The sequence below is a fragment of the Aplidium turbinatum genome, chromosome 4 (assembly GCF_918807975.1).
Source record: "Aplidium turbinatum chromosome 4, kaAplTurb1.1, whole genome shotgun sequence".
NCBI lineage: Eukaryota > Metazoa > Chordata > Ascidiacea > Aplousobranchia > Polyclinidae > Aplidium > Aplidium turbinatum.
This window is the reverse complement of record NC_137475.1, coordinates 6761009-6905187: the sequence shown is the minus strand read 5'-3', so window position 1 is coordinate 6905187 and position 144179 is coordinate 6761009. Positions and strand designations below refer to the sequence as shown.

At 36.8% G+C, this 144179-nt stretch overlaps 4 protein-coding genes across 4 annotated transcripts; 2 read left to right on the top strand and 2 right to left on the bottom strand.

Annotated features, from left to right (window-relative positions):
- The first annotated feature begins 14406 nt into the window (after positions 1-14406).
- LOC145769661 (noelin-2-like) lies at positions 14407-30151 on the top strand. Its single transcript, XM_082581330.1, has 7 exons — positions 14407-14523; positions 21664-21807; positions 23067-23180; positions 24332-24504; positions 26301-26523; positions 27147-27319; positions 29864-30151. The coding sequence occupies exons 1-7, from the start codon at positions 14467-14469 to the stop codon at positions 29961-29963; spliced, it is 984 nt and encodes a 327-aa protein (XP_082437456.1). The 5' UTR covers positions 14407-14466; the 3' UTR covers positions 29964-30151.
- A 20305-nt stretch (positions 30152-50456) lies between these two features.
- Positions 50457-64587, top strand: LOC145768696 (uncharacterized). Its single transcript, XM_082580264.1, has 15 exons — positions 50457-50569; positions 51166-51320; positions 52669-52806; positions 53836-53977; positions 54874-54977; positions 55676-55781; positions 56678-56823; positions 57084-57163; positions 58020-58112; positions 58680-58927; positions 59341-59502; positions 60115-60221; positions 60516-60668; positions 60819-61044; positions 62034-64587. The coding sequence occupies exons 1-15, from the start codon at positions 50497-50499 to the stop codon at positions 62099-62101; spliced, it is 2001 nt and encodes a 666-aa protein (XP_082436390.1). The 5' UTR covers positions 50457-50496; the 3' UTR covers positions 62102-64587.
- A 2369-nt stretch (positions 64588-66956) lies between these two features.
- Positions 66957-98283, bottom strand: LOC145768719 (chitin synthase chs-2-like). The gene is made up of 31 exons (XM_082580297.1): positions 98215-98283; positions 96397-96553; positions 95648-95872; positions 94767-95000; positions 93688-93790; positions 92990-93320; positions 91213-91430; positions 89330-89570; positions 88673-88831; positions 88036-88188; positions 87452-87625; positions 86667-86801; positions 86177-86385; positions 85645-85851; positions 84864-84987; positions 83938-84040; positions 82952-83119; positions 80915-81002; positions 80027-80180; positions 79381-79474; positions 78735-79023; positions 77556-77685; positions 76410-76530; positions 73626-73747; positions 73175-73272; positions 72602-72741; positions 72342-72421; positions 71829-71916; positions 69291-69445; positions 68174-68344; positions 66957-67750 (listed from the first exon to the last, which is right to left on the bottom strand). Exons 1-31 carry the CDS (start codon positions 98235-98237, stop codon positions 67444-67446), a joined length of 5001 nt encoding a protein of 1666 aa, XP_082436423.1. The 5' UTR covers positions 98238-98283; the 3' UTR covers positions 66957-67443.
- A 4862-nt stretch (positions 98284-103145) lies between these two features.
- LOC145769635 (uncharacterized) lies at positions 103146-138576 on the bottom strand. The gene is made up of 64 exons (XM_082581308.1): positions 138335-138576; positions 137307-137477; positions 136667-136880; positions 135415-135589; positions 134814-134942; positions 132808-132954; positions 131828-131869; positions 131642-131683; positions 130873-130935; positions 130600-130674; positions 129931-130020; positions 129145-129201; positions 128670-128723; positions 127369-127422; positions 126848-126901; positions 126249-126302; positions 125179-125232; positions 124695-124739; positions 124195-124248; positions 124079-124123; positions 123704-123901; positions 123063-123116; positions 122858-122902; positions 122517-122570; positions 121801-121854; positions 121395-121448; positions 120943-120996; positions 120254-120307; positions 119110-119154; positions 118867-118920; positions 118600-118644; positions 118078-118131; positions 117330-117383; positions 116996-117049; positions 116689-116796; positions 115952-116041; positions 115772-115825; positions 115603-115656; positions 115325-115378; positions 114939-115046; positions 114679-114786; positions 114379-114486; positions 113842-113895; positions 113634-113687; positions 113428-113481; positions 113124-113177; positions 112753-112860; positions 110799-110852; positions 110258-110311; positions 109966-110019; positions 109811-109864; positions 109532-109585; positions 108986-109039; positions 108829-108882; positions 108501-108554; positions 107910-108071; positions 107786-107821; positions 107410-107523; positions 106773-106826; positions 105866-106037; positions 105326-105432; positions 104769-104837; positions 104093-104305; positions 103146-103658 (listed from the first exon to the last, which is right to left on the bottom strand). Exons 1-64 carry the CDS (start codon positions 138447-138449, stop codon positions 103512-103514), a joined length of 5121 nt encoding a protein of 1706 aa, XP_082437434.1. The 5' UTR covers positions 138450-138576; the 3' UTR covers positions 103146-103511.
- Positions 138577-144179: the final 5603 nt, after the last annotated feature.

Genomic DNA, 144179 nt, shown 5'->3' with positions numbered 1-144179 from the left:
TGCCTTATTCAAATAGAATCACTCATGCGGTCGACGTTCAAAGTCAGGGAAAAACACCAGGGATTCAGTTTTTGATGAACCGTTTTTTGTAGATATGTGAGAATATAAAAAATTGAAACAAAAATAAGAAGGCTAAAAAATGTCTTATCAATGACGAAGTAGAGGTTTTAAGAAAGTGTTTACTCCCGCAAACACAAAAGCTTTGACGGATCACTCAACTTTAAAGTTAATTTGAAAAATAACAACGGACTAACACACTCCCATTACTGAAACTTTCACTGACCGTTTGTATTGAGGGATTTGTTATGGTTCTTATTCAAGGCGATAGTTACAGAGCTGGCATCTCGAAGCTTGAGCACTCCACTTTGGTGGCTTGATAATGTGCGGAGTGTCCTGTACGCAGCAACAGTTTACAACGATCATATAATTTGTTTAATGCACTTAATTAAAAGCAAATATCAAAACCAAACGATATAAACTTATCGGCCGCGTAATGAGAAAGCAAAAACTGGAACATCTCTAACTGGTAAAATTGTCGGAAAACGGGCACCTGGCAAACAAAGACAAATACATCAAACAATTTAATGACAAGGAAGAAAAAAAGTTATATTTATTTATAAAACATTCTGTAATAGGAATACATGGCCTATTATTCATCCGAGGCCATCTATACCTGGTTCAGGCAAGGCAATTGAAAAAGACTGCCGCTGAAACAGCCAAGTTCTCTTTCATCGATAAGTCGTTTTTAATTCTGTATAATTCGCGTCACTATATCCTTAAAGTTTGCTTGTTACTATCAGGAGTTACCCACAATGCATTGCGCAGGAAAGAAAACATGTTCCCATTTCTAAAGTCTTTCCAGTCAGTAAATCATCTTTTTTTTAATGTAAAAAGGTTGGTATGACCCGACCTGGAATCGAACCTATGTCAACCAGTGGTAGGAACATTAACGAGTCGGTTGCTGAGCTAGCATCAACAAATTTACGCTGTCATAACTTAGCCAAGACGGTTTTAAGAGAAACCAAATTTAGAGCAATGACTTAAAAAAAATTAATACATTTCTGTCATATGCACCACTGATGATCCCAAACAAGGGTGAAACTCGAGTATGGCGTCTTCCATTTTCGTTCGATCTGGGTCTTAATGATTTTCAGTGGCGTAGCCAAGGGGGGGAGTTTTGCCAATACCAAACATTCAAACATCTCAGCCAGGAATTAGCAACAAGAAAACATAGAGACTTTAGCTTTACTTCCGAAAAATGCCGAAGAAAACATGATCTCATCCTTTTGCTAAGCCACCGGACAGCACCATTTTACAGGAATATTCATACCCACATATTTGTTGAAAATGCTCTCAGAATGCACCAAATTCAAAGTAATTTTTCAAAATTTTCTGGGGGAGGCCCCCCAGACCCCTCGCCGCTGGGTTGTCAAAACCCCCCCTTTCAAAATTCCTGGTTACGCTACTGATGATTTTACAAGTCCTCAAATCTCCTTCATTTTCTGTCATACATTCATCGCTGGACTATTTCTAAAGAGATCGAAAAGGAATCTTTTTCGCAAAAGAGAAAGGGAGGATTTTGCAAAAAATACCTCAGCAGCAAGGCATACTTCGTTGTTGATGAAGCATTAAAACTAGCGTTATTAAAGAAGCAGTATTTTAGTAGCATCAAATTTTATTTTTCCAGTTAAATTTGGCAACAAAAACGATATAGTCTATTGTCAACAAAAACAGATCTGTTGACCATAACGACCTACATGGCAGAGAACCAAGCTGCTTCCACATCTTCCTCATTGGACAGCAGCAAAACCAGCCTGTTCAGTACGTCAGCAAACAAACTATTGGTCAACACCATGTGGTTTCCATCTGCGTCAGCTGCTAGCCGGCTTATGGCAAAGCAGGCGTTCTTCGCACTTCCCATGTCTCCCTTGCACAGCATGCGGCACAGCGTTGAAATCTAAAGACATGACAACAAGACTGATGCGAGACGTCAAATTTCACACTAATGTTTGTCCAATAGTCGCAGGCACCTGTCATATCACTAAAGTATTTACTTATCGCCCATAGCAAGGCTGAGTGGTAACAGCCTTGGTTCGAAAGAACGCCGATTCGACACCGATCAAGAGAATGTGGGTTTGTCTTTGGCAAGACATTTAAAGCCATAAAGATTGGCTTTCTTGCCTCTCCAATTAATCTTAATCTTCAACCACCGGACGTAAGCCTGGATACGACAGAAAGTATTTACGCATCGAAGAAAACTTGTTTCCTGTCAAGTTTCCAAGCACACTAGGTCCAAGGCTAAAACCGTGTCACTCAACCATTGTGGCCTCGATACAAGCTGCAGTGGCAAGTTGAATTTATCCATCTCTTCTTTTTAGTAGCAAAAAGTCTGCTTGAAAACTGATTAAATTCCAAAATGCACTTTGCAGATAGGACTGGTGCATCTGCTTTTGAACATACATTTATAAGTTGGATAAAAAGATCCTTTGAAAAGTAAAAATCGACATAAGTTATATACAGTATTTTGCTGAAACCTCGCTTCCAGTAGATTCCACTTCAGTTCAAGTGGAAACAAAGGTTAATACTCTTCTCAAAACACGTGTGACCGCTTTTTGTAATCGACATGGCATTGTGAATTATTTTGCGAGTATAACTTTTCAGAGCATTTTGTGATTTTATGTTTGAACAACAGTACGCACCATTTTTTCAGTTTCTGGAAAATGAAGAAGTCTTGCTTTACCAGGCCCAATATCAAGAAGACGGCCAATGGCAAAAGCAGCATTCATACCTCGACCTGCAGGAAAAGACAAAGAAACTTACACTCTATTGCAAATGTACGTTGTTATTTCAACTTAACACTGCTCTACAACGGGTAGGACTGAAAAAATATCACAACTTATTTGGCTTTAAGATGTCCACAAAGATAGGGTATGGGCAAGGGGTAGACAGAATAGCTGGTTGAGTGCAATTACAGGCACAATTTTTTATGTATCGCCATGAAGTGTATTTAACTAAGAACTTTCTGGCAATGCTCCCTACGATTTATTTTCTGTTCAAGCCCAACTTCCACATTTGCAAATAAAGATGTAAGGATACTATCACATTAAGTCATTGAACAAAATACAAGGCGGGAAACTGAACAGATTTATTTGATGGATAATTGAAAAAGCAAAACAACGGCATACACTCTTCAGTAAAGTTTCAACTTCTGCAATGTGATGTTCAAATTTAGAATACATTTGGTTAAACCCATACAGGCAACATGGCGGCCTGGATATTGGTATTATATTTTGCAACGTCTCAGTTTTTGTTCAACTTTTCATAGAAATTAAACCACCTTGCCCGGTCAATCAAAACTACATCTATAATCAAATTCTTTCGATACTATAGTAATAATTGTAAACCGTAGGATATTTGAAATAAAATTAATACCGAAAACACAATCCTTATCTTCTTTAAATAACATTTAATGAGGTGTTCTAGGGCTGGCTATGAAGGATGTTTATTTTGATATTTTAACTTTTAAAAGGTTCAAGGCAACAATAGGCGAAATCTCTAAAGATTAACCAACACGATTTAAACAATGGATAATATGAAAAGCAAATATGGCAACATGAGTTCAGTGAATGGAAGAGGAATTAAATTTCAGGCATTTTCACGCTTGGCACAATAGCTGATAATCTTTGAGAAGCGATTAGCGCGACAGGTAAGACAAGGTCTGGAACTGGGAAAATAAAGTGATTTGGTCTGATTCAATGATTTAACAAAACCAAGTAGAAATTTCATCAAACGAAACCAGCCTTTGAAATGCTTAGTCAAAAAAGCTTTTCAGGTAAAAGCACTCAAATCAACACGTTCGTGCCTTAAATCTTTGAAACTCAAATCCTAGCGCTTAACCGAAAGAAGTGGAGTTAGTTTTGTTTCTCACATTATTTTGACGTTATGAGTATACTTGTGAACACTGCTAGTCTGAATTATAAGACTAACGATTATATTGTTGTCTAAAATTCACACATTCTTGCCTGCTACATCGTTGCCTAGAGACAGGATCAACTTTGTCAGAATATGGGATGAATTTTGATGCTGAAGAACTTGGTTGCATCCGGCCTCGGATATTGTGAGTCTGTGAAAATACGACTGGGTCATGTTTTTGTCACTGTCAGAGCTAAAAGTTATAACATTAACATACAAACAAGATAGTCTACGCCTCAATGATGAGACCTACAGTATAAGGCACAGCTCAATCGGCGGTTTATTTTTTCATTGTTGACTAACAATAATAACATTTATAAAGCACTATTATCTTTTTCTATAAATCTAGAACAATAGAATCATACCCCAAGTGACAGCACATAGGCCCACAACATAAAAAATGATAGAAGTTAGTTTCAAATTCGGACAAATTGTTTGGGTTTTTTGCACAAATAGGAAACTATGCTGGAAGCAACTGTTGAGAAAACAGGCCCATGTCAAATTGTCAGTACAATCTGCAAAATGATATAGATGCAGCTGGCAAAGTCCATCTTTTTTACCAGGAAAGTCGGTTCACGTTGAATCAGTCGAAAAAGGACCAATTCAAGAATTTTTATCAAGAGACGTTAATTTAATGCAAAATGGATGGACTTTGGCAGCTGTGACGAACCCAGTAAGAATCAGACTTTTTTACGAGTAGACCTTGAATTAACGTACAAAAACTGCCTTACTACCTCTCTAGTTCACTCCTGCAAGCTTTCATCACTTCGTGTGCTTTGTCAGTTGCTGATGTAACTAGTAACTGTTGTAACGTCTGCAGACGTTGAATCAATGCAAAAATAACAGATTTTGTTGTCTGAAAACTGGCTTCCTGGTCACAAATTTGATGCAAACACCGTGATTTTGGTATAAAAATATCATCAAAGAGCCAATGTTTTTTTTACACCTATTAGCTTGTCCAGAAGAGGGGTTAGTTTGCCTCATTGTCAGTCATCTCACTCGATTACGGCTGTGGCCGCAATAAAAGCGTCCAGTATTGCAGGAAAAAAACACTGACACTTTCTCAGCTGGAATTCTGTTGAATCAAATGATTCACTTAAAAAAAATTGTTAATTGCAATAATGTCAACCAATAAAATTCACATATCTGGAGACGATGAGAACGAAATAAAAGAAAAACAAAAGACGACAAACCCTGGTTTAAAAACGACTTCCACTAACTGGAAAATCAAAACAGAGAAACAAATTTTGAAACTAAACTTAACCGAGTGGCACTTGACGAATGTTTGACTTCTCATCTTTAATGACACATCGTTAAATCTGCTGAGTCATAAATAAATCACCGGACATTCCTTGCAGACAGAACTGTACTTCATAAGATTTAAATGCCAAGACGGTAGTTCAAATTTCTTGAGATTAATTTTGGCGCCAGCGAAATAGACAGTGGATTTAATTGACGATCACAGGCTCACGACGTACCAAGCAAGCAAAAATGTCGCTATCTAGGAACTAATGCCAGACAAAGCAGGGATAGGTTAGTTTAGAAATTTTTATATGTAATCCATGGATTTTAACGTTAAAGCATGCCGAGATGTCTTACGTCATGGACTTCATTTCGTTATTTCGGAGCCTTGGCAGGCCACAAATAAATGTGCACAAGCGTTCAAATGTCATCCTATAAAGTTTAAATAACTAACCGCTTTTTTTGGAAACCTCCATGATTGGGAAATATCATTGACAGAGACAAAGGACTTAACTTTAATTATTTATTTTATAATATGTGCTTTTATCAATTGGCATTCTAAAAAATCTGTAGGCCACCTAAAAACCATTTGAAAATCATAATCGCAAATACAATCCAAGGTGTGAATAAAAAGCATGATGAAAATGGTTACCTGGCAAGAACCAATGCAGCATTGGATGCTACCCAGTTGTTTTCATAACTTAAAAGGTCAGTGATGCGTGACAGCGTGTCATCAATGCATGGTTGGTTGAGCATCCATTCTCTTCCTTCGTAAGTCTCAGCCTAAAAACAAACGTAAACAATCATTTTAACTTTAGCACAAGATACATATTATCGGATTCGAGACATGTCTAAGAAAAATCGTAAAATAAATCGAGTTTGGCATCGAAATAATTTAAGATTTGCGTCTTTTTAAGGCTACTAGCCTTATAGGAAGCAGATATTTTTGTATTTAACAGGCTACGCTGAATCTGCCGTTCAAAGATCGGATTCAGAGATACGGTAGGAAGGTCTATTGCAGACCTTCTAATTTTTTCATGTTAGCATGTCACAAAGGACGGCAAGATATACTTTCATTATTTCTTATTTTAATATAGTCGCTAGCATTGCAGTGTTGTGAAAAAGTTTGGAGCCACTTTTGATATTTAGATGTTCGAAAAACGTGTCCCATATTCTGCGATGATGCCTTCTGTATCATTCAAACAGTGTACAACTCTTTAATTTTCATTCCAAAACGTGGCTTGTTGTCAAGCATTAAAACGTTTTAAATACCCGAAAAAGCTTGTTTGTGATAGACACAAATTCAGCTCATCAACAAATATCAAGAGTACCATCTATTGGACAAGCAAGGACCTTGACATTTATGAAAGGAGCCGCAATAAAAGTTGTTTGGGAAGTCCTATAATACCGGAGCACCGGAAAGGGATATGTTTATGTTGTCTTACCAGGCAAGTTAAATAATGTTTTGAAACACTATTATTGGGTAACGTTAAACCGAAGCATTTAACTGCAACCGAATTACCAATGTCCCAAGGGTTCCAGCAGTGTTCATGACATATTCGGAGTCTTCAGATGTCAAAGCATTCGTCAGGTCCTGCATTGCAATTACGGTACTGTTAGTAGTAGTACAAGGTCTTTTAGTAGCATATACCATAATATCAATGACACACTAGATGACTTTTTACAGGGTTGCAAAAATTTAAGTAAATAACAGACACCAGTTCTGATAAAGGATTAATCTGCCCCACAAAACTTATGTTTGTAGCTTGTATTTATCGCATATAAGAATGCCACATATGCACCGTACTCTTTCTGCGATTTGAGAGTATGTTTTCAATACTGTTGTTGGTAGCAGCCTATATAGGTGTTAACTAACTTGTATTATAGAAGCAGCTCGCTTTCCTTTGGTGATAGACAGGATTCTATTTGAGCCCAAGTCTGTTTCTGCCAAGCTTCCGATGACATAAGCTGCATTGCTCGATACCCTGAATATATCAGTATCACCAATTTATAACCTGGTTTGTTATGTCAATTCAAAAACTTGTGTTTACAGCCTACTTAAAAAATGCAAAATACAAACTTCTGCAAAATGTTTGGCAAGTGACTTTACCTTCCTAATGCAGCAGGCCACTGTACATTTCAAAATATACCCTTGTCTTGAGTTTAAGCATCATGTACAGCTGCTTGCCAGATAGTTTCAAGTACAATAAAAAGTTTTTAACTATTTTTCCTATTAGAATGTTTCATATTATGTCACTTTTCATAGATACTAAAAAAAATTAAAATTCTCAACCTTATAAAATTGCCTGCATTAAATTTAATGGACTTTATTAGGATTATTGTGTTCTATGGCAGATAAATACTTTTTTCTTTCATCTGCAACTTCAACACAGGCAACATAAAACCTTTCTAACATTTATCCAGCGTAATAGCTACAAAATTAAGTGATGGCAAAGTGTGGGATAAAAATATTTGAGTCAGATTAGATCATTCAAAATTACGCTACATGTGACTTTAGTGTCTTACCATCCTATTTCTGGTTCTCTTTTTGTGGTTTTAATTTTCAAATTAATCTTAGATTTTAGCAAGCACAGTGTTTTTAATCTTAAATTAAGCAAAATTAGGCCATGTAATACCGGTAGGTATGCTATGCCTATAAACATTTTATTATAATTAAGTGCTATCACATATATAACTCACTTGATAAAAGAACAGTTGTCTACAGAATAAAACATGGTAGCCCACTTGTATTAATACAGCTAAAACAACTGCTACCTCTGTACCATGCGAACAGATTAGATCAAAATTGCACACAGAATAGAGACTGTAAAATCTATCCAATGTTTGTTTGGCAAACAAACACATGACATCGTCAAATAAAGTAAAAAAAGTTTTATTTGATGTCATCAATTTTTATTAACTTACGTCAAACGATGCACAAGTGTTTAAAAATTAGTAAATTCACTCAAGAAGGTTAAAGTTATACAGGAACAATGGTTTATTACATAACTTAAAAGGCAAAATTCTCCGTAACATCTAAGTACAGCCTTGCAACAAAAATAAACCTTGAAAATTGCAACAAGATATAGAGCAATAAGATATAAAGTCATCTGATAATAGTAGGCTACCAAAAACAATTATTTCAAGAAAAACACAAGTTTTATCTTAAAATGGAAAAAAAAAACATTTACAATATGGCTATTTATCTGCTTACATAAAAAAAAGTTAAATAAGGCATTGAGCTTAGAAAATAATTTAAACCAAAAAATTTAATGATTTATTCCATTCCTTTGATCAAAGCTATTTATTTACCTTATGTCTTCAGAAGAAAGCAGTTTCACAAGGGACCACAGAAAGTCTTCACTCCCTGAATCTTTTAAAAATCCATATATTGTTTTTTCTTTGTTTTCATTTATATTTTCCACTAATCTATCCAAACACTTTTGCTGTGTTTTTATATTGCTGGATAAAATGTCTTCTAGATTATTCCAAACAGGCATCTTTTGGATTACCGGTACAGAAAGTATTCAATCATGTTTGAATGTATAATATCTTTTTTTTGCCGACATCTTTCACATCTTCAACAGTAAATGTTCATAAACTACATTTTGCCATTTATCACAAAAACATAAAGAAGCTATTTAACGTAAAAAAAAGAATACAATATTGCATAGAGCAGTTAAATTAAAACAAAATGTTCCAGTTTTCTCTTACACAGGTGCTCTCAAATAGGATTGAATTATATCCATCGAAGAATTATAGTTAATGAATCAGGACAGAAAATATGGCAAATGTAATGATTTGGCCTGAAAGTTAACAATGAAGATAACTTTCACTTTGGAAACTTGATTAGATGTAAAAAGTTGAAAAATTAAAAATGTGTTTTTGTAAGTTTAAAGTTTATTGGTGTTTGCATTAAAGCAAGCATCTGCTTTAAAGCAAGCATCAACGTAGTCAGCAAACAAGTTTCTGAAAAAGATTTTGAAGAGTTGATTTGTGGTACAAAACTTGAAGATTGCAAAAAGAATTTTCATAGCTCGAAGCTGCAGTTCTTTTATCTGACTCACTTCAGGGGCTTGTTGTCAGAATAAAGTCAACCTTGATATGGTGAAGTAATTATATATATATACATTAAATAGAAGAAAAGAATCTACAGAATGCAACTTCTGGATTCCATGCCTTTCTGTTTACATCAAAAACTTCATTATCAAAAACAGCTGACCTAACAACTGCAATGGCTTTTTACTACTTTTTGTTTGCAAAGAACTAATTTGCTGTTATACATGATATTATACTAGATTAGCTGTTATAGGCTACTGTTATACATGATAGTACCAGATATTATACATCTGGTACCATTACCCTATATGATTGCATGTAGTCTAGTCATGATGACAGACGCAACACAAATTACAGTAGATTCTTTCTTAACAATAATAAAATTAATGCAGCCTAGTCTAAATACAAAGTGTATTGGACATTGAGTTCATGCTTTCATTTTTACCAGCTGCTTATTACCATCCCAGATTTTTACAAGTGTCACAATCTGTGAAATATCTGTCAAGAACAGTATTTTTGATGGCGATAGCTAGAAGATTTTTTGAAAAGTTCTTTTGAAAAAAATACTTACTCAACTACAGTAATTTTATCTTTTCACACAAATCAACACTTTTTTCTCAGCAAATTTACCAATAGGCCACAAAATGCACCTTAATCAGCTTCAACTAGCATTACTGTATTGATTTACAATGTCTTTAAAGCAACTCCCCCTATTGTTTCTTATTCATTGCAGTTGGTATAGGCTAGATGCTAAAGTTATCCTTCCTATACATACATACCCTGCAACAAAGTAATCTTACAATACATCTAATGTTACATTCAACTTTATAATTGTACTCTAGGGTAGCTCTAGCTGAAATAAAATTAAGCACACATTCGTGGTTTATGTACAGTGATAATAGCTACAAGTAGCATCAGTAAGGCTTTGAGGCTTTTCATCACTAGCCAATGAACACAATTTGTACCACCATTTTTTCTAGCACAGTCCTATTGCTGCTTAGCAATTTAATTATGAAAACTTTCAATATATTGAGATATAGCCTGTCGTTATATTGATGTAGATGTTTTCAAATATCCTGACCTATATGCAAAAAGTTTTCAGTTAAAGAAATACTTAACAAAGACAAAATTAGGCAAAGTATATACAGTATTTATTATAGGGGAAATCAGTCAATAAACCTGGTCTGAATTTCACTGCGAGCTATTTCTCAGTTATGAAAAAATCGCATAACAAACCAACAGTCATAAGTAGGGAAACGAGCACAGAGAGCACACTAATAAAAGCTATTTGTATTGAGTTGTACACTTGTAGTACCGTATTCATTGTTTTGACTGAATTCACATGCCACACTGGCGTACTTTACCATAGCGATTGACAATTTTTAGGCATATGGCTCTACCTAGTGGACAGAAGATCTTTTAATTTATATCAAGACTTTTTATTTTCAAAGTGTCGCTCGAGACCGCATTTAAGGTTGTCTAATGTATTCTGCAAGAAATTTTATGGCAGTTCATCCTTAAATAAGTTCCTGTAACATTCAAAAGAAAATCCATAATATAATAATAATAATCGTGTTTTTATTTACGCCCATTGCGACACTGCGATCAGTAGCCTACACTGTACACTGCGATCACAGATGCGATACAACAGACGACAGGAAGTAGCGAAGTGACATATAGTTTTCGAGTCAGCTGCTTCCCTTATTTTGGCTTGTCATTAAGTGTCTTTGCCGAGACACAGCCGCGTGCTCTGGAGCGGGGTCGAACCCACGTCATTTCGAATGTCGCGCAGACGTTCTCACCACTCGGCTACACAACCGACTAATTTGCCTAGTGTATGGATGGGCATGGCAGGGTTTCATTTCATTGAGTTGATTGGTTGTGGGAAACTTTATCCTCGGACTGGACTGAAAAAGCTTCTTTGAGAGCTTAATCTTGGCAGTTTCGCATAGCATACTTGTAGAGACGTTAAACTACTGACGCAGGCCCAGTCACCAAGATTGACAGAGTGCAGTACCGGTAGTTTCCGATTGTTGAAAAAAAGTGTTGCGACCTTACTATAAGGTGTTGCGACCGTGCCATATTTTAAACTGATTGTCCTGCTTTGGTATCATGCACGTTATAGGCCTAACGTCCGCGTTTTGCTGCTTCTACCTTTTTCTAGATCTCTGTTAGGCCTATGTTTGGCATAATAGCTGTTTATCTGCTAATAAATTTCATACAAATATTACCGTACCCTAAAAGTGTTTCCAGAAAACGCTATAATCCATCATTTAGTGTAATTTTGCAAAAAATTTTCCGGGGGAGCATGCTCCCGGATCCCCTAAAATACGCGTGCCTTCGCCACGCTTTAACTTCTCACCAGTTTTATTGCTTCCCTTGCTCAACCCACCAGGATACGCCACTGCACATCAGGTGGCGATGTTTTAAATCAAACACTTTGTCGTTCTCTTCAATTCATCAAAGATTTGGCCTCCCCCAAATTTTTTTTCTGGGTAGCCTACGCCACTGGACTTCACTTCGTCCATCTCGTTGATCACAGCCAATGGTTAATAGGTTCTACGATTAAGCTTATTCACGGTAACCTAGGGTTGACAAGGCGGACCAGGGGTAGGCTAGCCTACTTTTAAATCGTCTTTTCAAACCCACTTTTAAACTTTGCCTTGGAGTAGGCCTAACTTTAGGGGCTCCAAAACTTTCCAAGGAAGTTGAAGTTGAAGAAAACGTCGTGGTACGATTGTAACACTTTCGGGAGATGGGCTGTGTTAATCGCCCCTTGTACACCCTCGGGTGGAAGGACACGGCTATTTAAGGGACCACACATTTCAGTTTGCTTTATGTTTTTTGGCTATTTGAAATGAAAAAATGTTGTAAATATTGCTATCCAATTATTAATTAAATCAAGCAAAGCTCTATATATTGAATAGACTACTCTGCGGTCTCGCTTTCTTGAAAAATGTGTTTCAACGGTAAGGTTGATAGCATTAGACTTGTCCAAAATTAAATGCTGGTGAAACGACAAATGTTCAATACTGGCACCCAGAAGCGTTGACAGAGGATATCCAGCATATATCCTACTTTTGCATTCGAGATGATTGTTTTAATTAAAACACTTTTTAGAAGGAGTAGCGGGGCTTGCATACGGAAGGAAACTCTACATTGTCAATTTTGTTGTAACTACCTTGTTGAAGTGTGCTGTTTTGCATTCAACTCAGCGTCTTTTTTTTTTTCAAGACAAACATTGCGTCATTCTTTTTCTTAGTTTTTAGTTTTTGTGGAATGTGGAACAACAAACTTGTCGTATCCAGGCTTCTTACACCCGGTGGTTGAAGATTTAGAATAAGTGGACGGGAAGGCAAGGAAGCTAATCTTCGTGTCTACCTTCAGGCATGCCTTCAAGTGTCCTGCCACAGACACAGCCGCATGCTCTTGAGTGGTGTCGAACCGGCGCCCTTTCGATTGCCGTTCCAGTGTTCTCACCACTCGGCTATGCAGCCGACGAACAACAAACTGATATAACGAAACACACGATCAACTAGACTGGCAAGAAAAAGGGAAGGCGAAGGCCTTTGCTCAGTAGTGGGTCACCACAGGCTGAAAATGATGAAAATCTTTTAGTTATTTTGAACTCTATAGCCTTTTGCATTGTTATGTATTCAAAGATTGTTTTGTTATGATTCTGTCTTGATGTTTTTGATCTAAATTCACAACCTACGGTTTGAAAAACATTTTAGACACTTTTACTCAAAAGTAGAGGCCCACTAGTGAATTTCGGGATGGGGGGGGAGCGAGATTACGCTCACACGGCCCGTAGGGTAGGCTTTCTTTTTTGTTATAGTTTAACTTATATGTTCAGAGTGCCATAGTTTTTGTTTAAAGTATCGTAATAAATTGCATTCGATATTTAAACTTTCACAAAGACGTTCGATTTATGTTTTAATCTAAAGACATTGCCTGTTAATCAAACTAACTTATATTACAGTTTTTACTTATCCGTTTAGGCCTGCCATCATGCTTTTCATATTCATATATCTAAAAATTGATTCCAAAAGTTCAGTACAGTGACATACGCAAAGGGCGAGAGTTTATAATGCACCAACAGACAGCCTTAGTTACCTTAAACCTTGGTCAGACTATAAAGTTGCATTATACTATTAATGATAAAAAAAAATATCAAGTTATATCGAACGCTCCTCCTCCAATAAGAAAATTTTGTATACGCCGCTGAACGCTACCCTCAAGATGGGTGGTTCATTGGGTCGAGTAAGCTAACTACGTCGTAGTCGTCTACATAAAACATTATGTGCGACATCGAGTGTTCTATCACGATTTTTGTTTTCAATGCAAAATTTACCCAATTGAGTAAACCAGCTGTCAGCAAACTAAAAAAATTATCGTCAATGCAGCTGAGTGTGGTAGGCTTGGTAGGCTAATTTTACGCAACATGACACTAGTTATTATTAGCAAACTGGCGTTTTTCCGATTCGTTTTCGTTTCGAAAAAATTTTGAATACTCCCTTCCCCCTTCATAAAATCCTGCTTACGCCACTGTCGTAGGCTATACATACACTCTCTTTTCTATGGTGAATTCTTGTAGTGGTGTTTTGTTTTGGGGACTCGGGAATGTCATTGGTACCGGGCCCAACCTGGTTTGCCTAATTAAGCAAAACTACTAGGATTGAGCGTCCAAACGCGTTTTTTCTATCCGAGAGATTCCTACAACCAATCAACATCAAGTTGTCAATTTTGGTGACCGCCAATTTTAGTTCTTTTACTCATCTGTGACTGTGTCTAAAAAAATCTCATAGCGTCGAAAATATTGATTCATGAAGCCAAAATAAAATTGGCTAGCCATGCAAACTGAAAATGCCAATTTTGAATGACATAAATGTTAAGCTCCCGTAGTTTACGACAAGTTGTATGTAACGCAATGTTGAAATTTTGCGGTGTAGTTTTTCTATTTATCAAACTATTGTGATGAAAGAGCGGTTACTTGATGACGTTGGATCGCCTGGGGCTATTTCTCAGTCGCTTTTGTACAAGATCAAGGTTTGAGTTGTAAGAATATTTACTCTTTTATTTCAGTTGCACAGTAGCTACGTTACGATGTGGACAACAATACGATAGCCTGACAGTCACTAAAAGACTTTTAAATTAATAGGCTAGTGCCGGTAATCACAGAAAAAAGTGAAAATGAACAAAAAGGTACTCAGCTTTAATGTGTTCAAGAAAAGAAACCACTCAAAAAAAGTAAGTTTCAAACATTTAGTTTTTTTCTGAGTTGTGTTCTCTCTGCTGGCTGGCTTGAGGGGAATCTGAAAAGTGAAACAAGTGATACCAACAACAGAAAACTGTACATAAAACAATGATGAAAGTAATGTCCGCCCCGATAGCTCAGTTGGTTAGCGCGTGACTTCGTGAACGAATAAGCTTCAAGATAAATCGGTGCTGGTTCGACTCTCAGGGAGTGCGCTTGAGCAACGCATTCTAAGGACTGCTCTCCATTCAGCGGCAGCTAATGGACAGAATAATTCCCCGGCAACAAGACTTCAATAATCGAAAATTTTCCTCAGTCGATATCGGTACCCGGCCCTGCGTCAAAAGCTGCTGCAAGTATGCGAAACTAATAGGAATAACTAGGGCCATTTAAAGTCATTAAAGTCATATTTTTTTCTATCCATCAGTAAGTCGTGAAATCAATTTTAACGCAAAAACCGCATCCCAATAAAGTATATTAAGAAAGTTATGAAGTCATATAAAGTCATATTTTCCTGGTTATAAATGTCATAAATCAGCTTTTTAAGTTATATAGTCATATTTTTGAGTTATAAAGTCATACCGTGGTATACTTTACATAAAAAGTACCAAGTTAAGCGGTGAAGCAATTAAGCACTAAGAAAGTAAGGCAATTTCTGATTGAACGAAGGCAAAGTGTAGGATTAGCCTACATAACACTTACAGTCACAGACCTATATTTTATGAGGGCACACATTGCATTGTGTTGCAACACAATCTGTTCTACTTCTGTGCATTGAAGTGGGACGTCATGTGAAGTTCAGTCAGTGGGTAGGCAAGCTAAAAAGCTCAACCTTGGTCTACTTATATACAAATATAGTTTCGGGAGAGAGTTTGCTTTTTTATACCAAAGACAGGCAAGACACAACAATACCCAGTGGCGTAGCCAAGGGGGGGGTTTTGGGAGTTACAACCCCCCCCCCTTTGGCACGCGTGTGACGTCACGATATTGAGAATGACGCTTTCAGTCTAAAAAAATTGCCTAATTTTAAACAAAATTGCATTAAAAGAGCAAGTTTTGCCAATACCAAACATCTCAGCCAGAAATTAGCAACAAGAAAACATAGAGATTTAGCTTTATTTCCGAAAAATGTCGAAGAAAACGTGATCTTATCCTTTTGCTATGCCACCAGACACCACCATTTTACAGGAATATTCGTAACCACATTTTTGTTGAAAATGCTCTCAGAATGCACCAAATTCAAAGTAATTTTTCAAAATTTTCTGGGGGAGGCCCCCCAGACCCCCTGCCGCTGGGTTGTCAAAACCCCCCCTTTCAAAATTCCTGGCTACGCTACTGACAATACCACAGGGTTGAGCATTACAACAGTATATGTTTTTTACATATTTACAAAATAGTTTAACAATTATACAAATTACAAATACAAATTACAAATTACAATTATACAGTTATACAAATACAGTACAACTAGTAGCAAACTGAAGAATATAACAGTTAAATATATACAGAGACTTAGACATAGAGAGAATATCTGGTTCAGCATGCCAAAAGTGAAAAAATCAAATGCAGCGAAAGTCAAAGCGATTGTAAATGAATTTAAGGACTTTACAATCTCCTCTACAGAGAAACTGTTCTGTCAGGTATGCAGTTGCATTGTGAAGCATGAGAAACGTTTTTTTGTTGAACAGCATCTTGCAACACTCAAGCGTAAGAAAGGGATTGAAGCAAGACGACCCGCTCCTCAGCTCTGCAACAAGCATTCATTCACCCGGTGCAACCAAACGATTTTACCAGTCAACTTGTTCGGGCATTTGCATCAAGTGACATTCCATTGGTAAAAGTACAACATTCATCAATCAGAAAGCTGTTTGTAGATTTGGGAAAAACTGTACCCTCTGAATCAGCCTGTCGCCAAAAAGTATTTGAATTGAGTGAAGCAGACAATCAAAAACTGCTGTATAAATTGAGTGAAAAAGAATTGTTTTTTGTGATGGATGAAACAGACTTAAGAGGCAAAAAATTTCTGCACACGCTTTGTGGTACACTGGACAAGCCTGAATCTTGTTTTCTGGTTAAATGCTCTGTGCTAGACAGATCGCCAAATAGTCAGAAGATAATACATGAATTTGACGATGTGGTGAAAGAACTCAAAATTAACAGAAAGCAAGTGAATTTATTGATATCTGAGGCAGCAGCTTACATGTGCTGCGCTGGAAAAGTCTTAAAAGAGGTATATCCTAAACTGCTGCATGTAACATGTGTTGCGCATCTACTGCACAATTGCGCCTTGAAAATAAAAGCTTCCTACCCCGAAGTAGACAATTTGATTGCAAAAGTGAAAGCAAGTATCTCCAAGAACAGAAGCAGAGCTTCCGATTTCGATTTATGTGGCATACCACCACAGCCCATAGTTACTCGTTGGGGTAGCTGGTTGAATGCTGCTCAATATTATGCCGAGAGACTTCCACAAGTGAAAGAAATAGTCAATGCATGGGAAGGTGAAGGAGTTATTGTAAAGAGCGTCAAAAATTCAGTCAACGATCCAAAGTTGACTAGTCAGTTAACAGAAATGTGCCCCCACTACAACAGTATTTCAAACTTAATACTCAAAATGGAAAGTTGTACGTACACCATCAAAGAGGCCCATGCTGATCTAAATGCCCTTGATTTCGGAAAAGATCCGCTTGAGCTCAAAAATTACATTAAGAAGCGATTGGACAAAAGCGATGTGAAACAAATTATGGAGCTACAAAGACAAGACATTTCACCAGCGCTTTATGCAAAACTGCAGAAGTGTCAACCCACATCAGCGTCTGTGGAGCGCTCATTTTCCTTACTAAAGTCATGTTTACGTCCAAATCGTAACTTCAAAGACTCTAACATTCCACACTACATGAAACTGTACTACAACAGTGGTTTAAAATAAAAATGGATGTGTATTACTGTTATGTTGCGTATGTTTTACTCTTTAGTTCCGTGAGTGACGTTGTTAGCATGTAAAAATAAACGATTTTCACATAAAGTCATATTTTCCAAAAATTAAAGTCATATTATTGATTTTTTAAGGTTATATAAAAATGGCCCTAGGAATAACCCATCAAGGCTTTGTCAGTCTGAGGATAAAAATTCAAAACCAAGCCAAACGAATTATCAGAGGAGTTTATTGTGATTAGTCTGCTATTGTAACTTTGTGATTAGTTTACTATTGTAACTACTATTGTTTATTGTGATTAGTCTACTATAGTGATTAGTCTACTATTGTAACAATAAATGCAAAAAATCATACAATAACCACAGTGTAAAAAGTAGTAGAAGCTATAGTTAAGTCATCAATAAAAAATCTAAATGTCCTTTGACATCATTTTTTATTCACAAGTAAAGAAAGGTTGTTGCGAAATAAACAGTTTGTAAAATATTTCTTGTCAAAATGATAAGAACCAGCTTTCATCGACTGTTCCGTCGTTGCGCCACCATGCCAACTTGCATAGGAAGATATCAGCGCTTCCCAATTTGTACGAAGGATTAGGCTACAACCAAGATTGCATTCATTATCTCAGAACGACGCAAGCTTTTCTTGACCAACAAAGACGTTGATGGCTTTTCAATTTTTATCCGTGACCAATTTTTAGGCTTCTGTTTTATAGTTCAGACTTAGAGTTTTTATTTAGTTCTTGCATTAACATGCGATCTTTTAACATTATGTAAAACAAAATTCTAAACATTATCAGAAGAAAGATATATAAGCATTGTCGTCGACAGGGGGGTTCAAGAAGTACTTTGGGTCCCGGGCTTACCTTTTTTCACAAAAGCAGCGTATGGAATAATTAAAAATAGCCCAACATGAAATAAAATTAGGCGTAGGCGTACGATAAAATTACTGCAAATGTAAAAATAGCTGATAGTGAACCATAACTTGTCAAGAAGAAATATCTTCCAAACCTGTGGCCGATTGGACACTACCGCATTGCCCCAAGCACTGGTGATCGTGTTTTGATGTTTCAACACGAAATTTTTGGACGTAACTATGTAATCAGTAGGTTATTTTGTCAAGGTAACGATCAGCTAATAGTTGGTGTCGAACTTGACGTGGTCACATGTTGCAAAGACGGACTTGCCGACAAGCCGAACGATTTATACTCCTCGTAGGGCAACACATTACGGGACGTGCAACTCCGCTGTTCTGGCAACATTAGAAGGGTCAATTGCCAATTTGACATTATTTTTTACGCTTTTCTACTGGCTTGCTTTCAACTAAACACCTTAAATTACTTCAAAACCAACTTCTCTCCTCTTAGATGACCTTCAAAAAGTACATTATTTTGTAAATAAATAAAAAACGTAACCCTTCTAGTGATGCAGATAAGCAAAAAGCGGATGTAGTTTCGCATCCTCATGATCTACAATCCCTACTCCTATTAGTCAGTAGCATTAACAAGGAAGTCCACGGGGCTCAATTGGACCCTGGTCAAGGATAATTCTAGGGGCGCGTAACCTTTCCGAGGGACTTGAAAATTTAAAAATGCACCGCGTATATTTTTTGGATATTATTTATCCGCGTATATTAATACGCGATTTATTTATCATTTTCCTTAGAAGTGTTTTGATTTGGGGTCCAAGGATATCATTGACGACGGTCCCAAGTTATCTTCTCAAAGGCCTTGCTCCGGTAGTCCTTCCTATGTAGCTGCATGGTCGAGTATTGTTGCGAGCGGCTGGATTACGTTCGCCGACGAAAAACTCGAAAAAAAAACAGCTCCATCTCTACCGAAAGCACACGGCTGTCAATAGCGGATGTAGAGGGGCGCTCGATGAAATTTCCCCCTGAAATAAATAAAAAAAAAAACGAGGAAAAACATGTAAACTTTTACTGTTAGGCTATTTCAAGTTTTCTCGCTTGCTTCGTTTACTCAATCACTATGTACAATATGTACAATATTAACTATCTTAACTGCATATGACCCATTTAGCCTACATTTGAAATCAGCAGCAAATTTTCAAAGTTGTAAATTGGTCATGCGTATATAAAAAACTGAAAAAAGCGGTGACGTAAAGTAAAAAAATTGCTTGCTCAAATAGATTAAGTTAACAACTATAAATTAACCTGTTTCGGTGGTAACAGAGATATGTTATATGCTGTAGGTGTATAGGGCTGTGAAAGGTGCTCAAATCATAGGCTGCAAAGAGATTTTGTTTGGCCCGGAAAGCATTTTATTGCAAGAGAATTGTAAGGCAATCAAAAACAAGGCTAGATTCCACGTAGGCCGTGAAAATTATTTCACCAAATATTAAGTGAATTTTTGGGGGGGGGTAGCGAAAAGGGTTTAAAATCATTTTTATAGGGTAAAGTGGAGGACACCTCAAATGGATTTTAGAAATGTTCTTGTTAGGTGAAAAATCATGAGGCTCAAACAAAATTTGCGCTCATTTGTAAAAAATTACAGAGAATAATCGCAGATTTCGTTACCAATTTTACATGCAAAAATAGATGAGTACCGTGCATGTGATAAGCCTAAGTTTCACTTCGTTCAAACTGTAGGCTATACCTACCTTTCATACTGTAAATAAAGGCAGTTTGCCACAGAAGCAATTTAAAATTTCTTCAAATAAATTATTGAAATTCTTCTATTGTCACTAAAAATAATTTTAAGCTTAAATTTAATGTGGAATCAAAATTTTTATCGGCATCTTTTATTGAAATACAGTTTTGATGATTGCTGTAAATACGAAGCGTGCGTCATAAAACCATTATTGGACGAAAATACGCAAGAAACAATCAAGATCAGGAAAATACTGTATTTTTCAAAATTATCAGAGAGCAAACGCAAAGACCTCCATCTTTCGTTTATTGCTTTTTGGTCCCAAAGTTTTGCACTGTTTTTTATTTTTTCTTCTCTTAATTTTGATTTGTTTGGGCTATGCCTATGACCTCCACATTCCATCTATCGTTTTTTTTTTGGTCCCCGAAGTTTGTACTGTTTATTTTTTTATTACAATTGTGGGTTTGTCGGAACTTTGATGACTCTACAAATATTTTGTTCAGATCCACTACTGACGGCTGTATCTTTGCAAGTCACTTAGATTGAGTTAGGCATATTTGAAGATAGACACAAAGATTGGCTTGCTTGCCTTTCCGTCTGCCTAATACAATTCTATAAAGATACTCATAAGCCTGAATACAACAAAGAAAACTTCCGATAATTTTAAAAGAACCACTGATATGCTGTTGTGCTTTGTTGAAGACATTGGAATGTGTTGGGGGCAGTGACTTTTGTCTTTTGTAACTGTCATCAGTTAGGCTACGTTAAATAAACTACGCGCCTTGAGAAAAATGTTTTTGTTGTTGCGGGCTCTGTTGCTGTTGTTAAATTGTCCAAACCCAGCCGGACAAAACATCTGTAGACCTATGCAGCTTAGCTTATCTTTGTAGCAGGTTTTGCAAGTGAAATGCTGTATAAATAAGATTGATAAAAAACATTTGTATACCAAACAAGTTACTCAGAGTTCCGAGAAGCCTATAGTCTGACATGACAGGGTCGAACACTCTGTTGTCTGGTATTCAGACTTTCGAGGATGAAATGGTTTTTGAAATTTTAAACTTCAACCTTAGATCAGCAAGCCATTTGACACAGTTAATTGTAATATCGCGCAAAGTGCAATTTCTTTCGATGTTTCAAATTGCAATGTGTTTTAGAACCCTGCATTTTATTAACAGTCATGCATTGTTGAAAAAGTAGCGATATAGCTGTGACTATATCGCCTTGGGCTGCATTTATGACAAGCTTGAATGTGTTGGACAAAACATTTTGCACGAAATTAGAGTGTCCTTTGTATTCAAGGCTTCCATGTCGCAGTTAACAATCTCCAGGATTATTCTGATTGCAGAAAACCAATTGTGATGAATCTAAGAAATTAAACATAATTATGCAGCAGGCACGCAGCAGTAGCGGATCCAGAGGAGGAGGTACCTAGACACGTCCCCCACATAAAATAAAATCATGCACATGTTCAACCTCGCTTCGCTTGCTCAATCAAATTTTCTTAACTTAATCGGCGGCAGTGAACACTTAAGTCGCAAAAATCACAATAAAAACATCTTCATCAAACAGTTTCATGAAAATACTCTTTTGTTTCAGGAAAAAATTTTCTCCCTATCTGCCTTCTTCTTAGTCACCATCACCTACTGTGTGTTTTCTCTTGTGTCGTCTTACCATAAACCGTTGCGAGGAGGCTCTATGGCTCACGCCGTCAAAGTTGTACCAACACAAGTTTCTGTTTCAGTGAGTTTACCGAATTATACATCAGCAAATTATACTCAGTCCTCCCGCATAACTCAGTGGTTAAGCGTCCGACCTCAGATCACGTGGTGTTGGTTCGACTCTCGGGGTGTGCACTTTCGCATTTCAGGGCTGTTCTCCATTCAGCGGCATCAAGTGGATGATAAAATAATTCCCCGGCAACAACACTTCCACAATCGGAAATTTTACTCTGTCAATCTTGGTAACTGACCTGTGTCAAAAGCCTCTACACTACAAGTATGCGAAACTACCAGGAATAACCTATCAAAGCTTTGTCAGTCCGAGGATAAAGATTCAAAACTAACCAACCAAGTTAGTTTAAGTTTCTAAAATTAATTTCAGCTTGAACTAAAGTTCTAGTTTCTGTGTTTGTTTGTATTTATCCGTTCAATACTTTTTACTCTTAATTGCATACTTTTGTGCTCAGGAAACTTAGAAAAATTGGTTTCCAAGGCCAGAAATATTTTGGATTACCGGAAGGGGATATATCTAAACGTACTTAGAGAATACAGAAAAGTTGGGCAAGTCGACCAAGAAACTGTTAGAGAAGTAAGAAAGTATTACGTTGGCAAAAAGAGGTAGCTGTTGAAAGTAGGAAGCGTATTGAGATCATGTAGCCAACGCTTGAAAAAATCTATGAGAATGAATTCATAGTTCTTAAAATTGAGGAAGAAATAGATTATGAACTAAGTGCAGCAGAACGAAACCCACTGCAGCAGAAACCCACTAAAAAGAAGAGTGTATAGTCAGACAAAGATTTTGAGCTACCCATCAACGGAACTCCAGCTTGTTCTTTCTCAGGCTCAAGGCATGGATTGGTATTGATTTGTTACGTGTTTTCTTGCTATGACACCTTGCTCTACCTAAGGTTAACAGTTTTAAGGTGATGCACTGAATAGTCGGCAGCCGTGGCCGAGTGGTTAGCACGTTGGGCTCGCAGTCGAGAGCCTGCATGTTCGACTCCAGCCACCCGCACTTGCTGTTGTTTCTCTGGGCAAGAAACTTTACGATAATTCCTAGTGATCGATTTCGAGTAATGGGTAGTACCAAATTTAAGTCATAAGTAGAGTAGACAACCGGAAACAGACATTGCCGTCGGCTGCAGGCTGCAGCATTGCCGTCGGCTGCAGCGTGGGTCAGGTGTAGCCTATGTCGGAAGGCGTACACCGATGCATAGCGCTCAAGTCCGCTTTTCCACAATGCAGGATAAAGATAAACAAACAAACTTTTACCTTTCAAAGGAAAAGGTCACCACAAAAGAAACGACTGAAGAGACAGAACAATTATTCATTGCAACAATTGACACTCCCTTTGTCCATAGAAAGGCCGCTTATCCCATCGGGGCTTGGATGAAGGTAAGGTCAATTAGTTATCGAGACAGATTAAATGGTTATCTAATCTGTCATCACTTATTTTGTCTAGTTTGTCAAGTAAAATAACTGTGACTTATCTGTTAGCCTTACAAAGTAAAGTAAGGCTGTATTTCACTCGTAGGAATATTTTAAAATTTGAAAAAAAAATTTTGGTACCGGTAGCCTAATAACAAAAATAGAAAGATAAAGAAATAGTCCTTTTGCTAACTTAATGCATTTATGCCAGTGAAACAGTTTTATTAATAAAAAGCTGTTTTAGGCTATGTAGTATTAAAAAATATAAACAGACATAACTAAGCAACAACACTACATTTAACATTATAAAAACAAAAAAACAATAAGCGAACGTTTTCGGCTATGTATATAGCCATTTCCAATCCTATAAAAGAAAATATTGTATAAGAAATACTATATATACAGTATCACAGCATATATAGTATATCATATAGAAATACTAATCATACAGTATCACAACAAAAATACGGTCTAATCCAAAAAAATTGAGAAACTGCTTAACTTGCTCACACAAAATGATAACTGAAAAATTACGCAGCACAACGGGTCAAGTATTTGAAAGAGGTAAAATTAAATGTTCAGTGAAGAAGCGCTCAAGCAGATTACGCAAGATGGACAAAAGCATAACACGAGATAGTGGTACAAACAAAGCAAAAATTACGAGAAGCACAACACGTGACAGTTTAATCAAAGACGGTTAAAAGATAGGATCTCCGTTTATTTAATAATTAGTGCCTCGTGAATCTTGGTGTCAAACTCGAACAAACTATGACGAACAATTTCGAAAGACTCCAATAAAGGTTTACTATTTAAACACGATGGCAGTTTCTTGTATGATCTCTAATTGCACTATTTTTACTAAAATTAGCTGAATTCAGACGCTCCCCCACTCTCGTTACCAAATGTCGCGTGAAAAGAGCTATATGAATAGCCGAAAACGTTCACTTATTGTTTTTTGTTTTTATAATGTTAAATGTAGTGTTGTTGTTTAGTTATGTCTGTTTATGGTTTAAAATAGTAACCTTTCTACCCAAGTTGTATGAAAAAATAATCTACTAAGTGCAAATTAACTTTGAAAAGTAAAGCACAAACATATTAAAACACAATTTGACATCTAGGATCCAAGTTCTTCTGATGAAAGCGTATTTGTGATGACAAACTTTTTACAAAACAATCGTGTCCAAGTGTACGAAAATGAAGAAAGTACTGTTGTCTCACATGAGCTCCAACTACCTTTTGACTGGGGAGGAACGGGCCATGTGGTTTTGAACGACAATATTTATTATAACAAGTAAGAAAATTAGATACTATTGAAGCATGACCTATCATAATGCGCTTTAAATTTTTTTTGGTTAATTCTTTTTTAAAAACACAAAAGAAAACGTTGTTTATATGCTACTAAATAAAAAAATAAAGGATGGATTAGTTCCTCATCACTTTGAAAAATTTATTCTACTGTACTTAAGGACATAAAAAGGCCACATTTATGAGATTTGAGTTTGTGTCACAGAATAAAGAACTGTTCCATAATATGCGGAAATAAACTTTTTTCATTCATGGGAAGTAAAAAAACAAATCAAACTTACGATGCATGAAATGACCAATAAATATATCTTGATGCTTTCCTGAACTTTGTGAAATAAAAGATGAAAAAAATTCTTTCATCGTTGATACTCAAACATGTCCGCCCCGATAGCTCAGTTGGTTAGCGCGTGACTTAGCGCGTGAACAAAGAAGCTTTAAGATCAAGCGGCGCTGGTTGGACTCTCGGGGTGTGCGCTTGAGCAATGCATTCTAAGGACTGCTCTCCATTCAGTGGTATCTAATGGATGGAATAATTCCCCGGCAACAACACTTCAACAATCGGAAACTTCACTCTGTCGATCTCGGTAACCGGCCCTGCGTCAAAAGCTGCTACAAGTATGCGAAACTACCAGGAATAACCTATTAAGACTTTGTCAGTCCGAGGATAAATATTCAAAACCAACCAACTAAACAATATGGGTTTCAAGTCAACTTTCAAGTAACATTGTGGGTTAAATCAGGGGTGTGCAACCTTTATTACAGGAGGGCCATATATAAATAACTGGGTGAAACCGCGGGCCGCACGTTTATTTAACATATGGTTTCTAGTAGTTGCAGGAATAAAAATGTATTGTTTTGTTGTTCGTGTTATTCTTATGGCATTATTAGGGGTTATCTCTTTGCAGATATAATAAGTCAAGACGCATAATTTTCTTAACAAAACTGCTATTCAAATTTAATGCCACACCGACTTTATTTTCAGTTTAGTGAGAAATTTGCAGCTGTTTTTTTTTCGATTGCTTTTTCCCAATCAATCAGTTCAAGTTGGATATCAGCTGGTACTTTGTCACTGTCCGTGTTGAATGGCGAAGAGAATATATCAAACAAATGTTCATGAGATTTGAAGTCCTTGAAACGAGCCAAAAATTCATACAACAATTTTTCAAGTTGGTCTGCAAAGTCAGTTTTCTTCTCAGGATGCATTCCATAGTCTCTCAAAGTTGGAAAGTGGAAAAATTTTCAGTCTGCATGTGAGCTTTCCAAAGTCGTAATTTGTTCATAAAGTCTTTTATATGACCATACATTTTTACGTTCCAAATAATTAAATACAATGGATTTGCGGTCACCGGTGGGAGATTTCTAAAATGATTAACAGAAGGTGCTAAATCTACAGTAGGCTACAATAATCCACTCCACAATGAATTGTTCACACGTAGGCCTATCAGAATAAACTAAATTATAAACACGTTTCGCGGGCCGCGCACAATTCAAAAATGGCACATCTTCACGGGCCACACAATTTTTCTTCGCGGCCGCATTTGGCCCGCGGGCCGCACGTTGCACACCCCTGGGTTAAATACATCGCTTGTAATAGGGCATATATCAACGACTAATCTGTTTTCAGTGCGAGTGACAAACCATGGAATCTGTTGCACTTAACTGCAATTTGTTGCATCTGAAATGTCGTTTTCGAAAAGCTCTCGTTTAAAGAGGTTATTTATGATCAAAACGTGGTAGCATTTTGTTGGATAGTTTAAAAAAAATTCCTTCATTTTTATGCAGGTTTAATAGTAATATCATCGTCAAGTACAATTGGAAGAAGCGGCAAGTTGTCCAGCAGAAACGTTTGACGGGGGCTGGTTTTGGTAACCAGTGTCCCTATCAGTGGGCAGGGAGCACTGATATCGACTTTGCTGCAGACAACATGGGTCTGTGGGTCATTTATGGGACTCTGAAGAGTCAATGGAAAATTGTGATCAGTCAGCTTGATCCTGAGACGTTAAAGGTAAACGAATCGGCCAGATTGAAAGTAACTAATTTGACAAAAAATTTCGTTCTGTAGAGTGGTTTTAAACCTGTTTCCTGGTGGCAACATTTTAAAACCATTCACCAGTTCTCGCACTCCCTCCTAGAATGGCTGCAACGTAATGGTCATCTACAATTCAGAATGTAAATCTAGTGCTACATAAATAAATGTAATTCAAATCCGTATTGAAAAAAACCTCAACGGTATCTGACGGTTTAAGTATCAATATTAAAATGCAAAGGTAACGTTCCTGATGCTACTGTTCTATATGTAGCCAACCCCTGCAACACTGCTTTATTATTTTATTACGGCTGAATGCCTTTCACGTGTATTTATTGAACTTGAGGAAATTTGACCAGCAGTTTGTCTCATGTAAGTGAATGACTGTGCAAATGAATTCGTGCTAGTAAAAGTTATAGAATAGATACATAGATATTACAGTTACAAGCCTTTTATGCTTTATAGGCTAATAATGTTTAGCTGATGCGCTGATGTTTAGGCTTCTGAAAGCAAACATGTGTCGTCTGTCGATTTGTGAGAGGCTGTTCAAATGGTGAACAGCAGGCAAACTAGTTGAGATAATCAAGTATTTTTATTTACAGACACTACGCACTTGGAATGCCGACTTTTTAAGGCGTACAGCTGGAAACGCGTTCATGGCTTATGGAATTTTATACACCCTTCGGCGTCACGATTCTTTCAATACTTATTTAAATTATGCTTTTAATACAAAAACTGGGACCTCAGTTAGGCCAAAAATACCTTTTACCTCAAAGTAAGTAGGCTACTTTATTTCTTTTGAACTTACTTGGTACGACTTTTAATTTTTGTTGGTCTGCAGTTGAGTTGGCACCTAAAGTTAGAAAATAAACAAGTGTCCGAACTACTGTAGCCTATTGTAGAACGTAGATCCAAACCTGTAAATTCTAATATGAGATGAAGTAATTGTTTGACACAATGAGTAATGCATGCAGATGCTTGGCCTCACTTACCGCACCCATGTTTTTACTAATCGCCAAAACTCATTAAAACAAGTTGATTATTTACGTTTTGTAAACACTGAAAACAAGATACAATAGCTCAGGAATAAGTTATTAATTTCAGTAAAACGTAAAAAGCTTTAGGCTGCTTGAAAACTAGCCAAAAATAGATTTCAATCTGATACAATGTGGTGGCACCTGTTTCAGCCACAATCCTCTGTTGCATTGGCAATTAGGCTACAATCGAAGTCAATTTTAAAACCGAAGTATTTTGTAAACCAAGCACTCTTGCTTCCTTTTTTCTTTTGTGACAACCAAACCGAGCCTTGTTGGTTGCATTGGGTAGGCCCACATCAATGCATGTTTTGTTTAAGTATATCAATTATTCTTTATATCAATCCAACCTAAAAAGCTTTTTAACCTCAACTTTATAAACAATTAAACACGAGCCCAACTAATTAACTTTTATGGCATTATCAACCCAACCTTAACCTACTGCTTTGAAGCTTTGGTAGACGTATGATTGACAATTAAAAGAGAAAAGAAAAGCAATAAAACACAAAACGTTAATAAAAAACATATTCTTTATTATAGCTTCCAACATTTAACATAACCGTGTTGGATCGTTTTGTGCAGGGGTTACCAACTGGCGGCCCGCCACGCTGTTATGTGCAGCCCGCGGAAGGTATCAGCGTACAAGTATAACCTTCCGGGAAGCATATTTTCGCTTTGCATACGATTCCACCGACCGACTCATCAGATTGTAATTCTAGGTAGGGGTCATTTAAAACTATTCTAATGCGATGTCCAGCCACACTGTCCCAGCGGTTGATTAAAACGTCTGTTTTCGAATTTCGAAAATGTCTGTGAGCATCGGGTTGCTTATTTTAAGTTTGTAAATGTCATGTAAACACTATTGTGCGTTTCATCGTTATTGTGTTTCACGAGCAGTGTTCCTTTATGCAAGTTTTTGTTAGCAAAATAGGTCGGTGTGCCAACTCAATTTGTAATAAATTGGCAAAATATTATATATAAATTTAAAGGCTTTTTCTGGTTGTATTATGAAAATATTTAGCTTATAGTACTGAAAATTGTTGTTGATCAACAATTCTTGCCATGCTAATAAGCACCGCAAATGATAGCTGTCTAATAATCAAAGAAAGACGGTTTTATAGACTCTCACAAAAAAATGATGAATATTCTGATGAAACCGCTCGCCTCGCTAAAGTCGCTATAAGTGCTCAAAACAAGTGGCTTCGTTTATTATACATTGTTAAAGAAGTCTAAAGTGTTGTTAAAGGAGCTTGGCCTGGCAGTAGCGTTGTTCGACTAGTTTTGTTGCTGCGGTATTCTAAGATAAATATTAACAGCATGTAACGCTGGATACTGAGTACGAAATGCGTTCTTTTCTAGCATAAGAGTCAACCTCCCTAAAATTTTATTTGTGCGCCCGCCACAGCTCTCCTAAGTGCCAAAATGGCCGGCATGCAAAAAAGGTTGGTGACCCCTGGTTTAGTGCGTCAGTTTGGATTGTTTCTAAACTTTTTATTACGATATTACTGTCTGATGCAAAAGTTGATTTTGACCATTTCCATTTGGTCATAAACAAATTGCCCCGAGCGAGAATTCATCTTAGTGGCAGATAACTTCATTCTTTGGTAAGTGTTATCAAGAGATCATTTCCTATGCATAAAATTGCCTTGGTTTAAAAACTTCGGCTGTTTAATGGCACGTTAGTGAAGTGCCACTTAGCAAAGTAAAGGTATAAAATGGTTGTCGGAAATCAAGGTTTTATAAGTTCTACTGGTGTTTAGTTTGAAGTTTTTAAGCGAGATGTCTGGTTACATATTTACTGTACAATTGTTACAAACCACAGAAAAAGTATACGGTATGGACAACCTTAAAAACGCATGGTTAAAATATTTTTTGCTTCAAACGATTTGATTACGTATAAAAACAAAAGTTTAACAAAATTCATGACTCTTCACAAGTCAGTTTGTCTTCACAAAATCAGTTCAGAAAGGTGAAAAAGCGTTTTGTAAATGCTAGCTGTTTTGCAAAATGCTATATTCTGAATCCTCTAAAGACTTGTCAGTTTTGATGTATTGTGGTATCTTCCAGCCCAGGTCCAAACACTAGATTTCGGGATTCAAAACTAAAGGTTCCGAATGTGACCCGATTGAAATAATTCGTTTCTTATAGTTGAAGAATTGAGGATCCCTGTCAGCGTTTTATTCATTTTCTACTCACTGCTACAACCCTACGTTTTGTTCAAGCAAAGCAGGAGACACAATCAAGTTTGCTGGAAAGACGTTTGACAAAATATTTTTGCATTGCAGGTTTGGATACATATCAATGCTGGATTACAATCACAAAGAGAAAAGACTTTACGCCTGGGACAAAGGGAATCTTGTTACTTACGCTATCAATTTCCGCTAAGCTTCAGATGGTTACCAAATACTTACTGCTTGAAGCTACAAGCAATACTTGATTGAGAGGTATCGGAATCAAGCCCCAAGGACGGTTGAACGGATGTCTTAAAAATGATTTTGGTACTTTTCAAAAGGAATCGAAGTTAGTCCTAGTGTGGCTTATGTTACGAATCTTCTTTATCGTGTGTCACACGGCCGTAGCCCAGAGCATCACGCAAGCTCTTGCTCTATCGTTGAACTCGGCCAATCCTTTGCAGAGCACCTTGCTAATAGGGCAGGGCAATCGAGGAGATATTGTATCGTTTGCTCCTGTCCATATTTACAACTTGTGCTCCCCATGGAATATGTTACAAATAGCATACTTATCGCAATGCTTTTACACTAACAGTGTTGTGTAGCCCACAATAATCTTGCAAGTGTAGCCTACAGCATTGTAAACGTACATCATTTTGACTCACATCTAGCAATTTGAACTCGATAGCTCAACTCAAACATGGCAATTCAAACTCATTAGACAAATCTTACAGTTGAAGTTGTAGGCTAATGTTTGATCACTGTGTTTGCATTATCGCGACACAAATTGACACAGATGATTATTTCACTGTAGTTTCATGGGAACTGACATAAAAATCCAGTTACAACTGTTCATCAGTAAAATACATTTCAACATCATGATTGTTTGCCTTGTGCATCAGTTCCAACCTTCATTAAGCACAAAGCCATAATCAAAAACACGGGTAGGCTGCTGTGGGCATTGCGCATGTCAAGTGTTCAGAAAGCAGCCTAATTAAGCTAAAAAATATTAGAAATTCCAAAGCAGCATAAGTTTTTCTTGCCTCATTGTTGTTTCAGTTGAACATTTCCCTTTTTATTTTGCACGTTTTTTGTTGTAACTTATCGAATTCAGTGTTTACTTTTAACGACATAAATGGATTTACAAGTTTGCTAAAGAGAATGTTTGAAAAATAAAAATAAATGAAAAAGCTCCTGATGCAATTCCGCATACTCGCAGAGGCTTTGAACCACTGACGCAGGCCCGGTAACCGAGGTTGGCAGAGTGAAGTTTCCGCTTGTTGTTGAATTGTTAGATCCATTAGGTGCCGCTGAAGGGAAAGCAATCCTAAAATGCGTTGCTCAAACGCAACCCCCAAGAGCCGAACCAGCATCGTTTGATCTTGAGGTTTCTTTGTATGCAAAGTTGAGCGTATAACCGCTGAGGTAACCGGGCAGATTGCTTGGTTTTGTGTGTATATTATTAAACTTGACAAATCATCTTTTCAGCAATTAACCAATTACGTCATGCATGCGTCATGCAACATATTTTAGTGTATTTTATGTATTTGCAGTCCACTGATGTTGATGATATGTTTAACTTTAATAGGCAACTTGCATGGAGTATTTTAGTGTGGGCTACCAAAGCAATGGTACCAGAAAAGGTTAATTGGCCAGTGCTGAATTTCTGAGCGCAGAACGTTTAAAATTTAGAGCAGTCAATGTGAACAATGCGCAGCCAGTCGCAGACCTGCCGTGTTTTTGCCAAGTTTTAAGCCGGATTCGCGATACTTTTCTGCCAAACTTGCAGTTGGCTTAAATTAGCCGGGGATAGGTTACTTATTGTAGTTGTGAATTCAACAAAGTTTTGTGAGAATATTTTTACTTGGATTAGTTGCATTTTTCCTTAGCATCTAAGAGGCAGGTGACCAAGTTTCTTCCCCTCTTTAATTCTGCAATGAACTTGACACAAATGTCGCTACGCTGTCGGTGATGTTATTGTTTATTTTTATTTTTTTGAAAAGGAACATGATAAAGTGATGGATATGATACGATTCGATGTTGCTGTACAATCGCAAAGCGAAAATAAATGAACTGTGAAACTTGGAATATTAGTTATGTGTTTGCTATCACAATAAAAAATTTATTTGCTGGTCTATTTTTTGTCTATTTTTAAGAAATTTATTTTTGAAGGTAAACAGCTCGAAACAATAACGGGATGTGCTTCGTTGCGTGAAATATTTTACCTAATATGAACAAAAGGATGCCTACCAAAACAAACTAATGCAACAATCCAGTGGTTTTCAACCTTTCTGTCTTAGCGGACCTCTTTTGGTGCCTTCAAAGCGGCCGCAGACCACTAAAAAGATTTGAAATTTCAATATATCGCGGGTCTTAACGAAAACATTTCTTTCATAAGTTCAGAAGCGACGCACTTAGAAAAACTTGCTGAACACGTGACACACTTTTTGTTGTCGTATCCAGGCTTTCGCCGGGGTCTGAAGATTTAGATTAAGTGGACGGGATGGCAAGGAAGCCAATCTTCGTGTCCACTTTCAGGCATACCTTTAAGTGTTCAGCCAAAGACAGAGCAGCAATGTCAAACCGGCACCCTTTCAAGTGCCGTCTCAGGGCTCTCCCCACTCGGCTATTCAGCCGACGACGCACTTAAGACGACTTATGAGTTATGACATTGCCGAAGTTAGGTTATGTTGGCAGACAAGATCAAAAATCAGTAATCTATATTCTGATTTAATGTTTTTCTATAATTTTTTTGAAAATTATTAGAGTTTTTGCAATCTTTCGATTAATTAATATTTTGTTGTAATCACAGTCATGGCAAAACTGTGAGTGCTAGTAAGATACAGACTGCTGATAAACTTTTGTATTTCTGAATTAAGCATTGATCAACAATCTGCTGTCTCAAAACAATTACGTTGAACATACATAGCCTTACTTGGTTAGAATACCGAACCTTCGTGCGACACTTTTTGAAATTTCAAACGATACATCAGGGCTTCGAGGCGTGCAGTTTGAGAATCACTGATAATAAAAACAAAGCACGACCAAAATCTAAATGTCGTATTTAAAAAAAAAGTATCAAGCAAGATCACATGTTTGAAAAACTGATTTTAACAAGACTTGAACTTGATCATATTGTTGCTAATCCTCAGAGGTCTATAGCGCAGTTTAATCCAACAAATCAATCCTTTTTACATTGATTCAACGTCTTCAGGCTTTAATTCAGTACAATAATATTTTGAGTCAGTATTAAGTCTACGACGATTGGCCATCTCAGTAGTCAACTGAATGCTAGCAGTAAACCTTCGTTAGATTTTAGCCTGATCATACCACAAAAACATAAAGATTTTCTTCACCAAAGATATGAAATAGGTTTGGGGTCGTAAAAGCATGGTTGCTGAAAACTTTAGCTGCATTACCAGGACAAAAACATAGGAGAGATATAAAACTCTGTCAAGGCATTCAATTTTAACAGCAATAATTGCTCATTATTTATATGTATGATGTATAACTTTGAGTTAGTTTCAAAAATACAAGTTACCGAAATGTAACGAATTACTGTGAGAACTTTTATCTGAAACGTAATGTGAAACTTTTATCCGCCCCTTTAGCTCAGTGGTTACGCGCCCGGCTCAAGATCACGCGGCGCTGGTTCGACTCTCGGGGTGTACCGGCCTAGGTGTACGCTTGAGCAACGCATTTCAGGACTGCAAATTCAGCGGCATCTAATGGATGGAATAATTCCCCGGCAACAACACTTCCACAAACGGAATACTTCACTCTGCCAATCTTGGTAACCGGTCATGCGTCAAAAGCCTCTACAAGTATGCGAAACTACCAGGATTAACATATCAAGGCTTTGTCAGTCCGAGGATAAAGATTCAAAACCAACCAACTACTTCACTTTAGTAACTATTTATTCGTTGCTGATTATTTATGCCATTAAAAAGTATACAAAACTAAAATCAGTGTTCCCACAATTCAGGAACAATGGGGTTGACATTTATAGTCTCTTAATAATCATTCGCTATCTCCGCTTGCAGCATATTGCGCATCAACATGGGTTACTTGACAGGGTTCCATGTGATTTTATGAGCCGTACTGCTTCCATGCTGGCTCAAGGCAGATTGGAAGAGTGTGATATGTCACCAGATATAGTCTCTTAATAGGCCACAAAACACAACAGGAAAAACCAAGGATTTATGGAAACTGAAGTTCAATGAAAAGTGAAGTTTTGAAAACCACGATAACTAACGTCTTTCATGATCAGCAAATCTTTGATGGATGCAATTTTTCTATTGGTTGTTATATTGCCGATAAAGAAGTTCTATCAACTAAACAAACATGACAAGATCCGTTATTGCGACACCAAACGGAAAAATTAAGGATTTAGAAACTTCACAGGTTAGCGCTATAACGACAATAAACGTAGAAGTAACTTCAGTCTCAAAAAGAACTGTTTGTTTGTTTGTTTATCTTTATCCTGCATTGCGGGAAAGCGGACTTGAGCGCTATGCATCTGTGTACACCTTCCGACGTACACCTGACCCACGCTGCAGCCGACGGCAATGTCTGTTTCCGGTTGTCTACTCTACGTATGACTTCAATTTGGCACTAACCATTACTCGAAATCGATCACTGGGTAGAGGCAATTATCGTAAAGTTTCTTGCCCAGAGAAACAACAGCAATTGCAGGTGGCTAGAGTCGAACATGCAGGCTCTCGACTGCGAGCCCAACCAATAAGGTTAACTGCTGAAGTTAAGCTTAACAGAAGCTGGGTAAATGTTCTTTTTGTGTTAACTTTTATTTCTTTCATAAACAATTTATTGGCCATAGCTTATCGCTTACAAAAATACTTTTCCTTAGCTTTATTTCCAATAAAACATCATAAACATCTTTCGGTACGAAAATATAAAATCATCCACGTAAAAAAGCCATAAATACAACATAGAAGATAGTAATGTATTCACTTTAGTAAACGGTTCACTTACAATTTCCCTTTCTTTGCCTACGTCACTGATTTTTTTCACTTATTTTCTAAACGAGTTTGTGTGCCATACGGCTACTGTACTTTAGTTGCTTTGGAAATGAAAACGGCTGTTATAAAACAACCCATTGCATGTTGTAATCTCTGGCTGGAGTCAATAGTCAATAGACCACCACGCTAAAAAACTTGTTCAGTCTTTCATTTCTCATAGTGCATGATGATTGTGTATGATGTTTTTTTATGTTGAACAAACCGGTTTGTGTTAATGGCTCATTGATAACTGTTTCTTTATCAAAGATGCATCCTAGTGTATTGTAACCACTAAATATTTGTGTCCTTCTGTTACGTAATAATCTGAACGTCTCTGACCGAGAACCAATAAAACGACCATGTGATCATGCGATCTACAGTATAAGTCAGCTTCCACCCGTATAAAAAATTGTTTAGCTTAGTTGGATTAGCAAAATAAAGCAGTGACAACACACACAGAATAGAGAAACTTAACGCGTTTTAACAATAACCCTAAAATGTTTCTTCCTGCAGAAGAGAGATTCAAGACAAAAACACAGTGGACAGTTAGGCCTACTCCCTTCTTGTACAGATTAGCCTTAAATCTTACATCCTTGCTGTACAGTTAAAAAGGTTAGAAGTCACAAAAAGCTTTTTTTTCACAACCCACTAACTTAAACGGAGTTTGTTTATATTGAAATGAGCAGCACAACTTATTTAGCAACAGAAAACGTACACGTAAAACCTTTTTCAAGAGGGTGCGTTACCAAAATAATAAAATATGTTCTTGTGAAGGATCAAACAGGACGATAGATTTATAAGTTATGCTGGAAAATTTTTTCCAGATACCTACAAATGTTTAATAGCTAAAAGCGGTTTTACAGAATCACATAAAGTTACTAGAGTGCAATATAAAAACAGAGAGAGACTGTTCACCAGGCATTTGATAATATATTGCACTCTGATAATTAAAGTAACTTGCGTTCTTCTGGTGACTATTTACTAGGTTACCTCCTGATGTTAAAGATGTTATGTTAACCACCTTGATAAAGTCAGTCGTGCTGACTGACGAAACGTCGGAAATACAAAAAGCTAGTTATCATCTTTAACATCAGGAGGTGACCTAGTAAATAGTCACCAGAAGAACGCAAGTTACTTTAATTATCCGAGTGCAATATGTTATTCAGTATTTTTATAGCTTTTCACCGCTGGATTTTTTAGCTTTTGTGCTCTTTCGGCGCTTTAGACCAACACATCACCCGACGTCAGTTCAAAACCAAGTCAAAGCACGTTGCTTTGTTTTAGCCGTACTTACAGTAGCTTGTGATACCAAGTCCTATGCCTGACAGCCAGGGCCAGATTTAGCTGATGGGGGGCCCGGGACACTTTTAGATCGGGGGCTCCCAGCGCAAAAAAAATTTTTGCGCCTACGGCGCGAAAAACCACCTCTACATCTGCAGTAGCATTAATCCAGACAGCATTTCGCAGAAACTTCAAAGGCTGAAATTAAAATAAAAAAAATCACATGTTTTCACGTAGGGGGTCCTTTAAAAGTCGGGGGGCCCGGGGCACTTGCACCCTCTGCCCCCCCCCTAAATCCGGGCCTGCTGACAGCTAAAAGTGTCAAGTGAAGGGGAAGGCAAATATTGCACACAACAAATCAGTCGTTTTTCACATGCAGACGTTGAATCAATGTATAAAACGACTGATTGCTTTCTGTGATGTTTATATGGGAATTCACCTTGAAATATGTAAACATAAAAAATGTCCTCTTTGGCGTTCATCAGTCAATATAATTCATCCTAAGACAAAATACACTTTTCAAGCAAAAAGCATTGGTAAGCGAGTAAAAGTGACCTTTCTCGCTCTTGTAAATTTAGCTATAGTCTACCAAACCTAAAGCTAGCTTGTTTTAATCAAACTTAGTATTTGTCTGGCAACTCTATTAACTCTATTATGTAATCCAGAATATTCTTTCAACAGCAGCCAGTACGGTGTAGACTTTTCTTATTCAGACCCTCTCCTCCCAAAAAGTTTCATAGTTAGTTGTTACTTGTATATATTTTTGTATACAAAAGTATACACAAGACAGAACAAAATGGAGGCAGTTCATATGGGAGATCACAGCTGATCAAACATGATCAATCTGTTGAATAAAAAGATATATTTTAGGCTAATGACGTGATTTTTAAACTACTATCTTAGTTCCAAAGTACTGCCATATGTGCATAGGCTAATAGTGCTGAGAATGAATGATGCAAAGAGAAAGGGATTGAAATATTTTGAAATTATGAAGGCCAAATCCGAGCAAACACCGACAAAGGCAACCCGGGTGGATAGACCGTCAGTCAAAAAATTAAAACAAATCAAAATAGCTCAGTTTCCCTTTAACCCAGTATGTGATTTTATTTTTATCGACATATCTATAAATTTTATGGTGGAAGTAAGGCAACCAACATGTATTTGCATTGTGGCGCTAACAGTTTTTCGATAGCTACGTATTTTATTGCTATGTTTTTATTATTATTTTATTACGTATTTTATTTAATTGGCCCTTTTCATGTAGACTGTGGAACTAGACCGACTCAAGTTACAATGCGTCAAGGGTTTATTATTTCAAAAATATGTGAATTTGAAAATTGTGGTTACTCGATTCCAACCGGAGCTTCAGAAACTTCCATAATTTTGGTTATGACAAACATTGTACAGTAATTAAATGCTGCGATTGTATCAAAAATTTTAAAAACATCCACCGAATTGAACAGAAACACTTTTCTATCTGCTGTAAAAGAATCAGCTTGCAAATTTAACTAAATGTACAGTACATAAATCGTAAATATGGCAGAAATGATTTACCAATAACTATTAATTTGAAGAATATTTTCAACGTTAGAGTAACAGCACGATTTTTACATGTTTTTGCGACATATCCTGAGCATTTCTTGAAGCAGTAATTTTGTGTGATATGTCTACGCTGAACATGTAGTGCTTTAAGATGTGTGCCTAGATATACGTGCCTAAATATACGTGCCAAAGTAGGCTAACCAACTAAACGTAGACCAGCTCATTCACTCGTGCAGTTCAGAATGCCAAGTTAACGATTAGCATCACGAGTAATAAGATACTTATATTGTAGCATACCACTAAGCTCATGGCACTAAAGAGAGCAGAGTTTCTCTGTAACGATGCCCTTCCTTTAGAAGTTACACCAAAGTTGGTTTGTTCTACACCCAGGGCCGGTGCAAGGCTATTGTGCACCCTAGACAAGGTTCAATTTCTGCGCTCTCATTGGCTCAACATTTCAGTGAACAATAACAGTTATAAGTTATTTCGGTTTTCTGCATCTAAAATTGTTGTTGAGAAAATTGCTTTACTGTAGAAAGCAGAAGTTCAAAATTAAATGATAGTTAAAATTTACACAATGCTGCTACACTAATACAGTTTAGCCTATGTCAAAAAACACTTTTATTTCTCTGCAGTCGAGTGTAGCAAGAACTCAGCGATAGACACGTGTTTCGCCCATGAGGCTGGGCTCATCAGTACCGCACCACTAGTTCTTGCCACATGCCACACTTGACACTTCTATAGTGAGTAGTCAGGTATTGCTGACGCTAGGAAGATCGCTCCTTCTCAACAAAAACCTCTTTTCATACTTACGTTTCTCTTTGAGACTTTGAGTTTCTATGTACAAGTCTATTAGGTTGCCAATTTTCGCCACGTTGAGCGCGAAAGGATAGCCAGGCTCGATAAATATCGTTGCCTCTAGCTTCTAGCGTTGACATGGATGGTCCAGTGAATAATTTTTAACCAGGGCCCGAGATTGTTTTAGGTAGCCAGAAACTTGTTGAAAAGCCATAAATATAAGATTGAATAAAAAGATATTTTGATTCATGTCCTCATTTTTGCGCTCTAATACTTGATGCATCCTTCTTTATAAAACTAACACTAAACTTTTCTAAAAAAAACTTTTTAGAAGCCTTAGTTTTTTCAAAGAAGGCCGTGTCTGGTACCAAGCTTAATTCCGGGCCTTCTCTGAAAAAAAAACTTCTTCTGGAAATAAAGCCAATAAAAAAAAAAGAATTTTTTTAGAGACGGTCCGGGTTAAGCATAGTATCAGGCCGGGCCTGTTTCTTAGCGGTTCTCATCCTAGCAACTGTACTCCACCATCCAGACAGCAAATCAGTTCTCTTTTACGTTGATTAAACGTCTGTAGACGTCTGCAGATGGTGAGTTAGTGTAAAACAGAACTGATTCGCTGACTACACGAGCCTATCTTGAACCACTGTAGAGCCTACAATCGTTTTGATGAGTTTCAGCTTTGAAAAGTCATGCTCACCGCTTGCCACGGTTATAAGAAGCGTTAGTGGAATATACAAATCTATGAAGCATTTGGTATATTGTCTGAAAGTTTTCATTGGACTAAAAACGATAGCACTTCTTCTGATGTTATAGATGTTGTGAATTTTATAGTTACTCCAGTTAGTTTAGGCCTACAGCTCAACTCATTGGCGTCAATGTGCTTGCTTGATTGCACTAACGTTTTGCAAAAATCTCAAGCTCCGACTTTTAAAAATTAATGCAGCTTCGCATTTCCAGATGAGCTCATCAAACTTGGGGTTTTAGTGCATCAGAGCAATTTTCTTGTAAAGTATAGACCTGCAGTTCGACAATATTCGAAACATAAAGTAAAGTCTATTCCAACAAAAACAACTTAAAAAAATATTCTGCTCCCCCATGAAGGCTGTGCCCTAGATGACTGCCCAGTTCCCCTAAAGGGCGCTCCGGCCCTGCCTACACCCACCCAATTTATTACAATTTGTACGCTAGGTTTAAAGCTGAGTTGTTACTTGAATTAAACAGCTTAATCTATGTAGGATTTATTAAGAAAAGTGAAACTTTTTGCGTAATTGTTTATGAGTAAAGTATAGGACTTCGAATAATCATTTCAGACTAGAAATGAAAGCACTTGCCAGAGCCGTTGAGAGGATCGTTTGGGCCCGGGACCATGTGAGATCTTCGGGCCCCAAGATACGGTTCATAACCATGAAAGAAGTCAAAGGCTATAGTCGAAAGGGCGCCTCTACTCAATCGACGGCATGCCTTTAAATGCTTTGGCAAATACACGACTACATGCTCTTGAGCGGTGTCGAACCGGCTCCCTATCGAACGTCGAGTCAGTGCTCTCACCACTCGACTGTGCAGCCAAATCATAACACTTTTTTAGAAAAACTCACTATATCCAACGAATACATGGTGGTTTCTTTGAGGCCCTTGGAAAGATAACGGACCCCTAAAAACAACCCGGGCCCAGGTCTTGAACCCCGCTGTCAACGGTGCTGCAATTGCATTTCACTATCGGTGACAGGTTTCACCAAATTTTGCTTAAGAAGCGTTGCAATCTTTTGCCGTAGGCTTAAAAGAAATAGTTTTTGTATTTCAAACAATAGAAAATCCACAAACATAGCTCTATATTGTTGATGGAATGCAAACGCTCTTATTTCAGTAGAGACTGTTTAACTTAACAGTTTATGCAGCGAGAAACTTGTCTTTGAAGTTTAGCAAAGAAAACATTTTTTGTAATTATGCCAACTGAGGTTTATGCTTCCTAGAACTGACTTTACATGCACGTGCAAAAAAACAAGCAGACAGTTAATTTAGGTTGTTTGTTTGTTTAAAGTGCGTATATTTACAACATTTTAGCCTAATACGTACATAAATTGAAGTTAATAAGCGTGTGAAAACAACTAAGTCATGTTTAAACTCTGTACGTGAAGCAATTTCAAAAGCATGTAAGATTTGATGAACAAGGAGATCTTATAACCCCAGGCTGAATTTTTTTATTAACTCAAATCCTCTTCACCCAGCTCAGACTAACAGGAAGTGCGTAGAGATGTTCTCAGAAAGCATCATCATCACTTTACCAACAAATTGTTTTCAAAACCCATCCGAGAACAACATTTTTCTACAAAGGAAACCAAAAGGAAGATGAAATAATAAAGCACAGACTTCGGTTTGGGCTCTATCAAGGTTAATGGCAAGGTCGATGAGAGGATAATTTGGGCCCGGTACCGATGAGATCCGCGGTCCCCTAATTAAGACACTTCTAAAAAAACGCAGTTTACCCAGCGAATACGAAGTGCTTTCCTCGTTTCAGGACCCCTTGCAAAAGTAACGGCCCCTAAGATCATCCCAGCCCGGGTCCAACAGGAACCTCTGAACCCACATGGCCAATATGTGGACAAGACTACAGTAGCCCAAGTCTTTTAGGCAAACCTGGTTAATCATGTGATTGCTTTCACATCTTGTAATCCGAAATTTAGATGAATTTTTATTTGTATAACTTAACATGAAGTAGGTTATCAATAAAAAAATCCGCAATCTGTAACTAGGCTTAGCCTACTACTTTCCCCCGCTGCCGCTGAAAAACTGCAAAACTGGCAACCCTTCCCACCCAGAATCTCAGAATCCAATACTATGACATTTCGTAGAGCTTGCTCGTATATTTCCCTAATTTACATTTTTGTTACCTTGGCAACCCACGTGCTTTCGCATTGTTTACCACGTGGTTTCTCATCCACATTCTTGCACGGACGAAGATAATTGTATCTCGATGTCGTAAGAAGTCTGAGAATTGTAACATATATTTTTTGCTGAACTCTCTTCACCTTAATGTTGTAAAATATATTTAACTGATGTACGCCTTCGCACGGAAACGACTAAGTACGAAGTTGTTCAATGATTGAGCCTTATCTACACACCACAATGATAATTGTAAGTTCTTGCACATTAAAAAATAACCAGGAATATCTTTCAAAGAGTTATTTGCGTAAATAACCTTTTAGATACCGGCACTGCAAGTGTTATCTCACAGTAAATATTGACAACAATTGCAGGATAGCTAGACCTCTGCAATGTCTGCGCTAATTTAATCGCCAGGGACTGCTTTAACCTGAAGGCATAAATTTCCCGGCTATTTCAAGACCATGTGCAGTATTGTGTGGATACAACAGCGTAATCAAAGTCAGTAAAAATGTCACAAATGTCAAACAAGCCAAAAGGATTATGTTTATGATGAACGAAGGCTGGGAAAGTTCCCTTGTTTGCCGTGTATGCTGGATAGATATCGAGTGACAACTGGTATCTGAAACAAAATTTGAAGTGTAAATAAGATTAAATCTAATACAACAACAAACAGCCACATTGCAAAGTTGGTTGAACAGGTTTTCAATTTTCATTATTGGCAGACTTAAAAAATTCGTTGGTTTAAAATCAATTGTTAGGTTTTCATGCTTGTTTCCAAAGTGCAAATGTCAAACGCGAATCCAATTATTCTGAAAAGTTTATCTGCTACATTTACAAGGTTTTTCGTTTAAAATGCGGAAACAACAGATAACTTCTTAGGCAGAACTTTTCAACATTTTTCAGTCTTGTTCACTTTTTTAAAAGTAATATTGGCTCCTAATAAGCTTTTTCAGATCAGATTTTTTTATCGTGTAAGCTGTATTTTTTTACTTTGTGGACTTACTAACTTGGTGGATGAAAATTCACCCCAAGGGAGTAACTTTAACCCTGTTTGTGAACCCTTGACCTAAAAGTTCTAAAGAAGCGATGGCAAGTCTTATGGTAACTTCCGATCTAAAACAAACCATCCGGTTTCAAGATCAGGAGTTCTGGTCTTCTGGATAGAGTTCCAGTATGATGCGGAGGAAGTTACTTGCATTGTTTGGAACAAACAAATTTCAAAATAATTGATTTCGTTTAAGAGAAAAATTCTTTGATTTGATTTTGTTCGGAAAGAAAAGGAACTTCGTATTGTATTGAGTTCGAAACGATTTGCCGACACGTCAAGCTCTATAGTTTGAATTTTCATAATTTTTTGTTTCATTTCGACACAAAATTGTTTGTTTTGGATTCTTTTTGGAATAGAAGTTTTTCTTATCGACATTGTCTTTTATTTTTTAAATGCACTTCATCGTTGAAGCTGTTATAGGCCTAAATGTGATTAAGTAGAAACTAAACACACAACTATTATCTTGGAAAAAATTCTTCTCATAAACATTAAGCTATTTGTTATAGTACACTCGACTGAAGAGAAACATTAGTTGATTGGAAAAGTCTTTGGGGCTAGCTTAGAAGCTACCCTGGTACGGTAAGCAAAACGCAGTGCTTGCTTCTCTATTGTAATAGGGAGCTTATAGCGAATACTCAACCTTGTGCTAACATCAGGTAGATCGCTGCATCCACACAGTTATTTTATTATGTTGCATTTATGTCTCATAGTCAATTAGTCATAGCCTACTAGCTATAGCTCATGGCTCCCACGACCATAGACCTCTTCAGTGTTGGCAGAAAGTTTTAAGGGGATTTGTGTATCTATTGGTTTTTAAGGAAAAGGCACTAAAAATTACACAGATAAGTTTAGGGGTACGCATGTTTGATAAGTTTTTTGGGTAATAATAAATGGACCATGACGACGAAGAGGTTGTGAAGCACTAAACTGGCTGATACTATGGTGGCACGAAAGCTTAATCAGTAGATACGGAAATACTAAACATTGATAATTTTTTTGTTTCAGTAAAGGTTATCTCTGTTGCAATGAAAGTATGAAAAAAATATTTCAAATCTGTTTTGTTTCATTGAACCTCAATGTAAGAAGTGATAGAAATTGCTTGACAACCTCAAATGCGTCAATTCAACAACAAGCAACTAAAATAATCGCATTTTCTAAAACAAATCAATTAGGAAAGAAATTAAAAAGCTATTTATGGTGATGTTATCGATACTAGGACATTTGTAATCGCTGCAAATTTTATAAAAAGTTCAATTTCTTGCTGATTAAGCACGTTTTCTTTTAGGTTACATTTGCTTTCTAAGAACTTATGATTTTACCAAAATCAAAGCAAAGCCGGCAAGCTACTTCAAAACATGTTTTGAATATATTTTCTTCTCTTACAGACTACAGTACATGTTTTTAACGAGAAAAGGTAGCACCGATTACGTAATGCAATATACCAAAACACTAAAACGAGCCAGCAAATTTGATTTTAATTGAAGGCAAAAAAGGGCTGCTGCTAGTTGGACCCAGGCAGCAAACCAGACTTTTGTACATTGATTTAACGTCTGCAGACCTTAGATCAATGTAAGAAAGGACTGATGTGTTGTTTGGGGTATTGGAAGACAATATGTGATGATGATGATGAAGATGTGGCTGTGATACTTGTCAGTGCATTTGACTCGATCAGCTTTAAATGTCGCTGAATGCACAGTATGGGTGTAGACATTGATTCAATGTTTCCCTACGCCAAAAAGATGACAGGAAAACCGCGCAAAACTTTGCAAGCAACAGGAAACTATGTTTAGTCACGTTTTTCATGATTGGCTTAGTTGGCAACGAATCGTGTTAAATTATAATAAATTGCATTGATTCAACTTTAATCAATTGCGAATCAATGTTTTTCTTAGCAATTAAATTCGGAAGATGTTGCAATGCACGTTGCTTTTTATAAAGAGCTGTAACCTTTGTGTCCTTTACATGGACGCAACGTTGAATCTATATCACATTCATGCAGTCTTTGAAGACTTTTGTTTGTGCCAAAAGATCTCCACAAGATTGTTGGCCAGCAAGGGTGAGGTTTTTTGCCAGGCCGAAAAAATCCGACTTTTTACGTTGTTTCAATGTCTGAAGGCGTTGAACCGTTGTTAAACAAGAAGGATTTTCCTCGTCGGAGAAGTTCAACAAAGTACTGTCAAATTCCTAGCAAATATACTTATGGAAAGCTGCCAAGTGCGTCACGCACCATAAAAATGTACACTTTTCCCGTACTTATTTTGATGATGATCTTTTGTATAATTGGAAATATTTCCCATTGTTGTTTAGAGAATTCCAATGGAAAATGAATTACGATTTTTTTTGCATCAACAACACCATTAAAAACAAGATTTCATGTGTCAAGCACGAGAGAAGAGCAATTCGTAACACTGTAAAACGAGAAGTTTTGTTTATTTGTGAAGTTTGCTAGCAGCACTGAACGTAGAGAAACGATTGAAAGTATTCTTCTTTATTCTATCTATTCGAGCTTATAACTGGCTATTAAAGACTTACATCAGGAAAGCAAAGAAACCAATCTTTGTATGCATCTTCAAATGTCTCACTGTGTCTTGTTAAGAAAAACACTGCCATGTGCCATTGCGAGTATCGAACCGACAGTCTTTGAAGCCGAGGTCAAAAACTTTGAGCACTCGGCGACACAACCAGTGGACACATAATCATCACACGATAATCATGCCCAGTTTTATCCCAACGAACCTTATTTTTTGTCATTGCGTAACAACACGGTCTGTGAGGGTTTATCCAACTTATTCCGGTTATTCCAGTCTGTATCCGCTTCCTGTTATGGGCGCAGTTTATAAATGATAAAATAGACTGTTGTTAGAAATATGATGTAGTAGTCTACCTTAATCTGTGTGCATCTTTCAGCGCAAAAGGATTACCAGCTGCTTTATTCATCATTCCACTGACGAAAACCTTAGTGCGTATTTCCATTGTAAAAATCTAAGTCACCACACAAACAAAAGTTGCCTCATCCATTTTGCTAAAAATCGTTGCATTCTGCAAAATGTTGACAATCAAAATGCTTACTTTAGAAAATGCAAGTGCTCACTGATTTACGTTGCCTATGTATTGAAATCCAAGTCGCAATCTAAAAATTGCTTGCGTTGCAGCGTTTTGTTTAGTCTTTCTTTGATGAAATCCAAGACAACAATGCAGCAGCAAAGTGAAAATTCAATACATTTTTAGCTATTGTTTTTGAGAGTCTTTGTGAAAGGTTCTTGATTAATGAAATGAAAGACATGCAATATAACAATCCGGTAGATTTATCGCAAACCTGATGTTTTTGTGCATCATATTGATGTATACCTTTAGAGAAAATAAGGTGCAAAATGAGAAGCAATTTATTTTTACTCATTTTAATAGGTAACGCAAACATTTTTTTATTATGAAATACAATGACACTGAAAGGTTTCTCGGCCATCGGGTGTTGAGAGAAGAATTGACAGCGATAGACAGCTCCCAGACAGCAATTTCGTCATTTTTACATTGATTCAACGTCTGCAGGTCGTTGAATCTCTGTCTGGAGTGTTTCGCCTATAAGGCTGGGCTCATCGGTATCGCACCATTAATTTATGCTACAGGGCTCTCAACCGCTGCTTTCGCTGGTCAAATGGTTTCTTCTGTTATGGACAGAAACAATCAAACCAGTTGTTGTCAAGGATGCACAATTGCACACTGTGTAGAAGGAGCGATCTACAGTAGACAACTCACTACAGAACCCTAACCATCAAGATTTTTCCAAAAACAAATGTTTCCTCGTCTGTCTAGTTCGTTTTAGGGGCCAAAAGACAAACATCACATATTCCTTCGATTTTTATTATTTTCTTTGAAACTATTTTATTTGGAAGCCTTCATTGGTAACGGGGACAAATTATTTTTTCAAAGGCCCTGAGTCTGCTAGTAGCAATGGAGAAAATGTTCATGTCAGAAAACGACAGAAGAATCACAGCCACAACGCAGCAAAAATCCTTAAACTTCTGTGTCAGCATTCAAACAAATGAACCGACTTAGATTTGACATTTAAATACAGTTTGCATCGAACTGTAAACCTTGCTCTAAAAACTTGTTGTTAAAAGTAATGCTTTTTATGAATCAGAACTATCACTTTCATAATAAGCTTAGCAGTTAGCAACAGCCTTGCGCACTCATTGTTTTGATTAATTGTTGTTTTCTCGCTGTTTATCTCTTGACCACAAGCATTTTGATCTTCCGTATGACGTTGGGTATTTTCCCACTTGTTGTGGTTTGATAGATCAAATCCACTAATTGGCATTAACAGCAAGAAATCAGGTGTTATTTACATAAATTAAACGTATATAAACTTGCAACGATATTCTCAGAAATGATTTATTTGATTTGCCAAGGCATTCATACGATGTAATAATGTCGTTCAATGTCAAAATTTGCCTTCTCATGCTGACTAAAAGCAACTGACGTCATCTTTACGAAGCAAGCAATGATTTATTTTATTCCACACAGCACGTGCTGATGTAGAAGTAACTTCATTGATATTTTGGATTGTATCGGTGATAAGAACATTGCTTAGCTGAAGTTTAATGCAACATGTGATCACTATCGCACTGGTTTAAAACTGTCTGCTTCAATTCAGACAGCTCTTTCAGATATAACCCAGCTAGTAAAAGTTACTCTTTTTACATCGTTTTAACGTCTCCATACGTTTGAAACTTGGAAAACTGAGAAAAGATCAACCAGATGCTAAAATGCAAGGTGCAATAGTAATCTCACACACACAGCACATCAATCCTTTTTTGCATTGCTTCAAAGTCTGCAGTCGTTGAATCTATGTAAAACGAAGTGATTGGCTATCTGGGATGTTTGAAGAACGGCAGTTTTATCGACAAAATTTTTTCATGGATGTTATGGATGTTGAACCATGGCTATGGAGTCGTGGAGTTGGAGTCAGTCGCAAAGGATTTGGCGTGTCTGGTGTCGGAGTCGACCATTTCTTCACAAAGATACTTCATTTGAATTAAACATAGCCAAAAAAGTCAAACTTTTGCATTAAGCAAAACATAATTTTGCTTTCAAAAAATATTGTGGTATCAAAGTCCTCTCAGCTCGGATATAGCTACTTTAAAAAGCATGGCATAATGTATTTTAAAATGTACAACGGTTTTTACGTTAGGATATTATCGTGTATCGTTTCCAGGCCATAAAGAAACAAAATTGTGTTTTAAAACACATTGATTTAAAACGGCCAAAGTCAATATGTCCCTGTTACAATATTGGGCATAGAATCAACATAGCATAAGTAATATTATGATTAGCAACAGACAGAAACGGTTGACACAGTTGCCACATGGGGATGGGCTGTCAATAAATCTTATTTACGGTAGTTCGACATCCTGAATAGGCTGCAGATTTATTGCGAAATTGCGCTTGTCACATTATGATCAATTTTAGCACGGTTCAACAGCAGCCCACAGGTGAGTGTTGATTGTGTTCACGTCCAAGATAACCTTCGATTTCCTATAAACGTTATTTACTCAATCTAATGTTCACAAACTACATACGATTCAGTGTTTTCTGACTTACAGGGGTTTATTATTATCATTAGCAAGATAAATTGCGTGCTTCGAGCAATATTAAGGCTTGATAAGGTAAGATACGAATCATGCTTGCTTTATTTGTGAACTGTATCAATTCAATCTTTACCAGGACTTGCGCAAGAGAAAGCAGCATGATATGCTGTTCTCCTGTGTGACGTGTGTAGTTCGAACGTGAGAGCAAATCCAGCTTTCGCAAACTACTGCCACAAAATGTTGTTGCTTGTTGTCAATTTTGTTTTGCGGTGATAAAATAATAAAATGCAAAGAATTGAACTTCATGAAGATATATTTTTAAATTATTTCTGTCAAGTAGTGGTTTTGTGGCTTGCTCGCTATTATTTCTGTTAAAGAAAAGCGAAAGATTTGTTCAGACAACAACTTTGAAGTGGTGTGCTGATGCAGCAAATTGCAGGCTAATGGTATGCAACGCACATCATCAATACAAGCTTTACTAATAAGATTACAAGACTTCCAAAAACATTAAAACAAAGACAGCGTAGCCTACTTTAAATTCCAACTTTGTTTTCTGCGGTAGATAAAACTAATCGTGTTTTTCTTTTTTCTTTCCAAAAGTTCTAGTCATAAATCAAGAGCGCTAGGTTTTTCTATAAAGGCAACTGCATTGTCACTGTTCAAACATAACTTGGTTACCAGTGTAACAGCGTCTGGCCTGATCAAGAAGTCACTAAAAGGAGTGTTTGCTAAACATTTCTCTTTTTCTTAATCATTAACACACTTTCAAACTTTGATTGTTGTATCAGTAAATTGACTCAAAACCATACGCACGCATCAGCAAAGTATTGTACTGAGGCTCAAAAACAGTGAAAAAACATTGTTTCAATTTTGTTACAGAATGAATTAGTTCTTCAGTGACAGTTGCTTCGATTCAAGGTAAACAGGGGGTGAGTTACAGGGTTGGCAATAGAAAATGTGAAGGATGCAGTCAGGAATACAGGAAAACCTTCTATGATTACCAAACGCAATCCAACTTCTTTGTTGCAACCCAGACAGCAAAATCCGACACATTTTTACATTGATACAACGTTGTCAGACATTGAATCAATGTAAAAATAACGTATTTTGCTGTCTGGGAAGAAATTGGAACTGAAAGCAGAGACAGATTTTATATAAATAATTTTTAGCGACGTTGAAACGATGTAAAAAGATATCTTTTTCTGGTTTGGTATTTCCTTTCTTAATTCAGGAAAAGTGTGATCCGAATCCCTCATTGTGTTTGGTTTGATTAGGCTACTTTTTGCTGATGTTTCAAAATCAAATTACTAATATGGGAAAATCCAAAGTTTATTTCAAGACTTTGCTGAATGCCTTTCTTGATTGTAAACAGCTCAGCAAATTTAATACATCAATTAAACGTTATCTGATGTGAAACTAGCCGAACCACTTAATGAGAATTATTTTCGGTTCGTGAGCACAAGCCAAGTGAACGAATGTGACCTTTTTACATTGTTTCAACGTCGCTAGACGACTTTCACTGGCTGGAAAAAACGTGATTTTGTCAAAACAACAACAAGAAACGCCATATAAAATACGTTCTGCTGTACCCAGGTCACACTTGTGCCAGGTAAGATGCGGTTTCGTGCACAAATTATAGAAAACTTCAGTTGGCAATCAGTACACTCTTCAAATCATATGCATCAAACAATAGGCTACATACCTGTATAGAAATCATACTTCAATTTGACACAGGAAAAAGAAACGATTCGTTCTCAAACAGAGCTCCTTGCCAAGAAAGTGACCTAATAGTTGAGCAATTAAGCCGCTACTTCAATTATTTACTTCACATGCATCACGAACGCTAGTTTCATTAGTTCAAATAAGCTGAAACGTATTTGGCTGTTTGTTGAATAGTGCAAAAACCTCGTCAGAGTAGCACAACAATAAGCAGAGAACACTCGACTCGTTAGAACAAATGTCAACTAGATCTAGCACATGTAGTAAACACTAAAGCAAAACAGTTAAGGTGCTAATGCAGTCAACAGTCATTTTTATCGCTCAAAGGCAGATTCTGCACACGTGTGCCATAAATGACACAAGGTAAGCGCTTTGAGAGAGCAAGTCGTTTTGCTGCAAAAACAACTGCAATTATGATTAGGATTTACTGTCAAGATTCGCATCATAAAATCTGCAAGATTCAGATATAAAATTCGCTTTTGCTGCTTTCGGTTAAAATGTCGGTGTGTCATACTACATGTATTAGGCAGTAAACTATAAGTAGTTCACTCACCAAGAAATCTCCTTGTCACAGCTTTTAAAGATGTGAAAGCATCAAATCCTTTTATCTTTTGATACACACCCTATATTTCGTGGTCTGGAATTTTTGTCACCTTGCTTGACGTTTGAAACTGAAATTGCTTGCGGCTAATCGAATGACGCAACTGCAAATTCCATACAGCGCACTGGTCGTTGTGCAAAAACAGTTGATAAAAACTTTCTTGCAACACTATGTGGTTACTTGTTTATTATAGGTTACGTTTTTCAGATAAAGTTTTAACAACAATCCTTGTTTAGAAACCTTAGAAAAGTATTTAATTGGGTTTTGAACACACGATGTCTGCATTTCGACGCTGTTTATTAATTCTTGCCTTTGTTCACGTCGGGTCATCCGTCAATACAACTTCAGGTGATTTGAAAATAAACCTGTGAAGATTGTTAAGAATGTGATAAAATTGTTGTAAAAGATTAAATCAATTATTTTATACAAAATCAAACCGTATGTGTGCATTATGCAATGTTAAAACTATAGGCTTGTTTATTTTCTCCAGTGACGCGTTGTTTTTTATGCAAAAAGTGAAAATAGTTTTTGTGTGATGGTCTGGTATTCAGACATTTCACTGTAGCAGCTATACAGCCGTCGTAACTGGTCACAAAGAAAAAATGGAAATAACATTTCCGCCATTTCACTCTGCAAGCAATATTGCATTTGTTGTTTCTTCAGGTTGGATGGTGCAGCGAGTAAGGCGCTCGCTTTCCAATCACGCAATCCTGGTTCGACTCCCGGCTTATGCTGGTTGTTGACAAACACCGCTCACCTTTACCCAGGGTGTAATAGATTGGGTGGGCTGAAGGCTGAATTACTGAAGTAAAGGCGGCCGAGAGAAAGGAACTGGCCACCCTACTCTCGTTAGTGCAGATGGCTTAATATAATGAGAACCTTATCTTCTCATCCCCCGATGCTTGGATTCAAGTATGGGACTCACCTTTTTTTTGTTTCTTTAGGATCAGATTTGTCATCTTGCATAAGTGAGGAGGTTGAAGATCTGAACCAACTTGTTGTGTTTGTTGGCTGGCCTCACAAAATAGTTTGCAAGCAATTGAAGGAAGGGCTAGATACGAATTTCTTTCGCAATTTAAGCGGCACGGATGAAGTGACGGTAAGTCCATGAAGAATGCACACTCATTTCAGTTTTCAGATAATGAAATTCGTGCTTTTGCATAAATTTAACATGAACGGACGTTAAATCAATAGAAGAGATGCGTAACCCCAAACTTTAAAAGCAGACCAATACAACTTCTGATTGAAGTCAACGTATTTAGGAGCAAAATGGTTCAAACGCTTGGTTAATAATCTAATGAAGAAGTAAAGAGCCTAAAATGTAGATACTGAACTCATGTTCAGCAAACGTTTCTAAAACTAAACAGTCTTCATCTACAGTGCTATAAATGTATATGAATATTCATAGCACTGAAGACAAAGACAACATAGGTTTAGACACGTTTGCTGAACATGAGTTCAGTAGGCCTATCTACATATTAGGCTCTTTATTTTTTGATTGAATTAAACATGTTTTATGTATCACATAACATAAGTATGCATTACTTTTCATATACGCTTATAGCCTACAGGCTGTTTATAAAGCCTTGTTACAATTTCAAAATGTTAAGAACTGAAATTATGAACATCCTGTACTTTATATTTGCAAGGTTAATTTTTGTTGTATTTTTAAATGAAGCTTTTTTGCTCTACAAAGGTAATGTAGAAATGTAGGAATTGGTTACAAAACAGTGAGACAAAGAAGGTACTTTATGTTGGGTACGTAATCTTCTCTTAGCCTGCAGAAAATGTGCTTTGCAAAGTTTTAGGATTTATGTTAAAACACCTCACATTTCGTTTGATGATTATCTGAATTTTACTTGCAATATTAGCGTTTATTTTAAGTGTTACTTTTCATTGTATCACTACTTTTCAAGATATGAAGATTGGTGAATTGTGATCTCGTACAAAATAATATATTTTGTAACTGAGCAACTACCAAGCAATTGAATAATATTAATAATGAAAATCATGACCTGCAAATACAAACCAGCAGAGACGAACAGAAGCTCTCAATGCATCACAGTAGAGCAAGCAATAATAACAATAAACCACCTACAACAAAAGCTAAGCTTTGCTCTAACACGTTTTTATATAATATTTATATAATTGTATATTTATTATATAATAATGGCTTAACAAAACCTTGCTGACGCTGAATACCTGACACAGGCAGTGCCTGCTTGAGGCTGTTGACTGATTTATAATTCGTAGGTGCATTGCTAATGGAAACAGCAATGGAAGAAGCTTTGAAAACGAATTTTATTTCAATATAAATAAGGCTAATACACCAATGTACTATTATTGAGAATAAACTTTATTGTATATAAAGATAATAGTAGTTTATAATTATAACTGTTAGTTTTTTAAATATAAAAAGCCTACATTTAAATACGAAACTTGTTTAGTGCAAAGTCTTCAGTGCTAATGGTTCTCTGCTCTTCGAGGAAGCTATGACCTATAAGGATATTTCAAGTAACAATGCCGGGTACCTGCTGTCGGACATGAAGGAAGGAGACCCGGTCAATTTCACACTTCAACTTTTTGTAAGTACCTTACGTTATTGGCACAACTGACAGATATGATGAAGCAATTGAAGGTAAAGAACTTTTGCGTGAATGCAAATGTAACAGTATGATTACTGCTTTTATTCTTTTTGCCAAGAACACCTTGTTTTGGTTTGCTTCTGGATATCACTGACCACTGACAGGGGCGTTGACAGGGGGTCCAGGGGGCACATAGACCCAGGCCCGCACTGATTTAAAAGGCTCCTAATCTTTTCATAATTATGCAAACCTGGTTCGACTCCCGGCTTCAGCTGGTTGTTGAAAACACCGCTCACCTCTATCCAGGGTGTAATAAATTGGGTGGGCGTAGTTGCTGAAGTAAAGGCGGCCGAGAGAAAAGAACTGGCCACCCTACTCTCCTTAGTGCCGAAGGCTTAGCACAATGAGAACTTTATCTCCTCATACCCGACACTTGAATCAAGTATGGGACCCCTTTACCTTTTTTTAATCTTTTCAAGGGACTTGGGAACTCGAAAAAACCGCCTCATATTATTTGGTGTAGTTTGCTTTTCCTAGATATGTCTTGATTTGAAGCCTGATGATCTTATTGGTACCGGGCCGAAATTATTTCATTCAACGGCCCTAATCACTGGTGATTACTATAATACCACCAGGGCTGCAAAGACACGACTTCTGCAGTAGGCCGGAAAAAGACTGATGCCACATCCCTCTTTGGACATGGCAAAACATCCCACTTCATATAGCCATTTTTCATAGTTACAACCATCATAAAACAATAATACGAACATTTGCTCGTAATCTCACCATTGTATTTTGAAATATTACGAGTCAATAATGCAAATACAGTATACTAAAACAAGCTGATTGCTATTGTGTACGTAAAAGTCGTAACATTTCATGTTTGTTGCGACTATGCCATTCATAGACCCAACTAAAATTAAGCCCCATCGCAGTTTGTCAACACAGTGGTTAATGCCAATATTGATTTAGTTAATGCAAAAGAGTAGGCTACTGTGTTTGTACATTGTTAGGATCACTTTGTTTCAGGTTTCGAAGCTTGGAAAATGCGTGTCTCGCAAGATTCTTCTGCAATTGAAACCTTTTGTGGAAGCCACTTGTGAAGAAAATGGATTGAAGGCTATAAAATCTGAAGCTAGTATTGGAGGTGTAAAGGAATACACTTGTGATGGTAATTGAAATAAGATTAAAAACATGTCCGCCCCCATAGCTCTGTTGGTTAGCGCGTGACTTTGTGAACGAAGAAGCTTCAAGATCAAGCGGCGCTGGTGTGACTCTCGAGGTGTGCGCTTGAGCAACGCGTTCTAAGGACTGCTCTCCATTCAGCGGCACCTAATGGATGGAATAATTCCTTGGCAATAACTCTTCAACCGGAAACTTTACTCTGTAATTTTGGTAACTGGACCTGCGTCAAAAGCCTCTACAAGTATGCCAAACTACAAGGAATAACCTACCAAGGCTTTGTCCGAGGATAAAGATTAAAAAGCAACCAAACCAATCGTAAAACGAAATACTATGTAAGCCACAGCTGATTAAAACAAAAATAATATGTTCCATTTTATCAAAAAGCGAATTCATTTCGTTGTGACTTCAAAATGATTAACCAAATATTTAAGTATAGGATCGTTTAGGATATAAATATTTCGTTTCCAAGCTACATGATTTATTTTTTACTTTGCTTGGAATTAAATCAATTTTTTTTTTTTTTGTATATTTGCAATGAGCCAAAGACGCCAATGTTCAAATAAATTCAACTAATGGGTTTACTTTCCAGCAACCTGTAAATATGTCTTTTTTACATTAAATAACGCCTAGATATGTTGAATCAATGTAACAAATAAGACTAACTAATGATTTTGCCAGAAAGAAATGTTTCAAATTTTCTAGGACAGATGAAGGTGGTATTGCCACAGCAAAATAAAAAATAAGAATAAAATGAACTATCTCTCTGTGCAAAATTCAGTTTTTTAGTAATAATGGATGCAAATTATTAGTCAATAATTCTAGCTATATTTAAAAACTTTCTGCAATTGCAGCACAATAATTGTGCTTTGCTTATGTGTTTAGTTGACGCTTCCACATACCCGAAGGTGTATGCAGAGGAGGTGTCATACAAATGGACGCGAAATTGTACGGATATCCCACAAGATCTTAAGAATGGCGAATACGAAGTGAGTGAAGCGAATTGTTGTAATTTCGACATGACTCTTATGAAACAAATTAGACATGCATGAGTTAACCTCTGTCAGGTTTGGCAACTGCAAACTTTTTAATAAGCTTCTTTAAACTTTAAAAGAACATTTATTAACATTATTGGCTGGGCTATTCATTACACGATGCAAAAGACCAAATCAAAGTTATTTTATCGTTGCAGTAGTGCTTTAATTTGCACTTTTTACAATGATTGCAAATCGTATAAAAATAAACAAAAACGTAGCCTACAAAAATATGCAAAAATGATGCCTAAAAAAAAAACTTTTTTTCAACATCTCGATTTGTCCGCATCTTGGCATAGGATCACCTTAACTTTTTACTATGACTAGGCCTACAAAATATATGTCTTCAGGGTTGGCTTAAATAGCTTTTTGGTTTATTATAAAATAAAAAGAAAATGCGCGTGAACCTAGTCTAAAGATTTGATAGACACGTTTACTGTACACTTTACGGAAGTTCTGTTTTTGTTCAAGTCTTGTGACAAGAAAAACTTGGTTGAAAAAGGTGTAACTTATTGAAATGTGCGTTTTAAAACTCAATAGCATTTTTCAAATAATGAAATGGTATGAATAAGCGCAAGTTCTCATAACTTCACTTGTGCGACAATGACGTCCAAATGAATATTCTAAAACTCATTATAACATTTATGTTATAGCTGCACATACAAGACATTGGATTTGAAGACCCTGGAATGTACGCATGCGCAGTGACTTACAAAGGAATGACCCGATATACGACCCAATACAACCTTTGCGTACAATGTAACTATCAAACACAGAAAACTTTATTTTTGAAGATTTTTGATCGGGGTTCAGTTAAAGTACTATGAAAGGAGGCGTAGGTAGTACAGCACACAGTAAAAAAATTGCTTTTTTAAAATAGCTTCGCTCTAAATTTCCATACTAAGTTACATACTCGTATGCTGTAGTTTCGAGAGGAAGTTAGCGTTTTTGTACCACAGACAGGCAAGGTACCACAACACAATAAGGTTGAGCATTATAAGATTATATTTCACTGTTAAAATTACTGTAAATATATGACATGTAATCAACTAATGCTCAGCCCTGTTATGTTGTGGTGTATTGCGTGTCTGTAGTACAAAACAAAACGTGTTCTGGCTAATTCTCGGTGACAGTTAAAGATTTGAATTGAATGGATGCAAAGACGAGGAAGGATGACACCAGTTTTTGTATGCCTTCACATGCTTCATTCAGTGTATTGCTAAAACATAGCTGGATGGAGGTCATGTTTATCCGACCCCTTTTGCGCGTAGTGCTGGCGCTCTCGTCACTCAGACACGCATCTGCGCAAATTGTTGTCATACCTTCCCTAGTCTTTGCAAATATCTTTAGAGCAAGGTTTGCAAACACCAAGCCACAAGGTATTTGTCACCGGTCTTCATAAACAAAACTAACTAAGTGTATGATTTTTCTACGGAGTGACCCAAGATGGGGATGTCTGCATCGTTACAAAAGAACAAGCCAAGGCCTTTGTTCGTTTCTATTATCTTATCTTTGTTTAATTTTTACCATTCTTTGTCAACTAGTCTGTGGCAATGTAGGCTACTGCAAAAATTTAAGGACTTATGGTTTGAGAGCTAAAACCCTAACTAGCTCGACAAGCACCTTTTGGTAATGATGTGAAATCTCTTTTGTAGATTCGGCGCCTTTCAGTAAGCCAACAATGTCTTGTAAAGACCCAGAACTAAAGAAAAATCCCGGACAAACCGCGACGTTTGAAGGCACAGGCACCTTTGGGGCAGGGTCTTACACTTCACTGGACGTTTTCTTCAGATGGAGAAAGGTTCGAAAGTTTTTATTTTTTAATTTTCAAAATAAAACCAATGAAATATTTAGGGATTATTAAATCATTATGCTGAAAGAAGTAACTTGAATGATGGCAACATATTTTTCCACTTGAAAAAAAAATATCAACTCATTATTGCTCTTGAGAATCTAATCTGTGCAAACTACCGTAGGCTATATCTGCTCCATAAAAGTGAATTACATAAACAAGTAAACTGTGATGACTTATATGTTTTAACACCAGCTTTGTCTGTACAGCAATTTCCAAACGGAAGTTTTACATCCTGGCGACGATGCTCTGACACACCATCTAATAAAACAAGAATTCGGTGCATTTTGTAAGTTGACAATTTTTTAAAAGTACAACATTAGAGTCGACTCATCGAATGCGAGAAGAGCACTAAGTCTGAAAAACTTCTAAAGAAATTTTATCCTTGCGGTTTTGCAATTTTGCATGCTTGCAAAAGCTTTGAAATGGTGATGTAGGCCTGGTCATCAAGGTTAACTATTTGCAAATTTCCGTTTGTTGGTAAAGTGTTGTTTCTTGTAAAGTATTTCACCAACTTGATCTCGTTACTTAACTGCCTACCCCGGAATGCCTTTTTTTACATGACTTTTTCCACACGTCGCTGTTTTCTCACAAATTTTGTAGGAAGTCTATTTCGTAATTTGAAACATCCTGTTTTCGTCGTCATTTAATTTTTGTTAACACTGTCCCACCTCATTTTGTTTTGAGCTGCATTTTTAGTTCAATCTTTAATATGAATTTAAATTTTAGGCCAAAATATTTTCAAGTGGGCTAAATAATTCAACGTAAAGTGAATAATTTAAAATATGCAAAAGCGCGTAAAATATCGATGATGCCATCTTGTCCAAATGAGAACCAACATTACCACCATAAAGGCAACCGGATTTCAAGATTGTTTAATATGTAGAAGTGACACTGTATTTCATGTTAATAAATTGGCAAATAACAACTTCTTAACTCCTTTCTAAAATATGAAAAGCATAAAATTAACAACCAAAAGATTACACACCTAAAATCTTCAAGATTTTCTTTTTTCTTTAAGCATTTTGAGCGGTCAGATAAAATGTAGCAATGCATGTTGGTTATTTTCCGTTTTTATGGTGGAGTATGCAACTACTTTCAACAAGTTCTATAATGATCCCATTTACTTTATTTCTTTTCTGTAGTACAATTCCCACGAAACCCTGCTTCAATTACATTACCAGTGAGGAGGAACGAAAAAAAACTGTTACAATCATTCCTTTCCAATTGGCAATAACGTGAGTCCAAATTATTTAAAATTGCGAATAAAATGTGTGGCTTGATTTGAATGTACTTGGTAGACTTTGACCATACAAATTAAGAATAATTAACTTCTCAGACAGCAAAGCAACGGTATTTTTACATTGATTCAACATTTAAAGACGTTGAATCAATGTAATAAAACTTTTGCTTTACTGTTTGGGTTGAACAGTTGCATGAGATGAGGGAATGGTGGACAATGCGAGTTTGTTGGGACTTATCCTTTCTAGAAAAAGTTGCATTTTTATGTCGTTTCAACGTCGCTAGATTTGGACACAATGTAAATAAAAATTTTCTAGCCGGAACAGCAACAAATTATATCCCTGTTTCCAAACAGCAAAATCCGATTTTTGCACATTGATTTGAAGTTCAAAGTCGTTGAACCAATGCAATGCGACAAATTTTGCTGGCTAATTTACGGTATCATTGATTTTGATGCAAACCATTTATCAAGAGTCATGTTTGTCTCAATAATTTTGCTTCTTCTATTTTATTTCATCATCAGAAAAACGTCCTAGCACTTAATCCTGGTGTTTTTCTCTCAGAAACATCGATGAATCAGATTATGGAATGTACCAAATTATGTCCAATACTGCTTATGATGGTAGCAAAGAGATGCTCAATATGACCCTAAGCAAAAACTCAATTCCTTACCAGAAAACGATAATACTAATACTTGTGAGCTGCGTGGGAGCCTTGATCTTTATGGTATGCTTGATGGCGATAATCGCTTACAAGTTCAGTCTCTACATAAAAATTCAATGGAAAAGAATGTACGGAGCATACGACATAGGTAATCATGTTGGTAACTAATGCTGTCAACTGTCAACTATCAACCAAACTGTCAACTATCAACCAAACTGTCAACTATCAACCAAACTGTCAACTATCAATTAAACTGTCAACTATCAACCAAACTGTCAACTATCAACCAAACTGTCAACTATCAATTAAACTGTCAACTATCAACCAAACTGTCAACTATCAATTAAACTGTCAACTATCAACCAAACTGTCAATTATCAACCAAACTGTCAACTATCAATTAAACTGTCAACTATCAACCAAACTGTCAACTATCAACCAAACTGTCAACTATCAACCAAACTGTCAACTATCAACCAAACTGTCCATGGTTGACATAGTTTTGTAACTAAGCAGCGCTGTAATCAATTTAGCCATAGCAATAACAATTTACCTTTGCAGAGGAAAGACAATATGGAGCATACATGGCTTACCATTTCTCTGATGAAATCGATAAATTTGCACGAGAAAGCATAAAAGAATCTGTTAGTTTCGTTCGGCAACAACTGGAAGATATGCGCTACACCACATATGACGAAGCAAGGAATGGATTTCAGTCACCAAGTAATATAATAGTCTCATATAATTGCACACAGCATTCGCATTGTTAAACAAGTTTTACGCATTCCATCCCTTGGCCTTATTATGTGATTGACTGGGGCTCCAGGAGGTACTTTTGGACTCGGGCCAGGAATGATTTTAGGAGCTCGTAACCTTTCAAAAGGGCCGTGGAACTTAAGGCCGGAAAACTTAATTTAAGGCCCTAGGGTCTCATTGGTACCGGGTCCAAATTACCGGGCCCAAAATTTTCTCTCACCGATCCTAGTGTGGAGGATAAAAAAGACATGTGTTTCTTGTGGATGCTGTTATGTGGAATTAAGTTGTAGCAATGCAGTTCGTTGTACATTGCCAAAAAATGGCCCAGACACTCAAACGAAGAAGAAGCAACTCTTATGTTTGTGTACACAAAGTATCCCAAATGTCTGTAAGAATACAAAATTTTGATGTTTTAAAATTCTGTAATAGGCACATAGAAAAAAAGAACTCTGGCTGTAAAACTTTTTAAAGTGCACAGAAAAATATGTAGCTCTCAGCATTTCATTAACCACTTAGCACGTCGAAGAAAGTATACCACAAAAGCTGTTTAACTTCAATACAATGTATTTCTACTTACAGACAAAGCGGAAAATATTGAATGCATGATTCGCAACTGCCATAGAATTGTTATTTTCTTGACCCTGGATTACGTGAAAGACGATTGGAGCTTACAAAAGCTTTACAAGGTATACCGATTACCCAGTACCTTCAAATATTTAAGTAAAAAAAAAACAAGAAATTTACATAAAGTAGACTACTTTTGTTCTGTGCATCGTAAGATAATTTTTTGAGTGTCATTTTCAGCACATTTATTGACTGTTGCTTGTCCATAATTTCTTTGCTTGTGCTGTTATTTCATTAGCTTAATTTTAATTAAAAGATTTATTTTGAATTTGTGCCCAACCAGCTTCCTTTACAGTGGGTATGGAGATTTATCACCATGCCAGAAGGTCATCATTTACTACAAAATACTTTTCCAGGGTTTAGACGAGATGGTAAGATCAGGAACCAAACTTATACTTATTCTACATCCCGGCATAAAAGAATACCTTAAGCAGCACAGATATGACACAAAAACCATCGAAAAATCTGAGATTTCAAACAATTGTGCATCAGTGGAACGGGCTATATACGTAAGTTTACTGTCTTTCACATGCTCATTAACAAATTGTATATTTTATTATACAGTTCTTATTCTTCTGTAAAAGATAGACAATAAGGCATCAAAATAGCAACAAAGAGTGTCCAAAAAATTGTTCAAGAAGTGTACCTTTTCATTTCAGCTCAGTCCCGCCATCGAGTGGTCAAATGACAAGAAATTTAATTCGAAATTGTTCAACCTGCGTCTTGAGTTGGCGATGCCTAAGCTTCGATCACAGAAAAAGCAAAAGACAGAACGATTTTTATCCACATCTTCTAATGGTTTTGATTCGCTCTATGATTACAAAGACATCACATACCAGAGGGGTTTGAGCTGCGTAACGCAATTCACAGAAATTTATATTCCAGGTAAACCTGACTTTTTTATTTTATTTTTTTATTTTCTGAAGCATGACAGTGTCAAAAGCGTCATGTCCAGGCAAGTATTAAAAAAGAGATATAGTTTTCAGATTTTATTTTTACTGCTTGTCTGCTTATATTGTATTACTAAAAATCTATTAAATATACAACAGTCTAAGCATCTTACATTAGATCACACACACCATGGTTGCTGGGTGTCTTAAAATTTGGACAAAAAACATGATAAATTGACCTGATGTCATATGTTGTGACCGACCGCTAGTCCGCTTTTTGGACATAAATCTGCAACAAGGTTTAAGGTCCTGTGACATCAGTAAAATGCTGGAGCATAAATAATTTTTTTATTTATAATTTGTTTTAAAATGTCCGATTTTCACTCTAGTATTGTCCAAGATTCTCCAGCATTACCTAGCAACCCTGATACACACCAATAATGATGTCAAAAGAGATCAACAATTTACATAATTACAAACTTCCAAAGCCTTTTTAGATTCAGCACTTATTGTTCTTTCTTGAATCGAAATGTTAAAAAAAATCCTATCAATATATTTATAATTTCACAAAACATGACGAAAGTATGTAGCCTATAATCCGTTTGTAGGCTACTTGTTAAAAAATTGTAAGTATATCTAATTCTTATTTTTATATGTTATTCCTTGCGTTTTCAGTGTATGAAATCTTAAGTCTCTTATGACATTTAAAACATTAGCGTTCCAACTTCTACTTAAAATTTCCAGTAAAGTTTTCGTTTACATTAACAGCACTTGCAATAGAGTCATCTGGCTAGGCCACTGGCGCATACCATGTTCACGACCACGTATATAGTTTGACTCCATGATTAACAAAATATTTTGTTGGTTACTTTTTCTGCTTCACTGTGCTGTAGCAACTTTCCTAAGTAACTTACTTACCAAACCGAAGTTGCAGTAATCATTTTCTGACAAAGCTAATTTACATTACTTTTATGTTATTTTTAGACGGACAAGTTGTAGACACCAAACCAAAAGTAGAGACAAAAGAAGAATGCAAAGGAACGTATCTGTAAACGTTTTCTTTAGCAAAGAAAATAAGTTTTCTGGAAGCAAATGATCGAAGTTCGAATCTTGCAGTGAGTATCGCGTTTTCGTGAATGTCTATTGAACGAAAAAAGAGAGATCTTGCTTCATCAAGAAGGTTTGCAATTGTCTTTTAAGCCTTCGAAAGGACCATAGGCCTTGACGTGGTGTTTCGTGCAGAGCGCTTTTTTAAACGCACCATAAGATAAAAGCAAGGACCAAAATCATTGCTGCAAAGATACGTCTTGATCTGTGATAGAAAACCTACTGTATTGAAAAACGTTTATGAAATATGTGCCAATGCCTTGCTGCTTCAGGTAGGCTATATGTTTTAGAGTGGGATATCTTGTTTATTATGTTTTAGTGTATAAAGCAAGACGTTTTAGAAAAATTTTAATTCTAAAACTGCTTCGATTGGACCGATGCAACTGTTGTAGTTTATTTTTCTTACCAAGTTGTATTTTGTTATTGAAATGCGCTGCTTTACGTTTAAATATTATGATCTGTTCAGTTGAGTGGATATGTTTTAAAATTGTAAACGGTATGCATATACAGTACTGGATAATTTATTATGGATTTTTTTTGGACAGTTTTACAGCAGATCTCAATTTTTTTATTTTTCCGACAACTGAGAGCTCGGAAATAACTGTTGGCCCAAAGCAAAGAAGCTGCCATTCTACACAATCGGTATTCAACAGCGCCACATTGTGACGTCATAATGGACGTCACAAAGGCCCGACTGAACTGCTGGCATTGTAGTAGAGACTTGTGTTATTATGACGTCACAATCTGGCATTATTACGTGATGTTGAATACCGATGTTGGAGAATTGCAACTTCTTTGCTTTGAACCACCATTACATTTATTGTAGTGCTCACAGTTATCAAAAGAAAATCTGAAATTTGCTGTAAAATTGTCCAACAAAAAATAAAATCCGTAATAAATTGTCCAGTAGGCCTACTGTAGGCCTACTCGGTATTGCTGTCAACATGGAATATGTAGCAGAACTGACCGGAACTGCGCAATCCTTTTGATAACTTTACAGTTTTAAATTACAATTAGGTTGCCAATCGATTTTCAAAAATTCTACTACATTGCTCATTTTTAGTCATAGGAATTTATTTTATGGCAACCATACAGCACATGCATTGTGTGCTTGCATGTGTGCGCTGTTCAAGATGTGCATAAAAGTGCAAGTTAATCAAAGGAAAAATTTGGAAATTAAAACTTTAATTAAATCGTAATCAAAGCGTTTTTTTCGTTGACATTAGTTTTGCTTTTGTAGACGCGAATGATTTAGAGTTTAGACTAAACAATTAGTCACGACTGCTTTTGTTGTAAAGGTAAAGTGGCCGTAATTTTTGTGCTAACCGTATTTTGTAATGTCAGGAATGAGGTGTAAATTTTGACAAAGTAAGCTACTGTCGTAAATTTGAAAATAGTTTGTTGAAAGAGAAGTTTGATAAATACAGTTTTCAGACTACTCTACATGCGATAACTCAACAAGTGCTTCAACTTAGCTAGTACATTTCAGCTATTGTCAAGTCAGAAAATTAGATTTTCACGTAGAACCGGACTTGCTTGGTCATCGCTTGCTAAACTGAATTTTCTGACTAGTCGTTGATTGTGACATGCCAAGTTTTGGCTTGTTCAGTTGTTACTTTCTCAGTTTCATCATTTGCCAACTTCAGCCACTTGCTAAAATGTTACTGGCTAAATTTTCGCTTGCTCAACTGCCATTTGCTCAGTTTACGAGTGCTGACTTGTAGAAGACTCGATAAATTTACGGCATGTTACGACTACATTTGTATGAACAAAGTTAAGAAAACTTACTTGGTTTAAAGTGTACATGATTGCAAATTTATTTTATCACGTGGCCTAAATGACGCTGCGTAAACGTACGTAGCGTAAGTAAGGCAACGTAATGCGTAAAGTAACATTTCCACAAGCATTTAATTCTATTTTCCCCAAACCGTTGGAAATCTAGAAACAGATGCACTCCACATTAAAAATGTTTACATGAGGACGATAGGTGCTTATTTTTCAAGTTAAATTTTTCAAGAAGCAGCACGCAAAACTGAAAAACTTACTTTGTTAGTGATCTTAGCTTATAGTTATTGTGATGCTTCGCGCCATCAATCTTTAGAAATATTTTCAAACTATTGTTATCGCCGTGCTGCCCATTGAAATATTTTAATTAAAACGTGTAAAACACATTGACCCTTACTTGCTTCCTGAACGTGAATCGCATATTATTGTCTTAAAATTTTCATCATTCAAAATATACGTTGTGTAGTTTTTTGTTCAAATGGTGGTGTTGTTTTCAGTTCAAAATGCTGCAAGCGTGATATAAACTATTGTGCTAGACATTTGATTGTTGAATTTACAATTTCTTTATTATTTTTGTCGCAAACTTTGTATATTCTCGTGTGTGTTTTGATATTTTCGTATAAATACAGAAAAGTTAAGAATCTTCTTCTCAGTCTATTCATTTGAAGCCAATCAAATTCAATTTGAAGGAGTTAATATCGCAGATTGATTGTGAAATGCACGTTCAAATAATAAGCATTTGTGTTGTTTCAAGTCCAGAGATTTTTTTTTCATTTAAGCTCTTTTAAAAAGAGATCTCTTTACATAATGTCATTTTTTGTTGTTGAAAAAATTAGCTGAGCACCAGCCAGAAATATCGAATGCAACTGTAAAAGAGAATAAAAGGGATTTCGAAACCGAATTCTTCACTGGGAAGTTTTCGAAATGAAGCAAAACCAAAGCAAAGAGTTTTGGTGTCAAAACGAAAGGTCGTTTTATTTCGAAAAATTCTTAGAATCATTTCTTTCGAACACGGTGGGTAGAAGACAGCAGAATATGCAAAATTAGTTCGGCAATAGGCTACGTATAACGCAATAATCTCATGACCTAAAAGCTACGCCACTACACTTTAGGCAAGATTTTTTTTTTAAAATCAAATAAACCAGTTATTTTATTTAGTCCAATGACTTGTAAATACTGTTCGTTAAATCGAAGTGTTTAAACAAAAGGCAACAGAATGTGCAAATAATTTTCAAGGCACAATTTACATTAAAACGAAAGTAGTTTTGTTTGCGGAGAAGCTGTGGTACAGCAACGAAACGGTTCGTTAAATACGATTGTGCATTGATTTTTTTTTCAAAAATTATCATCTTAATGCTAGCTACTGATAACAGCGTTGCCTTTTTATTTGCAAAAACGGCGATTTCTGTTGACATGTAAAACCCTAGGGGTAAATCAGCCTGATCGTTTTCGTTATTTCCAGGTTTTTTATCTTGGCAGTAACGTTTCGTAACGTGTTAACTATTAAGAAAGTTGTGCACCACAGTTTCGACATTTTGCTTGCTCAGTGATGGCACGTCTTCTTTCTAATTGTCAGCTACGCCACCCCAATGAACAACGCTTCTGATTATACAAGTTAGGCCAGTTACAAGGAAAATAAAATCTTGAAAACAATCCGCTTACTTTTACCCGGAGCACAATCAATTTTATGAACGTGATTGCTTGAGAGAAACTCTCGAAAGAGAAAGCTCGCTTTTCTGCCTCAATTGCTCTGTTCTTCAGCACGGACTGGTATAGTATGTTTCAAACACAGCACTTGATGAGCAGTTTCAAACGTTGGCATATTAAATGTTTAGTTTCTAGGAGGGCTGGAGAGTCGGAGTCCTGGAGTCGGAGGGATTTTGGCGTGTCTGTGTGGTAGTTTCGCATACTTGTACTGGCTCTTGACACAGGGCCGGTTACCGAGATTGACAGAGTGAAGTTTCCGATTGTTGAAGTGTTGTTGCCGGGGAATTATTCCATTCACTAGGTGCCGCTGAATGGAGAGCAGTCTTGAAATGTGTTGCTCAAGCGCACACCCCGAGAGTCGAACTTGCGCCTCGTGATCTTGAGCCGGGCGCGTAACTACTGAGCTAATGGGGCGGACATGTGAGACAACTTTGAATGATATTTTTTCAGTAACCGAGATCATAAGCTTAACATTTCTGTTTATTCCTTTTTCTTTGATTTCGTGGTCTATGAGACGGGAGTTATTACAAATTCGTTTTGCTAGAATTATGTAAAATATACGTTAGATTTCGATGCAAACCAAAATTTCACAAACTTCTTGTTACTTGTTGCACTTCTTGTCGAAATTTCATACTTTTTTTGCTTGTTCATTTTTTTGTTAGTTCTAGAGAAAACGAATCAATACAGGAAGTGTCCTAAAACTCACACTTCCAAAAGCTCCACCGATTGAAATTTCAACGTCCCTTTTTCCCATCATGCTGCAGTTATCTGCAACTCCAACTTTCAAATTTCCGAAGTTTGGAACTGTGAATGGAAAGAAGTCGCGAGAACAATTCAATTTACAGTCCTTCCCCACCGCTTGGATCAAAACTACCTGGGAAGGAATGGGTGAAGCTCAATCGTTTGCGAACTGCGGTGGAGCGGTGGGCCGTTTCAATAGTAACATGTTTCAATGGGGCCTCGCCGACTCAACATCTTGTGCATGTGGCTCAGATTGACTGCATACCACCTTCTCTACCAATGTCCTGTACACTGACCCAAGGATACACATGTAGACCCAACAACGCTCGATGAACACACAATCCATTGGCTGTTGCGTCTAGATATAACAACGTGACCTGCGGCGGTCTCAAATGCAAGAAGAAGAATTGTGTGTTTGACAATAATTGACAATTTGGTGCTATTTTTGTGTTTGTGCTCCATTTTTCTTGACTGATATTGGAAAGGCCAATAATAAAATAAAGTTATTTTTCTCTCTCCTAACCTTCTTCCTACTCTCTCACAATGTAACAATCAAGAAGGTAAGCGTGAGGCTTGTACATTGGGTGAAATAAACAACAACAAGAGCGAACAACGTAGCACAAGAAAACGACATTGGTAAACGTGAAGTTTAAACGTAACAAAAACAAGGTCAAAAAGTTATGGCGGTTTACAAAATCGCTAGCTAGCACACCAGTTTTCCTTTGCGTTGATTCAACGTGTGAAAACGTTGGATCATTGTAAAGGTTGGTTGATTTTCTCTCTTGGTGGTTTCACGACTCCCTGTCGAGTTCCGTCAGACTGGATAAAAACCACTAATACAAAGGCTAAGACATAGTCTACACTTTAAAAAGCTTTAAAATTGAACACTTTTTAAACCAGTTAAGTTTAAAGTGGTGAAGAGCTTGTACAATAGTTAATATTATGCTGCTTACAAGACAGTGCGTCCACAGACAATTTTCTACCGATTATACTTGACTTATAAAAATGCAACAAGTGCAGGCTACAGGAATAAGTGACGTGATGATCGATGACGTCACATTGACGTACTGTCATTGTTTAGTTGTTCCAAAGGCAAGTCGAAGTGAACTCCTGCGTGTTGTTTCAATTCCTTCTCTGCTTCAAAGCTCTGAGCATCTTCATCCTTTTTACCGTCTTCTTTTTCCTCCTCTGGAACATGTTCTGTTGTCTGACCGTTTGTTCCTCCTTTGTTGAAGATAGATCTTCTTGTTGATTTTCGTGGTATGAGATCATTTTGAGATGCCCCATCATTGAAGACTTCCATGTTCACTGATGTCACTTTTTTGCTGGGTCCCGTGTCAACATCATCAGTAGCTCCATATCTGAATCAAAACAAATGGGTTATACACTCAAGTCAATTTCATAGGGTTAGGAATCCAAGAAATTGAGATCTCCAAATCAAGAAACCTGTTTTGTAAAGCCACATGTCTACATTTGTATTATTTATTTTTTTTAGTTTAATTCCAATTCTGTTGTTTATTAACATAAAAGTGTACAACAAAAATTGGCAATTTTTTTGAGTCAAAATTTACTGTACTGCTTATAAAAAGACATTAAACAACAATTTTGAAAATAAATGATTTTCAACAAAATTTCTTACATGAGTTATGTTTTCCTGCAAACTTTATTTTATTTATTAGCCTACTTTAGCTAGCATTAACGAATCCAGATCACAAATTATCTCACAAAACTTATATGATAATTGATATTGCATTTAATACTGTAGGAATAAATATTGAAATTACTTCTTTGTTGAGTGTTTGTACTTGCTAAGCTTCCCAGCTATGCTATTGAAGGGATTTCGCTTCCTAATTTTGTCAAATGTGCTTTCATGTTCTGTATCTTCATCAGATGATTCACATTTTCCAAGCTCGAGTTCCACCGAATCAAAGGCTGAATTTGTGATTCCGCTTGCCCTTGGAGAGTAAAAGAAATGTCAGGAGCAAGGAATTATAAACTTTATAATTACAAAGATGCTTATTTTATAAACCAAGAACAAACTAAAGATTACCTTACAATGTTTTTGCACGCAGCCTAAGTATGTACATTTAGTTCTACTTTAATAAAAAAAAAAGAGCCCAAAATCTAGATTCTAATTCATGTCAAATAAACGCTTCAAAAACTTAACTGTCTTCATCTTCTGTGCATTAGTGCTGTTATTTAATAGCACTGAAAATGAAGACAGTTTAGTTGTCAAAGCGATTGTTGAACATGAGTTTAGTAACTACATTAGGCTCTTTATTTCTTGATTAGGTCTAGATCAGGGTTACTCAACTAATGTTAGCAAAGGTCCAGTTTGACAAGTTGTATATTTTTAGCGGTCTGGTGAATAAGTTATTTTCCACGCAACCACGAAAGTTAAATTATCTATACCAAACCACTTTTTTAGGTAAAATGTAACTCGAATTGAATTTCTAAGAAAGTGTGGAGTCGGGGAGTCGAAGCCCCCCAGCAACTAAGATAATCACAGTAAAAATTGCTTCCTCCCAGTATAAATCTGTTTAAAGAAGCCCTGAAACATGGCAATGAGGTTATTCCTCTAAAAGCTCAAGGTCCACCACCTATATACAGATGGTCCGGATTCGGACCGCGGTCCGCCAGTTGAGTAGCCCTGGTCTAGATTAACCAGGCGTTTACACCATTTTGCTTCTAAGTTGCAATTTTTTTGTTAATAAAAATATACGTTTTACTACGTTTGAAAAGCATGAAAACTACAGAATTACACAAAGCAAAAGGCATCGACTTTAAAAGGGAATTACGTACATAACCCTACATCATGAGTACATCAATGCGATTTTAAGAAAAACACATTGATCTTATGTAATGTTCAACAATGGGTTCAGCAGTAGCTATGAAACATACGAGCTTCGTCCACTGAGCTCGCTGAGCTTGACAGGCAAAAGATCGTTGTCTTGAAGGTTAAAAAAGTCTTCACTTCTGCCAATTTTTCCGTTCTTTGGTGGTGGTGGTGGCTTTTTTACCTTTTTGTTCTTCTGTGCAGCTATAGCTTTCTCCAACTGAAAATTTGCACAACATGTCAGGAATTAACCTAAACCTGGTCTTCGAATTGTTTTGCAAGAAAAAACAGCTTAAAACCCAATTCTTTGTATGCTGCTATTAGGCCTATATCACAGAAAAGTAGATCATAAAAACGGACGCTTCCGCTTGGTGTATGGGATATGCCAAATAGCAGTTATTGCAAAATGATCTAAGTATGTTAAAAAATAGGCTATGTGTATCTCAGACAATGAAATTATTAGCCCACAAATATCATCGAAGAAACTCAACAAACTATTTCGGGCAAAACATTGTGATTAGTCATTTAAATCAGGGGTGTGCAACCTTTAAGCCCGCGGGCCGCACGTTGCACACCCCCTGATTTAAATAGCTACTTCTACCAAAGCCTAGTGTTGCACTAAGCATTGCGCAATTTATGTATACGTTAAGGTATGCATTGAATTTGTTTCAAGAATAGGTTAAAGAAATTCCAAGCAAATGTGCTCAACGCATTTCAGCAGAAACCGTATGGCAACAACAATGCAATGCAACGGCATGACAATGCATATACTTGCACAACACAACAGTTTAACTACAGTAATACAAACCGATAAGAAACATGAAACCTAAAAAGTTAAGCGTAACCTATTCCTTTGTTCTCGAAACCACATCAGATTTAACACTTACTCAAATAGAAAGTATACATTCACTTTGTTATTCCATCATATAAGCACCATATGTTTGGTGTTTTGTAGGACCTATACTCCTATAGTTGCCTAATTATACGCAACACAATATAAAAACTAAACAATGTCACTCATTGGTATTAATATTGCCATAATTTTTATTTGAGAATATTACTACGCGATTATTGTTTAGCTATATCGTATAATTTGAACCAGTGGCGTAACTACCCATTGGATCTTGTGGATAAATCCAGGGGCGGCACGTCGCTGGAGGGCGGCAAAATGTGATAACGTTTTAAACGAACAAAGACAGTCACATTAGTTTATTCTCAAACAACTCACAAAGAAATCCAAAATCTTATAAATAAGGAAAAAAATAGATGGAGAGAAATCTTGCAGAGCGTAATCGCAGTCATGAAGTGCCTCAGTAAACAAAATCTTCCTTTTCGTGGTCATCTGGAAGATTCTAATTTAAGGAACCAGGGAAATTTTCTTGAAATTTTAAAACTCCTTGCAAAGTATAGTACAGTCATTTAAAAGCACATTTTAGTACCAAACTCGCCAAAAAGAGCAGGACACGTACCTTTCACCACCTATCTAAAATGAATTAATTGAGCTTTTTGGTAAAAAGGTAAAAGATCTCATGCTGGAGGAGATAGACAGCAAAGTATTTCTCAATTTTACTTGGCAGTAGGCCTACTCCTGACGACTCTCATATCGATGAATGGCTTTTATTGTTAGATACCTCAAAATCGACAGCAATCTCAATGAGCTTCAACAAATGTCTTAGACATAATGATGTGTAGAGGCCAAGCATACGACAATGCTTCCACCATGGCAGGACTCCGTACTAGAGTAGGCTACAATGCAGAAGAAAAAAAATATTGGTTCTGAGGCCTTGTTCATCCCATGTGGAAACCACTCACTTAACGTTGCAGGAGTTCACGCAGTGGGATCGTCGGAAGTTTCTGAACCATTTTTTGCTGTTGTGAAAAGGATTTATTTCTTATTTTTCTGCTTCTACTCACAGTCACAAATGGGAGATGTTGCTTAAGTATGTGCCAAATGTGGTGAAACGAGTGCGCACTATGAAGCTGCGAAAGCGCTGCAGCAGCAATATTTCATTGATGTGGTGGGTGCATTAAACAAACTTTGTGATCAAAATGAAAATACTGATACACGATGACAAGCGGGTGGAATCTTTGATGCAAAACACCGTTTACGTGAATTTAGCAAACATTATTTACGCAAACATCGTTTACGTGAATTCAACACCGTATTTACTTAGGAGTCACAAGCTTTGCCTCTGTTGCCGTTTTTATCGCAAGCTGTGAAGGAAGTTTTTTCAAAACTTAAGTTGATAAAATCTTACTTGAGATCGACTATGGGAGAAAGCAGGCGGTCTGCGCTAGCAATAGCCTACAGTTCATTGAAAGTGATTTATTCGATACATTATCTTTTGATAATTTAATTGCTGAATTTGCTTCAATGAAAGCTGGACGCATTGAATTTCCAACTTTCAATAAAAACTAAACAAACACTGCTTTAATTCTGTTGTGTGGAATTTTAATCAGCTTTTACCACGGTGTTAAAGGGGGCGGCATTTCGTGCAAAATCCAAGGGCGGCATGTTGCGTTGCTACGCCACTGATTTGAACACACCGAAGAGCACTTCAAACGCTAAACTCTAATTTGGTAACTTAAAATATGTAACTTACATCACTATTTTTGACATTCTTTATGCCTTCACGGCCGTCTAACCATCTCATAGACGTCACAGATAGGAGATGCATCGTCGTAGACCATCTGAAAATCAAACTCCAGTTAAGCTACAAAATGTTTTAAACTACGAGGACTACTCGATTGTATATTTTTTTTTTCCGGTGCTGAGTGTAGCTAAGACTTCTTGGGGTTTTCTGGAAGCGGTTTAAAGTTGTGGTCCGTGTATTTAGGGGCTAATTTCTAATTGGCCTGATTCCTAAACCTTGAGACCAACTTCTGTTAATTTTATGGAATAGTGAAAAGTAGGCTGTAAACCTCACGGAGAAAAAAGCTTTTCAACTAGAAAACGAATTTGTGTAGATACAAAACATCTTTTACAATAATATCATTTCACTGTAAATTTATAGGGACTGCCAGGTAACAAATTATTTTTCTTTTGCATTAAATCAACGTTTGCAGATGTTGATAGAATATTAAAGGGGACCAATGTTTGTCAGCCGGTTACTAACCTGTGCACCAACATGCAGAAGAACTGAACAACCAAAATAACCAGATAAAAGATCAAAAAGGCGAACGACACTGGATTCACCTGAAGAAGAAATTCTAGATTTGTAATCATTGCAATTAGTAATAATAACCTTGTACACTGCATGAAGCAAAGCATAAAAATCTTTACTTAAAGTCATAATCTTCACCATAAACAACTTTTTAGAAGCTTAACTTAAAACACAATGCATGTACGCTTGGAAAATTGTGCTCATTTCCTTACTGATAGCTTGACTCCAGCGATCCAAAAAGTAATGGAGAAATCAGTGATCGTAAGCTGAAGAGCAAAGTTAAGGATGAGCCATAAAGCGTTGAAGAGGAAATATGCTCCCGTAACTTGATTCCGAAGATCAATTAAATCACCTGACGAAAGTAAAGAAGTTAAAGCATTTTTCGCCCTGACGTAAGCCTACTGTAGGCCATTGTAAATTGACTATGCTGTATTGAAAAGATTACTAGTTTTTAAACAGCACTGAATTTTTTCAGGGCTGTGCAGTCAGAGTCGTAAAGTCGGAGAGATTTTGGCGTGTCGGAAGTCGGCCAGTTATTAACCGAGGAGTCGGAGTCGTATATTTTTCGTCCCAACTCCACATCTCTTCTTTTTATGTCTACTGTCTCATTTTCTTCACTGTGGAATAATATTTTAGTAACAAAAGTTTACATCAATTTCGTATCTAAAAATTAAAATGTATTTATTTTTAACAAAGTAATATCTTTTTCTTTTATTGAGTCTCCTAAATTTGGTTAATTTGGTTAAATTTGGTTGATACAACAAAATCAAATGAATTGGTCTCACTTTTAATTCTTTCTTTTTCTTTCTTATCCTCATCAAGAGGATAAAGATACTTTTCAATTAAATATTTCCAGAAATCACGTTCTTCATTATCCAAGTATCTGAAATACAAACATTAAGAGCAGGATTTTCTTAATTAGATTTCATTGTCGATGCGTTTCGTGCATTTATATTTGTCAAAATATTGCTTTTTTATAAAAAAACAAATATTGAGTGTTTTCAGATTTTAGTTTCAGAAAAACTTAACAATCCTCTTAGTCTTGTGCATATTGTCACTGAGGCCAAGGTCTATTGTTTTACCACCTAAATTGGCAGTGTTTTCCGGGCTATACATCAACATCACGCTAACAGGACTACACTCTCACAGAAGAAAGATGCCATTCTCCATTGTTACAACATTGCGTGAAAATTCTTCAACAATAACATATTGCACTGCATATAGTGGTCAGCATACTCGATAACTCCGTCCTCCAGGGACCCGTCAATCAACCAATAGAGCATTTCCTCTTCCTCTTCTTGCATCCGATCTGGATCTACTGCATCATCATAGTCATCATCACTCACATTGTGATCAAACTGAAACAAAAAATTAGTCAGTAAGAGTCAGCATGAATACATTGTTACCATCAATTTTTTGATTTACAACAGGGGCGTGCAACCTGCGGCCCGCGGGCCAAATGCGGCCCGCGGAACCAAAATATGTGGCCCGCGGCGTGCTTTGGTTTTTGGCCCGCACCACAAAATATTCAGTTTCAGGCTTTTGGTCTGCAGCAAGCTTTTTGTCTGCGTGCTACCACGCCATGAGAAATCACTAATTCTGTTTAATGGATCGTCGCTCATACTTTGAAATAGCTTCAGTGCATCGTTGCAACTCCATATTTTGCTCTAACAAGTGGAGTCGCTTATTTCTTTTCAATGTCCGCCTTTTTCACCTTTTACTCACTCCATGACGTATTCTGTTGATTTAAGTTGAGTTTTCTCCTTTATTAAGCAACAATCATATCTTTACACCTTCGTTATTGGTAATTTTACACTTGCTTAAACCTCATTGTTTAAACTTTAATAAAATTCAAGCAGCGATGGCAACTTCTGCAAATTTCACAGCAAAAAAGAGAAAGGTAGAGGAAGGGAATAGAATTTTCCAAGAAAGATGGACCTTGGAATACTTTTTTGTTAAAAATTCGGATGACAAACCCATGTGTCTTATTTGCAATAAAATTGTTAGTGCTACGAAAGAGTACAATGTTAAACGACATTACGAGACAAACCATTCTGGGTCTTCTTACGGAAAGCTGGATGGAGATGATAGAAAACAGAAAGTGACACAAATGCAGAAACAGTTAAATAGCCAGCGTTTTATGTTTCAAAGCATGCGTAGTGACAGTGAAAAGGTAGTAAGAAGTAGTTTTTTGATTGCACAAAGAATAGCCCAAAAAATGAAACCGTATTCTGACGGTGATTTCGTTAAGAAATGCCTGATTGATGTCGCACAAGAAATTTGCCCAAAAATGGTGCCGGAGTTCCAGAAAATAAGTCTGTCGCGATGGACAGTGGCAAGGCGTATTGACGAACTAGCTGATGACATTTGCGTCACTCTTAAGGACAGAGTGAAAAATTTTGTTTCATGGAGCTTTGCAACTGATGAAAGTACCGATCTGAAGGATACGGCACAATTGGCTATATTTGTGAAAGGTGTGGACAGGGAGTTGAATGAAACGGAAGAACTTTTGTCACTGAAGTCTATAAAAGGCACTACCACTGGTGCTGATATAGCTAGGGAAGTTTTTAATGCTTTTGAAACTTTCGGAATGGACCTGACTACCTTATGCGGAGTTGCAACAGATGGGGCTCGAGCCATGTCCGGACATGGTATTGGATTAGTAGGCCTCTTGAAGTCTGCTTTACGAGAAAAAGAAATCAGTGACGATATTGCAATTTTCCACTGTATCATTCACCAGGAAAATCTGTGTGCAAAGACGTTGAAATTTAAACAAGTTCTTGGTCCGGTCACTAACGCAGTAAATTTTATTCGAGCGCGTGGACTTAATCATCGCCAGTTTCAAAACTTTTTGGATGATCTTAACTCTGAGCATCAAGACCTGTTGTACTTTACCGAAGTGCGTTGGTTGAGCAAGGGTCGCATGCTCAGACGGTTTTATGATCTGAGAGAAGAAGTAATACATTTTTTGAAAACAAAAGGGCAACCTGTACATCAAATGGAAAACGAAAGTTGGTTGTGTGATCTAGCTTTCTTGGTTGATATAACTACACACCTGAATGACCTCAACACGAAGCTGCAACAAAATGGCCAGTATGCAAATGACATGTACGGGCACATAAAAGCGTTTCAGAACAAGTTAAAACTTTGGAAAGCTCACTTACAAAAAGGAGATCTAAGCCACTTTCAATCTCTTAAAGAAACTGGACTGCTTGCTGAGAAGAAGACAGAATTCGCAGACCAACTTCAAAATCTATTGAGTGAATTCTTGAATCGCTTCAAAGACTTCAAATCCCACGAACATTTGTTTGAAATATTTTCCTCGCCATTTCAAACGGAAGTTGACAAAGCACCAAATGATATTCAAATGGAACTGATTGAACTCCAAGCGAGAACTGACTTAAAGGCAAAGTACTTGGAAATGAGTCTGGGCAATTTTTACCGCAAACATCTCGATCAAGATAAGTTTCCACAGCTGAGAAAATTTGTCGCTTCAAAGATGGCATTGTTCGGTTCAACGTACGTGTGTGAACAATTTTTTTCTAAACTGGGGTTTATGAAATCCCCTCATCGCTCAGGACTGACTAATGTACACCTGGAAAATGAACTTCGGGTTGCCAGCACTTCAATTCAAGTGAACCTGGATAAGGTGGTTGGGAAAGCAAGCCAGCTTCAAAGCTCTCATTAAGGTGATTTTAAAAACTTTACCGCTGATTCGCAATAAACTAAAAACGAAACTGTTTTCTTTTCGTGGTAGTCACTAACAGGTAGTCTATAAGATATGCAAGTGGCCCGTGGTCTAATACAAATACACATATTTGGCCCGGCAGTATGAAAGGTTGCACACCCCTGATTTACAAGATTTTTTTGTTCTTTAGATTTATGTGTCTGGTATGTTGTTTTTGTTTTAAGTTTCTTTTTCTCTAAAGTACAAAAGAAGACGTTGTAAATGTGCTACCAAAAATATATATTTTTATACATTCAAAGAAATCAAACAAATTTTTTTCGTTTTAGTCTCACCTCCTCGTCATGATACAACTCTTCCACTAATCTGTTAGCAGCTTCAGACATCATCTTAGGAGGTTCTTCTTCATCAATTTGATGATGTTGCATGCTCTTCCGGGACATCCGACGATGTTGCCTGGACACGTAAAAACTGATTTAGGAGGAGCTATTTTTTAAACTGAAAGAGAGTATGATAAAGAGACGAGAAGAGAAAAATGATCTGTAAAATCACAGAGAGCCAACTTAGACTGAATGAGACCAAACTGGTTGATTTTTCATATAGGGTGATAACTATCAGTCTCAGAAATCCACGATACTTTAGACATGTTGCATTGTTGCAAGAAGCATTCCATTAGAAAATTAATCATGTTGACTGAGATAGTACCAAGCAAACAAACTAAAAAAAGATAATAATGAACCATTCTGACAATATCAAGAAAATTACAGGACTGAAAATAATGCCGGAATTATTAATAAAAACAAAAGATCAAACAAAATGGAGAGAGTTCATAAGGAAGGCCCCAGCTGATCAAGCATGATCAATCTGTTAAAGAAAAAAGCAGGATGGAGGAGGGAATGCTGGGCTTGGCATTTAACCATGATAATAGTTGGATACCGGGCTAAGCTGGATGTTGAAAACACCACTCACCAAGGTGAAATAAATTTAGTGAGCTCAGCTTCTAAAGGAAAGGCGATAGAGAAGGGAAATAGCCACGTTACTCGCATTAGTGCCATTGGCATAGCAAGTGGCCTACCATAAGAACCTGGTGGCTTGATCCTCTAAGCTTGGTAGTCGAGCTTAAAACCACTTAAGCTGTATTTTGCATTTGCAACTAAGTATGTTTACAACAATGTAACAAAGCTTATAGACAATGCAGAGTAGTGGTTGTTTTGTCATAAAATTACATCATCATCTTGAAAAAAAAGTTTGATAATGAATTTGTTGCATTGCATAAGAAACCTTAAACGCTCCATAGAACACTGCTACGTCTCCATATGAACGCAGGTTAAAGCTTATTGATTCACAAGACGTCTAGCATCATACCAAGACCACATATTTGACCAAGAATAAAAGCTAAAATCAGTTTACGATGCAATGGCAATAAAGTCAGACTCTCATGGGTTTGTAATAACATGTGCTTTATGAGCAAACTAACTTACGTAGACATTCGTCGCAATTTCGATGTGGTTATGCTCTCTCTGTCATAGCCCATCCTGGAGCTCATTCGTCGAAGCTGGGCCACCGACATTCTCTTGTTTAGACTGTCTTCAATTTCTTCTGGTTCAACGCCTAAACACACAAGTGAGATTTTTGAAAAGCTTGTCTTATTTCATGATGACACTCATGTCATTCACAAGCCTTTTTCTTGACTTGTTTTCTTCTATAAATATCTTAAAATCTTTGAACTCCTCGCCAAACTGAATCGTTTGTCGTTTGAATTTTTGTTTAATTTCTTCCACTGTATCCTTACATCTAGTCATAAATTCCATTTGGAATCCTCATCCGCGAACTTCACCATGCGACAATTCATTTCGTGCGTAGGTTTGATCCCTATAGGACCACTATGTCTCCGAATTGGTAACTAAATTGTTTGTTTAAAAAGCCTACGAACATCCTGAAAGTAAAAGCTGGACCCTCTTTTTATTAAATCGCATTTTCCATCACAACCACCAAACGAACCAAAAAAAAATTGGTGAAAAATGATGCATTTCAAAGGTGTTTTTTTTAATAATTAGCATAAAAGTAGTTGCAAATTTTGTGGATTTTTCAGCACTGTATTTTCCCCCAGCTTTGGATGTGACGTTGCGACTTTACGCAAACTACGACAACGGTTGATAGGCTAACAGCAACAGTCGCTAACTTATTACAGTTTTTATGCCAGCGATCTAGTAATTAAAACCAACAGTAGCAATACCAACTACCTTTAAGCAGGTTGCTTATATGGTAAAATTTGTTTTTTTTGTAACATCATTGATCAAAAGTCTAATTTTTTCAAATACACAAAAGTGATCTTGATCTTCAAGATCACGATCTACATCTTCAAGATCACGTTGTTTTAGTGATCTGATCGCCATTTTCAAGGTCACCTATTCTTGGTGATCTTGATTGTCAAGATCACGAAAACTGGTGATCTTGCCCTTCTCTGACCACTGCCTGTAATTTGCTTTACAACTTCAACCATTTAATTTTAGCAACCCAAAAGATAACGGTAGCCTATCTCTAACGCTACCCCTAATAATAATAGTAATCATGCAAGTTCTAAATAATAACACGCCTCACAAGAAATTACGTGTTAGGGTGTAAACTCTAAATTTAAAAGAAAGAAAAAACAATTTGACCCGAGATTTGTTGTGCTTTAGCTTGACTGAACTTCTTGTAGTAAGATTGCCTGTTTGCCAAAGTAGCGCGGCGCTGTGTTTGAGTGTATCTTCTACTTGGCTGCGTATTTTTCACGTAGGTGGTCGGCACTGGTTGATACACTGGTGGCTTGGGCTGGATACAGAGAGCACATTGACACAAGTTTCCCAGACCACAACTGTAGTATCCATCAGATGAAGGGGGGCCGTCATATACCGAACCACTGGGGCCGATTTGAACGCTCTGTCCCCCTGGTTTGGAAGCAACCTCCTGCAAAGAATGTAATGGATATTTGAAGTAAGAATTATTTTGTATTGAAACATTTAAATATTGTTTTTCTTCGAGAGCAGCTTAGAAAGTTTTGCACAATTAGCTGAAAATGTTGGGGCAGATATAACCTTGACATACAAAGAGCATTCTTTTCCAAACGTAGAGCTTATCACCTTAATATCCATAATTAAATTTTTCGATTTTAAACTTAATATCATAAACCACGTTGGTGCAAATCGCAAATCTTCCATACAAAAGAACAAAAAAATGACAATAACCTAAAAAGATAATCATCAAAGTAACATGATAACTTTTGAATGAATCTTATCTTTTCCGATTTTAAAACGCTATGCAAACCTGCAAGGCTTGTTGGTTAGCGTTCTCAGCAGCAGCGGGAGCAGCAGACTTGACTTCTCTTGTTCCCCAAGACACATTGTTCATATTTACCAGGCTGGATAAAAACAATAAACAGGAAAGAGTGAGTAAGTGTTTTACACAACTCTGTTGGGAATGTAACAAGAAATGCCCACCAGTAAGTGACGCTAAAGGTCTGACTGCGGATCATGATTTTTTACAAAGTCAAATTTAATTCTTTAAAACAACAAAACAGATGGAAGCAAAGTGCAGGAAATGGGAAACCCGCGGCAATGGGAAAATGTTACAACTTTTACACTACACGACGCTAAAGAGCAAACTATGCTAGCGTTGCAACTAAAACTGAACCTCGGAGCCATTGTGACCAATGATGCCTTGTGTGTGTACGGTCTGAAGAAGAACAATTTCTGTACAGTGTGCAAGATAGCTGCTGAAAACGTTTTTTTATTTATTTTTCCAATGTTATGCCGTACAAAATTAAAGACAGTTGCCCCTTCATTTAAGGTACTGTTAGCAGTAAAGCATTCTTGCTATACAAGGGTTAGATTTATAGCCGAAAACGTTTACATAATTTAGTTTATTTGTTCTGACGCCGTTTGTTGCTGAGTTCTCTATGCTTATGGTTTACCTGTACACCATTAAGAAAATGAAGGCAGAAGGCACACACAAATAGTAGAGCAGCCCATGAATCAAACAGAGCATCTCTTGAGGGTGGAGCAATCCGGTAATTGCATACAACCCAACCAGCACAACCATAAACAAATTGTTTGGATCAAATATAGCTGAAATATACGTATTTAAAATGTTGTAAACATGTTGTAATTAAAATGTGCAAATAATGTATTAAATATTGAGTTAAAACAAACATGTTTTGCTGGATAGAATTTTTTAATTCTACAAACAAAAATCAAATTTGAAGCTATCTCATGCAAAACTCAAAGCACCAAAGTAGTGTACGTGTCTTTTTGGTGATATTAGCACAAGTTACTGGTTTGATCAAGGAATGCATTAGAAGTCCCTTGTTTGATCATCCCAATATAGACTCAAAAAAAAATACATAAAACGATTGCTTCCACTACACTTCAGCTAATATCGGGAATTCAGTGCCCGGAATTTAATAAGTTTAGTTAGTAAATGTACATGAAACCAATCGAACTGTTTTTTTGCTAGTTTAACTAAACGTCTATTTGATGTTTTACACTCTGGCATTTCACCTAAGACACATATACACTGTACACATACCAGTTACGGTTTTCACATCTGAGCAACGGTGTGACGATGACGTAAGAGATATGTTTAGTTTTGCGCTTGGGGCAGCTTAGCCTATATAAAGCGAGGTAAGGTATCTGATGGGAAAGTACATAGACGGTGTGCTTGGTAAACATTAGGCAGAGTTATTTGCTTTTCAATTGCATCAGATTCTGGTATCTTTTTTTTTTCTGTAATGTGGATTAGTTTCACTTTGAAACTCAATAATTGAAGTAAGGTTGAAAAATTTTTTTTCATAGAAACTTACACTTAGTAACCAATGCTCCAATGACTCCAATCAAGACGCCCATCATCACCAGCGCGTACAAAATTGTTAAGATTCCAGCGACCAGGACCTAACAGAAAAATAAATAGAAAAGCTTATAGCCTATTTTCACGATAGCCTATCAACTAAAAGTTGATTTGGGAAACTATCTTTTGTTACCAGATTCATAAAACTGTTAAACAACGAAGGGATGAAACCAACAAATAAAAACAAAATATTGTTTTTCGACAACTCATTTCAAAAAGCCGGATTCCTTTTTAAAGTCTGAAATAATTTTCAAGTTATCTAACGTGAAACTGTATTGATCAAATTGCTTTAGTCGAAAATTAGAAAACTGAATAGTTTATTATTTGTTGAGTGTCATCAAGGTTGCTTGTAGATAAGAACTTCAATTTTCATTAAAAGCAGAGTAATGGACATAGTTCTGTTTATTTTAGTTTATCACATACTTTTGCTGTAGTTTTTCAAAAGTGCAGTATAGGTAATTTCCTCCATTAAATCATACAAATTAAAATGAAACCTCACAGCAAAGTATTCATCACGTCATAAAATAAATATCAGTCGTCACATTATTTCTTAATAACTTGTAGCCAACTTCATAAACACCACAGCAAACAAATTCTAAGAAACAAGGTAATTAAAGCTGGCTCTGAACTTTTCATTTGGAAACCTCTGAAGGCTCAAGCTAGACACCTGAATTGTGATTTATGGCTTTTAAAATTGTCATCGAACAATTCTGCTATCGAAATCGTCTCCTACGTTTATGGGCTTAGGCTTCACTCGAAATAGGCTTGTGTGTCTGAATTTATTTTGTAAGAAGTTTTATCTAGCTTACAGGTTAAAGCCTCCAAGCAATGTACAACTTGCTTTCGTTTGTAGCTGCTGGTGATATATGATCGATAGTATAGGTTAATGTGGGTACAGATTAGGCTTACGCAGAGCCGTTCAGAGAATAATTTGGGCCAAGTAAGAATGAGGGGCCAGTACCCGACCCAAGACATCTTTGAAAAAAACTATACGACTCAGAGCAACATGTGGTGTTTCCGGACTCTAAAATAATATCGGTTCGGAGTCCAAAACCACCATCAGAGCTCATTTGTCGATGCTATTGAAACGAAACATGCTTGAATTCTAAAAGACGATGTTTTTCCAGTTATTCATGGTAAGCTACTACAAACGTTACAAATCTACCTAGCTATTAATTCAGACAAGTAGGCTCCCAACTCTAATGGTGTTGTTTATGCAAGCAAGAAGTAGTTTATGCGCGACTTATGCTGAGTACAATTCCCTATGTGCGACCAAGAATAGAAAAAAAGTTGAACATACTTGTCATACAAGAAGTTGTGAGGAAATAAAATGAATGTATATTTTGAACCACGCCTACTTGAAAATTTTTAGATCCATAAAATCATTATTGTCAAGACAAATTGCCATTTAATAAATAACAAATTTAACATGAAAATTAACTGAAAATTGCAAACGTTTTTGGCCATGCTTGTACTGTAGTTTTGAATTTATTTTAATGTTATGCCGTCTTGTTGTTAGGTTTTATTTTGCCATGGTTAAAAAACAATCACCTCTCTACCAAATTGTAAATAATAAGTTTTTGTACAGCTTTGTCGAGCAACATTCAAAAACGATCAAGAAATGGCGACAGAACCACTTACATCAAAGCACAAAGTTTCTGATCGGACATATATAGAACAAAAATTTCCATATGATGATAAAGCAATAAGCAATAGTCTGACTTGAGCAAGTAACAATTTAAGATTTATTTTCGTAACAAAGTAACCTTTATATGTAGCTACGGTTTTAAATGTCTGATTACGTGGTATATATAACTAGGCTTCGCGTTATATGAAACAATTTATAATCCACATACATGGCTTGTTCTTTATAAAAACAATGGACTTTTGAAAAAGTAGTTTCATCGATTTGATAAATGGCGCCACTGTATTTGGTCTATTGCCTCGTCTTGCGACAATCAACAAATAAATGTATTTACAGAAGGCGACTTGCCTGTGTGTCAGCTGAGGTTGTGTAACATAAGATGATGAATATAACGACTGGCACTAGTGACACAATGAGAGACACAGTGCCGCTCCATTTGAAAACGTATTGATAGGCGCCTTGAACGATCATGACGACCGTTGATGGTCCAAGCAAAGAAGAGATCATCAAGCCAAGCTGAAAAAAAGTACAAAGAAAAAGACAAACTGTTTTAAAATTTAATGAATAGTTCATACACTCTCAATTTAGCTACAAGAAAAGTGAAAACTGGAACTGTAGAAAGCAATGCGATAAGACATCAAAAGCACATCACAACAACTACTCAGCCTAGGCAGGCAAACAAGTGACCTGTACAAAATGTTTTGAAGTTTTGTCATGATTTATCTAAATTTTTAAATTTTATCTAGGTTTCGTTATGACCAAAACTTTGCAGCATGGTCGCTTTGCATTAGCCATTACAAAGTATAGGCATTTGCTAACCAGCCATTGTTTATTAGTGGTGAGTATACATATTAAAATACACCTTGTGAACCACGTAGCACACCAGTAGGCTACTTGAATCGTTGGCTGATGGTTTCAGTTGTAGAAGTATTGGTGTTAGAAAAGAAGTTATTAAAAATTAAATAAAATCATGGAATGGGCAACTTGTATTACAGAACAACTACACGAGCAGCCGAGCCGGTGCTACAGTGAAACCCAATTACGATTTTAAACGATACAGTGCCTAGAAATTCTGCATTAAAGGTAAATGCACCACAAAGTCCAAATAATACCTAATTAACACCTAGATCTTGTGTGTTTAAAAAAACAAACGTTATCGTGCGATAGCCTACATCAATAGTTTAATTTCAAAAGACCGACAAGAGTATAGCCATTAGAAACAGCGACACATCAATTAAAAAATATATAATAAACTTAAACGAGGGAATCAAGCATACAAATATTTTTTTCGTAAATCAGTTTTTTCAACGAGTAACCTGAGTGTATGTTCTTACTTGATAAGAAATGTAGCCCCATGATATGTAAATATTATTCTTCACGGCTAGCTTTGCATCCAACAGAATGTCAAAAATATTTGCCATGGTAGAAGGACCCCAGCTGCAACAAAAAAACGTTTTGCTGAACTGGTCAGTGTAAAATTTCCCGGCCAAACTAAACAGTCACCAGCTACGTTTCTTCATTCTTTTTTTTGACATACCGACTGAGAATGAAACTTTAATTTTTTTATTTTGTGATGTATTAAATATTGAAGAAAATTTGGTTGTCACTAAAATGCCTCAACTAGAGCTAGTTTGTTCAACGAGACAGGTTAACTTCTTCAACATCACGATGATAATATCCAATAAATTTTTGTTGTTGCTTTATTCATTTTGATTCAAGACCTACAATTGAATCAAATCAAACTTGAAATGTTTCTTTTTTTTTTATAAAACTTAAATTCAAACAGAGCTTTATTTTTTTAAGAAATCTATTTAAAACGCAAAGCTTTCTTGAAGAGACTGTTGAAGAACTTATTTTATGGGTTATCAGGATCGGCCTACTTTTTTGGTAAGGAGTCTACTTTGTTGAGCCATAAGCTTAAGAAATGAAATAACTCTAGAATATTTGTCACGATACACAAAACAAACGTATTCGACAATACATCTAGCCTTTGTCATGCATTTGAAAAGTTCATTGTTGTACAATCGCCCGTTATTCAAAATGTTTGATAAAGAATATACTGTATGTATAGCTGAAAATTTTTTTGTTTCTTCTGATCATGGCAAATGTTGTAATATTTCTTGGTTTTCTTCGTTTAGTAACATAAATATACGCAATAAGTTACCACCAGTTAGAGTTACATGGCAGTAAGAAATAGCATCATGATATTTGCACGTTTCTATACGTTATCTGCTGATTGTCATCCTCAAAAGCTTCCTACCGACGACGTTGGTTATAGAATTCCTTAAATTCCTCAGGAGCGAAAGTGAACGAGTCAGAAGACGCAGTGTACTCTATCCTCCATCCACGCTTTAGAAGCAAAGTGCACAGCCAGCGATCCTCACCTGTAGATCCAGCAGAGGTTAGAAGATCGTATCCCAAAGAAGTACAGGCGATGGTTTACAACCGTTTACAACCCAAACGATTTTAGTATTAGCAAAGGTCTGCGTTCACGGATATAATAAAAAGTCACGGATACAATACAAAAGAAAATGAGAAGATTATTTGATGACGAAAGCCTATAAGACGGCTACCATTGTGAGCAGATTGTAGCGATTGTTGCATGTGTATTAACCCAGACATCAAATCGACGTTTTTTTGCACTGATTTAACGTCTGCAGATGTTAAATCAATGTAAAAAGCGATTGATTTGCTGTCTGGTAAGTTTGGTGTATGAGTCTACCAATTAAGCATACAAACCAATTTTTTACATTGAACTCGATACTTTTTTAGCTCTAAAAATAGTTCAATGATTGAAAGCGTTGAAAAAATTATTAAGCATTGATAGCCTACATTTTACTGACCCGGTATTTAATAGTCCATTATAAATCAGCTTATCGTCTGACTTGTAAAAAAATTTAACAAATTTTAATGATTGTTATTACAATTTTCTAAATGTATATTTGAAGTTTATTAGCATCAGTTATTTAAAAATAGCAACTTATAATAGAAAACACAAAAACATGCTGTATATACACAGTCACTGTACAGTAGGTAGCTACCTTGATCCCATTGGACGTAATGTCTCGCCTCAGTAGCTTTGGCAGTGTATTGGTTCATAACATTGATATCAACCAGTGCAGCTCCTCTGAAGAGACTGAAACAACCTGGACTGCACAAAACACAGCCAAGAACGTGCTCGGTTGTCTTCTGTAGCCAATGACCAACGGCGTACTCGAACTTTTGAAACCATACCATGGGACCAGAACCTATCAGTTTAGAATTTGTATCACATAGGCTAGCATTTAACTTTGCCAATCTTAACAGCTGTCATGGAAGTAGGCAATGTACTTGAATGAGGTTGCATCAAATGGATAAATATTATAGTCAAAAATAATTTAAATAATGTAGCATTTTTTAAAGTGAGGAAGAGATTGAAGCTTGTCAAAGTAACTTTTGATTTGTTTTCCAAGGTAGTTTAATTCTTTTCATTACTTTGTCGCTAAATAACTCGCTCAAATTTTTAGCAACAAGCAAATCATCTTCAGTTTCACTTCATATCCATGATTTTTCTGTTTTTCTTCTTTTACTTACCAGTTGGGTGGATTCTTCCACAGGCGGCACCTACATCTGGATTTCTTTTCATTCTGTCCAAGACAAGCAACACAGCAGCAGGTTGGAAATCAACATCACCGTCCAGAGCAAGCAAGAATACATCTTCTAGTTTATAAGCTTTCTTAGTCGCCTGGAGATAGCCAAGGACGTAATACATGTACATACACTGTGACCAACGCTTGCGATGTCTGTGAAAAAATATGCAAAGATTCTTAATTCATGTCATGTCAATTAATTTGAAAAAAAAAAATTAAAATATTAAAATTTAAAATTTATAGGCTGTGAGCTTTCTAGCCTTGTCTAGTAAGCAATTATATGTCATACAAGCTGCTTTCAAAGATATATTTTTTCAGTTTCTTAGTTTAAATTATAAGCTTATCTTTGCAATAACTTACAAGATAAGCAACCAGCAACAATATTGAAAAACGTTTACAATTTTTCTTAATCACAAAAAGTATGATTTTTCTACCTAATTTTTTGCTTGTCTTTAAGGTGAACAACTAAAAGATTCCCATGTGGCATAATAAACTCCAATCTTCCTCCATATGGAGTGGGATAGATTACTGGAAGAGGAAGATCATACCCTTTTCCAAGCTCCACTTTACTAAAATTTGAAAAAACTGCTTTGTCGTTTAGGCATACAAAATAATTTAATGCGCTCAGCTAATTTTATGATGACAAAAACAAAACTGTTTACTCCTGAGTCAAAGTAATCCGCAATCAGTAAAAATTATTGTATATGGCAATTTACATAATAAAATTCTTGTATAATATGAACAAGGTTGTTCCACTGCAGAACAACAAAGAAGCCTAAGCTGCAACGCATAATCCAATGTAGGCTATAAGAATTATCTCTTTTGATAATGGAAAAATTGCAACTGCTCTGTCTTGGGACTAGTTGTTAGTTGGTAGGTACGTTGTAGTCATAATAATGTCAAATATGCTGTTTAACCACCAAATGCAGCATTCATGCATAGTTGAGTAGTGAATATCTTGTCACGACCTTCGAAAGGGCACCGTTTTGACACTGCTCAAAAGCATGCAGTTGTGTCTTTGGCAAGACACTTAAAAGAATGCCAGAAGGTGGTCACAAAGATTGACTCCCTTGCCTTCCCGTTTACTTATTCCAAATTTTCAACACCCGGGAGTCAGCAGGTTGATGATGTTTTTGTATTGAAGTTACCGTCATTGGTACAAAGTATTTTACGTCCATAGTCAACCAACTTATAGCATATTGTTTAGAGAGAAACCTACTTGGCAGCCAATGGAATTAATTCGCATAACTGATGAACCCATTTGTTTGTCTTTATTTCTTTTCCGTCACTCGTTTTTTCCATTGCGTCATCAAATAAGATGTGGACTTGAAAGTTATAAAAATCTTCATCCTTCTGGGAATTTTCTCGCCTGCCCCCTTGGTCTCTGTCCAACCTGCAAGCATTGCAAATTTGTTTTTACTTCAAGAAAACAGCTTTTTAAAACAAAACACACACTCACTACATCATGTTAGCTAAGTTTCTGCTTTATTGGTGAAATACTATTTCTAGAACATAAGCAAGCATCATGGGGAAGCCCAATAATTTTATGATCTTGATTGAACAAAATAATTGTTTATAGAAAATGAGAAAGCCATAGTAACGCAGCTTTGCCTTTAAATTTTTGCCGATCTGATGCAAGTGTGCAATAATGTAGCCTACACGCTTTTCTAAATATCTGCTTTCGCGTTTGTGTTTACTGCCTAGCTGCATATCGTTTCCACATTGGGAAGTTCCAATTTGTATAGGCGGCTTGAGTGTTTACTAGTTTGTTTATTTGACATTGGCAGCCATATGAATTCTCACCTCATCAGCGAAGTCAAGATTTGTGTCATTTCATCTGCTGTCTCGTGCCACATCGTGGCGCACAGAAACAGTTGGGGCACGAATTTGTGTCCCCTGGAGACAGTCATACGTCGTGAGGCCTTTCTCCGCGTGGAACCACCTCGAGAGCTTGACCTAAGAAGCAGAAATAAATCATAAAGACGAGTTTAAAGAGTAAATATTGAGTGTTTTACCAGAAATTTGTATTGGTTTTACGAGAAATTCGTCACTGTGAAGTTCTAATCTTTATTTTTATCATGGCATCTGTAGCTGCAACTTCTACTAGCTTTTAAATTAAGTTGCACTATTTGCTGCATGAAAACGTAAGTGCGAAGCAAATGCCTGCTTCGTCTACTTGTTTCCGCTATGTCAATAATTGTGACAGTCAAACAGCTCGGTGGAGTTTGGAGTAAAATCATTCATAGCTAAATCAACTTATCAGTTCATTGATATAATAGTTTATTTTTAGAAAATGTTTATATATAGAACGTTACAAGGTAATTAGTCCTTCAAAATAGTCTGTAAATAATTAATTTATAAGCATGTACGTTGTACAAGCCTCTTGAAAATATTTTCTCACAAGCCAAAACAAGTCAACACTTAAAAAGTTAAGTCTCACTTTCTATTTTGCTCTTTTTCACTTCTTTTTCGCTCTTGCTCTTCCTCTCTCTTTACTTCAATCTTCCTGTATTCACCTTCAAACTGGCGTCGATTAAGTAGCAATACTTGGTCAATCAAAGGCCCACCGTAAAGAGGTTTCACAAATAAGACTTGCATTCTGAAAGTACGGTAATATGCCTACAAATTTTGTCAACAAATCAAGGCATCATGCAGCTTGTAAAAACTTTAAAAATTTCTCGTTGACGTGTATAACTGCGCTTCTACTCTTTTATAATTAAAATTTAAGATTTACCGCCCGGTCAGCGAGAATGGCAGAGTGAAATTTCCGATTGTTGAAGTGTTGTTGCCGAGGAATTACTTCAACCATTAGGTGCCGCTAAATGGATAGCGATGTTTAACGTGCGTTGCTCAAGCGCACACCCTGAGAATCGAACCAGCGCCGCTTGATCTTGAATCTTCTTCGTTCACAAGATCACGCGCTAATCAATTGAGCTATCGGGACGATAGTTTGAAAGAAAAATTTTGATTGTTTTATTTAAACTAGTTTTACAGTAGTCGTGGATATTTGGTTTAGGCTACTTATCAGATCACAAATAAAATACTGACCGCTGTGCTTGGAGCTCATACGTTTTTAAACTTAATAAGCGAGTCTTACCGCTCCAAACGATTTTCCGGGTTGTGCCACGTGAAATGAGTTATCAGCACGATGCCAAGCCAGCCTAAGATCAAACCGACAATCCCTAGCAAGGCTGCTGATCCCTGAGCACTGGCAATATCACTGGCGCTCACTACAACCGATCCAGAGTTTGCATTCCCAAGCGTTCCATCAAAAAGAAAGTTATTCCAATCGACGTAATCTGTCAAGCCCTTTATTCCTCTGTATTGTTGGTACAAACCTAAAGAAAGCACAACCAAGAATTTTACTTCAACTTCAGAACATTATGTGGCCGTTCCAAAGATGTTTTGGTCTTTTTGTGGTATTCTCAGTTTTTTGTCGATTTAATTTAACTAAACCGTATTTCCAAATCCAAAGTAGGCTAGATACGTTGTAAAACTTTTAACATAGTTATTTCTAATTCCACAAGTAATGATGTACGTTCAGATGATCAATGGTCAGCGTGTTATACCACTAAATCTATCCAAACTGAAAATATTGCAATACATTTAAATTTAATTTTTATGTTTAAAGTTACTCTTCGTGAACATATTGTCAAAATAAAAAGCTTTATATAAAAACAAATACGATAAATTTGTCAAGTGTTTGTGTCAATAAGTTTGTGATTAAGTTTGTTCAATACTAATAAGTTTGTGATTAAGTTTGTTCAATACTAATAAGTTTGTGTCAAGATATTGCGATTAAGTTAAAACAAAAGGTAAACACAATATATTTGTATTGTGGATTTCACAGAGATTAAATTGCTTTCTCGAGTATTTTCATTTGTAAACCAAAAAAATTTTTGTAAAGGTTAGTTGCCAGTAGGGGAAGGTATGGATCGATGAGCCACGTTTTCATATTAAGCCATAAACGGTTAACCGATCACTCTACGATGACGAATTTTTAACACAACATGCTGTGATCACTTCTGGACATTGTTTGAAAAATCAACCACATATATGATCAGAGAATTAGTAAAAATATTTGGAAACACTGATGGTCATCAGAGTGGCTCAAGGGTTGAAACGTGTTTGGATCCTTAAGCGGCCAGGTATGGACCGTTGAATTACTCTGATAACTTCCACCTCAAAAGTGTTTAGAGCAAATTGTTGAGGTACACTGAATATAATTGTCAAACGCATACTGTTAACAGTTTGCAGATATCATGTAATGGTTTTACAATCTTTCGCCGCTTTTTTCATTTCCTCTTTCCCAAACTGACCGATCTTCTTGTGTAGTGTCAACATTGAATGCTCAACAGCTTCACTACTTGTTTATAATATTTACACACCACTTGAAGAACACAAAAATGTTTAAAATGAATTAAACGTGTTTATGGTCCCTCATTCAATCATGTGCAACCCATAACCCAAGAGACAACATTTTTGGTGAATCAAGGATCACAACAGTCAGTGACTAACTTTCATCTGAGCTTTACTTAATTATGATGAAGTAAAATCCAAAAAAACTTGATTAAATCCTGCGTTATATAACCTATTACAATTTCTGAATTTTAAATGTTGATGCTATGTCAATTTAAATTTGTCTAAAACTCTAAACGCAAACATAAAAATTTACAAAAATACACCAAAATCACACTCCACCTTTTAACTTGCAGAATATTTAAAAATTTAACTCAGAACTTTTTAAGAATCAAAATTGAACCAAACACAATTTATTCAATAAACGAAAAATGTATGATCACATATTATTTGAATTTGAAAGGGGTAGATGTTGAGTCAAGCATGGTCATGAGTCCATACCTTCCCCTATAAGAAAAACTTTTTGAATAAGCCTACCATACACTATTCTGTCGCTTTTTCAAGCCTTCTACGATGCTATACTGTATTATAGTTTAGAAAAAGAAAATTCGGTTCTCATACCAACAAAGCCTAACAATCCATGCGCCCCTCCACATTGCTTGTAGACTGCAAGGGCCGCGGAACATGCACTGATGACTGGTGTCACCAGCAAGTTTGGGAAAGTAAATCCGAGTGGCTGTATCATGGTCATGCAAGCGACACGACCAAAAAAGAATGCACCGAAAGCACAGGAAACTTGAACAGCGAACACATACCACAACTGATCAATGATTTGTGATCTGAAACATTAATAACATTATATTAATTAATTACATTAATAACATTAATTACCGTCTTCATTATAATAATTCTATGTATGTTATTATCTAGTTTTGATGGCTGCCATGTCATCTGATTGTTTTTATCGTTCTCAATACTTTCAGTTCTTCTAACTTGTAACGCTACCGTACCATTGTCTGTAAACTTGTAACAGTAGATAGGCCTAGCCTATTTATTGAGATTTTGTGCATTTGCAGTTTGTGTATTATTTTGTTATTTTTTGATGTTATTTCGTTGTTGTTGTTCGTTATTTGTGCATTTGCAGTTTGTGTATTATTTTGTTGTTTTGGATATGGACAGCTTTGTCTGATGCAAATAAAAAAATTATAAATTATAATTGACTAAGTCACAAAATGCCACTTTTGCAAATAGCCTGAAAGAATAAATTAAGAACCGTGTTAGTTTTCGAAACGTAAGCCTGTCAGAATCGGCATTCCAAGCGAGCTGAGAATGTGCCATAAAATTCAATTTGTTATATAAGCCTTCTAAATTTATCATCATTATGTGCCGTCTCAGAGCCGAAGGTTGGCTGACAATTGCTTTCACACGTTATGTTCTTTCGCTACTCTTAATGCTTCTCCGATGCTTGACTGGTCAGCCCACTGTTTTAGGTTATCTCCCTAAGTTCGTCACCTTCTTGCTCTGCACCTTTTTCCTGCCACCACGCCTTCAACAACTAATTGATGTAGCTGTCCTGCCGATCCTCTCAAAATATGTCCCGTGAATTTCATCTTTTGTTTTGCTAAATTGTTTTCCCATCTATCTTGCACTCCAATTTTTTCTGCACTTCGTTTATAATGTGTTTTTATAGAATAATTAAAATATTCTTCTGTAGCACCAGAGTTGAAAAGCATTAATTTTTTTGTTAGTGACTTTTGTTGTTTTAGGTCCAACTTTCTCTTCCATATGACATAACTGGTTTGATATAACAAGATAATAGTCTCAGTTTTATTCTAACTTCAAATAACTGAAATATGACGAGCTCTTTTTAAACAACCTTCTTCAATTGCAATAACCTTTTAAAAAAAACAGCCTACAATGAAATCATGGCTCATAGTGGTAATATTTAACCCTATATTGCCCGAGTGGCGCTGATTCAGCACCAAGCACTTTAAACTTTATGTCGTGGCTTAAGTTGACAAGTTTATCATAGGTTTATCGATGGGATTTGTTGACGGCATAATAAACATTAAGGACGTGTGAATTAAGCTTTAAACTTCCAACACACCGTTGAGATGGTGCGGTAGTGTTTGACATGCGACTCGAGTTCATTTCTCGCAACGAGTTACCACCACCATGTTTATTTATTGATCGCCAAAATTAACAGGGAATAGGAAATGCTGCCGACAGCGCTACAATAATAGGTTGTCGTTGGCTTAGTCAATCTTCCGGTCTTGAGAAGAATTTGCGGTAGTCTGGATCCGATATCAAAATTACTTCACTCTACTTATACATACAATGATCACAAATTATCATAAAACTATTTATTTCTATAGTGTTAGAATATGTAAGAACAAACCTCGTGTGGACTTGGCCTCCACTGTAGGAAAACAGATTTAAAATTTGTTGAAATCGTACAGAAGATAGCGGAGTGTTTGGAGGATTCGCATTGGAAGGATACTTGAGAACGTAGTCACTTGAATACGTATCGTTCTCGACCACGACCAGAATCAAGAAAGTCATTCCGGTTAAAATCAAGCATTTGGTAAAGGAGTAAATAAGAGACGAAGAAAATCTTTTTCCGTCCAAATCATCATGAAGTTTTCTCGCCTTTATTGTAAAAAACTTTCCAAATTTCATATCACTTGTCACAAAGTTTTCCCAGTAGCGCATTGATGTTAAAATTACACCTGCAACCAACAAAATATTTCTATGTCTCCTTTGCGTTTCAATGAATAAAAAGGAACGCAAAGGGTGGTGATAGTCTAACGCCAAGAGGTTTTGACTTTCTATTGGAGCTCAAGTAGTTGATATTCGAATTTTTTCAGGACACGAAAGGATTTATTAAGCGGAGTCTACGCTAAACTTGGGCTACACTTGATAATGATAGTGCATATCCTAAACAAAATAAGATACCAGATTTTAATTGGATGATGTCTTGCATCCAATTTAGACCCATAAAATGCTTTTCAGTTAGCTCAGCTCTATGGACGTGTTGTATTCAAGGAAACAGTTAAGGGATTAACAAATTTAACAAGTTATGATAAACGTTCTTACCAAAAAAGCACCAAATATATGTGCTTTCTCTCATGAAGAATTGGAACCAATTGTTGGAAAAGAAACACGCGAAGAATATTATAAGTCCAATAACTTGCAGGATCTGAAAACGCATCAATGGTGTATCTGGATATTTTTGTCAGCGCAATGTTACAATGTGTCCATTGGTAACATAGCTAATAACATGAGTAACACTGATTATGATAATAATGATAACGCTAATAACTATAATAACAATCATGGTGATAATAATAACATTAATAATAATAATAACAAATTGTGTTTGTATTCAGAATTGTTTTAGCAAAATGGGTGTAATGTATACTTTTAAACATGCAGCGATACGATTGCAATCATGTGCAGTATTGTATGAAATTGAGACACCTATTGTCGAGTGCATAAAAAACAGAAACAGTACATTAAATTACCTTTTAACTGTTTTTATACCAAAAAGATAACTCTTGGAACAATTGATGGAGATTGTTAGCTAGCTGTAATGCTCGTTCACTTTTATTTTTCGAAAATATAAACTAAAAAATTTCACAGACTACTCGGTATAAATGATGCACATCATTTGAATGGAGAAATAAAATCTGGTCAGTTCCAATAACTATAGTTCAATTCTAAGCATGTGTAGTTGCTCAATATGCTGCGATTACCGGATTCTACAACTTTCCAATAAAAAAGGAAGCTAGTTAGCTACATGAAATAGTTTGTTTACAAATAAAATCTTTTTGCTATCAACTTCAGTGTTTAGGCCTGCATCAATGATTTAATCCTTGTTCATGTACTCAAAATTGCCAGAAATGAAGCCTCAGAAGAGGTTTTCTGTACGAACATTGACATTTTTACAATGAATTCACTTGAAACCAATCAGTTTTAAACAAGCATGATACTTCATATCATTGGCAAATGAATTAAGTTACAACCACATCACGCCGAAAAATGCATTAAGGTAACTGTAAGGTTAGGCTACTTCTACCAAAAGGAAACTGTACCGGTAAGGTAATTATTGAAAACAATATAGACAATTATGCAATTATCATTCATTCGACGATTTTTTTTTCTGTTTGACTTACCAGAGCAAGAATAGCAAACAACAAATTTCTTATACGTTTTTGTTGCATCGTCTTTTGGTACTGCTTGTGCTTGTTATGAGTTACAGAGAGAACCTTCGCATGAATGTGAATGCAAATGGGAACCAAACCTACCATAGGCATAATCATCAGTGCTACAGTAGCATCCAAATATGGAAAGACCTTTAGAAACAGTATTGCTTCACCGAAAGCATGCAACATCTCCCATATTCCACCCTGAATGAAAAAGTTTGGTGTTATGTTTTTTTTTTATGTTTTAGCGTTAGTGCGTTATTTCAAGTGCTAAGTTATAGGCTACAAACTGACACATGTTTACATTTTTCAAACAATGAAAACTATTAATGCTACAAAAAGTGCTCAATGCCAAGCAAAAACAAAGCAGAGCGAATTAAATCAAATACAGTTATTACTATCGTTTTTCTATTGTTGGTGTTCAGTGCTCCAGTAGCTCAATGGTACCATTTGGAATAGCAACTCAAGATTGCCTTAAAAGGTTACGATTGCGTCTTGATTAAACGCCTTTGCTCGCCGGAACATGGCTGTCACTTAAATTCTAATATTGTTAGGCCTATCAAGATTTGCAATATATGATAGATAGCGTTTTCCAAACCGCGTTACAGGAGATTAGTTTCGTATGTGATGTGGACACTCAATTTTTGAGTTTGGTTCTTGGTTACCCCATAGGATGCCATTCCTGACGTTTTACTTCCCCTCAGTGAGGATGGATGATTTCCTACGGTACGTGGTAAGCTTTCTAGAAACTGGCGTAGACAAGGCTCAAGGCTAATCTACGATTGAGTCTTATCACCTTTTCAGTAGCAATATTTTTTTAGGCCTACAACTTTTTAATTTTGCAAACCTACCCAAAGCAGTGGCTTCATTTCTATCCACCCTTCTGGTTTCATAATGACTCTGTACAAGCTGTATGCGATGGTCAATACTTCAGGTACCAACAACATGACGAGGATAATGATATAAGACCAAACTCTGATGGTGTCGTGCTCTAGACGAGTTTGCTCGTTGGTGCTGGAATCTGTGCCGGATGGAGCATATGGTTTCGCGCTATTCATCAGTACCATCAAAGCAGCCTAGAAATAAGAATATCAGTTAAACACAAATTTTATATAGCCTACTTAATACTTATAGTATAGTGTGTAGTGTTGACAGTGGGGGTCCAGGGGTAATTTTGGATCCGGGCCCGAAATGATTTTAGGGACCCGCAGCTTTCCCAAAGGCCCAGAATCTTGACGAAACCACCTCGTATTCGTTAGATATTGTGCGTTTTTTTTCTGAAGTTTTTTAATTTGAGGCCCGAGGAGTTTAATAGTACCGGGCCCCAGTTAATATCTGGGCTTGGTTATAGACCTCTCAGGTAGCCCCACCAGTAACACTTTTTTTAACACTTACTCAGATCAGCGAACAAAAAATGGAAGCATCGATCAAAGATGGTTTGACTCTACTTAAGCGATGATGCCAACTGCGCCGCTTTTGCGACCATATGCGCGGTCTCAGAACAGGCATCTAATTTGGCTTTGACCGATTCAACTGGTGCCTAAAAGTAATAAGTCTTACAAACATTTGCAAGCAGTTTTAAGAGCCATAAATATGTTACTTTGCTGACTAGACCTCCAGCAAAGACAGACCCTCCAAATACTATGTAGGAGATGAGCTTGAAAACTTTGGAGAACAACTTGATCGGAGTTGAAACTAATCTTGAATCATCCTCTGGAGGTTCACAGATAAACTGGTCGTAAGCGGGAACATCAATCCTGTAAATACAAAAATAAATTTGTAATGTGGTCATTATTCGTTTTACAAAGAGCTGTTCTATCTCTACCCACACATTGCTGCATCCTGTTGAAAACTGCAACATTGAGAACGGAATGAAGCTCTTGAAAGAAGTGACACGATGCCTACCGGCTACCGGTACCTATATTGTGTGTCGGTCCCAATCGACATTCACTGGATAGGACACAAAAAATAAAAACATGATCAATAAAAAGAAGATGCTGCTTGTAAGAGTCAGAAGAAAAGACTAAAAAGACATTTACAATAAAAAGCAGCACAAAGTGATGTTTTGTAAAAGATTGCGGGAAGGCCTTCGTTTGGTAGCCTACTGGTCTAACCTGGTGATGGTACTAACAATCAGGCTACAGTGATTAGGCTGTACAGTGCATAATGTTTACATACTCAGAGCTTTTCGATAAGACGAAAGGTAAACTTTACATTAATTATCATCATTAAAATCAAGAACATATTGAAAACACAAACCACTAGTTACCACCATCATTTTGTTGAAACCTTTTTGCAAACCAATGGTAGGCAACCACGAACGGTACCAATCGGTACCAAATGGAATTTCTAATAGTAATTGAAGAATAAAAGTTATCTATTTCCAAAAGCTCAGTGCAACAAGTATTTCAACTTGTCGTAGTAGGTCTATCTGTTATTATTTTGACGACGCGTTGTCTCATTTCTACAACAATCCAAATTTGTATTAATTTGAACAAAACAGAAAAAAAATTGTAAGAAGTAGGCGGTAGGCTACCTAACATAAAAAAACTCATACCAATACAAAAATTTAACGTGCCTAATAAACGACAATGGAGCTATAAAGGTTAAGCGTTTTAAGACTTGGGACGACGGGAGAGGAGAGGTAGTAAACAGAAGACGATTATTTGATATTACGCCAGACGAACAACACGGCTCTGAGGCAATTCCAACTGCTTGTCAACAACAGCTTAACCAGTGGCTTCTGAGAATGTCTCGAATACTAGAATCGACTTAAGTAACTTGAACTGAATTACATTAATTTTATGTAATAATTGTCATTTTGTTTATAAACTATTGCAAGACAAACTTGATTTTTTTAGGCATATCGGAGGTTTTCGTCAACACTGTAGAAAAATAAGTTAGTAGGTTTATTTTTTAGTTGTCGACTTACCTCAAAAAGACAAATTCAATCTACGCAATTGCCGATAGTTTTTTCTCTAAGATTGTTGAAAACAAAGTTTTTAGTTCCAATAAGATTCGATTTATGAAAAGCAGGATTTGAAACAAAACGAAACGAAATTTTTCATGAAGAAAGTTGATTCGAAACGAAAATATATCAAGATAAAAATATTTTTCGTCTATACGAAACCACAATTCACTGTAATGTTTAATGGGTAAAGCTTGGAGCTCCTGGTGCCTAAATTGGCAAATCTGGTTTGAAAAACAGAACGCAACACAAAACACCTTGGACTTTATGGCGATTAGACTACTGCTTTGTAGATTCTTCTGCATTCCGTTTATGCTTCAAACGCCATTTAAAACGATGATGCTTGGATTTGTAAATGAAAGTAAATATTTTACTTCTCTAAAGAGCTAATTTCAAAATAATGCCATGAAACCACCACGCCAACGATTAACATTTTATCGTTCTACTTACAGAGGCTCGTCTTCTGGGAACATGAAGTCATCATCGAAATCTCGATCATTAGGATTCTTCTCTGGAACATCCATGACGAGGCTCAGGTGACCAATGAACTCAACAACAACGAGACAAACATTTTGTTCGCGTTTTTAATCAAGCGTTGTCAAGAAGTGAAAAAATGTGACTTGATGAATCAGAAAAACGATTTTTAGTCTGGTAGATGATTAACTGTAGATTTTGCTTACGGTGTTGTATTTTGCACGGTATTCCAAGCGAGCATACAACTGATACATGTATTGCGCCGCTGCGGCAGTACCCATTTTCTTGTTTCCATTTATTATCTTATTTTTGAAGACTTGTAGCATTCGTGTTTGCTGCTTTTTCGAAAGTGAACGATTTCTGTGTCTGGCCAGCTTGTGATAGCAACACAATATGAAAGTAATCTAAATTAAATTGAGATTTTTAAGTACACAGCATTGAAGAAACCTAAAGGAAGAAACAGTATCGTCCTGTCTGCAGTTATGTAATGCTCTTGGTTCGCCAATTGAGCACTTTGCTAGCAGACATCTTGCTGTTGCATTGCGCATAGCTTACCGCTCCGGCAGTTTGACCACTCTAACAAGATGGGTGAAAGTATCCAAACGTGGTTCCTTGCGTACCACAAATTGGAAAGTCACCACTCTGAATTACTTATATAGTAATAAGGCGTTCTCCAGAACGTTTACTGCACTGATGAAACCTTAAGGTCGAAACAGTGATGTCCTGTCTGCAGTAATGAAAAAACATATTCTTTTATTTTCTTCTTCTTCGTTTGAACCTTCTTCGCCATCCCAGGGGTCGAGTGGCTTCGCCATTTACCACCTTTGAGCAGTGGCGGCGACTCGGTCTAGATGTTTGGGCAGGTGTCGAGCAGCCTTTGTGTCTATTTTCATTTCTGACCCGTTTCCTTTCTGCTGATCCAATTCTTACAAAAATTTGTGGACCCCACAAAAATCAAATCATATGCTGAAATCTAAACTCATTCTGTGCTGGTATCCCAGTATTTCCTAAGCAGAGATTGATACAGTTCAGTAACGTTAGTTTTGCGTTATGGCAATTGCCATAGTGCAAGTGCATTGCACCGAGTCACGTGGACTTGATCACGTCGTACCTCCCTGTGGTTGTGAGTAGTTTGTAATTATTGCAGCAGGACTTGGTGCCCACTACATAGAGATTTGTCGCTTGTACACATAGCTCTACTCGTGTTAAGACCTCTTTTCAATTCCTTTGTGTTTGTCTGTTTCTGTAGATATTCTGCAGTAGCCTACAATCGTAACAGAGATATATTCCTTTGTTTAATTCTATACGTGCATTCAATATCTGCAGGAACGTTGAAACAACGTAAGAATTAATGCATGGCTGTTTGGCTGACCAACATCAATTCAGTACCCAGTCATCTACCTGCCCTGTAAATTATAGGAACACGAAAACAGTTTGGCAAAGAAACTACAGTATGTGTATGCATTCTTATCAGAATTAATCCCTTTGCATGGTTGACATTTTCATCGGATAAAATAAAAAGCTCAGTTCAGTCTGTTTTCATTTCTGACCATCACATTAGCGAGTGCAATAGGCTATTTGGCAGAGTGTACCTTGGGCCACGAAAAATAAAGAATGGAGCAAAGAAGTTTCGTGTTGCTGCTAGTGCTTGCCCACTAACATAGCTTGATCACTAAACATGTAGAATGTTAATAGGATAGCGTTATCTTCTAAAGATGAAACTTTTTGTTTTGCGATAACAGCTTTCATTTAATTAAATTTTGAATACGTGCTGATTAACTGTTTGTGGTCCCATGTAGCCTGCGCTACTGAGTAGAGGAAGCTTATATGTTTTCGAAATCTTATCTTCAACGCTTGTTCTGTTTACCTATGCCTTCAAACAGACAAATTTGGATTTTTTACGATCTAAGCATCTCACAACCGCGCATTATTTTTCACATCTCAGACAAGAGTGCTAGTTGTCTAATTACAGTTGCTTCGTTTTTTTCGCAATCTACAGCACTTTCATTCATTAGCAAGATGTATTATAAGCTTTATTTTTTGGAGTTCTTGTATGCCTGCAGCACAATAATTTACTTTGAGAATGTACATTATCTTGCTTGACCCTATCTGGCATTCGTTTTATTGATGCTCGAAAAGCACTAGACGGGATTATAAAAGCCTGCCCTGACAAATGGCTAATAACTCAGCCGCTGAGTACCACACATTTGAGAAAATTGAGATGCACAATTGCACATGGTCAAATGCTTTTATTATTTTTGTAATCATTTATTTTCAAAACAATTGTGGAGTTTGTGTATTCTGAATACATATGTTACAAAAAAGCTCCAAAAACACTAATTTTGAAGCATTTAGTCATTTCATGGCCGATTTTGTTCGTTCGAATTGTGTTCTTGATGATTTGCAAACATTCAAAAAGAATATTTTAAAACAAATCATTGTTTCTTACTATAAATACAGTATTTTTCATATTCGTACTACATAAAGCAGTTTTGACGTTATTCTGATAAGTTGCACTAATCGCTTCTCCGCGGTGGCCAGGCATCCAGGCCTGATGGCGCCTATACAGGCCATCTCTCAAGATAAAGAAGATGAATGAAAGCATACTCTCACCTATCGCTAACCTAGCAAGCAAGCTAATTTTTTTACACTGATTCAACGTCCGCAGATTGACTTTCTAGTTGAAAAAATAGTTTTATTACATTTCTTACACCCAGATAGCAAAACCTGTCATTTTTACATTGATTTAACGTCTGAAAACGTTGAATCAATGTAAAAATGACGGATTTTGCGGTCTGGGCAATCGTACCACGATTTTGGTCAAGAAGTGATTTTTCTGAACCATTGACAAATAAAACCTAACAACCAGACGGCATTTAACACAATACAATAAGGTAAAAATAAACTAAAAATTACATTTCTGGCAATACTCATGTAAGCGACTCATGTTCGCCCTTTTCAAGTAAATCACTGACTGATGTTATACATAAATTGAAATTACAAACCTGATCTGTACATACACAATTAAAAAATAAACACGTGACGCAGTGAAGCGTTACGTGATTTTGTAATTTCAATTTATGTATAACATCAGTCAGTTGTTTAATTGAAAAGGGCTAACATGAGTATGGCCGAAAACGTTTGTAATTTTTAGTTTATTTTCACATTATTAGCCTATATTACGTTAAATGTCGTCTGGTTGTTAGGTTTTATGTGTTTTTAAAACTGGTAATAGAATTTCAGTCACTTGTTTTGTCAGTCGTTCCATGAAGTGTAGCTCTCAACCTACTGAAAATGTTTTACAACTACAAAAGTTCTTTTTTTTTACTTTTCAATGTATGAATCAGGGCAAAAGTGGCGGATTTTACTGCCTTGGCCGGTAAACGTTGAAACGGTATGAAAGATAATTTTTGAAACGACATGAAAGCCAAATTGGCTGCCACTCTTCGCGGATTTTTTTTTTTTTAATTTGAAAGTTCTTGTTAAAAAAAGATATAGTTGGTCTGGCAATGTCGTGGCAATGTAATAGCCTAGTGGTTGATTTTAATTTTCAACATTTACCAAACTATAGGAAAGTTACAAAACTTCTGCACTACCCGTGACAAAATGCTTATTGTGAAGTACATAATGTTCCAAAAATAATCTAATCAGTTTTAAACGATGCGTAAAGAATAAAAAGTAAAAATATCAGCACTTTAGGGAGATTCCTTCTTTCTAAAATTTTAAAACCAGTAAAGGACGGGAGAATTTTTTCCCGTCTGACACCAGGTCGAGGATGTTGGGAGACTATTTTGTACATTCCTGCTTTTACTTCCATCGCATGAGAACTGTAGCTATAGCTAAAAAAAAGTATGATATTTTTTAAACTTGTCTTTTTGCTAAAAAATATATTTTTTTAATAGACCTGTTAGTCTATAGTTTCCATAAATTTGTTCAGCTGCATCATGTTTAGAATTTGACCATGTCACTACTCCGACTTATTATCCTTGAATTAATCAAGAACAACATTAACATTAGTTTTAAATCATTTCGATTTATCGTGGATGTTAACTTTAAATTATTACTTTGAGATGATAATGGAGTTGCAAATCGGATCAATCAACTTCCCAAGAAATTTTCAGAGTTTCAGTTTTTTGTTGATAGTTTATTCTTCACCTCTGCCTCGGTTGAAAAGCTTGTTTTCATTTTTTATTTACAAATTTGAGTTTCAAAAATAATAACGGTTTAAAAGTTATGATTATGTTCGTGTCCAACAAACTGTCAAGTTTTCAATATCAGCCTTGTCAAGTTCATGGCAGTTGTAAACAGATAACATGAAGATTTTGTAATTTTTTTCGAGTGAGGGTTTTTGTTTCTCCTGTACAGGTTTAGCAAGAAAACATTTGAAATTTGGATAAGACGAGACCTGGAACCGAATCCAGATCTCCTGCATCAATAACAGGCTGGGAGCGAAAGCACTCTATTCTAAGTCGATTGATTTGTCTTCTTGGAGATTTGTTCACAGCACGCAATGATTAGGCTGGGCCACACATTAAAGTTTGCAAGGCCTGCTTTCACGGCTTGATCACTCCTCAGGGATGTGTTAAGAATTAAAAAAACGAGAAATAACGGTGAGCCAATAATAACTATGCATGAAGAGGTAGGGCAATATCTTCCCTTTTGCGTCGCCCATGCATTTTAGCACCAAGCTACTGTCTCAGCCATTTATGTGCGATTAGCCTACGTCCAATCTGAACTTTGCTACGTCAGCTGACGTTAATTAATTCGGTACGTGATAATTCAGCAATAAACCAAGACTCGCTCAACCTCTTATATAGACTACTCAAGTATGAAGACCTTTATCTCCATGGATAAAGACGCTAATGAGTAGACAAGAAATGGGAAGACGCCCTGATAATAGGGCGACAACGCGAGAAAAAATACAAATGTTTTTGTTCTGCACCGAACGCATAGTTCATTGTATTTCTGACAACACTTAAATTTGTAACACAGCAGCATAATGCGCAATAATACTGACGAAGAGAAAAGAACCGCCTGAAGAATTTGTTTCGACCGAGACACCAAGCCGATGAAACCCGAGAAAGCCAGCACCGTAACCCAGGGTTCATTGACAGATGCGGTTTGAAGCCAAATTGAGAGAATAAGCCGATCTAGGCCTGCACCAGCACTTACAGGCCTAGATCAACCTTCCATAAGTCGGCCAGAGGTAGCCGGGGAATGTGATCCGTTGTTCCGCCAATTTTAGCAAAGCTTCCAATGCCATAAAATTCCCATTAGCCACTAAAGCAGACGCGGCCAAGCGAGTAGCCATGTCTTTGAGCCTTGCTGCCGAAGTCAAACGACTTGTAATCTGTTAATGGCAGCAAATCAACCTCTCTTGTCCGTATTTCGAGAATCACTTGTCCGCTTTGAGAACCACTCTGCAATTGAAAATATACGCAGATTAGAACAATACTGTTTAAGTGTCTAATTTTTAATAAAAAAAATAACACAACACAAAATCCAACATCCTGATAAAAAAAAGTTTTAGAACACTTGTGCAGGACACAATGCAAATTAAAGAAATGCCAGCTTGAGAAGTCATGAAAACATTTTGTCCGATTCAAAATAAAATTTAAAGTCGTTTCACTGATAGGTTTTTACATAATATCAGAAAGAAAATGGAATTCATTGGAGCGCGCATTTTAAGGTCAGATGATTGCTTATTTGCAAACGAATAACTGCAATACCGTATGTAGGGCAGGCCTATAAGTTTTACTGAACCCCGTAGTTAAGATAGTGCCCGTAAATCGCCACTTCCTTGCAGTGTCATAGATAGCCCTTACTTTTGCAAATGCACACCAACAGTTCTTACCTTGCAAGTATCCTCCACAAGAGAAATGTCTTCGTTTTCCCTGGTCAAAACTTCCTCGTTTGCACCCATCAAGTGGATCGCCTTGTCGTAGTTGCCGTTATTTTGGTCTTCCCAGCCGATAGAGTTGACGCACTTGTACGTGAACAGCTGACGGCCTTCCGACGACAACAACCGCAGGAAGTTGAACTGTGGGATGCTTGTGTTGTAATCAAACTGTAAAGAGATAAAAAATGTATAAAAAGTGATCGTTTGATCTTTTGTATATTGTCGTTAAATATTAAGGCAATCGTCGGTTAGCCACTATCTGATATGGTCATCAATGGGGACTAGAACTTTCACACCTTAGGATGGTCTATAGCCGTCAGTGGGCAGTCTTTAATTTTATGGCCACCGTCTGCCCCTCACCCCACTCAGGCAGCACTCTCTACCAAACCTCAACGCAACATATCTGCAGCAAAACGTCCAACACCAGTGAACATTGAACAAGCTGTTGCGTCTTGATGAGGCAAGGCTGGAGAGGCTATGGCGCTGTAATCTGTTGGTGAAACCACCAGAAGACATCAGCAATGTCTATGGCAAAACTGATATTACATTTTGTCACTTTGACGCAACATGGTAGTGGAAAAAAACAGCTTTTCTGATTTTTTAAAATCAAGATGGAGTTTAAATAGCTCACCTTGTCCCCCATCTTGTAAGAGCTGAACCAATCACCCGGAGATGCCTTGGGCCAACGTCGAAGTGGTATCTGCAGAATCAATGTTTACAAAAGTTTCCAACTGCTTACGATAAATTCTATGCCCATGGTTTCAACAGGCGTGTTAAATTGCAATGAGATAGAACTGTTTTTAAAGTTATTAACCTCAATTAGGTAGCATTTGAATTTCAACTATACTGTATAAATAAAACGTTGTTCTATCGTAATTTAGCCTACTTAGAAGCAGTCGGTGGTTGGAGGTTAAAAAGACCCCAAGCAATTTCAAAGAGACCTTTCACAAGCAGATCTTCAGATATTTATCAACCAGTTGGCAGAATAAATTTAACCAAACGAGTCTACAATCGAAGAAGTTATTGTAAATGAAAGAAACATGAAAGTTCGTAAAAAATGAACAAACAAATATAAATAGAAGAGATTTTATCTTTCAAGCGAGTCTTGCAAAAGGAATGATTTTAATCCCACGTTCGACAGTGGCTTTGAAAATGACACAACAATGCGCAAATCTTTCATAAACTGACGTCTCTGGTGGTTGGCGTGATGCACGTGTCTCCTTCCGCTTCAAAGTCGCAAAAGACCTCGATCGCGTCAGCAGAGCATCCTCCGTTCGGGTCGATCCAATAGTCGCCTGTGAAGACAACATGTTAGACACTGCCGCGACATAAAGACGAAATGGTGACAATTTTAATGTTTTGCTACAAAATAATGTATTTTAACAATTGTTCAGGAAGTACGAGAATTAAGTACCCCCTCCCCCTCTCAATACACATTTTGTTGTTGATTATTCCCACGGCAATAGCCAATGCTTGGTGTCATTAGCAACAATGAGATTTGAATTTCGTTTTACCAACTTTAACAAGAATTCAAAAAAGGTTGCCGGTAACTAGTCTGAAAAAGAGTTACATGGTTTTATTTTTATTGAAAAGAATCGATTTTGTATACGTCCTTTGAAAGATCATTAAAAAAACTAGCTCAAAATTTTAGACATCAAAATTCGTCAGTTTTACATTGATTCAACCTCTTTAGACGTTGAATCAATTAGAAAATTTAACGTTGATTACCTGAGGGTAAATCTGGGTGACAAAGCCAAATGTCTTTGCAACTTCTTCCGGGGTTGTCTCTTGTTCTTCCCATTGGCTCCTTCATCATTTCCAGCTCCCGTTTCATGGCGTCCATTACTCCAAAGACTTCTTCCAGACCGTCACCGTATTCAGCAAATTCAGGATTATCAGGCTGGTAAAAAATAGACACATATGCTCAAAATAAACCTTTGTATTTTTACCTACATTTCACAACTTTGGATACAATTGTAGCAAAGTAGGGGTGCTTGAATTAACACGTTAATTTACTGCATAATAGAAGATTTAAATTGAAACCTAAATCTTTCATGGAAAAACTTAATGCGAAGTGAAATAAAACTAGAAGGGTGAAAAATTTAACGTGAAACATAACAAAGCGCCAGAAAGATTCAAGATGCTCGTTTTAAACATGTTTTTCCTACAGCCCCACAGCAAAGACATTAACAAAGCAAGAATTAGCTAAATTTCCATTTTGAACAACGTGGCAACAGAAGTTTCTATCTAAACAAGATTGTGAAAGTTTCGAATCTTCTGAAGATCCCACCAAGAGTAAAACGGGCTGTGAAGGTTTTCGGAGAGCAATAATTATATTTGTAGTAAGTTGATGGTAGATTTTGTTTTGTATATTTATAATATCACTTCATCCATTCCCACGCAAAGATCTGTATTGCAGAAGTAAAATTTCATCTTGTATAGCCGCTATCGATTTTCACAGCAATATACGATTTTAACACTATACAACACTGCAGTGTGCATTGAAAGTCGAGTGAAAAAATCATGAAAGTGGTGAAAAACTTTTTCGCTATAAGAAATTCTTTTGGTGTCTATTGTGCCGTGTTCACTGATCATTCACGATTTTTTTTTAAAGTTTTGAAATTTTCATAACTACCTGATTGTCTCGTTGGAACACCTGTCTCTTCTCGCGGGTGGTGTCATCAGTAGACTGTGAAAGTCACAAACAAAATATAGCGTCAAAGCTCCACTATGTAGACTGGCAAGCTGAGTGAACTAATAAAGCACAAGAGGCTATGCAACACTGCTATGATATACCGTAATACTAATACACATATATCTATACAGTATACACCTTGCGTTCATATGACAAGATTTTTTACACATAACCTACCTCGAAACATCCGATAAAATCCGTTAGAAATACATTTCACGCTCTGTCTATGTCTATGACATAGCACGTTACGTGACGTATAAACGTTTTAGCGCCTATTTCAAAAAAAAATTTGTAGCGTACTATTCCTTTCAAAATTTCATATTTTGCATTCTAAGTCAAGTTTTGTAAAAATAATGACCCTTAAAAAATCGCTCTGATACACAGTACACATCTGAAACATAGTCGAAGTGAAATAAAAACATTATTATTGAAATACCTATGTCTGGGTATACGTAAAGCAACCTCAGTGCTAAAAACTGTCTGTTGATAAGAATAACGTTTAAACGCCATAGAAATTGCGTAAATAACATAAATTAACATCAATAAAAAGATAATGCCTTGGTATAATAAAACTTACTCTTTTCTTTCGGTTGGGAGCAAACAGAGGAGCAGCATCAAATACTTCACCAGGGGGTCCAGGAGGACCGGGTGGTCCTGGAAGACCTGTGTCTCCTTTTGGACCACTAGGACCCTGCAACAAACGCCATAAAGCTCATAGTGATCTCATCACTAACAGAATCAATTCGAAGCATTCAAAATTACTTGGCTGTGAGAGTGTAGATACGAAAAGCAAAGTAGAAGGAATACTTCATTTTGGTTTCAGTGGTAAAAAAGTTGGGACATTTTTGTTGAAATAAGTTGCAGAATTAACAAAAGCAGCCATTTCAAAAACATCAAAATTAGTTTCCTGCTTTCTACACAAAACAACTTATTCAAAAAACTTTTGTACTTACATATGTTCCTTTGTTCCCTTTGACACCACTTGGACCCTAAATTTTGTGAAAAATAACATTAGATTAATGTGAAATAGCGCGTGAAATTTCATCAAAGAGAGCACTTGTTAAAAGCAATACTTACTGGTATGCCAGGCGGTCCACCCGGCCCGAGTGGACCTTCTGGGCCTGTTCTTCCTTCTTCTCCTTTAGGACCAGGTGGCCCAGCACGCCCCTGGTCACCTCGTTCACCCTTCTCGCCGATTTCTCCAGGTGGTCCAATAATTCCCATCAATCCAGGGTGTCCCTGAAAGAAGTGTTTCAAGTTACAGGTTCATCCTAAGACCAATGATTTTCGAATATCTTATTTCGCAAAGAAAAAAAAGTCACTGAAAACCTTTACTTTCACTTGAAACACTTTAAAAACCGTTGTCAACTTGGCGAGGCTTATTATCAAATATTAATATTACATAAAGCAACAGCTTTACTGCTTCACGTGTGAAGTAAGTAAATTAAAGTCGAATTTATTGTTTTCCTGCAACGTAATTTAAATTTCGTAAGAAGTCGATCTAATCAAAAACTAAAGAGCCCAAATGTGAATATGTCATGAGTTTAGTTTAGCATTCTCATTTTGGACACTATTTTTTGGTTAAGAAATGACCAGTGGCTTAAAAAAACATTGAAAAACACTGAAACAGGCAATGGGTACATCAACGTCTCAAGAAACAAAACTTACCTTTTCGCCTCCGGGTCCGACATCTCCAGTCATTCCCTTCATTCCTTGAGGTCCCTGTGTAAAAATAACGATAACTTATAGATTAAAAACACAACTGCATCATAGGGAACAGTTAGTTCTGGTATGAGAACAAAATCTACATGTGTTTCATCAAAACATCATCCATTTATTTTATCATTTCAACGATGCGAAAGTGAAAGTGAAACTAGTTTTAAAAACGTTAAAATTGCAATAAAAAATAAGCTGAGAAGAAATCAAACTATTCAATCACGTTCATCACATCATTCATTTGACAATCACAGCGGCCTAAATACAAAGTACAACTTACCATTGGTCCGACAGGTCCATCCGCGCCAGAACTGCCAGGTGCTCCTGGTTGTCCCTGCAAATAGAGAAAAGGCAAGATAACTAATAAGTTTTATGTAGTTGCAACACTTACAAAAATATAACGTTTAAACTTGTAACTTTTTCAAACAAAAACTTACCACTGGACCAGGAAGACCCTGGTTTCCTTGCACTCCCTGCTTGCCTTGACTGCCCTGGATTCGAAACAACAGGATAGTAAAGTAACAGAGCTTTGTATTATGTAAGTTAAAGACAGTTAAATGATGACATCTATATTTATCTACTATGAATCAAAACACTTTAGAATAAGTTAATTTGGGATTGCGGTGTTAAAAATAAACAACACAATTTACGCTTATTACAAATCTTGTTAAGCCAAACTAGTTGCAAATTTTTGAAATAATAAACTGAACCAAAAACAATGATTTCTGAAATACTATTGTTGATCACTGGTCAGCTAAGCTGAGAGTACAAAATTAAAAAGTTTATAAACAGACGTCCATGTAATTTATGATCTTCCATTTACTTTTTTATGGAAAGAATATGCCCATAACCATAAGTACGAGAAATAACAAACAAGAATGACTGTTAAGAAGTGTTAGTTTTAAAAAGAGCGAATTTAACAAAGAAATCCCAGCACTTTAGCCCAATAAAGAAATGGGCAACATTTTTTTATAACCACCCACCTGTGCCCCAGGGGCTCCAGGGTTTCCTGTGGGTCCAGATACGCCTTGGTCACCCTGAACAGGAAAATATAGTTTTGAATATTAAAATGTTTACATATTTGTTAAAATCGTGATCCTTCCTCGTTCAATGAAAATACAAACAGAATTCATAAATGCCTAAATGTGAAATCTCTCTGGTAAAATATCTAAAGAGTGGGACTGCTGCCAACCAAAACTACCTGACGTCACATCGAGATCACTTTGAAGTAAAAATATATCAAGCGAAAACTTAAGGGCTACCTTTGCTCCTTTTTCTCCAGTTCTTCCTTCAGCTCCCTGTGGTCCCACAGCTCCCTAGAAAACAAGATATTGAATAACAACATAACACTTTAGATTTAAAATAAAAGCATACAGCAATGTTGTTAACGTATAAATTCAAAGACGTAAAAACGTACCCTCTTGCCTGGCCCTCCAGGTGGTCCCATATCGCCTACTGGTCCGGGGGGCCCCTGCGTTAAAAAAATAATAAAAATTTTAATACATTGCTACCTATATACAAACAGTATCTACATCTACAACATCCCGTTAAATCACACTACAACAAATATAAGGCCAAATGTAAGATCTGTTATACACGCTAACACAAGCTAAAAACATTTAACTCTGATACCGCAATCTTTGCTTATGAGTATGGAAATAAGCAGAAAACATAAAAATAAATAAAAAACAAAACAGGTTTCAACTTACGGTTTCTCCAGGGGGCCCAGTATCGCCAATGTCACCAGTATCACCATCGTTACCCTTGAATACAAAAAACATGATGATGTTGTAGCGTTGTGCTTGGAGAGATATCTTAGACGTGTGGGGATTGTAAGGCTAGTGCTGAATGGTTGTGTTTTCAAAAACAGCTTTTCACACCCTTCCCCCATTTGGAGTAGCTGTATCTTGGCAGGACATCCTTAAATGTGGATGCAAACACTGGTTTAACTACGTCTTCTTGAATGCTTAATCCGCACCGTCTCCATCAGAAAAAAGTGTTCGAACACGACAACAAACAACGTGACTAAATCTCTGACGACATCTTTCCAAATTCCCTTGTTAAGTGAACATAAATTGTACACGTAAAAAATGTGACATACACTCACAAAGTCACGAGTGTATCAGCGGAAAAATAAACAAGTTTCCACACAGACAAACACCACAAAATCAAAAATCAACTTTGCTACATAACCTACAGTAGGCTGTTATATACAGACTATGGACAATGTTAAAGTAATAAGTTACTCACAGGTGGGCCTGGCACGCCGGCCACTCCAGTGTCTCCAGGGAATCCAATTGGACCCTAGTTTACAAGCAAAACCATCATTATTGAAGCGATCGAATCAGTAAAAAGTAAGCAGCAATAAGTTAAATAGTGGTATTGTTTAAATTGGAAGAACCGTTTATTATAACCGCTTGATCAAATCATTGTTGCGGATGAATATCGAACGATTTCTTTTTTTTCCAAGGCTTTTTTTATTTCCCGGCTCTCTCGTCGTTCTGGGACCGAGTCGAGAGTCGAAATGAATGGAAATAAAATATTTCAGCCAAGATTACATTGACGTAGGGACTTATGTCCAGCCCAATGAATAATGAGCCTAAATAGTGAACATCGGCAATATAAATCTACAGCCTAATGCAATCTTCAAAGAATTTTTGGTTAATTCAACCAGTGGATGCTGTTAATTTTATAATCGACTTGTGTGTTAATTTTGTAATCGACTTGAATAACATGTCAAGTAGCAGCCACTCTATGAAGCAGTCTATGTATATCAGCCGAACAAGCGATTCTTTGTTGTTTTAAGAAAACCTCTGAAACGTCAATCGCGTCTTCGTGCTGATAGAATTATTACGTTACTTTTACAGACATAAAGCTTGTGTTTACTTAAATCCATATATCTCTCTCCACGGAGTTAGTAGTCTATCGAATTGTACAAAAACAATTTACATTTTTAGCAATTCCTTATTCTTCCCGAAACACAAGTTTAAATAATTGCTGTCAGTTTCTAGACAAGAGACTGGGCTTGCAAGGGATTGACTATGAAACGGCACCAGAGTATCTGTAGTGTGTTGTTTTAAAACGCTATTTTTAACTCTACTGCTCTAAAAAACAATTTTATGTCATCTTGTGGGCTGAAAATTAATCGTTGTTTTTCATCATCCATTTAAACGTTGGCATAGCACGGCCAACGGTAATTCAACGTCTAAATGTCGTTTGTCTGTATGTGAATGTAAATACTTGGTGTAGCACAATATTTCTTCGAAGCTTTCGCGCATCTTGAAAGATGTTGTATGAACGTTAGCGAACGATTGTTATCCGCTTGCTTTCTTCAACCAAGGCATATTACTGAAGCTATTTTTTCTTATCGTTGTCTTTATATAGCGCATCTTCTTTGTGTTTTGCAATATCAGCATAAAAGGCTTAGCAAAGCGAACGTTTAAGAGCATAGACCAGAAATTCCGTTGAGTTTTGTATTAGCTGCATTTGGTAAAACGAGATGTTTAAATCTTAACTCTTAAGCATAAATTGAGAACCTTTATGTTAAGTATTTCTTAACCATTTACTAATTGTAAATTTTCGTATTCTTTTCTATTTGAATAAGATGCACTAGTAGCATCAATTGCTGTATGACTGTTACGACTTATTATTATTTGGATTATTATTTGTACGGATTATCACTTCAAGCCCTGATTGCTGTCTCGGTGAGTCTGAACTATAATCACCAGCTCTATCTAGAATTGAAGTAGCCTATATCTGCCCACTAAGTTTGTTAAACAAACTTGCGACCTGCAAACTTGTGGCTAAACTTGCGACCTGCAAACTTGTGACCTTGTGATCTTCTGACCTGTGATCTTGCAACCTTTCTGCCATAATAAACCAACAGAACAAGACCGTGTTCAGAATCAGATTCAATCTACTTGGCTTGTTTCTCTGTCTGTTGTAGGCGCATAACCGTATTAACTAAGCGACGCATATAATAATCCAATCCACTGTTTGGCGCCAGTGAGAAAGATATTCTTTAACGTAGAATTCGCTTCAAAATTCTACAGATGCCATAACAGCCCGCAAATTAAATCGGATCAATTCCGCTAGGTTTTTATGTGTTCCAATTCAGTGGAGTGTTCTGTTACTTTATTGTGAAGACCATTTTTTTTAAATTTTTCTTTCGAGCAGAATTTTATTAATTTATTCTACAACTCACAGGGTTTCCTTTGGGTCCATCGTCTCCTCTCGGACCCCTGGGGCCCGCTTCACCTTGAGGGCCAGGTAATCCAGAATCTCCTTTTTCACCTCTTTCTCCTTTCGTACCCTGAAAGCAAAATTAAAGTAAAATTGTCAATAAAGCAGGTAAACAAAAAACAAGCGCTATTTTATGTTGTTGAGAAGAAGTCATTTTTTCATTCCATATCCTGCTTGAAGATAAGTTCAAATGTTAAGATGATCTATAAAACTGGTATGGGGCGTTGCATTTTGGAGAGTTGCTTTATTATGAGGTGGCATTCAGTCCTGAATGATCGTCTAGTTATCTTCATACAAATGCTACACAACCGATGGTAGCAAAACTTGTCATACCTGAATTCCATTGTCTCCGGGAGTTCCTGGCGCCCCTGAACTTCCTGGTTCTCCCTTCATAAATAAAATTAAATTTTAACAACGAATAATGAAATGGCTAAAGACAAAACTCTACGCAAAGCAACATGTAATACCAGACAAGAACACTACTGTTTCGACTTCGAGGCTAGTAGAAAATCCAGCACGTTGAAATTATTTGTCTTGTACTGCACAAAGAATTGTGAAGCAAGTTAAAAGAAAGTTAAAAGCAGTTCATAAAGCTTCATTCAAAAGCATGGCAAGAAGATAAAAAGACACGAAATACCTTTTCACCAACTTCGCCAGGTTGTCCGTAAGAGCCCGATGGTCCGGTTGGTCCCTGCACACAAAAAAACGTTGTTGTACGTCAAACCAATGTTAATTTATTTTTCATGTCATTTAATCCACTTTTTTTACGCCTACTTACTTACTCACATACTCGATCACTCGCTTAAATCTACTTTTTGACTCACAAACTTAACTAATACTTACATCGGCGCCTTGTTCTCCGGGAGGTCCTCTTTGTCCCATGGGTCCTGGTGGTCCCTGTTGAAGTGAAACAATAAATGAGAGAACGAAGCAAAAACATAAAAGCGCTTAAAGTTCCAACACCAATACAATTGCAACAAATACAGAATGCAGTAAGTTTTGAGCTTTAAGTTGGTGCACTGCTAACGTACAAATGAAGGTTTACACTTACCAAAGGCCCTGCGTCTCCGTTGTCTCCCTTTGAACCTGAAGGCCCAGGCATACCCTGTGTTGATAAAAATGCAATCAAATTATTCTATGCACAGTATAGTTGATTCGGCATACGCAAGTTCGATACCTTGTCGCATCACACTAGATAACATAAAAATGGCAGTGAACTTTATACCTGCTTGACAGTGAAAGCATTAAATTTTGTCATAATGCATCTCCGTGGCTGGGCCTCTTTTACCACCAAACTAAAGCTGTATGCTTTGTAAACCATTATGAGCAATGCACAATATAAAAATAGTTATTCTTGCACCTTAGTTTTATCGGACATAGCATCAATATAGCTATTCAGAAACCAAATCATGAAGCAAAACAAAGATGCTTTGTTCTATGAAAGTAGAGAGACAGACCCAGAGAGCACATCAACCTTTTTTACATTGATTCAACGTCTGCAGACAGACGTTAAATCAATGTAAAAAAAACGATTGACGTGCTGTATTGGGAGTTCTTTGTACTTCGACACAACATTCAAAGACCGTACTTGCAGTCCACGTGGACCAGGAGGTCCTTGGAATCCTCTTGCTCCTTCATCTCCCTTCTCACCGTACAATCCTTGTTGACCTCTGGCACCTGGCTCTCCGTCACTTCCCTGGATTGAGAGGATGATATATTTCGATCACAACTAACTTCACGCTTTAAAAGTTGTCTGCTTTGTTTATTTACGTTGTTTAAATTTTTAATAATCGTATTGAACAACTGTTTCCTGCAAGGTGTTAGCTCTCTTTCAAAAGCGGACCGGAAAATGTCACCTTTGCAGTCAATACCAAGATAAATAAATTACCGGTGGCCCAGGCTGTCCCACTGATCCTTGTTCTCCCATGTTTCCAGGGGGGCCTTGTTCTCCTTTACCACCTTTCAGACCTGTAGATCCAGGTGGGCCTTGTTCTCCCTGTAAGCAATACAAGTACACTAAAGTATAAAAAAGGAAAAGTTGAGTACAAGGAAGGTGAGAGATGGCTTGCAATTTGTTGTTGCTCGGGAAGCATGCCACTTTTTCAACATGAAATGAACTTATTTTGACGTCACAACAATATGAGTTACCTTGTCACCATCTTCACCACGAGGTCCACTGCTTCCTGTTGGTCCGGGCAGCCCCGATGGACCAGGTAGTCCATCACGTCCTGCTGGCCCAGGACCACCTGGACCTCCCTAAAAAGATATGTACTTCATTTAATTTCAACTTAATCGCCTTGAATTTCGTACATGGAGGTTTAAAACGATCAACCAATACAAAAGGTAGATGCCTAGAGTTCATCTAGTTTTTTTTTTTGACTAGGCCTAGTTTTTTACAACTACTTTACTGAGTTTTTTCTGCAAATCATGAAGTGCAAGCAGCTATCGAAAAACGTAATTCCAAACAATTTCTTATAATTACTGTTTCAAATAATTATAAAAAAAAAATGAGATGTTTTTATCAAAGAACACACCGGATTTCCTTTCTCTCCCTGTGATCCAGGAGGGCCTGATGGTCCAGGACGACCCTGTAAAACAAAACATATCGATAACATTGCACGATCACAATAATTTTTGTAACATCAACATATAGACAAACACTGAGTATAGGTAATAGAAGAAAACCTATTTCCAAAATACACAATAATGTGGTTGTAAAGAGAAAGAAGTTGTGATTTAAGAAGATCCCGTTCCAAGGTGTTAGTACTGTGATGGAACACATAAGATGCAATATAAATATGCTTCTACGTACCGCCGGGCCGATTTGTCCCGATGGGCCTGGGGGTCCTCTTTGTCCTGTGAGCCCCTAAAAAAAAGTAAAAATAGTGAATTTGTGAACAAAAATGCTTTCGTTAAACAATATCCCTTGCACTACGCAAATGCAAAAACACGAGTTACAAGATTGTAAGGGGTGTACTTACAGCTGGTCCTGAGGGTCCGGCTGGTCCTTCACTTCCCTTTAACCCAGGAGCTCCCTGAAACACAAATAAAATATTATGCGTTTGGCTGTGTGCTGTGGCACAACATAGTAAACTTTCTTCTAGAGCTTTGCTCAAAGAGCGGATTACAACAGACAGATCGTAATCTTTAGTACTTCTTACCACTGGTCCTTGCATGCCTCTGCTTCCCGGGAATCCTTGTGATCCCGGAGGTCCAATCTTCCCTGAAGCTCCTCTTGGACCTTGGTCTCCCTAAACATGCAACAATCTCAATTATACTTACAAATATGAGAAGCCTGAGCACATTAATAAAGAATAAAACGGCTCTACAAGTATAAAACCAATGGGTACACGATTTTATCAACTAAACCCACTGAGTTCAGTATCAAAATTGTGTTTAAAGTAAAAAATATTTTGTAAAAGACGAAACGCAAGTTGTTTATTGTTGTGATTCACTTGGTATTATTGAAATCTCGATGACACCGCGAGCCAGCAAAGACCAAATGATGTCTGAACAGATCAAATTGTTTAGCCCTTCTTTTGTGCATTGGTATGAAGAGTGAAATTGTTTTTGTGTCGCATTTAGACGCATGTCTGAGTGGTTGATGATTATAGCAGAAAAAGATGAAAGTCCATCTCAATAAACATCGTGTTTTGTAAAGACACAGCGGGGTGCTCTCGGTTGGTGTCGAACCAAGAACCTTGTGTTTGTTGGACAGACGCTCTCACCATTCGGTCTTGAAGCCGTCATGGTTTCAAACTTCAAACTGTTACCCATGATGAAAGAAGTCATAAAGTTATTATCATTTGTCTTTCTAATATGAAGAGTATAGCAACCAGGACCTCATAACAATAAATACACGAGCCCTTTCGGCTTATCTTGATGAAATACTTCGTACTTTTGCGCCTTCTTTTCCAGCCGATCCTGGAAGCCCAGCTTCTCCCACTGGTCCTGCTGGACCAGGATGACCCCTTTCACCGGCCGGTCCATTTTCACCTGTGGGTCCCTGGGTACAAAGGCGACATTGTGAATAATTACAATAATAGTTAAATCATAATTCCACATGTCATATAAAACATTGTGCTTTCATTTGTAAAAAAAAAGTAAATAAACAAAAAACTGTCCTCAAGTTTAGGTTAGCAAATTTAATCATGACAAAAAGTTAAAAAACTTCAGCAAAAAACAATACAAAAATAGAACTACACCTGCTGGCCAACAACCCCAGCCGGGCCTGGAGGTCCTGTTTTGCCTTGGAAGCCCTGAAATGAAAAAAAGTTGACACAAAAATGTCCTCCCATCATGCGTACTGTAAATGTTAAAAAAACACCAATTTATTCATTCAAAAAATTTAGTTTAAAAATTAAACTACGAAATTAAAAAGTCATGCTAAACGAGCGTGAAAGAAGAATGGTCCACAGAGAGTCAATAAAACTAGCTTCGGCTTAGTGACATTTCTTATCGATATTTCGACGATAATCCGCAACAAGTGCAGACGATCAAACTTGTAGATAACATTTCTTTTAATAAAAAACAACGTACAGTTTCACCACGGCTGCCAGGGTGTCCAGGTAATCCATCCTTGCCAGGAGGTCCCTAAACAAAGAAAATTGCTAATCTGATGGATTGGTAACACGCACGTGTCATGGAGGAGTGCACAACATATCAAAGTAAGTTTTCATCAAAAAAGTAAACACTGTTTCCAAGAAATTAGTAAAAGTACAACAAAAGTTTGAAAAAAATTAACTAAATTTTACAACAGAGCCTTGTATTTCAATAAAGGCATTACAGTCTTATAACCGCTGCGACAAAAAAGCTTTTGTAAAACTTAATTTTTCAAGGTGGCGCTTAAATCAATATTTCTGTTGTTGAAATAAATGGTATAATTTGAGTTAATAATCATAATAAGTTAATATAATTTTGAGATTCTGTTTGCATAATAACTTTCTGATGATCCCAATAAAGGTGTTAAGGTTTTTTGTGAAGGGTAACTGTATTTGATATAGGCAATGAAACTTGGATAGACAATTTAAAAACGCATATCATTCTCACTGGGCAATTAGCGTTGAGAAAGAAGACCTGAAGCTGTTTCCTTGCGTTCTCTCTACAGCTGCTCTTAAACTGTCTGCGTTGAAAAACGTTGAGAGCAACACATATAACCTGACTTGAAACGAGTGGTATATATGAACATACAAACTGGTTGACAAAATCATCAAGCTTGGAAAATACCCACAAATAAAAAAGATGAGGCCTATTCTTGGGCTCTGTTACTTTTTAAAAAATCGCTTACCGGAGGCCCTTTCGGTCCTGGGAAACCACTTGTTCCTTGAGGTCCAGGTGGGCCCTGCAAACAAATAACAGGAAATTTACAAAATGTTTTGCCTTGATATAAAAGCCACTGTACCTAAAAAGAAGAAAATTATTGGATATAATATTGGTGTTTATAATAAGTTGCAAATTGGCATAGATTGTTACTTATTTTTTCTTTTTCATCAACTTTCACAAATAATGTTGCTTTCAATTTTACATCTGATTAAGTTTGAGCCCTTCGTTTCAAATACGAAGGATTACCAAAAATAAAGTAGCTGGGCAGCATTTGGACTATCAGTCTTAATATGATGTTATCTTGAGATTCATGCAGCCATGTAATCAGTAATGTAACTCGTAAGCATAATTTTAGCACAAATATAACCTATATACGACCCCTAGCTAGAAACCACACATCTTTTATATTGATTTAAAGATTTAAACGTCTGGAACATTGAAACAAAGTAAAAAGTGGGGTTTTCAAGGAAAAGTTTGGTTTACTTACCCGTTCACCACTCAACCCTTGAGGTCCATCTTGCCCGAGCTCACCCTAACCAAAAAATACGAATGTTAAAATGAGGCACTAGAGTATTAGATACAATTTATATACCAAATATATCAGTTTACCGGAGACAAAACAAAATAAGCTGCAGGATGAATGCAGTTTTAGCCCTATATCTTTATCAAAATGATAAATAAAAACGTCAATACGTTTTAAGCTCCTAGAAATTTTAAACATATGGGGTGGCAATCAACTTTGTTTCATACTTACTTTGTTGCCGGGTTTTCCAGAAGATCCGCGAGGACCTCGCTTGCCTCTTGGTCCCTATGATGAAACAAGTAATAAAGACAATTAAAACAGGCGACATATGGATTGACTTTCAGTGAGTACTGTCTCATGGAAAACTAACGTATAATATGTATCCTTTCTAAACGTATGTAGACGTTGAATCAATGTCGAAAAGGGACAAGTTTGCTGACTAGGTATACACAAAGTTAGGTAAGGTTACTTTACCTTAGGTCCACGTTGGCCTTGTTGTCCACGTTTCCCTTCGTTACCCTGTGTAGACGACGTAACTCAATTAAAATTAAAGCGTCGCTGACAGGAGATGGCTTTCCAGTTTTAAAGGTATGATGAAACAGACAACTTAATCTCGATACACGCTGGAAACATAGCACAACTAAACTATTCCTTTGCTAACAGCTATGGTATACAATAATGAGCTTATAAAACAAAACGCATCAGATTTTAGTTGTTTTAACATCTTACCAACGTTAAAATATAACAGGTATTGATCTAAAACCACACAAGTTTCAAAACAATGAGCGCCCGAGATGGGTTGTATGTTGGCGCCTTGTCATGCGTGAGTGCACGATTTTAAACGAGAAGCATGATATTTTATCAGAGCTAAGCCGAATGGAGTTTACATTTTTACATTGCTACAACTTTTGCGAGCTGGAAAAATAATACGGCTGCACGGCAATTCAGATTCTTAACTAATTTCCAAAAGCACGGTGAGCTTTTACGTTTTAGATTGAACGCAAATATGTGTGCTAAGTGTTCACCGAAGTACTTATGCATGCAAATTAGTGATCTGCATGAAACAGAATTATGTGCCAAGTAGCATAAAATGCGAAATAGCCTAGTTAAGATAGTAAAGACAAAGTTATGCAAGGTATGTGTAGAAACGAAAAGTAGCACTGATACAGTAGCAGTGAAAAAATAAATTCATGATGCAATGAGGTAAAGTAGATTAGTAAAGGTGCAGTTTAAAGTCATTTGTACAATTCCTTTCAATATCAGCAAATCACCTTTAATATGAAAAGAACCAATACTTATTTAAGAAGCTAAAACAAAATTGTGATATACAGTAATTCACACCTTTATGTAGCAAGAGAAAGCAGAAGTGTCACTTTTTTTACATAAATCAGTAAGTAGGCCTACTTCGAAAACTTCTGTCGTTTTTTGGTTGTTACATAACCACTCTAAACGTCATCATTCTAATAACGTGAAAGATAAGATTGCAAAGAAAATTTATTAGACTTTTTATAAAGCGATACAACATTAACATGCGAAGCATTTGTTTACAATAATAGTAATCGCGTGGCCGTAAGCGTTAAATTAACTTGACGTGTAGCTGCTCATGCTTTCGTCTTACCCTTCTTCCTTTGAGGCCTCGGTGGCCTCTGGGCCCGGGCGGCCCGTGAGAGCCCTTAATATAAAAACAAGGTTATCATTGGTCCTTACCCTGTCCCCTTTCAGTCCAATACTCCCAGGCTTACCAGGAGCTCCCAGAGATCCCTAAAAGAGTCCAACATCGTTAAAAAATGATTTAATTCCTGATGAGGACACACGTACGTGTCGAAAACGTTTGAGTTTATTTTATTTAATTATGTTATATTTTGTGTGAAATAAAGTATGCTAAACCCGCTAAAGTTGCTATGTTTTATTTCTCTGTGGTTCAACAAAGCAAACTCTCTACCAAAGCTTTATCGTTAAAAAAATCCTACATCTTCAGAACTCTTCAGAATTCAAAACAAAACAAAAAAGCGTTTCCTTTTACGCTTCATACATCTACTTACAAATATCAAACAGTCTTCAAAAGCATGTGCAATTACCTAAAATACTACATTAAACTTTATTTACAAGTTCTTTTTATTAAAAAGATAGAGTCAGTATTTCATCCGCAGCCGTTCCAACATAGGTAACCATGTGTTGGCTGCGCCTGACAGGAATCGTCCTGATGAATTGCGTAAATGAAAACTGCTTGGACCATAGCATCATGCAAAACAATAATGCATTGAAAAGATCATCTATCATATTCTTTCTATCCGTTGTCCACTATACCTTCTGTCCGCTTCGTCCCGGGTAGCCAGGCAAGCCAGGTACACCGATCTTTCCCTAAACATTGGTCAGGTCGTTAATTTCCTTTTCGGGACGGTAACATAAAGTTTGTAATGTAAATTTTGTTAAACCTGTTATATAATCTAATACAAGTATGAAGTATAGAACATGGTAATAAAATTTTACGTCTGTGAGAAACTACAAATCAGTTGTTGGCTTTAAACCGCAATGAGGCAACAGCTTTAGCATTTAACTTAAGGCAGTATAACGTGCATTCTGCAGAGGTAAGTATCCGAGTAAGAAGTATGCTTCTGTAAGAACCAAAGTTTTCTTCACATACAAATAGTAAACAAAATACATTTAATGACTAAGTCAGCAGTTACAATCAATAACATTTTAAGCAAGTTTTAAACTTGGCAATGAAAAATATGAATAATATCAAGTCAACTAAGCACCTTCTCTCCAGAGGCACCGGCAGGCCCAGTTTCTCCACGAGGTCCCTCACGGCCCTGAGATAAAAGTTATTTGTTAAAAACAATAGAATAATTTCCTACAGAAAAAGTACATTCATTACATTTACATTCAAAAAATTTTACATTCAAAACGCAAATACAACATTGCTCAACGTGTAACTTAATGCAAATAACAACATACTGTAACTCTACTTGCGATTAATAACCTCGTAACCAGCGACAAATCAGTCATCTTTGCGATGATTCAATGTCTGTAACCGAGACATCTAGGCAGAAATGATAGCTTTTATACCAAGACAAGCTTTAAGTAAAACGTAATCAATATAATAAAGAAGCATACAAACATCTTTGCAATAACTACGTGAGACCTATGAACGTTGTCACTTACTTTAGCCCCGTCTGGTCCGTCTTCTCCTCTGGGTCCTGGAGCCCCAGCAACACCCTGAAATGAAGTGGTGAAATTGCTTCACAAAAATATAAGACATTTAATCTATTGTACTGCAAATGAATGGAAAACGAAATAGGGGCAAACCACTAAGAATTCGGACTAATGATATTAAAGACTGGTCAGGACTCGATTATAAAGCTGTAATAGAAAAATCTCACAACAGAGAAACTTGACGCTTAATTGCCTCCAACGCTTGGAGAGAAGAAGGAACCTAATGATGATTGCAAATGGCATCTTGTTCGAAGATAATGACAATCAGTGTTGCCAGATGATAGATGAGCGCTTTTGCTCTTGTTGGTGGACGGACGTCTCGGTTGCTTAAGTGATAAGCAACAGTCTCCACAAGCGAAGAACTACAGACATCCTATTTTTAGAAAGCAGCCTTCGTTCAGCGGCAGCCAGGAGATGATACCATTTACAAACAACAACACTTCAATAACAAGCCGAAGCTCCAGGTTTTCAACCAGTGACAAGACTTCTTCAGTGATTAATCTTCCATCAGAATTGAGCTTCAAAACAAGCTGTCCCGCTATGAAATTTAAAAACTCCCTTAAAAAACTCATATTCTTCTAAACTTCTAGAGTTACCAGCAAAACCATGGCGCTGGTAAATTTTTGTATTTAACCAAATAAATAAAGTCGGAGTTCTTTTCTTACTTGGTCTCCTTTTGGTCCCATTCCTCCTTTGAATCCAGGCGAGCCATCCAAGCCCTATTAAATGATAACGATTAGACAGCGATTGTATTTCATCCTGTTACTGTGTTAGCAGGCCCCAGTACAACTTTTGATACCAAATCAAGAATGACACAATTGATCGACACATTGTTTGGTTTGTCCAAGATGGTAATCAGCTTTTTTAAATGAGAGATACTCACAAAACTTTAAATTTTTTTTTGTACTTTGGATAAAATTATATTAATGTTTAGGTTGAAAACATGTTACGAAAATATAGGTGTGGGATGTGGGATAAAAAGCAATTTTAATTAAAAAATAGTTACCTGTGCACCCTTGTTTCCTTTCAAACCTCGCACTCCAGTTTCACCCTGTCAGAACATAAACGAAAGTAAACGTCGTGTCATCACCAAAGTACGCTGACAAATAAAATTACCAAAACTCGAGAAAATTTCGATCAGTTTGATATCAATTAACATAAAAAAAAAACGAAAAATTTTATTGGCATTAAAGTCTCAAATCATGACATACTTTCACACCACGGGGTCCAGGATATCCAAGAGGTCCTTGAGGTCCAGCTGGTCCCTATGACAGAACAATGGAGTTATGGCACTCAGTATAGAGGTGATTAGTTTTAGTGAACACAGAACAAAGTTTTTCATGCACATTACACTCTGTTGTTGTCTGTTGCTCATAAATAGCAAAACAGTCGATCAGGTTTTGGGAATATACACAAGCATGATGATCAATAAAATTTCTCAAATGAGTTTCAACAATAATTTCGAAATTGCTTGGTTACGAATTGCAAGTTTACATTCTTATACAGACTTTTAAACTACAAAAAAAACACTTTTTTTGTTACTTTATTTTTTATATATATTTTTTCAATTCAGAGGAAAAAAATAACGGCACTGGAAGATATTACATTGATTTCCTCACAACTAACTCATAATATTCCGTTCAGTTCAGAACATGTGATAGAAAACAAAATCTTATCCCAAGTAGAATTGTCCTGTTTTACATTGATTCAATTTCTGATTTCATGGCTAGTATGGCCTTTTGCACTTAGTCAGTCAGTTATGATTTATCTATACATAAGTTAAGTAAAGAAGTCAGTACTTTAACAATTTCTTAATATTTTTTTACGGAACAAATTATGGTAAAATTCCCACCATTGATCCTTTGGATCCAGCAGGTCCTTCGTTGCCAGGGTGACCAGGCAGTCCGTCCGCTCCAGGTATCCCAGGCATTCCAGGCTTGCCAGTTGGCCCTTTTGTCCCAGGAGGACCCATATGACCTTGCGGGCCAGATATTCCTTGCGGCCCAGGAGCACCTTGCTGTCCAAAGGGCCCAGGCTCACCTTGTGGACCCTGTTGAAAATTAAAAAGTTGCCATCACTTTTTTACTATGTTCAAAAATCTCAAGGACAAAAGGAAAACTTGGAATAATAAATTATCCCCGCAGCACCCAAAGCATTAAAAGGTTTAGTTTGTGAACCAAGACATCTCAATGGTAAACAAAAGACAAACTAATGAAACAAAAGTTACCAAGTTTCCTTTGGCTCCTTCTTGTCCAGGTATCCCACGCGCTCCCTGTGAACAAAATGAGATAAATTTTCCAGCAAGAACAGCTTCACGTAGAAGTGCGCAAAGCTATAACTTACTGGAGATCCTTGGATCCCTGGAGGTCCTTTGCGACCCAGTTCCCCTCTAGGTCCCTGCGAAAAAAGATAAAATTTGAAAAAGCAGTAATTCTGAGAAGAACTGTTAACTAAAAGAGATACAAAAACTAAAAGAGATAAATTTGGCTTGGATTAGCCCAAAATGACCTGCACTGGACCTACTGTGCAAATGGAGTTAGCATAACTTGCAAGAATCTCGTCTTACAACTGTTTAGCTGACAAAATCTATTTGTTTCCCATTGATACAACGTGTTTATCTCTAATCAGCGTAAAAAGGGAGATTTTCGATGTTTGCACCAACTTTAAATTAAAAACATTGCTTTGACGTCAAGTATTATCAAATTACAGGATTAAATCAATCCAAAACGATCAACCTTTGTGCTTTGACAACTTCACCAACTTCAAAACAAAGGATCCAATCAGGTGTCCTTTACATTTTGTTGAAAAGTTGTCAAACTTCATGATTATGACGTAAACCTTACCATCTCTCCTGTCAGGCCTCTTGGTCCAGGCTCTCCAGGTTCTCCCTGAAAACAAAATCAAGCTGTCAGTTAGATAGCATCAATTTAGCAACTTTTGTAGGTTGGAAAAATTAAATCATTGTAAAAAATGTTAAACTGATTAATTGGTATAATTTTCAGAAACGTGAAAATTGTTGGTTTTCAACAAATCTCTCAATTATCTTGTTGAATGGGAAAGCATTTACCGCTTTTCATTAAAATCTCATGCCACATTATCAGGTTAAGTACAGGGTCACTCAAATCATTAAAATTGCAAAACTTAACGACAAGTTTTACGTCGAAAATAATCATTTAGCATTTTAGCGATTTCACTCAAACAGAACTTATACGATGATTTCAAATGTGTAATCGGCATACCTTTGGATTCTAATTTCAAACAAAATGCTATATTTTACTGCAGTACAAGCTACACGCCATTTTCTAGGAGTAGTTTTATTTTTCTTACCCGTTCTCCATCAATTCCTGGGGGCCCCATTTGTCCTATGGGTCCTGGTTCACCCTATGAAACACAAACATGTTCTCAGATACAAAATAAAAATGCAAACGCTATCACCCATTATTTTAACCACTCTTGCTAAATCAAATAGTTAATGATTGAACTTTAACAACTACATTAATCTAATCATGTAAGTTAACACAAAAATGTAATTATAAAGCTAAAATAATAATAAAGGTTTTTTTTGTTTGTCGTATCCAGGCTTACACCCGGTGGTTGAAGATTTAGATTAAGTGGACGGAAGACAAGAAAGCCAATCTTCGTGTCCACCTTCAGGCATGTTTGTTTATCTTTATCCTGCATTGCGGAAAAGCGGACTTGAGCGCTATGCATCGGTGTATGCCTTCCGACGTACACCTGACCCACACTGCAGCCGACGGCAATGTCTGTTTCCGGTTGTCTACTCTACTTATGACTTCAATTTGGTACTACCCATTACTCGAAATCGATCACTGGGTAGAGGCAATTATCGTAAAGTTTCTTGCCCAGAGAAACAACAGCAAGTGCGGGTGGCTGGAGTCGAACATGCAGGCTCTCGACTGCGAGCCCAACGCGCTAACCACTCGGCCACTGCTACCGACCTCGGCATCCCTTTAAGTGTCCTGCCACAGACACAGCCGCATGCTCTTAAGCGGTGTCGAACCGGCGCCCTTTCGATTGCCGTTCCAGTGTTCTCACCACTCGGCTATGCAGCCGACAAACAATAATAAATAATGGAAGATATTGAAACTATTTGACACAAAACAATACAATAGATGTTAGCCGACTCAGTCAACAGATTGCCGGTTGCCTGACCGAGTTGTAAAAACAACGGTACGACGTTCAGTAGAGAATCGGTTCGACACCCATCAAGAGTACACGGCTGTGTCTTCGGCAAGCAACTTGAAACCATACTTGAAGGTGGTCACGAAGATCCCAGACAGCAAACCAATCGTTTTTTTTTACGTTTATTCAACGTCTGCAGACGTCCGTTAGCCTAGATACAACATGAAACAATTAAGATGTAGAAACCACAATACCCGATGGCCTTTAGGTCCAGGGTGTCCAGGCAGTCCGTCAAAACCGCGATCACCCTAAGAAGAAGAATAATGAAAAGATCACAAATAATAAAGAATGTGGTGATGGTATAATAGCTTCTCGAACATAAACACACACAGCCATCGTGAGACCAAGTAAGGTTAGACGGTGCTTTACTTGGCTAAACATGATCATGCCAATTGGGGCGGATATGTATTTTTCTTTTATTCAAGATGACTCGCGGTATCTTTTATTGTATGTAGGCTTCAAGAACCGCTTTTTCTCTGGCCAGAAAAAGACCAAACAAACGTTTGAGTTATCAAATTTAGAGATATTTGTAAATTTTATTACTGCTGAGCTGTAAAATTAACAATAACTGTCAAAAACTTTTTCATAACCAAGATAAGTACTTTTTATTTCATGTAGATCTTGCAAATATATTAAACAAAAAATTGTGAATTGCTGAAACATTGCTGTATCTTTATTGGACTTTGCAATAACTCCGTTTAATTGATAAACATTTTTTGTGAAATGAAAACAAACCCGGCAATCACAATTTATTGCAAAAATAAACATGATAAACAAGTAGGGAAGCCCTTACTTTGGGACCGAATGGTCCTGGTTCTCCCCTAATTCCGTCATCACCAGGTCTTCCCTGAAATCATAAAAAAAACGTATTATTGTGAAAGACATGACTACTGAGAAGAGAAGTGATGAATAACAACAACATATTCGATGCATTTGTGCAACAAGAAAGTAATGGCATGAGTTTTGCTGGACAAGATCTCTTAATTTCAGGTGGCAATATTAAATTAGTTGTTGAAGATGCACGATAACTCTAAGCATTACAAAAACGGTACTCAATTTGATGACACTGGGCGAGTAAGCTCAAAATCACCACTCTTGAAACAATTAATCCATGTCGATGCGCAATCGGCTGCAAGTGGAGATGGCGATTGTTGACTGACAATCAAGTTACTTTTTCTTTGAAAAACAACAGTTCAGTTATAAAAATGAGACGATGTAATTTACACACGCAATTCCATATGAACAATAGCAGTAAACGTAGCAGCCGATAGCTTATGCAACTACACTAAACACAATGTTGTAAAACTAACTCACCGATTTTCCAGGGGGTCCATTCAAACCAGGAGGGCCACGCATTCCCCGAACACCCTGAATTATACATAAACGCATAGATTTGTTGCAGATAAAAGAAAACTGACACATTGTTGTTTCACGTACAGAAATAAAGTATTTTATGTCAGGGAAACATTTTAAAAACATTGGAAGTCACACAATATGTGCACGAAAGAGGATTGCATAGCCGTTTGGTCATTTGGCTCGAATAGAAGAAGTTTAGGTTCGATACCAGTTAAGGTTGATGCTAGGGCCAATTTTTTAGCACGGGTCTGATGACCTTATTTATGCAGGTTGTGATAACTTGGTAGGCTTTGACGATATTATTTTACTGAAGGTAAAAATAACCTTATTTTTACACGATGCCATCTAATGTACAATAGATTTACAATATGGGGAAGCAATTCTTCAATTCCTCGAAGACATATGAGACAAGATTCACTTTGTACAATGTAGCCTATACTTGCCGATTAAAAACAAAAACAAAAAGCGTTTAACTTTTTTTGGGCTATGTGGTCAGAGTCAGACGCATTTTATTGCCAAACTACAGTCAAAATCTTTCAATTTGCATGACAAAAGATGATTTGTTTCTAGTTTCGTACTGTACTTTTAGCGATAACTTAGCTCCACTTTATGATTGGAAGGCAAGCTATTGGACCTTGAACATGTAGCTTTACGGTATTTCATCACAGTTATTTTTATTTGGTCGCCAGAACAAAGAAATGCTTACTGTTATTTTCAGGTCGAAATTACCTTCTAGCTTTTTGCAAATTTTTCGCTAGCAGACATCGCAGTTAAAGCAATATAGAAAATAGGCGTCAACTTATTCACGGTTGATTTACTTTTTAAAATTTGCGATTGGTACAATTCGACAAAACGATTGCAGACGTTGTGTTGCAAAGGCTGGAAAAGATTTTGTAGAAAAAACGGTTGAAGGTTGTTCTTAGCAAACTCCAAATACGAGCAAGTAAAAAAGGCAATTATGAGCAAGGCCAGAAACAGACAGCAAAATCCGTCATTTTTCTGGGAGATCATCATTGAATATACAATAACTTAAAGTGAAGTCCATCGAAAAAAGCTATGATTTTTTACATCGTTATGACGTTTGAGTGATTTTTACCGATGTTGAATATACCTCGGGGTACCAACAAAATCCTTGGTTTTTACATTGCTTTAGCGTCTGTAGACGTTGAAACAATGAAAAAAAACTTACCGCATTTACACTACACTAAAGGTTACGAAAAAGGCTGCAAAAGCTATAATTCAATTTATTTTCCACGTACCATTGGTCCTGGGTCTCCAGCATCTCCTTTCAGTCCAGCAGGACCGGCTATGCCCTGAAAAGATTTTAAATGTTTATCGATTCGCTTGAAATAAGCAAAAAATATGAAAATACATCAAATAAAAATACATAAAAATGAAACTAAGTGTAAACCATCGAATCTAAAACAACATCTTGACAACTGAAAGCCTGAAGCAATCTCTTGACCTACGGTCCGATAGTTTGCGATAGTAAAAAAACTTTGGCTGTTTTAAACACCTCCATGAGTAATAGCGTCCAAACACGTCTAAAGCTTCCAAACACAAACACGTTTAATACAATAACTGTCAAAATGAATGCAGCTTCTTAAAAACGATAGCAAAACATTTTACTGCTGGAGAAGGCATAAGTTATTTTAACGAAAAAAAAGATCGGACGAGAATCTACGAAAAATTGTTTGTTGAAGTTCAAAAATTGTAACAAAAAGTACAACTTACAGCAGGACCAGGCATTCCAGCCAATCCAGTTGGTCCAGGTGGTCCTTGCATGGCGAGCTAGAAACAATACCATAAGGTAACAGTGAGCAAGTTGTTCGTAAAAGCAAAGTTTTAATGTAGTAGTATTATTGGCTATTTGCTATGGCTGAATCAATGTAAAATTCGAAATCTGTGTACAACAGTAGGCTATCATGAATAACGTGTTTAGTATTCACTTTTTATCATCTCATTTTGAAAAAAAAAACGAACATCCAAAGGAAGAATATCCTGAATCATACTTTCGTCGATCAACATGTCCACCTTTGACATACGACACAATATACTTTTTAAAAAGGCTGTATTATTGGCTGTTTGCTATAGCTGAATCAATGCAAAATTCGAAATCTGTAAACAGCAGAAGGCTAATATATAATAATTAATGAATAACGTGTTCAGTATTCACTTTTTATCATCCCATTTAAAAAAAAAAAAGAACATCCAAAGGAAGAATATCCTGCATCATAGTTTCGTGGATCCACATGTCCAGTTGTCCACCTTTGACATACGATACAATATACTTTCCAAAAAGGCTAGAACAATACCCTGGAATTCGTAACTTAGCGACTTCAAATTTGAACGTAAAATACAGAATGATTAATTTACCACTTCGCATTTTTTTTCTAGTTTTCAATGTTTCACCATGGCCTATACATAGCAGAACAAGAAGTCAAAAGTTTTTTTGAGGAAATGTCGCCTATCTCGTTTAATTAAAACTTTTATACTAAGATTTTAGTTTTAAATACGAACCCTCGCTTGCTGCAATGATAATTGAGCCCGGATCTCTGCAGGTGCGTTTGACCCAGGTCCTTTCTCTCCACCAGGTTGCGCAATGCGGAACTAAAACGTCAAATTAGTTTGTACGAATAACAGTAATAATAATGGTATGGTTTTATTTATTGTCGCTCTACAACAGCTAAGATGTTTTAGCGACGTGGCTCAGGCTCATTTTTAATTTCATATCAGCTCAAGAATGTTATTACATTAATTACCCGACTTATTCTCACTGCGTTATGCAAGAAAGAACACAATCGGTACATCGGTTTGATCCGACCTGGAATCGATCTCAGATCTACCAGCACCAGAGCCAAAGGCGCAACTACTCGGCCACTGAGCTGGTCAAATTGCAGTAGATTAAATGGCCAAATGGTAACGCAGCTGGTATGAGACCAAAGGATACCAGTGCAAATGATAAATACTGTACAAACACTGAAGTCTTAGAAAACGCTACAAATCAATTTATAATATTATTATCAAAATGTACACAAGGATTGACTACCGCCAGTGAATAAACGACACATGGACAAAATGTTCTCCTCTAATTTGCATTTTATTTGAAAGCTTATCGTTGAAACTATGTAACAAAAGACAACTTTCTCTTTGCGAGATACACAAGGCTTTAAAGTATAATATACTCACAGGTATCATGATATGTCTTCCGGGTGGCCCAGGTAGACCCTTCTCACCAGGTATGCCGTCTCGACCAGGGTTTCCCTTTCAAAAATACAAAAATTTAACATTTTTTTCAAGAATGGCACAACAAAGAAAAGCGTAAATAAAAGAGAATGGGCCTATTTAAAAATAAAAAGTGCACGGCATCAAAATAATGCATATACCCAACTTACATACAACAGTAATGTATAAACATTACGAATGTTGTGCGTGTTAAAACACAAACGCTTGATCACTTACAACGTCGCCGGGCTCTCCAGCCTCTCCAGGGGGGCCTTGAAATCCAGGAGGTCCTTCCAGGCCCTAAAACAAAACGTCAATAAAGGAATTGTCTTTATTCGGGTAAGTTCCCAAAAATGTAAGTTTGTAAACCGGCACCAATGCAGTAAATGTTTGATGAAGCAGTACTAGAAACGTCACTTGTCTGTGTTTTCACAACATCAAAAGATAATATAATTATTTTATTGTTTTAAAATGAATGTAACAACAAGTAAATAGTCGGTCGCTGAAACATCCCTTCCCATTGATTGAGCTGATGTTCACAGAAAAAGGTCTTTTAAAAATCGCTTTCAAGTTTTCAGTTGAAATTTTATAGGTTACAAAAATTTAAAGCAGTTTATTTTACAATTGAAGCTTTTCAAGTGTCTCAATAAGAAAATTGAAACAGAATAGATCTCCAATTGCTTCAAAAGATGATATGCCAGCCATGGCCATACTATAATAATAAATAAAAGAACTTGCAAATACTTTGTTTGCAAATACTTGCAACAACCACAATTCTCGTAGGCCTATAACTGCATTAGCTCATAGCAATGACTTTGCAATAACCGTTTGGTGTTAGTATATTGATTGAAAAAGCAATATTCATATTACTTCCAAAATAATAAATATAACTAATAATTATATTTCATAATGATCATAATAATGATATTTAAAAATCTTTATAATAATAATACTTAGTAACAATAATAACAATAGTACTCCTATAACCATAGTTAATAACACTTACAGTTTCTCCTGGGGGTCCAGGAGGTCCAGGTACAAATATGCCCTGAAAACAAAATTAAATGTGTAAACAAGCATAGATTTAACCAGGCAGTCGTGTCAGCTAATCTTCATAACTCCTTGAATGAAAAGGGTCCAAAAGAAATTCATAGATAATGCCAATTATTCTACAATACAAATTTTAACTCACAGGTTCCACTATCGCAGCCTCCCCTTTCTGTCCTTTTTCTCCCTGTAATTGCATTATAAATAATTGGAATTTTTTTTAAATCACACGACAGGAACTAACCAAATGAACATGGCAAAAAAACAATTAAGTCTCAATTCGGTCAACCGTCAACACAGCATGCAAACGGGGTGCCAGTGAGAACCACAATAACATCCCAACAAGGTGCCCATCGTTTTGTAAAATCACTCCTTTCAGTTTGGTGTTTCTCGTGAATTTGCCCAGTTAGTAAAATCAGTCTTCTTTTACATTCATTTATCATCTGCAGACTGTAAAACACAACTGCAAAATGTAAAAAAGGACTGATTTGTTGATTCAGCAATTGCTTAAAATCGCACATTTACAGAACTGTTTACACAAAGACAAAGTGCACTGGCTAGAAATTAAGCTGGCAGCATTTAACTTTGCTAGGGAAATGTTTTTGAACGGTCTTGACAAGCTGCAAATCTTGTTAGAACTCTACTTTTGACCCGTTTACTCTACTTTCATTAAAGGTAAAGAGCCAGTCAAACACACAACAGTGTGTTGGCAATTGTCGTGTCAACAAGATGTGTATTTGTTGTTCAAACGTAAACATCACATCATGGAACACTGAACACAGTTTGTAAGATAATTTTCTGATTTTTATATGTTTTCTGCTTGTTCGACCATGGAATTGAATTTGATAGTAAAAATAAGTAAACAAATAAATTAGCGTAAGCAACATCGTAAAATAATCATCATACCTTGTCGTTGTCGGGTCATACCAAAGACTTTTTAAAAATGGTACTGAATAAAATTCCTGCTTGGCACTGAGCAATGGAGTGGATTCGGGTAATAATGTACTCAGTTGCGCCTCTATACGACTGCATTGACACTGTCTGCTTTGTAAAGCGCTGAGGAGCAACGCATTCTGCGATACAGCGTTACATAAAAACTAACATTATTATTATAAATGATAATACCTTAGATCCATCGTTTCCATCGCCGTTATCTCCTCTTCCTGAATCCCGCGATGTTTCTTCGTCTCCTCTTGCGCCAGGAGCAATCACATCTGGAATACGTAAGCCTTCTGAATCATCAGCTGCTGCAGCACCTTCTTCACCGCCAACCTGTGAGAGCATAAAAGCATAAGAAACGTTTAAAGTTTGATAAAGTCTTTTCCCAGCAGCATAAGTTGTACTCAAAGAAACGGAGGAGCCAAAAGAGTTATTTTTGCATTAGTTCAACGTCTGCAGACGTTATGGTAATGCAGAAAAAAAAATTCTGCCAAGTGGCTGATTTGTGAGATTAGTTTTGTAGTTTAGATTAGTTTTGTGGTTTTAAATTGTTATGTAAAGCAATATAACTCAACAAAATTAAGTCATACAGTTCGCCTGCTCGGCTGGCTCGAAGAAAAAAAAGCGAAAAAACATGGAGATCAAATCAACAAAAAAATTATCAGTATACAGTAGTGTCTCTCTCTTTTATTGAAAAATACTTCACATACTAAACAAGAGGCTGAAAAAGTAGCATTAATAGGCATGAGCATGACACATGTAAAGCCAATGAAAAGTCGACAGAGATTTTTTAATCAGACTGAATAAATGAGTCACAAAACAACAGAAAAAGGATATGTCTATGAAATGTCAAATAGAAAAAAGGCTTGGGAGACCATGATCGCCAAAGACCAGGGTTGTCAGTTTGGAATAATTGATTCCAGATCTGGAATCAAAACGAACTGTCTAGTAGGGAAAAAAAATGTCTGGAATCTGGAATCATTTTTAGAAGCAAATTGGGATTGTTTAGACAAGTCTAGATTGTTTCGGTAATTGTCTTTTTTTCATTGCATTTAGTAGCTGCAACGCGTGCGCGTAACTTTCTGCACTAGTTCCGTCTCTTTGTTTGAAACTTTGTTGCTAAATTGCACGCTCTCTGGCGCGAACGCCTGTCTGTGAGAAATGTGACGCAACCCAAGTTAGCTGACAGGACTTTCCGCACACTAACACTGGGTTATATTTCCATGTATGTTAAGTTTACTAGTTTTAATCTGTTATGTTTTTAGGTTGTTACACCGTAGTTATTGTTAAGTACGGTATTTATTGATTTTCATATTTTGTTGCATCGAAGAAGTTAGATAAGAAGTTCAAAAATCCAAGAGTAGCCTACTACATGAAGTTTATTGTAGGAAGAATAGAGCTCTACGCAGTGGCGTATCCTGGTGGGTTAAGCAAGGCATTGAAGGGAAACAATAAAACTCGTGGAGGGTAATAACGTGCCGAAGGTACGCGTATTCTAGGGGGGTCCGAGGTCATGCCCCCCGGAAAATTTTTGCAAAATTACACTCAAATAATGGATTATAGTGCTTTCTGGAAACACTTTTAGGGTAATATTTGTATGAAATTTATTAGCAGATAAACAGCTATTAACTTACAGGTAACTCTTACAAGAACGGGCAAAAACTGGGCAAGGTTTCTCAGCAGGAGGCAACCCTATGTACATTTTTCAAGAATTCTAATGATACAAAGAAAAAACAGTTGCTCTTTAACTTGCTGTGTTCATTTGTTAGGATACATCGTTTAACACTGCTAATCATTTGACAAACTTTTTCAACAAGTACGCAGGCACAGATATAAAAATGGGGCGAACAAAGGCGACAAACTTCATAAAAAAAATGTGCTGGCACCATCTTATCTCAGGGATATTTTCATTTCAACAGGAAGATTCTTGCCACTACTTGTATATATATTTACAACGTACACTGCGTATTTAATGGTATTTTGTTTTAGACTTAAAATGAAATGTCTAGAATAAATTTTAGAATAATTAGAATCAAACTGACATGCAATCTGGAAGGGAAGGCTGCAACTAATCTGACAACCCTGCCAAAGACTGTCAGATTAGGCACATAATGTTGGTTTCTGCCACTTTGACTGTTCTTTTTTATTAAAAAATATTCCAAATGACACAACTTCTTTTAAACCATTCTTACAAAAACTCCTTCGGCAGGCTCAATGATGGCAGCAAGTGATCTGCAGTTCGGACCCAACTTCCTCTTGGGATGACACATTTGGGAAGCTAACGTAGGGTCGGAGTCAATAATCATGCTCTCGATGTCTCCCTAGAAATATTAAAAATAAGTTGCAATGAAAACTTTTGCAATAAAACAGCATTGCAAAAAAGAGTCAAGTTTTCAGAAAAAATGCCTACAGTGATAATATTGTAATCATACCGTGCAGACAATCTAGCTTCATAAACAATAACGAAAGATCTTGACAATCATCAAAGCCACTCCACCTTACGTGGTTTTTGTTCACGTATACGTGCACCTATTTTGTTACAAATTTCGTTGTTAGTAGTCTATGCATTTTGTGGTAACAATATAAAACTTTTTAAAACATGCAACAGGGACACAGGCACACAGCCTATGTTTTTGCAAAAAGTTTTTTTTAATTTAGGTCAGTGGGCGATAAAGACGGTGGGCCTATCTAGCACAATGGGCCTATCTAGAACAGTGGACGATAACAGAACGTGGTGGTCTCTTCTAGAGTCCTAGAGTCTAGGCTATTTAGTTTCTAATGTTTAAGTCAAACCTGGAAAACTTCAATGCCATCACTTTCACCCAACTGTCGACCCAAAACCACAACACCAGTTGATGTATCCAGGTGTTTGCTCATGTTTCTTGGCAGTGGTAGGTCTGCCACCATACGGCAATCCACCCACATTTGAACATTTTCGTTGTACACCGACCATGCAACGCGATGCCAGCTGCAAGAGTGAAAGATTGTTATTTGAACGAAACAAAACATGAGAACAGCCAAGGAGAATGCCAGATGCTTTCTATTGAAACGAAAATATTGCATTCGTTGAAGTGTGAATCTGAAAATGGATTCACTTCAGTGCCTTTTACGAAGGCTTGCTACAGCAATACAGCATAGTTTATTTGTGGTTATCAGCAAAGCGTATCTTTTGAGGCAGAGCCGCCGCCGGTATATCTTCAGGCGTATAAAAACATTTCAAAACAGGTAAGAAAAAAAAGTGCAGGAAACCAAGATGCTAAGTTTCTTGGCAACAACATGCCAAGCAAGCTTTTTTCTTCGTTCCAAGCGACTCAGCTTAGGCAACAGGGACCAGAAAAAGACAAACCAAACCCAATAACATGCTACTATCCAACCAATTTATTGTAATATCTGTTCATCCTTCATTTTTTAAATCATTTTTCAAAAAGTTCATATCAACACTTTCAGTAACAATTTTTTAACAAAATTAATTTTATTATCTTAAGTTTGAATATTTAGGTGGAGAGCCGTTTGTGACAGCACTATAACTTGAGCTTTTCCAGACAGCGAAATCCATCATTTTTACATTGATTCAATGTCTGCAGACGTAAATCCTACGAATCAAACTAAAAATGATGGATTTTGCTGTCTGGATTGGTTTCATTCGACGCCACACGCAACCCATTCGTTTTGTCATGTGAATGTATGCGCAACAAAAAACACATAGTTCTTTTTTGTAGATAAAACATCTAAAACTGTGAATTTAAAGCTTGACACAATAAAATTCGTCATAGTTCATGGGTCAGTCTTCACGGTTCATAGGTCAAATCTACAAAGCTAGAAACGCTTCAAACCTTCTTTACTCTGTTTAGTCTTAGCTGCAAAATCCAACACCGCTTTTCTTTATGAAGCTTTTAGTTTTTGGTCTCAAGTTAATATCGGAACTACTAGATCGGAAGTGGAGACTCAAAAAAGTGATTTTTCAGTGGGTGGTATCAACCAATTTCTCGTGGTGGTAAGAGTTTGAAAATTATATTCATTTTTCCGTAAAAAAACAAAGACTCACTTTCCGTCGTTAAGAAGTACATCTTCAAAGGTTGGACTACTCTGTTCGGAATGCTGTATGCTTTCCTGATATTGAAATTGAGGACTTTTACCAATTTGGATTCCAAGTTGTTGCCATCCAAGACTATGCAGCATCCGGAGTATGAAAGGATTACTGAGACTTCCTCTTGTTCGAAAAGTTACAAAGAAGGAAAATTCCTCAGGAAAACCAGATTCTGTAAAATTTATCAATTTAGTGTGGTACTCTTTATTTAATTGGTTTCTAGAAAAGTAAGCAATACTGTGCATATAATGAGAGTTAAGTGTAAAAGAATTAATAAACACTATGCTAAGGTAGGCCCATGTTTGATTCCAAACAATCAACATTTATGTTTGATCAGTAAGCATAACTGACTTCTTCATACCAAACTAGAAGTCTTTGGTTTCTTAACCTTGGTACCACGAACCTTGGTAACCTTGGTTTCTTAACCTTGTTACCACGTACCACGAACACGTAACTGGAAGCCTACGCCGTGTTGTAATTATATTAATAGGCCCAAGACATGCATTTGTACATTCTTTGCAAACAATTCAATTTATTATATTAAAACCTACACTAACAAACTGTCTGTACAAAAATTTGTTTAGTAAAAACATCTCACCGAATTCCGAAAATACATAGGAGGAAGAGAGTAAAATTTTGGTGTTTTTAGCTATTCTGAATGCCGATCTTCCCGCATCCCGCTTTCTCTTTTTATATTCGCAAAACCCAGGCACTTTCTTGACGCCAGGCCCGTTAGGTATATCCAGCCGTTGTAAAAGATCAATTCGCTCTGTAGATCAACAAATTTAAAACATATTTGAAGTTATCTGTACTTGTAGCCATCATTATGAAGGTGTTTGACATAAAAAATTGCAACAAACGTTTGTTTCAAAACGAAACGTCGGCAATAAAAGCTAGGTGTCATCCTTAACATCAGAAGGTAACCTAGTAGCCTTTAGTCACCAGAAGACCGCAAGTCACTTTACTCAAACGTTGGTTTTGTTTAATAAAATTTACTACAAATACCGCCACTTCGTAGGCCCATTACGTTTTATAATCACACGAACCGAAAAGTTGAAACTGTTTCAACGTATACAAAAACAGCGGCTTTGCAGAAAATTACAATTTTTTTTGTGTGTGCTATTAAAACAATTTCAAATCCGGTTGCGTTACTTGAGTTTGTGAACTATCAATAAAATAGAATGTAACAGCTTGCACCCAGATGCAAATAAACAGATCAAGAAGCAATCGGTTGCTTGAAGTTGCACCACGCCTTCGGCATTCATCAAAGATTGTTTGCTAACTGACGAAGCGGCACTCGAGTGCTGGTGACTAGCAAATATCCTGAACGTCTATCGCTAACCAAACCATTCAAAGTACAACGACCACTGCTTTGGAAGTCGTTTAGCCTTTGCAGTTGTAAGTGAACTAGCGTATATCCTGTTAAGCAGGTTCATTCTTACAAGGTGCTGCAAGCAACAAATTCATACGGAAGCACGTTTCCTGAAGTGTGGCATTAATTAGATTACAGCGACTCACAGTAACCTACAACTTCAATGCTGAAAATTGCCAAGTCATGACGAAAACAGTCGAAAAAATTAAGGTAATCTACTTGATAAAAAGAATTCTATAAGAACAGACACTTACCCGCTCCAACAGTTGTTAAAAACAGCAAGCAGATGCAGCAAGTTACCCAAGCTGCTGCCATTGCTGATCTTTTGCCCCATTGTGGCGTCACAATGGACGATGTGCTGGTGCCCATTGTTTCGCTCACAATTGAACGAATATGTGTCGGGTTGGTCACCGACCTTCCGTAACGGCAAATTCTGTCTCTTCACCCCACGAACAGCAGCTACAAGTAAAACAACTCTGGCCGCACGGGCAGCGGCAAATGATGAGCAGTTCTTTCTATTTGAGCTATTCGTCGACTTAACAGACCGAGAAAAAAGCTGTCTCAAATAGCCAGACAGCGGAAATCGCGTGAGACCACGAAAACTTGAATGGTATTTATTTTTTGCATACTAAACGCAACACCAGGGCTTAAAGTTAAGCCGAGGGAGGAAAACATGGATAGAGTCGAAGATAAATTATCTCGATGAAACGGTTTTGTGCTTGAACAATAAACCTTCTATGTCGCATCATAGGTAACATTTTCAACTTGACTGCTTTAGGGCTACATTATCAGGGTACAATAATGGTGAATGCACGCAAGAACTGATTTATTTTTTTCAGTGATTTACTGTATGTTGGGTTGGATCAGGGTGGTAAGTCAATAATATTTAGGCTGGAGAAGCCAAACTCCACTACAGTTGAACAAGACACTTCCAATTTACAGTATTCCTGAAAAGTAGGCTAAAGCTCATCCACAAAGTTAATTGCTTCCCTTAGTGGAAGCAGATCGCATCACTTCACAAGCGTTTAGCTGCAAGTTGGTGAATCACTAGGCATGTGTTTATGCAAGCCTAACTAGTTACTCAAGGGTCTACCCTATGTAGGCAACCGGTAGATGCAAAACTGGACATATTTTCAGATTGGGAGTGCAAAATTACCCCCTTGAAAATCTTTACAATTGGCCCCTAGGAGACCTCCAATGTGTTTGTTAGACTCATGACGATTATTTCTTTAAAAAAAAAAACTCCTTTTTTCACTTTTTTTTATCCCAGCAAGCACTTCTTTTACATTTTAACATAGATATTTATTAAATCAACGTTATAACAACACATCAAATCTCAAAAAGTTTGTCCACTTAGGAATTCGACTGCAGTTCTGTTTTCGGCATCTTTTGATCACCTACTTGTGCTTCGACCATTTTTGCATTAACAAAGTTTCTAGTTTCACGGTCTGTGAACACTCAACGCAACGTTCTGCACATTCCTAACACCATTGAACCGTAACACATCAAGCCAACTATTCAATTCCAGGAACAAATGTTGCAACTACCCAGCAATTTTCTACAGGTGCAAAACATTGTTTAGGTCTGTGACAAAATAATAATAATTCATGCTAGATATGTAAAGCATTCATCACACATTTTTATTGTTCATTTGCAGTGGATAATTTTCCGATTATGTTTTTTGAAAGGGTATACCAAAACTGTGTGATGATGGGAATAACCTAAATTTTTAATAATTTGTGATGGTTTTATCCAATTGGGATGTTTCGTCAAATTAAGTTCAACTAAGCTTGCATACGCCATAAATAAAATTAAGTTAAAAATTTACATGAAGTCTAAATAATGGAAACTAGCTCACACAATGCAGTACGTTTACGTGTAATTAGCCGCGTCACATTTATTGTTATTTACCCGCCAAGTGTTTGTAGGTCAACGAAGCTCTAGTTTGTGACTGTGTGACAATAGTGGCAGATGGTCGTAAAAAGTTAGTGTTATTAACGAGTTAATCTACTCGTTAACCTAATATGAGATTGTTCGAATCAACGATTTCGATTCAAAGATGTGCAGTGTTATAAGCAGCAGACAGGAGACAGCAGCAGTTTAATCTGCAGAGACGATGCAGCATCACCTCTGCTTTCGTTGATAACAATATCACAACTTTTCAAGCTCTCATTCGTAAAAAATTATATCAGTTTGTAACCCGATGTAACTTGTCTTCCAATCAATGGATTTATGAACTAATGCGAACAGACTGTTACTATCAATCTTTGTATTTAGTACATTACGACTCAGCTCTTGTTTGTTTGTTTGTTTGTTTGTTTGTTTGTTTGTTTGTTTATCTTTATCCTGCATTGCGGGAAAGCGGACTTGAGCGCTATGCATCGGTGTACGCCTTCCGACATACACCTGACCCACGCTGCAGCCGACGGCAATGTCTGTTTCCGGTTGTCTACTCTACTTATGACTTAAATTTGGTACTACCCATTACTCGAAATCGATCACTAGGTAGAGGCAATTATCGTTAAGTTTCTTGCCCAGAGAAACAACAGCAAGTGCGGGTGGCTGGAGTCGAACATGCAGGCTCTCGACTGCCAGCCCAACGCGCTAACCACTCGGCCACGGCTGCCATCTATTGGAGCTGAGTATCTTCTTTGCTTCTACTTTTTATGTTTGATCGTAATATGGACCATCTTGAGACTGATGCAAATAAAGAAATAAAAAGTAAATAAAAATAAGCCAGGGATCAGAGAGCCTGTCTGAAGTGACCAAAATTAAAAAATTGGCACTGCCACATACAAAAAGCATGTAGCCTACTGTACATGATTACGCGTAAGCGGCTTAACCTTATGGCAACATCATTCTAATAATAGAGTTCCAGGTAGCAAGATTGGCAGAGTGAAGTTTCCGTTTGTTGAAGTCTTGTTGCCGGGGAACTATTCCATCCATTAGATGCCTCTGAATGGAGAGCAGTCTTTAACCTGCGTTGTTCAAGCGCACACCCCGAGAGTCGAACCAGCGCCGCTTGATCTTGAAGCTTCTTCGTTCTAGAAGTCATGCGCTAACCAACTGAGCTATCGGGGCGGACCATCAATGCCATATCATCGATGCACATGGCATATCATCGATGATTGGATCATCCATGTATCATCTTCCGTCCACGAAATAGATCGCAAGGTCTGCGTGTCTCAAGTTGTTGTTGCTATTTAGTGCGAGTAACATCGCCAATCTCGCGTGATAAAACAATATATTGTACCTTGAGCTCAACAGGTTCATATGAATAACTGCCTCTGCAAACATGTTTGGAACACTTAGTCATGTTCTCCCACAAACATGGGCGGATCCAGAAAGTATGCTTAGGGGAAGAGCGATTTCAAAAAATACGATACCGTAATGTGTTTAGTTCAGTCCAGCAGGCTATAGTCCAAGTAGGGCGGTAGGGATTTCTCTCAAGTCAAGAGCAGGGTACGTAGGCTACTGCTCATTATCCTGAGAGAAATCAAGAGCTGCAGTCGAAGGGGCACTTGGCAGCTGCAGTCGAACTGGCACCACTCTGCAATCGACGGCGTGCCATAGTTTAGGCGTCTTGCCAAAAGCACAGCCACATGCTATGGTAGGTCAACATTAATCCAACCTTGCAAATATTATAAATCATGAATAAAGTTGCTTTTTTGTATTTGAAGAGAGGGGGAAGAGAAGAGAGGTATTTGAAGATTTGAAAAATCGTCCCAATTGCCCTCTCTTGGATCTAACACTGCCAAAAAAAAATATCGAGAGAAAATATATAACTTTTCTACATTTTGGTAAAATTTACTCGCTCGCCCAATCCCAATTTACTGACATAATCGGCGCATTGGGCAATGACAACGCCAGGTGTGCTTTTAAAAACTAGAAAGCAATGATATAAATTCGATGTAAAAACATTGCTCATTCAACTCGTTAACAAGTAAATTAAATTGACATATTTCAGTGTATAAAGTGTAAGGTGAAATGTGCCTTGTAAAACATAAAAGAAAGTGGGGCCACCTCAAACTTATTTTTGAAATTTTACTGAATGACTAGGCCACACAACAAACTTTCAACAAATAATTTACAAACATTTTTTTGTAGTCGTGAAAGAAAAAATATTTAAAATTTGACCCAGCTTCTATTTTGAAATTAACCTTGAACTAGCTTCTCTATGGCAGTCCAATTTTGATGAGTTTGGTCAAATTAGAAGTGTGCGTCTGGATCATGAAACCATTAAAGGGCCTAAAAATACGCAAAAAGCCAACAAAACAAGATTAAACTTGTCGAAAAATTTTAAGGGACAAGGTCTCCCTGATTTGAAACTGTACTGTTTTAGTTTTTGAACCTTAACTTTTACATTGTCCATTATACCTTACAAACTTTAGGCTACTTTGTTAAAACTTTGGTCCCTCCCAATATTTTTTTTTTCCAAAACCGCTACTGCTATTCAGCTATTGCATGAGTTAAACCACGACAAAAATGTTGGATCGCAGCCCGAGGCTAGCTTATATCAATTGTGTTTGACTTTTGGAAAGATTAGCTTGCCAAGTCAAAATTTCAATGGGCGTTTCAATTTCTTGACAACTTTTTATTTGAAGAAAACCTTCGCGTGTTGTAAAAACTAAAGTAGGCTACGTAGTACCGCACAATTCACCTAAGGCATTTTATTAATTCTTCATTTTATCAGTCATTTTGACGTTATTTATCAACTATCATTTACAATCCGATTACCTTCTAATTTGTGGAGGCTTCCTTGATTGATTTGAGACAATGTTCTAGGCTACTAGGTCAATACAATTTTGTGAATCCCTAACGACTAAAACCCATGGAGAAACATAACCAAAGTGAGCAGAAAAGCAGGGCCGCTGAGGGGATAATTTTGGCACGGTACCAATGAGATTCTCGGGCCTCAAATCAGGACACTTCTAAGAAAAACGCACTGCAACCAAAGAATACGTGGAGGTTTATTCAACTTACCAAAGCCTTAAAATCCTCCCTGGTTCAAAAGTAACCCTGGATCTCTCTGTCAACCCTACTGTACAGAAGCACATGATACACAGCACTATATCAGCTCAGAGTTCAGAGAGGGTGGTAGCCTACTTTCGGTTTGAGTGCTGGTAAGTCTGGGTGAAACTTTTTGTTTGGGTTATCTAATATTGATTTGAGTAACTTAAAGGCTAACTTAAAATCATGTAGGCTACTCTTTGACAAGGAATAGACGACAAGTGGTTTCTCGAGCCGAGCCCCATCCATGGGCGCCGATCGCTCTCTAAAATTGGTGGGGACATTTAGCCTACTAGGAAAGATAGAAAGGGGCGACGAGCGAAGTGAGCTAGAAAGATTGGGGTCTGTTCTGACCAGTGACGATCGGTGAGGGAAAGCAAGGAAAGCAGTGCTTACCTGAGCGAAAACTATGCAAAATATAATGACTGAATTCTAGGTTTAACTTCTTATTATTTTTATCAAATCTATTTTAACTTGAAAATTACTGTGTTCGTGACTAGAATTACTCGTAACTCTTGTGAGTATCTAAGTCCTCACCAAACCGCATTTCTTGCCTATAAATGCCAATTAACGCAAACGCTTTTGTCAGAAACCATCACTGAAGCTCCAGGGAAATCAACTTTCAAAAGTGCTTACCTTACATTGAAAAACGCCTTCGTTTTATCCAATCCTCAATCGTTTTGCAAAACGACACCAGCTGCTTAGCCAATCAGATGTGTTATCTGGTGTTATGGTTAAACTTGCTTTCCCAGTGACGTCATGCGTATCTCATAGCGGCTGCTATGACTTTCAGGCGAAAGGAATACAGCCTCTACGCATGAGTGATTTTCGGGCTTGTAACTATAGGCTAGCTACTGAGTACGCTGAAAATAAAGCTGGTTCTCTTACCAAAAAAAAACATAGATTCTACAATAAGACATGCAATTCCAAAGGGTACATTAACCAACCAGTACTGAAACAGCACAAGTGTTTTTTAAATTCTTTGGGTCAATAGACTGACATCACAAGTTCAGAGCAAACATACTTGTGTTCTTCAAGAATGGACTAGCTTAATTTATAGGCTAATTATTTGCTCTTTACTAGTGCACC

What these genes read in the sequence shown, in the direction of transcription:
- LOC145769661 (XM_082581330.1), top strand. Translation starts at nt 14,467, where the DNA reads ATGAACAAAAAGGTACTCAGCTTTAATGTGTTCAAGAAAAGAAACCAC. An exon ending in CAACACAAGTTTCTGTTTCA is followed by an intron (nt 21,808 to 23,066) that starts GTGAGTTTACCG and finishes TACCTTTCAAAG; the next exon opens with GAAAAGGTCACCACAAAAGA. An exon ending in GACAATATTTATTATAACAA is followed by an intron (nt 24,505 to 26,300) that starts GTAAGAAAATTA and finishes ATTTTTATGCAG; the next exon opens with GTTTAATAGTAATATCATCG.
- LOC145768696 (XM_082580264.1), top strand. Translation starts at nt 50,497, where the DNA reads ATGTCTGCATTTCGACGCTGTTTATTAATTCTTGCCTTTGTTCACGTC. An exon ending in TTTTCTTCAGATGGAGAAAG is followed by an intron (nt 56,824 to 57,083) that starts GTTCGAAAGTTT and finishes TTGTCTGTACAG; the next exon opens with CAATTTCCAAACGGAAGTTT. An exon ending in CACAGAAATTTATATTCCAG is followed by an intron (nt 61,045 to 62,033) that starts GTAAACCTGACT and finishes TGTTATTTTTAG; the next exon opens with ACGGACAAGTTGTAGACACC.
- LOC145768719 (XM_082580297.1), bottom strand. Translation starts at nt 98,237, where the DNA reads ATGTTCCCAGAAGACGAGCCTCT. An exon ending in AAATGAAGCCACTGCTTTGG is followed by an intron (nt 95,001 to 95,647) that starts GTAGGTTTGCAA and finishes TTTTTCATTCAG; the next exon opens with GGTGGAATATGGGAGATGTT. An exon ending in TGGAGCATTGGTTACTAAGT is followed by an intron (nt 80,181 to 80,914) that starts GTAAGTTTCTAT and finishes CGTATATTTCAG; the next exon opens with CTATATTTGATCCAAACAAT.
- LOC145769635 (XM_082581308.1), bottom strand. Translation starts at nt 138,449, where the DNA reads ATGGGCACCAGCACATCGTCCATTGTGACGCCACAATGGGGCAAAAGA. An exon ending in GAGGCCTGACAGGAGAGATG is followed by an intron (nt 124,249 to 124,694) that starts GTAAGGTTTACG and finishes CTTTTTTCGCAG; the next exon opens with GGACCTAGAGGGGAACTGGG. An exon ending in CTGGAGAAAAAGGAGCAAAG is followed by an intron (nt 109,586 to 109,810) that starts GTAGCCCTTAAG and finishes TTTCCTGTTCAG; the next exon opens with GGTGACCAAGGCGTATCTGG.